The sequence below is a fragment of the Oncorhynchus mykiss genome, chromosome 9 (genome assembly GCF_013265735.2).
Source record: "Oncorhynchus mykiss isolate Arlee chromosome 9, USDA_OmykA_1.1, whole genome shotgun sequence".
NCBI lineage: Eukaryota > Metazoa > Chordata > Actinopteri > Salmoniformes > Salmonidae > Oncorhynchus > Oncorhynchus mykiss.
Genome location: NC_048573.1, coordinates 79,333,038 through 79,438,718, shown reverse-complemented (window position 1 = coordinate 79,438,718; position 105,681 = coordinate 79,333,038). Strand labels below are relative to the sequence as shown.

Here is a 105,681-nt window from a genome sequence, read left to right as displayed (position 1 = left end):
GGCATCAGAGGACACAAACAGGCCTCAAGGCCTTATATGACCTAACCGGTTTGCATGCCTTTTTCTGGGCATGAGAGGACACAGATAGGCATAAAGGTCAGGACTCTCTCTCATGGGATGAAGGGACATACAGGCCTAAAGGCCAAACACCCCTACCCGGGTTACATGCCTCTATCTGGGCATCAGAGAACACAAACAGGCCTCAAGGCCTTATATGACCTAACCGGTTTGCATGCCTTTTTCTGGGCATGAGAGGACACAGATAGGCATAAAGGTCAGGACTCTCTCTCATGGGATGAAGGGACATACAGGCCTAAAGGCCAAACACCCCTACCCGGGTTACATGCCTCTATCTGGGCATCAGAGGACACAAACAGGCCTCAAGGCCTTATATGACCTAACCGGTTTGCATGGCTCTTTCTGGGCATGAGAGGACACAGATAGGCATAAAGGTCAGGACTCTCTCTCATGGGATGAAGGGACATACAGGCCTAAAGGCCAAACACCCCTACCCAGGTTACATGCCTCTATCTGGGCATCAGAGGACACAAACAGGCCTCAAGGCCTTATATGACCTAACCGGGTTACATGCCTCTATCTGGGCATCAGAGGACACAAACAGGCCTCAAGGCCTTATATGACCTAACCGGGTTACATGCCTCTATCTGGGCATCAGAGGAGACAGACAGGCCTCAAGGCCAAACAGCCCTACCCGGGTTACATGCCTCTATCTGGGCATCAGAGGACACAGACAGGCCTCAAGGCCAAACACCCCTACCCGGGTTACATGCCTCTATCTGGGCATCAGAGGACACAAACAGGCCTCAAGGCCTTATATGACCTAACCGGTTTGCATGCCTTTTTCCGGACATGAGAGTAGAGCTTACCCCCTGGAGCTATGGACCTCCAGGCTTGTAGGCCCTTACTCAACACCCGGGTAACACCACTCTATTTCCGGGGATGATTCCAGCAGGGGACCCCCCCCCCCCTCCACCTCCACAACCTTGCACACCAGGTGAACCAGGGCACCCACACTTAAGCACCCTTCCCCGGACTTAAAAGCAGATAGCCGCGCTGTTACGAACCGCGTGCACCTGGTCACCCAAAATGGATGTCGTGCACCTGGTCACCCAAAATGCATGTCGTGCACCTGGTCACCTAAAAAGGCCCATGTGCACCTGGTCACCTAAAAAGGCCCATGTGCACCTGGTCACCCAAAATGGATGTCGTGCGCCTGGTCACCTACAAAGGCCCATGTGCACCTGGTCACCCGGCCGCTTTCCGCCCAGAACCTAAGTCCTAATTGGATTACCGGTGGTACTTTTCCAGCCTGGTACCCACCTTCCTTAGTCCGATTACCCACTCTCTCTCTGGGCCTCTGGACTCTGGGATGCCCACTCTCTCTTGGGCCTTTGGACTCTGGGATGCCCACTCTCTCTTGGGCCTTTGGGTTACCGGGTGCACGACGTCCGTTTTGGGTTACCAGGTGCAGGTGGTACTTTTCAGCCTAGTACTCACCTTCCTTAGTCCGATTACCCACTCTCTCTCTGGACTCTGGGATGCCCACTCTCTCTTGGGCCTTTGGGTTCCCGGGTGCACGACGTCCGTTTTGGGTTACCGGGTGCAGGTGGTACTTTTCAGCCTGGTACCCACCTTCCTTAGTCCGATTACCCACTCTCTCTCTGGGCCTCTCTCGGTCAGGGCCGTCCTTCAGTGATTTATACTACTGGTTACCTAAAAAGGCCCATGTGCACCTGGTCACCCGGCCGCTTTCCGCCCAGAACCTAAGTCCAAATTGGGTTACCGGTGGTACTTTTCCAGCCTGGTACCCACCTTCCTTAGTCCGATTACCCACTCTCTCTCTGGGCCTCTGGACTCTGGGATGCCCACTCTCTCTTGGGCCTTTGGACTCTGGGATGCCCACTCTCTCTTGGGCCTTTGGACTCTGGGATGCCCACTCTCTCTTGGGCCTTTGGGTTACCGGGTTGTGATTTTCCTCCGTGCATCTGGTAACCCAAAAAAATATTTAAAAAAAACTGTCAATCCTGTCCGTGTCCGGGTGAGGTGAGGTTTCCCGTGTTGAGTCAAATTAAGCCGCAGGCGCAACTCCTGCCCTTCCGTCAATTCCTTTAAGTTTCAACTTTGCAACCATCCTCCACCCGGAACCCAACGGACGCTGCAGGAGGTAGCTCGCCTCGCAGCAACAGTTATTAAGATACGCTATTGCAGCTGGAATTACCGTGGCTGATGGCACCAGAATTGCCCTCCAATGGATCCTTGTTAAAGGATTTAAAGCCTTCCTTGGATGTGGTAGCCGTTTCTCATGCTCCCTCTCCGGAATCGAACCCTGATTCCCCGTTACCCATGGTCACCATGGTAGGCACAGAAAGTACCATCGAAAGTTGATAGGGCAAACATTCGAATGAGACGTCACCGCCACAAAGGGCGCGCAATCGGCTCGAAGTTATCTAGAGTCACCAAAGCGGCCGGGGAAACCGAGATTGGCCCGCATTGGTTTTGGATCTGATAAATAAATGCACGCATCCCCGGAGGTCAGCGCTCGTTGGCATGTATTAGCTCTAGAATTGCCACAGTTATCCAAGTAACGTTGGAGCGATCAAAGGAGCCATAACTGATTTAATGAGCCATTCGCACTTTCACTGTACCGGCCGTGTGTACTTAGACTTGCATGGCTTAATCTTTGAGACTACTGGCAGGATCAACCAGGTAGCCACTCACAACTTAGATGTTGTACCTGGTCGCACTAAGCAAAGAACAACCAGGGACCGGTCCTATCCCGTCAGGGGAGGAGGCCCTGGCGCAATCCACCGTGCGCCCAGCGGGAGGCCCTGAACTGCCCATGGCCGGAGCCACAGGTGCCTGGGCGCCGCTCGAGAGGTATCTTGTCTAGCTGGAGCGTCTATTCGGAACGCCATCAACTGGGCAAAAAGGAACCACAACCTCGGTAGGGACAACCGGGTAGGTCCACGTTAAAGACAGGGTTTGAGAATACGTGTTTCTGGCGCCGATGCGTTACGGGATGACCATCACCACATGCTTCGCAGCCTGAGTGTGCCACTCCCCGCACCGGAACACCAATGTAGGACCACTTGGTGAGACAGTACGGCTGGATCTGGTACCGACGGTGCGCAGCTGGAGCGTATCGAAATCGGGGTAAACCGATTCCGAAAGGGGCTCCCCTGATAGAGGCAAATCCACTTGGGTCGGGAGGGAACATCCATCAGAACACCAGCCCAAAGGCCGGCCGATAGAGGCCCTCCCAGGTGGAAAACCAATGCAAATCAGTCAGAGGAAATTAAACTGGCTGGACAACAGAGGAGAACCATGGAGACGCATCGTGAAACAAGTGTGGGACTGGACTGGAGAGATAGCCCTCACCAGGGCTAAACAACCACCAATCGGTCGCCGAAGGGACGGGCACCTTCATTGGACAAGAACCATGGTCATTGGATGAACCAAACCCACAAGGTGATAGCTGGGATAGAGCACCTGCCCAGGACAAGGCTCAATATCCTCCCACCACCAAGCTGGGCAACGTGGATCAAAAGTTAGGACACATCGGGCGCCGAAGGGTCTGGTCAAACCACTAAATCGGTGGGAAAATGTCCAAAGTACCATGGTTCTGAGGGTCTGACTTCCCTCAAAACTGTCCGTTACTCATTTTCTATTCGGGCTGAGCAGTTTGACACCACCCCCGTCTCTCTAGGACATGGAAGTCTTGTTGTCAAAAACCAGGTTTCTGAAATCGCGCCGGTACCTCTCTGGTCGACCCGCCACTGAGTGTGTAATCAAAAACAGGCCAAATATCGATGAAGCCCTGAACCTCACAGGGCTTCTGTGCGCCCCACCATCGGGGGTCAAATTCACCAAAAACGTGATAAATCAAAAGGTACACCTCCAATCTGGATGGGTTTTTTTTTGCACGAAAGTGCACAAATAGACGAACATTTACATTCAATTAAAAACGTTTTTGTATAAAACATTTTAATAGGAATTCGTGTTTCAAGTTTTGGGAAAAAAGTGAATGTCACAGGGCGCATAGGTGCCTGTGAGGGCAATTTGCTTTTTACATGCTCTACTTGTTGCCCATTGAGAGAGAGGGTATGAGACGAAATTTGGGACCTCTAGCCCTTCGGGAAGTATTTTTAATCATTTTTTGAAAATTACAGAAATTGGTCGAAAGAATGACAGAGTCGCACTTTTCACAGCTGTGCACCTGGTGATTGAAAACGTGCATCTGGTAACCCAAAAATTATAAAACCGTTTTAAATACTTTTACCGGTCATTCTATTGATATAGCCCGCTAAGGGAGTACCCTACTACGGCCCTCTCTCGGTCCGGGCCTTCCTTAGGTGCTTTATGGACGGTTTTAAATATTACGATGGATGCAGATTGTGATTTTCCTCCGTTCAACCGGTGATTGAAAACGTGCATTTTGTAACCAAAAAAATTATAAAATCGTTTTAAATACTTTTACCGGTCATTCTATTGATATAGCCCGCTAAGGGAGTACCCTACTACGGCCCTCTCTCGGTCCGGGCCGTCCTTAGGTGCTTTATGGACGGTTTTAAATATTACGATGGATGCAGATTGTGATTTTCCTCCGTTCAACCGGTGATTGAAAACGTGCATTTTGTAACCAAAAAAATTATAAAATCGTTTTAAATACTTTTACCGGTCATTCTATTGATATAGCCCGCTAAGGGAGTACCCTACTACGGCCCTCTCTCGGTCCAGGCCGTCCTTAGGTGCTTTATGGACGGTTTTAAATATTACGATGGATGCAGATTGTGATTTTCCTCCGTTCAACCGGTGATTGAAAACGTGCATTTTGTAACCAAAAAAATTATAAAATCGTTTTAAATACTTTTACCGGTCATTCTATTGATATAGCCCGCTAAGGGAGTACCCTACTACGGCCCTCTCTCGGTCCGGGCCGTCCTTAGGTGCTTTATGGACGGTTTTAAATATTACGATGGATGCAGATTGTGATTTTCCTCCGTGCGGTCATTCTATTGATATAGCCCGCTAGGGGAGTAACCCACTATGGCCCTGTCTCGGTCAGTGCCGTCCTTGAGTGCTTTATAGACAGTTTAAGAAATTACGATGGATGCAGATTGTGATTGTTTTGCAAAAGACCCGTGTGCATCTGGTAACCCAAAAATTATAAAACTGTTTTAAATCATTTTACCGGTCATTCTAATATTAAATCCCACTATGGAGCCCCACTACTGGGGAAAATTCACCGGAGGGCGCCAAAGGTAAATGGATTTTAGAATCCTCCATATATTGTAGCTTTGGCGCACTCCAGTGCATTTTTTAAAGTACTGGGGCTTCATAGTGGGAAGTAATATTAGGAGTCCAGGTAAATGTATTTTGAAACACATTTTTAATCATTTTAATGCATAAATGGCACAAATACAAGGGTGAATTTCAAACAAATATGCTTTAATTAATCAGTTAATCATTTATTGATTTGTCCCTCAATCAGTGTCCGGGCCCGGCTGGCATTTTTGGGCAAATTGTGGTACCGGTAGTGGCGTGCCTGCGTTTCCAGAGAGTGACACATATGGTCAGCCACAGTTCCTCGGTCTGTATCCGAGCCTTGGTTAAAGTTCAATGTGGCAACACTGCGTCGAATTGTACCGAAGGTCACTTTACTTCCAATGCCAAACTCTGCAAAGATTTGCCCCACATACTCACACAGATTACCGTAAGGTTGACCGCAGGATGTGAAAAAGAAGAGTTCTATTTCTGAGGTCATTCTACTCAGATGAGGCCTGATTTGATGGAATCGTTTAAGCCAAGTGTATTCCTCCTGACATAGAACAATTCTGCACTCCCCAAAGCTATAGTTTGTTTTGTGGCTAGCTACACACATCTGATAACCCCCACCTTCCGGGGTTACTTCATTGAAATCACTCTCACTAAACATGGTGACTGGGGATCGTCGAGTGCCATTAAATATGGCCAACCGGCTGGACATGAGAGCTGCAAACCTACGCCTGTCAGAGCAGGTGGCACGGACCTCCAGCCTACTGAGAACTGAAGGAATGGCTTGATTGCTTAGCTCAACAAAGCGTTTTAACTCCGCAGCGCTGAGCACCTCGTCCCTGCAGCGTTGGCGGAATTTTGCCCTATGAGTTGCCTGGCTCTGCCGTGAGTCCCTGTCCATCTTCGCCAAGCAGAGTAACATCTTTCAAATTCCAACGACCTTAGCTTGCATACCATTTGGCCGGAACTGAATAAGATAATTCAGGAAACCTCGAACATCGGCCCGGTACATTTTTAACGTGGATGGTGCCAAACCACGGTCATCACATTGACCATACCACTCATACACACGTCTGTAGTTATCCAGAAAACACAGTCCTTCATCGGCCTTGCCCTCTGACATAATGCGGAGGAATTCCCGTACTCGGGATGTACTGGTGCGACTATTGTCAATTCGTTTAACTGAAGGGTGTCTACCCGTAATATATTGTTCATATTGAGTCAAAATTGCATTACTCCAAACCTCCATTCTGGACGGGACGCCGCCGTCCTCATCACTCTCGCTCTCCGTGGAAGTCGCCACGACACAACCTTGCTCCCTCGGATCCGAGCACAGTTCACTACCGACCTGACTGACTGGCTGCATGCTGCTCCACGGACAACTCACTTTCAAAACACTCCAAAATCACAGGGTCCTCCGGCCGCGGTTCAACACCGTTGTCAGGCTGCATATACTGCCCTGATTCGGGGTGCTGTCTCTCACTCGAAAACCGGCTAAATTGCATAGCATTCGTCCACTCCATAGTACCGAACTTAAGTCCATGTACAGCCTTGAAATGTCGGTCTAGCCGCACGATATTCTGTTTACAACAAAGTCCACAGTCGCGTCTTGGTCTGCTGCTCATAGCTTCTCTCTCCGGCCTTCCTCCGTGTCTCTTTGTTTGCTCCACCAAACAAACTAACCCTAACCATCACCCTCACCCTAACCCTAACCCCCTAACCCTACCCTAACCCTAACCCTAACCCTACAGGTTCATCTGCCTCACCTAAAGCTCATTCTGGTGGGAAGCTCCTATAGACCATAAAGTGCTAACAGTCAGTATCTGGATAATATGTGTGAAATGCATGATAATATACATCGCTGACACCCCAGTCAACCAGGTATGCGCCCAGGTGGACGTCCCTAAAAGGGGGGGGGGGGGGTACTGTCATGCCGTGACCTGTTTCACCTGTCTTTGTGATTGTAACCACCACTCCCCAGGTGTCGCCCATCTTCCCCGTTATCCCCTGTGTACTTATACCTGTGTTTTCTGTCTGTCTGTTGCCAGTTCGTCTTGTTTGTTCAAGCCTACCAGCCTTTTGTGTCTCAGCTCCTGCTTTTCCAGTTTCTCTTTTCTCATCCTCCTGGTTTTTGATCGTTGCATGTCCTGACCATGTACCGGCCCACCTGACCACTCTCCCTGTCCCTGACCCTGAGCCTGCCTGCCTGACCACTCTGCCTGTCCCTGACCCTGAGCCTACCTGTCTGACCACTCTGCCTGTCCCTGACCCTGAGCCTGCCTGCCTGACCACTCTGCCTGTCCCTGAGCCTGCCTGCCTGACCACTCTGGCTGTCCCTGACCCTGAGCCTGCCTGCTGTCCTGTACCTTTGCTTCACCTCTGGATTACAGACCTCTGCCTGGCCTGAGCCTGCCTGCCATACTCCCCAACTAATACCAACCCATAGAAACTCACAGAAACTAATAGCAACCCATAGAAACTCGTAGCAACCCATAGCAACCCATAGAAACTCATAGCAACCCATAGAAACTCATAGCAACCCATAGAAACACATAGAAACTATCAGCAACCGGTAAAACCCCATAGAAACTCATATCAACCCATAGAAACTAATAGCAACTCATATCAACCCATAGAAACTCATAGCAACTCATAGCAACCCATAGAAACTCCTAAAAAGTCGTAGCACCTCTTATCTTTTTTTCCTCTCTCTGTATGTGTTTCCCCTATGAAATCAAATTAGCATAATTAAAACATCCCCATAAAAATCTGTCAGTTTAAGCTAGAGATCTCTCTGTGTGTGTGTGTGTATGTGTGTGTGTGTGTGTGTGTGTGTGTGTGTGTGTGTGTGTGTGTGTGTGTGTGTGTGTGTGTGTGGGTGTGTGTGTGTGTGTGTGTGTGTGTGTGTGTGTGTGTGTGCGCGCGCAGGTCTTCTATCAAATCTAATCTAAGTAAATAGTCAAATGACAATCAAACAATGACGTCATGCACACAGTTCATATCGGTCTTTTGATAGTCAAGTTGTTTGCTTTAAGGCAGTTAAATGCCGTCATGATCTCTGTGTGTTTTACATGAGTGTAAAGCACTTCTCTAGAGAACACTAAAACACTAGAACACTAACCCCCGAGGAAATCAACTTAGCATAATAAAATATACCCATAAAAATCCATCAGTTTAAGCTAGAGATATCTACTTACAAACAGGTCTCACAAGACTCGTCTGAGAGACTGCTTTGTGCCAAAAATAAGGGCTTGAAAACATGTACAAAAAATAATAATTACCTGTGTTTTCTGTCTGTCTGTTGCCAGTTCGTCTTGTTTGTTTAAGCCTACCAGCATTCTGTGTCTCAGCTCCTGATTTTTCCAGTTTCTCTTTTCTCATCCTCCTGGGTTTTGAACGTTGCCTGTCCTGACCCTGTACCTGACCACTCTGCCTGTCCCTGACCTTGAGCCTACCTGCCTGACCACTCTGCCGGTCCCTGACCCTGAGCCTACCTGACCACTCTGCCGGTCCCTGACCCTGTACCTGACACCTCTGCCTGTCCCTGACCCTGTACCTGACCACTCTGCCTGTCCCTGACCCTGTACCTGACCACTCTGCCGGCCCCTGACCCTGTACCTGACCACTCTGCCAGTCCCTGACCCTGTACCTGACCACTCTGCCTGTCCCTGACCCTGTACCTGACCACTCTGCCGGTCCCTGATCCTGTACCTGACCACTCTGCCTGTCCCTGACCCTGTCCCTGACCACTCTGCCGGTCCCTGACCCTGAACCTACCTGACCACTCTGCCTGTCCTGACCCTGTACCTGACCACTCTGCCGGCCCCTGACCCTGTACCTGACCACTCTGCCGGTCCCTGACCCTGTACCTGACCACTCTGCCGGTCCCTGACCCTGAGCCTACCTGACCACTCTGCCTGTCCTGACCCTGTACCTGACCACTCTGCCGGCCCCTGACCCTGTACCTGACCACTCTGCCGGTCCCTGACCCTGTACCTGACCACTCTGCCTGTCCCTGACCCTGTACCTGACCACTCTGCCGGTCCCTGACCCTGAGCCTACCTGACCACTCTGCCTGTCCTGACCCTGTACCTGACCACTCTGCCGGTCCCTGACCGTGAGCCTACCTGACCACTCTGCCTGTCCTGACCCTGTACCTGACCACTCTGCCGGTCCCTGACCCTGACCCTGAGCCTACCTGACCACTCTGCCTGTCCTGACCCTGTACCTGACCACTCTGCCGGTCCCTGACCCTGAGCCTACCTGACCACTCTCCCTGTCCTGACCCTGTACCTGACCACTCTGCCTGTCCCTGACCCTATCTGGAGTACTTCTCCTGTCCTATCCGGTGTCCTGTGTGAATTTAAGTATGCTCTCTCTAATTCTCTCTCTTTTTATCTCTCTCTCGCAGGACCTGAGCCCTAGGACCATGCCTCAGGGCTACCTGGCATGATGACTCCTTACTGTCCCCAGTCCACCTGGCTGTGCTGCTGCTCCAGTTTCAACTGTTCTGCCTGTGATTATTATTATTTGACCATGCTGGTCATTTATGAACATTTGGACATCTTGGCCATGTTCTGTTATAATCTCCACCCGGCACAGCCAGAAGAGGACAGGCCACCCCACATAGCCTGTTTCCTCTCTAGGTTTCTTCCTAGGTTTTGGCCTTTCTAGGGAGTTTTTCCTAGCCACCGTGCTTCTACACCTGCATTGCTTGCTGTTTGGGGTTTTAGGCTGGGTTTCTGTACAGCACTTTGAGATATCAGCTGATGTACGAAGGGCTATATAAATACATTTGATTTGATTTGCCTGACCACTCTGCCTGTCGCTGAGCCTACCTGCCTGACCACTCTGCCTGTCCCTGACCCTGCCTGCCTGACCACTGCCTGTCCCTGACCCTGCTTGCCTGACCACTCTGCCTGTCCTTGACCCTGAGCCTGCCTGCCTGCCTGACCACTCTGCCTGTCCCTGACCCTGAGCCTGCCTGCTTGACCACTCTGCCTGTCCCTGACCCTGAGCCTGCCTGCTGTCTTGTACCTTTGCTCCACCTCTGGATTACCAACCTCTGCCTGACCTGAGCCTGCCTGCCGTCCTCCCCAACTAATACCAATCCATAGAAACTCATAGAAACTCATAGCAACGCATAGCAACCCATAGAAACTCATATAAACCCATAGAAACTCATAGCAGCCCACAGAAACTAATATCAACCCGTAGAAACTCATAGCAACCAATAGTAATCAATAGAAACTAATAGCAACCCATAGCAACCCATAGAAACTCATAGCAAACCATAGAAACTCATAGCAACCCATAGAAACCCATAGCAACTCATAGAAACTCATAGCAACCCATAGAAACTCATAGCAACCCATAGAAACCCATAGCAACCTATAGAAACCCATAGAAACTCATAGCAACCCATAGTAATCAATAGAAACTAATAGCAACCCATAGAAACTCATAGCAACCCATAGTAATCAATAGAAACTAATAGCAACCCATAGAAACTCATATCAACCCATAGAAACTCATAGCAACCCATAGAAACTCATAGCAACCCATAGCAACACACCCATAGAAACCCATAGAAACTCATATCAACCCATAGAAACTCATAGCAACCCATAGCAACCCATAGAAACCCATAGCAACTCATAGCAACACACCCATAGAAACTCCTAAAAAGTCATAGCATCTCTCTTTTTTTCCTCTCTCTGTATATGTGTTTCCCCTATGAAATGTAATTAGCATAATTAAAACATCCCCATAAAAATATGTCAGTTTAGGCTAGAGATCTCTCTCTGTGTGTGTGTGTGTGTGTGTGTGTGTGTGTGTGTGTGTGTGTGTGTGTGTGTGTGTGTGTGTGCGCGTAAGCAGGTCTTCTATCAAATCTAATCCAAGTAAATAGTCAAATGACAATCAAACAATGATGTCATGCACACAGTTCATATCGGTCTATTGATAGTCAAGTTGTATGCTTTAAGGCAGTTAAATGCCATCATGATCTCTGTGTGTTTTACATGACTGTAAAGCACTTCTCTAGAGAGCACTAAAACACTAGAACACTAACCCCCGAGGAAATCGAATTAGCATAATAAAATAAACCCATAAAAATCCATCAGTTTAAGCTAGAGATATCTACTTACAAACAGGTCTCACAAGACTCGTCTGAGAGACTCTTTTGTGCCCAAAATAAATGAATAAATGTTAAAAAATAAAATAAAATTGCAAAGGTTTCCTGATAATTATTAAATCCCTCAGATATAAGTCAGACACACGGGGAGGGGGGACTATCAGTTGTTCCACGTAACGAATCTGTTATTAAATGTGTTTTTTTTGCTAATAGCAGTAAGGCTACTATTTTTATCAAAATATTTTTTCTATATATTTTTTTGATACTTCAAGGGCTAAATTCAAATTCAAAATCGAATCGCTAAATTAACCTAGGTATGACCTTTTTAAAACAATTCCATATAGCTTATTAGTACCCCCATCTTAGACAGAGCTTAGACTCTTATTAGTTCAAGGACTCTGACTCTCTTCCTGTAGCTTTCCCACTCATCTTTTCTGATGCAAATAGCCTTTGGTGTGTGTGTGTGTGTGTGTGTGTGTGTGTGTGTGTGTGTGTGTGTGTGTGTGTGTGTGTGTGTGTGTGTGTGTGTCTTGCCCTCTGTAGGCTTAAGGTTCGTGTTTGTGTCTGTGTGGTCCTTTGTTAGAAAAAGGAGGAAGAGTGCTGACGAGTTACATAATCACACTGAAGACACACACACGGTTGTAGGTAAGATTGTTATGAGTAAAGTCCAGTACACTTGTCTGTCTTTAGGTGAAGGTGTGGTCTTATACAGATCTGTAGAACAAACACACACGGTTGTAGGTAAGATTGTTATGAGTAAAGTCCAGTATACTTGTCTGTCTTTAGGTGAAGGTGTGGTCTTATACAGATCTGTAGAACACACACACACACACACACACACACACACACACACACACACACACACACACACACGCACACGCACACACACACACACACACAGGCCTTTAGAACAAACAGTGACTCAGTCACACTGAAAGACTCTGTACAGTTCAGCGTTATTAAATACATCAAAGATGTTCCTGACTGTACCTGGTCTTTGCCTTTTTCAGCTCACTAACAGTAGTATAGGTAACCCTATCCCTAACAGTAGGACAGGCTGCATGCAGGGCACAACTGGAGAAGTATAAAGATTAAGTATATTAGACAAACTGAATGCCCATATATCTCTCTGTTGGGTGTTCCTGTCTATATTCACCTGACCTCGTTAATCAAACTACAGCTATTAGAAGTGAACTGCCTTCATAACTATATATGGACAAGATCCAAAACATTACCACCCTCTCTCCCTCTGTCCCTCTCTCTCTCCCAGGTAGTTAGTTAGGTCATGTGATCTAGCAGGGTAAAGGTGGACTATAATTCTGTTCCGCTGACTGATTCGACTCTGACAGCCACTCAGCGAAGTGCCTCAGACGCTTTACCCGACTAAATTTCCTCCCAGCCGGCCTCAACTTGACTGGGACCCCAGCTGCCATGTCCATCATCCGGAAGAACTGGTCGGCTCTGTCCCGGTAAGAGCTGGTTTACACCTGATGTTCACCAGATGTATATGCGTGCTGTTTTGCCGGTTGTCTAGCCCACATTTTCCGTACTGTAAATATATGTGCTTTACTTTGTAACTAGCTGAAAGCTAGCTAGTTGGAGTCAATGTGTATCACCGCCTGGTAAAGAAATGCACAACTTGAAAATATTGAACGCATGCAGTACACAGAACGCACCGCAGCCTAGTGCGGCGCCCCCAATGTAGCGTGTTGGACTGCTCTATTGACAATGAATGACTTCCACCAGAACGCACCGCAGCCTAGTGCGGCGCCCCCCAATGTAGCGTGTTGGACTGCTCTATTGACAATGAATGACTTCCACCAGAACGCAAAGAGTTTGATGTGTCTGGTGGGCATGAGGCTTTAGTTTGTGGTGACTTTCTGTCAGGATTTTAACGATAACCGATAGCCTACAATTCATTTATAGTAGAGCTGCGCTGCGCGCTAATAGACACCTGTTTTCGCTGTGAATCATACATCAATGATGATTTAGATGGTTAGAACAGAATGTTGTTTTGTTTTTGTAAATAGTGAATGGTCTTCCGAGGTTTGTGACTGCTGTCGTTGATCATGATATTGATAAGGAAAGTGAAAGCTGATCAGATGACGGATCGGATTGAGGTGGATGTTGTGTGGGTCCTGTGATGTTGCTGTTGTTAACCCCCTAAAGTCAGTCGAAGCTAAAGATACCTGGATGAGATCCGTCTCAATCCACTGCATCCACCCATGTAGTGCTTCTGCATCTGCGATGAAAGGTGACGGCGCTAGAGCAGTGTCTGACCCTCATAGGCTTCGTGGGACTCGTCTGAAGTCGGTATAGCCGATCTGCCAACTTCTGTCTGTAGCGTCCCAACAGTTTGGGATACATACTAATAACCCTAAAACCTAAAGCCTCTATGGAAAGGTGAGACTCTCACGAACACTGTACATGATGGTTGTTTTGCTCTAAGACGCCCACAGGCCCCACAAGACTTGTCTGAAGGTCCCCCAGTAGCAGTTGAAAAAATTAGTGGACGTACAGTATATATGGTGACTCGACATGTAAAAACAATTATAGTCTTGATATGTCTTAGATATAGGACAGACACTTCAGAACAAACTTCCCTTCCATTGTTTTGCTATCTGATGTTCCATGTAGTGAATCTGTTATTCAATGCGTTTTGTATGGGCTAATAGTAGTAAGGACTATCTGTTATTCAATGCGTTTTGTATGGGCTAATAGTAGTAAGGCCAAATCATCAAATTGTTTTTCTTTAATACTTCAAGGGGTCTTAAAATTGTAAATCAAATAGCAAAATTATCCTTGGTATGACCTTCTTAAAACAATTCCATATTGTTTTTTAGACCCCTCCCCCCCACCCCGGCTTAGACTCTTATGGATGAATGTGATTTTGAGCATGGAAGCACAACACACGTCCACATCAACACAACTACCAAGATCTCGGTTAAAACTTCTGACAATAACCCCTGATTGTAGAGAGTCTGAGTTTGAGTCAAGAGATGCCCCGAGTCTGAGTTTGATATGATGTTGACGGGAGTTTGAAGAATTCCCAAACTCTTATCGGTCGGTCCTATCCCGTTTCTGTCTCTGTTCTGTCTGTGGTCGCTGTTCATTAGAACATTGGTTTAGTTCAGTCTAGTCAGGGACATTAGTGGTAAAGAAAGGCACATGTGGGAAATGTTAAATGAAGCTGAGATCCTTGATAAGGTGTGCCTCAATCGGGTCGATAGGAATTAGAACTAGGTCTCTAGGTCTTACAAGTACCATCTTAGACAGCATGTCACAGAGTACCATCTCAGACAGCATGTCACACAGAGTACCATCTCAGACAGCATGTCACACAGAGTACCATCTCAGACAGCATGTCACAGAGTACCATCTCAGACAGCATGTCACACAGAGTACCATCTCAGACAGCATGTCACACAGAGTACCATCTCAGACAGCATGTCACACAGAGTACCATCTCAGACAGCATGTCACACAGAATACTATCTCAGACAGCATGTCACACAGAGAGCACCCTACAAAGAGAGTTGTTGTCCCTAACCCTGTCATCAGCTGTTCATACTACTGCATCTTCATACAGATGATTTATGAAGCATGTTGTGGTTATAAAGCCTTATTTAAATCTAATGAGAACCTCAAAAGTCCCTGTAGTAGCCTAGGTCACTAGTGTTAAACTGTGTGGGTCTGTGTAGGCTTGCCCGCCAGTGGACAGTGGAGGATGAAGAGGAAGTGGAAAGGGAGAGGAGGAGGAAGGAGAGGAGCTATAGCAGCACTGACCCCGACAATGACCTTTCACCTGGAAACGACCTTTCACCTGGAAACGACCTTTCTCCCCGACACACCCCCGGAAACCAACCCACCAAAGACAATGCTCCAAGCATCACCAGGTCAGAGGTCAAACACCTGTTATCACACGCTCACACACAGGCACACACACACACTTCAAAGTGCGTTTTTCTCTGTAGAGATACTAGGGAGAACAGCAATTCATTATTTGTGTGTATTACAGCGCGGAGATGCTCCAGCTGGACTTTGAGGAGATGCTCAGTGTTCGAGACGAGAGGAGGAGGAACAGACACATAGAGACTCTCAGACGACAGAAAGGAGAGGAGGAGGGGAGAGATGGAGGGGAGGAGGAGAGAGAGGGAGGGGAGGAGGGGAGAGTGGAGCTATTGGGTGATATGGAGGAAGGGGGGAGACAGACACCTCCGAAAGACACCCCCATCCAACCTTCACCCTCAACCCCACCCTCATCCATATCTTCACCCATACCCTCAACCCCTACACCTACCAACCCCTTAGAAAGACAGGTGAGAGGGAAGGAGGGCTCTATTTTGATGTGTGTGTTTGTGTGCATGAGTGAGTGTGTCAGTAAGGACAAAGACTGTCTTTGTGTGTGTGCGTGCGCACGTGTGTTTGTGTGTGTTAGTAAGGACAGAGTGTGTGAGTGTGTGTGAGTAAGGACAGAGAGTGTGTGTGTGTGTGATGGTAAAGACAGTGTTAGTACTGTATGCAATGTATAACCTAGTGTTGACTCTAACCACTACCATACAGGGTGTGTACCTAGTGTTAACTCTAACCCCTACCATACAAGGTGTGTACCTAGTGTTGACCCTAACCACTACCATACAGGGTGTGTACCTAGTGTTAACCCTAACCCCTACCATACAGGGTGTGTACCTAGTGTTGACCCTAACCCCTACCATACAGGGTGTGTACCTAGTGTTGACCCTAACCCCTACCATACAGGGTGTGTACCTAGTGTTAACTCTAACCCAAACCCCTACCATACAGGGTGTGTACCTAGTGTTAACTCTAACCCTAACCCCTACCATACAGGGTGTGTACCTAGTGTTAACCCTAACCCCTACCATACAGAGTGTGTACCTAGTGTTGACTCTAACCCCTACCATACAGGGTGTGTACCTAGTGTTGACCCTAACCCCTACCATACAGGGTGTGTACCTAGTGTTAACCCTAACCCCTACCATACAGGGTGTGTACCTAGTGTTGACCCTAACCCCTACCATACAGGGTGTGTACCTAGTGTTAACTCTAACCCAAACCCCTACCATACAGGGTGTGTACCTAGTGTTAACTCTAACCCTAACCCCTACCATACAGGGTGTGTACCTAGTGTTGACCCTAACCCCTACCATACAGGGTGTGTACCTAGTGTTAACTCTAACCCAAACCCCTACCATACAGGGTGTGTACCTAGTGTTAACTCTAACTCTAACCCCTACCATACAGGGTGTGTACCTAGTGTTGACCCTAACCCCTACCATACAGGGTATGTACCTAGTGTTAACTCTAACCCAAACCCCTACCATACAGGGTGTGTACCTAGTGTTGACTCTAACCCCTACCATACAGGGTGTGTACCTAGTGTTGACCCTAACCCCTACCATACAGGGTGTGTACCTAGTGTTGACTCTAACCCCTACCATACAGGGTGTGTACCTAGTGTTTACTCTAACCCTAACCCCTACCATACATGTTGTGTACCTAGTGTTAACCCTAACCCCTACCATACTGGGTGTGTACCTAGTGTTAACTCTAACCCTAACCCCTACCATACAGGGTGTGTACCTAGTGTTAACTCTAACCCTAACCCCTACTATACAGGGTGTGTACCTAGTGTTAACCCTAACCCCTACCATACAGGGTGTGTACCTAGTGTTAACTCTAACCCCTACCATACAGGGTGTGTACCTAGTGTTAACTCTAACCCTAACCCCTACCATACAGGGTGTGTACCTAGTGTTAACTATAACCCTAACCCCTACCATTTGTTAATAATCTACTCCATTAACAGACGGGACCTTTCTCCTTACCCCCTGGGGAACACTTTCAGCCTCGCACACGCCTACAGATTGACCCATGTACACACACACACACACCTGAGAGGGTAGAACTCTGCGAGGTCTCATTGTGCCAGACTAACTGGCTGTGGTTTGATTTGATACGATCCTGTTGGTTGAGAACTCAGACTGCTCTCTTCTTTAACCTCACCCTCTGTTCAGCAAAATGAACTTATCCTCAAAGAGCTTTTACTTTGTTTGTATTGTGTTGCTTGATAATGCCTGCATAACGGCTGTTCTATCGGAATACAGCTACTGTAAGTTACTAACTAGAACAGGCCTGGAATACAGCTACTGTAAGTTACTAACTAGAACAGGCCTGGAATACAGCTACTGTAAGTTACTAACTAGAACAGGCCTGGAATACAGCTACTGTAAGTTACTAACTAGAACAGGCCTGGAATACAGCTACTGTAAGTTACTAACTAGAACAGGCCTGGAATACAGCTACTGTAAGTTACTAACTAGAACAGGCCTGGAATACAGCTACTGTAAGTTACTAACTAGAACAGGCCTGGAATACAGCTACTGTAAGTTACTAACTAGAACAGGCCTGGAATACAGCTACTGTAAGTTACTAACTAGAACAGGCCTGGAATACAGCTACTGTAAGTTACTAACTAGAACAGGCCTGGAATACAGCTACTGTAAGTTACTAACTAGAACAGGCCTGGAATACAGCTACTGTAAGTTACTAACTAGAACAGGCCTGGAATACAGCTACTGTAAGTTACTAACTAGAACAGGCCTGGAATACAGCTACTGTAAGTTACTAACTAGAACAGGCCTGGAATACAGCTACTGTAAATTACTAACTAGAACAGGCCTGGAATACAGCTACTGTAAGTTACTAACTAGAACAGGCCTGGAATACAGCTACTGTAAGTTACTAACTAGAACAGGCCTGGAATACAGCTACTGTAAGTTACTAACTAGAACAGGCCTGGAATACAGCTACTGTAAGTTACTAACTAGAACAGGCCTGGAATACAGCTACTGTAAGTTACTAACTAGAACAGGCCTGGAATACAGCTACTGTAAGTTACTAACTAGAACAGGCCTGGAATACAGCTACTGTAAGTTACTAACTAGAACAGGCCTGGAATACAGCTACTGTAAGTTACTAACTAGAACAGGCCTGGAATACAGCTACTGTAAGTTACTAACTAGAACAGGCCTGGAATACAGCTACTGTAAGTTACTAACTAGAACAGGCCTGGAATACAGCTACTGTAAGTTACTAACTAGAACAGGCCTGAAATACAGCTACTGTAAGTTACTAACTAGAACAGGCCTGGAATACAGCTACTGTAAGTTACTAACTAGAACAGGCCTGGAATACAGCTACTGTAAATTACTAACTAGAACAGGCCTGGAATACAGCTACTGTAAGTTACTAACTAGAACAGGCCTGGAATACAGCTACTGTAAGTTACTAACTAGAACAGGCCTGGAATACAGCTACTGTAAGTTACTAACTAGAACAGGCCTGGAATACAGCTACTGTAAGTTACTAACTAGAACAGGCCTGGAATACAGCTACTGTAAGTTACTAACTAGAACAGGCCTGGAATACAGCTACTGTAAGTTACTAACTAGAACAGGCCTGGAATACAGCTACTGTAAGTTACTAACTAGAACAGGCCTGGAATACAGCTACTGTAAGTTACTAACTAGAACAGGCCTGGAATACAGCTACTGTAAGTTACTAACTAGAACAGGCCTGGAATACAGCTACTGTAAGTTACTAACTAGAACAGGCCTGGAATACAGCTACTGTAAGTTACTAACTAGAACAGGCCTGGAATACAGCTACTGTAAGTTACTAACTAGAACAGGCCTGGAATACAGCTACTGTAAGTTACTAACTAGAACAGGTCTGGAATACAGCTACTGTAAGTTACTAACTAGAACAGGCCTGGAATACAGCTACTGTAAGTTACTAACTAGAACAGGCCTGGAATACAGCTACTGTAAGTTACTAACTAGAACAGGCCTGGAATACAGCTACTGTAAGTTACTAACTAGAACAGGCCTGGAATACAGCTACTGTAAGTTACTAACTAGAACAGGCCTGGAATACAGCTACTGTAAGTTACTAACTAGAACAGGCCTGGAATACAGCTACTGTAAGTTACTAACTAGAACAGGCCTGGAATACAGCTACTGTAAGTTACTAACTAGAACAGGCCTGGAATACAGCTACTGTAAGTTACTAACTAGAACAGGCCTGGAATACAGCTACTGTAAGTTACTAACTAGAACAGGCCTGGAATACAGCTACTGTAAGTTACTAACTAGAACAGGCCTGAAATACAGCTACTGTAAGTTACTAACTAGAACAGGCCTGGAATACAGCTACTGTAAGTTACTAACTAGAACAGGCCTGGAATACAGCTACTGTAAATTACTAACTAGAACAGGCCTGGAATACAGCTACTGTAAGTTACTAACTAGAACAGGCCTGGAATACAGCTACTGTAAGTTACTAACTAGAACAGGCCTGGAATACAGCTACTGTAAGTTACTAACTAGAACAGGCCTGGAATACAGCTACTGTAAGTTACTAACTAGAACAGGCCTGGAATACAGCTACTGTAAGTTACTAACTAGAACAGGCCTGGAATACAGCTACTGTAAGTTACTAACTAGAACAGGCCTGGAATACAGCTACTGTAAGTTACTAACTAGAACAGGCCTGGAATACAGCTACTGTAAGTTACTAACTAGAACAGGCCTGGAATACAGCTACTGTAAGTTACTAACTAGAACAGGCCTGGAATACAGCTACTGTAAGTTACTAACTAGAACAGGCCTGGAATACAGCTACTGTAAGTTACTAACTAGAACAGGCCTGAAATACAGCTACTGTAAGTTACTAACTAGAACAGGCCTGGAATACAGCTACTGTAAGTTACTAACTAGAACAGGCCTGGAATACAGCTACTGTAAATTACTAACTAGAACAGGCCTGGAATACAGCTACTGTAAGTTACTAACTAGAACAGGCCTGGAATACAGCTACTGTAAGTTACTAACTAGAACAGGCCTGGAATACAGCTACTGTAAGTTACTAACTAGAACAGGCCTGGAATACAGCTACTGTAAGTTACTAACTAGAACAGGCCTGGAATACAGCTACTGTAAGTTACTAACTAGAACAGGCCTGGAATACAGCTACTGTAAGTTACTAACTAGAACAGGCCTGGAATACAGCTACTGTAAGTTACTAACTAGAACAGGCCTGGAATACAGCTACTGTAAGTTACTAACTAGAACAGGCCTGGAATACAGCTACTGTAAGTTACTAACTAGAACAGGCCTGGAATACAGCTACTGTAAGTTACTAACTAGAACAGGCCTGGAATACAGCTACTGTAAGTTACTAACTAGAACAGGCCTGGAATACAGCTACTGTAAGTTACTAACTAGAACAGGTCTGGAATACAGCTACTGTAAGTTACTAACTAGAACAGGCCTGGAATACAGCTACTGTAAGTTACTAACTAGAACAGGCCTGGAATACAGCTACTGTAAGTTACTAACTAGAACAGGCCTGGAATACAGCTACTGTAAGTTACTAACTAGAACAGGCCTGGAATACAGCTACTGTAAGTTACTAACTAGAACAGGCCTGGAATACAGCTACTGTAAGTTACTAACTAGAACAGGCCTGGAATACAGCTACTGTAAGTTACTAACTAGAACAGGCCTGGAATACAGCTACTGTAAGTTACTAACTAGAACAGGCCTGGAATACAGCTACTGTAAGTTACTAACTAGAACAGGCCTGGAATACAGCTACTGTAAGTTACTAACTAGAACAGGCCTGGAATACAGCTACTGTAAGTTACTAACTAGAACAGGCCTGGAATACAGCTACTGTAAGTTACTAACTAGAACAGGCCTGGAATACAGCTACTGTAAGTTACTAACTAGAACAGGCCTGAAATACAGCTACTGTAAGTTACTAACTAGAACAGGCCTGGAATACAGCTACTGTAAGTTACTAACTAGAACAGGCCTGGAATACAGCTACTGTAAATTACTAACTAGAACAGGCCTGGAATACAGCTACTGTAAGTTACTAACTAGAACAGGCCTGGAATACAGCTACTGTAAGTTACTAACTAGAACAGGCCTGGAATACAGCTACTGTAAGTTACTAACTAGAACAGGCCTGGAATACAGCTACTGTAAGTTACTAACTAGAACAGGCCTGGAATACAGCTACTGTAAGTTACTAACTAGAACAGGCCTGAAATACAGCTACTGTAAGTTACTAACTAGAACAGGCCTGGAATACAGCTACTGTAAGTTACTAACTAGAACAGGCCTGGAATACAGCTACTGTAAATTACTAACTAGAACAGGCCTGGAATACAGCTACTGTAAGTTACTAACTAGAACAGGCCTGGAATACAGCTACTGTAAGTTACTAACTAGAACAGGCCTGGAATACAGCTACTGTAAGTTACTAACTAGAACAGGCCTGGAATACAGCTACTGTAAGTTACTAACTAGAACAGGCCTGGAATACAGCTACTGTAAGTTACTAACTAGAACAGGCCTGGAATACAGCTACTGTAAGTTACTAACTAGAACAGGCCTGGAATACAGCTACTGTAAGTTACTAACTAGAACAGGCCTGGAATACAGCTACTGTAAGTTACTAACTAGAACAGGCCTGAAATACAGCTACTGTAAGTTACTAACTAGAACAGGCCTGGAATACAGCTACTGTAAGTTACTAACTAGAACAGGCCTGGAATACAGCTACTGTAAATTACTAACTAGAACAGGCCTGGAATACAGCTACTGTAAGTTACTAACTAGAACAGGCCTGGAATACAGCTACTGTAAGTTACTAACTAGAACAGGCCTGGAATACAGCTACTGTAAGTTACTAACTAGAACAGGCCTGGAATACAGCTACTGTAAGTTACTAACTAGAACAGGCCTGGAATACAGCTACTGTAAGTTACTAACTAGAACAGGCCTGAAATACAGCTACTGTAAGTTACTAACTAGAACAGGCCTGGAATACAGCTACTGTAAGTTACTAACTAGAACAGGCCTGGAATACAGCTACTGTAAGTTACTAACTAGAACAGGCCTGGAATACAGCTACTGTAAGTTACTAACTAGAACAGGCCTGGAATACAGCTACTGTAAGTTACTAACTAGAACAGGCCTGGAATACAGCTACTGTAAGTTACTAACTAGAACAGGCCTGAAATACAGCTACTGTAAGTTACTAACTAGAACAGGCCTGGAATACAGCTACTGTAAGTTACTAACTAGAACAGGCCTGGAATACAGCTACTGTAAGTTACTAACTAGAACAGGCCTGGAATACAGCTACTGTAAGTTACTAACTAGAACAGGCCTGGAATACAGCTACTGTAAGTTACTAACTAGAACAGGCCTGGAATACAGCTACTGTAAGTTACTAACTAGAACAGGCCTGGAATACAGCTACTGTAAGTTACTAACTAGAACAGGTCTGGGCAATTATTTTCCATGGAGGGTCATATTAGAATATATTTTTTGCCATCGTGGGCCAGAATCATATTACAGGATTATACATAATGTGTCTGACTGTGTTGACAGATATATATCTACTGTAAATCACATCCAGATATGCAACTTACTTTAGTGTTTTAACATGCACAGAAATAAACCACATCCAAGTTCTCCTTTTGGTAGGTCTTTTCATTATGAAGATCTAGGTAAAAGTACACTGCACATTCAGCACCACGGACAGAACTCTTGTTAACGGTAATGCACAAAAACACAAGGAGAGAGAGCTCAATATCACATTTAAACTACTCAATCAGTGTGAGAAGTGAAGTCTCTGATGGGCATTGACTATTTTATTTGCAGGATTACTGAGAGGTGAGAGTCAGTAAGATATGATCTGTGCCTTGACTTGTTATATTTCATCACTGAAAATGTCTGTTCACATACATAGGTTGACCCAAACAGTACAAACATCTTCTGAGCATGACTCCTAATCTTTGGAAAGCTTTGTTCATCGAGAGACGCATAGAAGCTCTTCAGTGACATTGTTTTGAATAGTTCTCCAATCACTGCATCAGACTGAAGATCGATAAGCTCAAGTTGCAGGTCAGTGGGAGCGTTATCCACATTGAAGGTGAAAGGAGAGGAAACCAACAGCATGTCATTTTCCAACGCTTTGAAATCCTCAAAACAATGAGAAAACACACCATTCAAAGCACACAGCAGCGATGTATACTTCTCCCGCTGGTCATCTGATAGGGAACAGACTAGTAGTGTCGGAAGGTGGGGGAGATTGTTGTCATCTGATAGGGAACAGACTAGTAGTGTCGGAAGGTGGGTGAGATTGATGGCTTCTACTTGACAGGTCAGGAGTAGTAATTTTCCCTCCTTGAAGGCTTTGACAAGGCTGTACATCTGATGTGCAAAAATGTCCTTTCCTTGTAGTTTGGAATTCAGTTCATTCATGAGGGCCATAATGCCCACAGTGAAGGCAAAATCAGACAACCATTCTTTATCTTGCAGTTGAGGGAAATCCACATTTTCCTTTCATTTTCCTTTCATTCTCTGACTTCAGGTCCCACACCCTTTAAAGCACCTTCCCCAAACTCAGCCATCTCATGTTTGTTTGGTAAGGGAGATCTGCCTGACCCGACTCTGTCTCTTCCAACAGTGAGACAAACTACCTGTGGTTTAAAGATTTTGCTCTTATGAAGTTTACCACTTTAGTGACTGTATCCACAACATGGCTCATTTTCAGAACACATTAACAGAGCACCTCCTGATGAATAATGCAATGCAGGAAAATAATTGTCTGATCTGGGTTCAGCTCAGCTACTTGATCTTGTATCCTTTTCAAAACGTTTTTTCCTGTTAAGTTTGGGCACCCAACAGTGGTCACACAGGATAACTTTTCAAAACTTCAGTCCCAGCTTTGCCACACGTTTATTAACCTACTCCAATAAACATTTCCCTGTGGTTGTGCTCTTCAGTGACTGCACTGAAGCAAGCTCCTCTGTAATTTCAAAGTCTGGGGTTATGACCTCGTAAGATTATAAACAACTGAGCCGTGTTACGTGCATCACTGCTCTCATCTAGGGCCAAGGAGAAATAGGTGAAATCCTTTACCTTGTCTTTCAACTGTTGCTCCATATTCTCTGCGATGTCCTCAACACGCCAAGGCAACATTTTCAAACAGCTGTTTCTTGTCGCGGCAAAATATTGCTGCAGAGTCAATTCAACATTCTTTAATGAATTCGCTCTCAACGAATGGCTTGCTATGTTTAGCAATTTTGTGGGACAGTACATAGCCAGCTCTCGTAATTCCGTTGTTTGCTAAATGCAGTTTTGTGCATTCTTTCGATGCACTTGTCCTCTGCTCAGAATTCATATTACTATATTTCTCTGCATGCTTCGTCTGGAAGTGTCGGGACAAGTTGTAGTCTTTCAAGACAGCGATGCTCTCTTTGTACACTAAGCACACAGCTTTCCCTGATACCTCAATAAATAGATATTTCGATGTCCACTCTTGCTGGAACACCCTACATTCATTGTCTACTTTAATTTTCTTTGAAATCTTTGAAAAATACATTTTAGCTCAATTTCTAGCTAGCTACTATTTGTAACTGTGACGTGTGTGTCAGCCTGTCAGGCTCTTTGTTGTTGGTGTTTTTTTATACATCTGATGCGTAGGACGTTAATTTACTGTACATTCCACCCACTCTTTTGCTAGTTTAATCCCTACAGTCTTTTCTAGACCCAAGCTCACTACTTTTTTGCATGTTGTCCAGCCCAACTTTGAATTCTGCATGACAAGCCAGGGGTTATATGTTTTTTAAATGTATTTGAAATATTACCTTTATTTAACCAGGTAGGTCAGTTGAGAACAAGTTCTCATTTACAACTGTGACCTGGCCAAGATGATGCAAAACAGTGCTACAAAAACAACAACACAGTTACACATAAACAGATGTACAGTCAATAACACAATAGAAAAATCTATGTACAGTGCGTGCAAATGTAGACGAGTAGGGAGGTAAGGCAATAAATAGGCCATGGAGGCGAAATAATTACAATTTAGCATTAACACTGGAGTGATATATGTGCAGATGTTGATGTGCAAGTAGAGATACTGGGGTGCAAAAGAGCAAGAGAATAAGTATGGGGATTAGAGGTCGACCGATTATGATTTGAAATAATGACAATTACAACAATACTGAAGGAACACTTATTTTGACTTAATAGAATACATCAATAAAATCAATTTAGCCTCAAAAAAATAATGAAACATGTTCAATTTGGTTTAAATAATGCAAAAACAAAGTGTTGGAAAAGAAAGTAAAAGTGCAATATGTGCCATGTAAGAAAGCTAACGTTTAAGTACCTTGCTCAGAACATGAGAACATATGAAAGCTGGTGGTTCCTTTTAACATGAGTCTTCAATATTCCCAAGTAAGAAGTTTTAGGTTGTAGTTATTATAGGAATTATAGGACTATTTCTCTCTATACCGTTTGTATTTCATATACCTTTGACTATTGGATGTTCTTATAGGCACTTTAGTATTGCCAGTGTAACAGTATAGCTTCTGTCCCTCTCCTCGCTCCTACCTGGGCTCGAACCAGGAACACATCGACAACAGCCACCCTTGAAGCAGCGTTACCCATGCAGAGCAAGGGAAACAACTACTCCAAGTCTCAGAGCGAGTGACATTTGAAACGCTATTAGCGCGCACCCCACTAACTAGCTAGCCATTTCACATCACATCGTTACTCCAGCCTAATCTCGGGAGTTGATAGGCTTGAATTCATAAACAGCAGAGCTGCTGGCAAAACGCACGAAAGTGCTGTTTGAATGAATTCTTATGAGCCTGCTGGTGCCCACCATCGCTCAGTCAGACTGCTCTATCAAATCATAGAATTAATTATAACAGAATAACACACAGAAATACGAGCCTTAGGTCTTAATATGGTCAAATCTGGAAACTATAATCTCGAAAACAAAACATTTATTATTTCAGTGAAATACGGAACTGTTCCGTAATTTATCTAACGGGTGGCATCCATCAGTCTAAATATTCCTGTTACATTGCACAACCTTCAATGTTATGTCATAATTACGTAAAAATCTGGCCAATTAATTCGCAATGAGCCAGGCAGCCCAAACTGTTGCATATACCCCAACTCTGCGTGCAATGAGCGCAAGAGAAATGACACAGTTTTACCTGGTTAATATTGCCTGCTAACCTGGATTGATCTTAGCTAAATATGCAGGTTTAAAAATATATACTTCTGTCTATTGATTTTAAGAAAGGCATTGATGTTTATGGTTAGGAACACGTTGGAGCAACGGCAGTCCTTTTTCGCGAATGCGCACTGCATGACACGCTAGATAAACTAGTAATATCATCAACCATGTGTAGTTATAACTAGTGATTATGATTAAGTTTAATGCTAGCTAGAAACTTACCTTGGCTCCTCGTGAGGCAGGTGGTTAGAGCGTTGGACTAGTTAACCGTAAGGTTTCAAAATTGAATCATTGAGCTGACAAGGTAAAAATCTGTTGTTCTGCCCCTGAACAAGGCAGTTAACCCACTGTTCCTAGGCCGTCATTGAAACTAAGAATGTGTTCTTAACTGACTTGCCTAGTTAAATAAAGGTTAAATAAAGGTGTAAAAAAAATAAAACATCTGCAAAATCGGCATCCAAAATTAACGATTTCCGATTGTTATGAAAAAATGAAATCGGCCCTAATTATTCGGCCATTCCGATTAATCGGTCGACCTCTAATGGGGATGACATAGTTGGGTGTGCTATTTACAGTTTGGCTGTGTACAGTGATCGGTAAGCTACTCTGACAGCTGATGCTTAAAGTTAGAGAGGGAGATATAAGACTCTAGCTTCAGAGATTTTTGCAATTCGTTCCAGTCATTGGCAGTAGAGAAATGTAAAGAAAGGTGGCCAAAGGAAGTGTTGGCTTTGGGGGTGACCAGTGAAATATACCTATTGGAGCGCGTGCTACGGGTGGGTGTTGCTATGGTGACCAGTGAGCTGAGATAAGGCGGGGCTTTACCTATCATAGACTTATAGATGACCTGGAGCCAGTGGGTTTGGCGACGAATATGAAGCGAGGGCCAGCCAACGAGAGCATACAGGTCGCAGTGGTGGGTAGTATATGGGGCTTTGGTGACAAAACAGATGGCACTGTGATAGACTACATCCAGTTTGCTGAGTAAAGTGTTGGAGGCTATTTTGTAAATGACATCGCCGAAGTCAAGGATTGGTAGGATAGTCAGTTTTACAAGGGTATGTTTGGCAGCATGAGTGAAGGATGCTTTGTTTCAAAATAGGAAGACGATTCCAGATTTCATTTTGGATTGGAGATGCTTAATGTGAGTCTGGAAGAAGAGTTTACAGTCTACCTGCAGTCAGGTCTGGGGTGAACCAAGGGCTATATCTGTTCTTAGTTCTACATTTTTTGAATGGGGCATGCTTATTTAAGATGGTGAGGAAATTGCTTCTAAAGAACGACCAGGCATCCTCTGCTGACTTTTCTTTCCCACAATTCAAATTCAGTAAGGAGATGACTAGCCTAGGCTATGTGACGTGATTAAGTAGGGACTTCTTCAATAGCTGACCAAGATCTGTGTCAAGACCAGATACTTACCCCACCGGCCCTCCCCATAACATCTATGTACAAATAAGAGAGCAGGTCTGGAATCAGTGTGGCAGGATAGGGCAGGATAGGATGACTACATAGAATGATCACCGTGCTTTTACATGATGGTCTTTCTGGAGGGCGGGAGAAATAAGGAGCAGGCAACTTGATTTAACGCAGATCACGTTTATTAGAATGTCTACAACGCAAACAGTGGAAACAGGTGCCGGAAGAAACAAATTCAAATCTGAGAGGTTCTGGATCCTGTTCCGGCTCAAATTGATATTACCTTAACTAAACCTTACCCTCGCACACTTGGTACCGGTACCCCCTGTATATAGCCTTGTTATTGTTATTTTATTGTTTCTCTTTTATTTTGGACTTTAGTTTATTTAATAAATATTTTTTTGAGCTGCGTTGTTGGTTAAGGGCTTGTAAAGTAAGCATTTCATGGTAAGATCTACAACTGTTGTTTTTGGCGTCCCGACAAATTACATTTGATTTAGAAGTTGTGCTACTGCACTGTATGGTAATGCTGTTTAATACAGCTACAGTATCCATAGCTAACTGTGTATTGTAACAGCAGGAGAATGGTTCCCATGGTAACTGTCTATATGTTGTGTTGTAACAGCAGCAGAATAGTTCCCATGGTAACTGTCTATCTATTATGTGTTGTAACAGCAGCAGAATGGTTCCCAGGACCTAGGCCCAGACTCCAAACCCCCCTTCAAGTTTGTCAGGTAAGAAAACGGCCCCTAGATAAATTAGTCTGCCAAGTGTCTGTCCAACCTCTTCCTGTAGTTGTCTAACTTCCTGTTATCTCTTCCTGTGGTACTATAGCATCCTGTTATTGCTTCCTGTAGTTCTCAAACTTCCATCTATCTCTTCCAGTAGTTCTCGAACTTCCTCTAGGTTTCTAACTTCCTGTTATCCCTTCCTTTAGTTCTCTGTCCATCTCCTTTGATAAGAGTCCCTCCCCCAGTGGGCATACAAGTCCCATGAGCCCCCATTCTCCCACAACACCGCTGTCCCCCGGTAGAGGAGCTCAGAGCCCCACCCACTACGGACACACAGAGGTAAAACACAATTGGACTTTTGCCACGACTCACAGAAATACAGTCTCTAACTGTGCAAGAGCACCCTCTAGTGTTAAAACCAATAAGACTTTACACTGTATTCTAAAAGACAGCTTTATACTCTGTGTTGATGGTTTAACCTTTCCATTGTGTGTGTGTGTGTGTGTGTGTGTGTGTGTGTGTGTGTGTGTGTGTGTGTGTGTGTGTGTTTAGGGCAGTGTGAATGGATCCTCTGTTAGTTTGGAGCAGACAGCCAGACCAGCCTTCGCCAGACAGAGCTCTAGGACCGTCTCCTTCAGGGTAACTAACACATGCTCTAAACACCTGTTGTTTAAAAATAGGGTTATAAACACTGGTATTTTGTACTGTTGGTCAGAATTTGACTGTAAACTGTAGAGTTAGAGTGAATTAAGAACTGTAGAGTTGGAGTGAGTTTAGAACTGTAGAGTTGGAGTGAGTTTAGAACTGTAGAGTTGGAGTGAATTAAGAACTGTAGAGTTGGAGTGAATTAAGAACTGTAGAGTTGGAGTGAATTAAGAACTGTAGAGTTGGAGTGAATTAAGAACTGTAGAGTTGGAGTGAATTAAGAACTGTAGAGTTGGAGTGAATTAAGAACTGTAGAGTTGGAGTGAATTAAGAACTGTAGAGTTGGAGTGAATTAGGAACTGTAGAGTTGAAGTGAATTAAGAACTGTAGAGTTGGATTGAATTAAGAACTGTAGAGTTGGATTGAATTAAGAACTTTAGTTGGAGTGAATTAATAACTGTAGAGTAGAGTTAGTGGGGGTTTAGAACTGTAGAGTTGTTATACGGGGCGGAGCAGGTAAACCCAAGTGCAGACTCGGACGAGGAGAAAAGGAGAAGGTGACTAAGGTATTTATTGAACAACGGTGGGAAGATGGGGTGCAGGGGAGGCTCGGGCGGGTAGCAGGCAACCGGGGACTGAGGCTGAGGCAAGGGCAGGGTAAGCAGGTCTGGAGCGGATTCCAAGGAAGCCATAGAGCAGGGGTCCAGGGCACGGTAGCAGGACTGACAAGACGAGGAACTGTGGAAAGGGACCAGAGGCAGAGCGGGCGGAACTGTTGGGGAGGGAAAAGCAGCATCAGGCTAGCGAAAACAGGCACACCAGGATAACAAGTTCTATGCAGGAACAAACGGCTTGAAACATAGACTGACTGAGCAGAGATTATGCAGCGTGGAAGTGGCAGGGCTGAGTATTTGTAGCGATCTATCTTGATTTTGGAACAGGTTGCAGCTGGTGGGGATCTGCTCTGCCTCAGCACACCTATCTACACTCATACAATCCAAAGCACCCACACAGAGAGGAAGAGAGCACCGGGGGAGTGGCGGCAGGTTAGGGAGACACAGGATGAGAAGTAGGGTGTGTCAGGGGCAGATGTAACACGAGTCGAGTTAGAGTTTAGAACTGTCGAGGAACTGTCGAGGAAGAGCTGTCGAGGAAGAGCTGTCGAGGAAGAACTGTCGAGGTAGAGGGAGTTTGGAACTGTCGAGGTAGAGGGAGTTTGGAACTGTCGAGGTAGAGGGAGTTTGGAACTGTCGAGGTAGAGGGAGTTTAGAACTGTCGAGGTAGAGGGAGTTTAGAACTGTCGAGGTAGAGGGAGTTTGGAACTGTCGAGGTAGAGGGAGTTTGGAACTGTCGAGGTAGAGGGAGTTTGGAACTGTCGAGGTAGAGGGAGTTTGGAACTGTCGAGGTAGAGGGAGTTTAGAACTGTCGAGGTAGAGGGAGTTTGGAACTGTCGAGGTAGAGGGAGTTTAAAACTGTCGAGGTAGAGGGAGTTTGGAACTGTCAAGGTAGAGGGAGTTTAAAACTGTCGAGGTAGAGGGAGTTTAGAACTGTCGAGGTAGAGGGAGTTTAGAACTGTCGAGGTAGAGGGAGTTTGGAACTGTCGAGGTAGAGGGAGTTTAGAACTGTCGAGGAAGAGGGAGTTTAGAACTGTCGAGGTAGAGGGAGTTTGGAACTGTCGAGGTAGAGGGAGTTTGGAACTGTCGAGGTAGAGGGAGTTTGGAACTGTCGAGGTAGAGGGAGTTTAGAACTGTCGAGGTAGAGGGAGTTTGGAACTGTCGCGGTAGAGGGAGTTTAGAACTGTCGAGGTAGAGGGAGTTTGGAACTGTCGAGGTAGAGGGAGTTTGGAACTGTCGAGGTAGAGGGAGTTTGGAACTGTCGAGGTAGAGGGAGTTTGGACCTGTCGAGGTAGAGGGAGTTTGGAACTGTCGAGGTAGAGGGAGTTTGGACTTGTCGAGGGAGCTTGGAACTGTCGAGGGAGCTTGGAACTGTCGAGGTAGAGGGAGTTTAGACCTGTCAAGGGAGTTTAGAACTGTCGAGGTAGAGGGAGTTTAGACCTGTCAAGGGAGTTTAGAACTGTCGAGGTAGAGGGAGTTTAGAACTGTCGAGGTAGAGGGAGTTTAGAACTGTCGAGGTAGAGGGAGTTTGGAACTGACGAGGTAGAGGGAGTTTGGAACTGTCGAGGTAGAGGGAGTTTGGACTTGTCGAGGGAGTTTGGACCTGTCGAGGTAGAGGGAGTTTGGAACTGTCGAGGTAGAGGGAGTTTGGAACTGTCGAGGTAGAGGGAGTTTGGAACTGTCGAGGTAGAGGGAGTTTGGAACTGTCGAGGTAGAGGGAGTTTGGAACTGTCGAGGTAGAGGGAGTTTGGAACTGTCGAGGTAGAGGGAGTTTAGAAGTGTCGAGGTAGAGGGAGTTTGGAACTGTCGAGGTAGAGGGAGTTTGGAACTGTCGAGGTAGAGGGAGTTTGGAACTGTCGAGGTAGAGGGAGTTTGGAACTGTCGAGGTAGAGGGAGTTTGGAACTGTCGAGGTAGAGGGAGTTTGGAACTGTCGAGGTAGAGGGAGTTTAGAACTGTCGAGGTAGAAGGAGTTTAGAACTGTCGAGGTAGAGGGAGTTTGGAACTGACGAGGTAGAGGGAGTTTGGAACTGTCGAGGTAGAGGGAGTTTGGACTTGTCGAGGGAGTTTGGACCTGTCGAGGTAGAGGGAGTTTGGAACTGTCGAGGTAGAGGGAGTTTGGAACTGTCGAGGTAGAGGGAGTTTGGAACTGTCGAGGTAGAGGGAGTTTGGAACTGTCGAGGTAGAGGGAGTTTGGAACTGTCGAGGTAGAGGGAGTTTGGACTTGTCGAGGGAGTTTGGACTTGTCGAGGGAGTTTGGACCTGTCGATGGAGTTTGGACCTGTCGAGGGAGCTTAGAACTGTCAAGGGAGTTTAGACTAGACAAGTGGGTTTAGAACTGTCGAGGTAGAGGGAGTTTAGAACTGTCGAGGGAGTTTAGAACTGTCGAGGTAGAGGGAGAATAGACCTGTCGAGTTAGTCAGTCTAGAAATTTAGATTTAGTCAGTCTAGAACTTTAGAGTAGAGTTAGAGGGAGTTTAAAATCAAATCAAATAAATAAATGCGCCAAATACAACAGGTGTAGTAGACCTTACCATGAAATGTTGACTTACAAGCCCTTAACCAACAATGCAGTTCAAGAAATAGAGTTAAGAAAATATTTACTAAATAAGTTAAAGTTTTTTCAAAAAGTAACTAAAGAAAATGACATAACAATAACGAGGCTATATACAGGGGATACCAGTACCAAGTCAATCTGCGAAGGTACAGGTTTGTTGAGGTAATTTGTAAATTGACTAGGCATGGATAATAAACCACGTGTAGCAGGAGTGCAAGCACGGGGGGTAAATAGTCCAGGTAGCCACTTGATTCATAGTTAGGTAGTCTTATGGCTTGGGTGTAGAAGCTGTTATGTAGCCTTTTGGTCATGGACATTGCGCTCCAATACCGCTTGCCATGCGGTAGAAGAGAGAACAGTCTATGACTTGGGTGACTGGAGTCTTTGCCAATATTTTGGTCTTTCCTCTGACACCGCCTAGTATACACAGTTGAAGTCGTAAGTTTACATGCACTTAGGTTGGAGTCATTAACACTTGGTTTTCAACCAATCCATACATTTCTTGTTAACAAATTATAGTTTTGGCAAGTCTGTTAGGACATCTACTTTGGGCATGACAAGTCATTTTTCCAACAGTTGTTTACAGACAGATTATTTTACATATAATTCACTGTATCACAATTCCAGTTGGTCAGACGTTTACATACACTAAGTTGACTGTGCCTTTAAACAGCTTGGAAATTCCAGAAAATTATGTTATGGCTTTAGAAGCTTCTGATAGGCTAATGGACATCATTTGAGTCAATTGGAGGTGTACCTGTGGATATATTTCAAGGCCTACCTTCAAACTCAGTGCCTCTGTGCTTGACATCATGGAAAAATCTAAAGAAATTAGCCAAGACCTCAGAAAAAAAATTGTAAACCTCCACAAGTCTGGTTCATCCTTGGGAGCAATTTCCAAATGCCTAAAGGTACCACGTTCATCTGTACAAACAATACCGCTCAGGAATTAGACTTTTTCTGTCTTATAGAGATGAACGTACTTTGGTGCGAAAAGTGCAAATCAATCCCAGAACAACAGCAAAGGACCTTGTGAAGATGCTGGAGGAAACAGGTACAAAAGTATCTATATCCACAGTAAAACAAGTCCTATATCGACCTAACCTGAAAGGCCGCTCAGCAAGGAAGAAACCACTGCTCCAAAACCGCCATTAAAAAGCCAGACTACGGTTTGCAACTGCACATGGGGACGAAGATCGTACTTTTTGGAGAAATGTCCTCTGGTCTGATGAAACAAAACTAAAACTGTTTGGCCATAATGACCATAGTAATGTTTGGAGGAAAAAGGGGGAGGCTTGCAAGCCGAAGAACACCATCCCAACCGTGAAGCACGGAGGTGGAAGCATCATGTTGTGGGGGTGCTTTGCTGCAGGAGGGACTGGTGCACGTAACAAAACAGATGGGATCATGAGGGAGGAAAATTATGTGGATATATTGAAGCAACATCTCAAGACATCAGTCAGGAAGTTAAAGCTTGGTCACAAATGGGTCTTCCAAATAGACAATGACCACAAGCATACTTCCAAAGTTGTGGCAAAATGTTGTGGCAAAATGGACAACAAAGTCAGTGTATTGGAGTGGCCATCACAAAGCTCTGACCTCAAGCCTATAGAAAATGTGTGGGCAGATCTGAAAAAGCGGCCTACAAACCTGACTCAAATCAAATAAAAGTTTATTTGTCACGTGCGCTGAATACAACAGGTGTGGGTCTTACAGTGAAATGCTTACTTACAGGCTCTAACCAATAGTGCAAAAAAGGTATTAGGTGAACAACAGGTAAGTAAAGAAATAAAACAACAGTAAAAAGACAGGATATATACAGTAGTGTGGCTATATACAGTAGTGAGGCTATATACAGTAGTGAGGCTATGTATAGACACTGGTTAGTCAGGCTGATTGAGGTAGTATGTAGATATGGTTCAGGTGACTATGCATATATGATGAACAGAGAGTAGCAGTAGCGTAAGAGTGGGGTTGGCGGGTGGTGGGTGGTACACAATGCAGATAGCCAGGTTAGCCAATGTGTGGGAGCACTCAATTGGGTCAGCCCAATTGAGGTAATATGTACATGAATGTATAGTTAAAGTCACTATGCATATATGATAAACAAAGAGTAGCAGCAGCATAAAAAAAGAGGGGTTGGGGGGGCAAACAATGAAAATAGTCCGGGTAGCCAGTCTTATGGCTTGGGGGTAAAAACTGTTGAGAAGCCTTTTTGTCCTAGACTTGGGACTCCGGTACCGCTAGCCATGCGGTAGGAGAGAGAACAGTCTATGACTGGGGTGGCTGGGGTCTTTAACATTTTTTAGGGCCTTCCTCTGACACCGCCTGGTGTAGAGATCCTGGATGGCAGGCAGCTTAGCCCCAGTGATGTACTGGTCCGTACGCAGTACCCCAGTAGTGCCTTGCGGTCAGAGGCCGAGCAATTGTCGTACCAGGCAATGATGCAACCAGGATGCTCTCGATGTTGCAGCTGTAGAACCTTTTGAGGATCTGAGGACCCATGCCAAATCTTTTTAGTTTCCTGAGGGGGAATAGGCTTTGTCGTGCCCTCTTTAAGACTTTCTTGGTGTGTTTGGACCATTCTAGTTTGTTGTTGATGTGGACACCAAGGAACTTGAAGCTCTCAAGGGTTAGAGTTAACACTAGGTACACACCCTGTATGGTAGGGGTTAGAGTTAACACTATGTACACACCCTGTATGGTAGTGGTTAGGGTTAGAGTTAACACTAGGTACACACCCTGTATGGTAGGGGTTAGAGTCAACACTAGGTACACACCCTGTATGGTAGGGGTTAGAGTTAACACTAGGTACACACCCTGTATGGTAGGGGTTAGGGTTAGAGTTAACACTAGTTACACACCCTGTATGGTAGGGGTTAGAGTTAACACTAGGTACACACCCTGTATGGTAGGGGTTAGGGTTAGAGTTAACACTAGGTACACACCCTGTACACACCCTGTATGGTAGGGGTTAGGGTTAGAGTTAACACTAGGTACACACCCTGTATGGTAGGGGTAAGGGTTAGAGTTAACACTAGGTACACACCCTGTATAGTAGGGGTTAGGGTTAGAGTTAACACTAGGTACACACCCTGTAAGGTAGGGGTTAGGGTTAGAGTCAACACTAGGTACACACCCTGTATGGTAGAGGTTAGGGTTAACACTAGGTACACACCCTGTATGGTAGGGGTTAGGGTCAACACTAGGTACACACTCTGTATGGTAGGGGTTAGAGTTAACACTAGGTACACACCCTGTATGGTAGTGGTTAGAGTTAACACTAGGTACACACTCTGTATGGTAGGGGTTAGGGTTAGAGTTAACACTAGGTACACACCCTGTATGGTAGTGGTTAGAGTTAGAGTTAACACTAGGTGCACACCCTGTATGGTAGGGGTTAGGGTTAGAGTTAACACTAGGTACACACCCTGTATGGTAGGGGTTAGAGTTAACACTAGGTACACACCCTGTAAGGTAGGGGTTAGGGTTAGAGTTAACACTAGGTACACACCCTGTATGGTAGGGGTTTGGGTTAGAGTTAACACTAGGTACACACCCTGTAAGGTAGGGGTTAGGGTTAGAGTCAACACTAGGTACACACCCTGTATGGTAGGGGTTAGGGTTAGAGTTAACACTAGGTACACACCCTGTATGGTAGTGGTTAGAGTTAACACTAGGTACACACCCTGTATGGTAGTGGTTAGAGTTAACAGTGCGTTCTCACCTTGTAACGTAGTTACAAGTAGTGGTTAACGTAAAGATGGTGTTGTTCTAAGAGGTTATACATTACATACAGTCTTTACCATCAAAAACACACACACTCTGTCCTGACACACACACACACACACACTCTCTGTCCTCACTGACACACACTCACTCTGTCCTCACACATGCTCTCTCTGTCCACAGATGCTGAGGAAGAAAGAGGAGGAAAGCATGCCTTTACAGAGGAGGTAACAGACACACACACACACATGAGATAAGCCCGAGCCCTACCCATGCCCATGACATTTACCATTGCCTGATTGTCTCTGTCAAATGTAAGGCCATGGGTTTCTCACTATCACAGGTGAAGGATTTTTTTTAACAAACAAAAAGAGTTGAACAAGAAGTTGTTACAAAATAGCTTCACGTTTTTTGTCCAACTACTGGTGGAGTCAACTAATAAAATAATGGACGACCTGACCAGAGAGGTCCAGGACCTGAAGAACAGTTTGCAGTTCTCCCAGCGTCAGCTCAATGAGTTTAAACAGGAAAACGGCAAGATGACAGCAATCTGTAAGTCAGTGAGATAGGACATCAGTTCTGTATGTGAATATATGATGAGAATGACGGAGAAATCAGATTATCTCAAGGGACAATCAAGGTGGAACAGCGGAATTGCAGAATATCCTCATGAGACCTGAATGGAGTCTGAGGACAAAGTAAGGGAAATGATCTCTGAGAAACTGAAGATGGACCACAGGAAGATTGAAGTGGAACATGCCCACAGGACTGGAAAACCCATTACTGGCCCAGGTGACAGGCCCAGGCCAATAATGGTCAAGTTCCTGAGGTTCAAGGACAAGGTAGCTGTTCTGGAAATACACATACATATTTTATCTTGCTTTGTTTGCTCTTTTCCCTATTATGTCTATCTCTGATCAGCTACCCAGGAAAGGGCTGAAAATTGCCCATATTAATACATGTAGCCTTAGAAATAAGGTTCATGAAATCAATAATTTGCTTACATCAGATTACACCCATATATTAGCCATTTCTGAGACTATACAACAGTAGCAATACAAGGATACAGCATCTATAGTATAGACTGGAGTGCGTATGTGTGTTGCTATATTTATATATATATATATATATATATTGTGGTAAACCGTGGGGTGTTGGGTTGAGCGTGCAGAAATGGACACAGAGACAGGGAGTTTTTAGTCCACAAAAACAACTTTACTAATGTAAGGTACTGGGTGTCGTGAGGGTGAAATCAGGCGCAGGAAAGCAGAGAGTTCAATAAAGTGCTCCTTTAATGCACACACGGTGAACCACGGCCACCCCACTTTTGGGTGCTCAAACCAAATGTCCCAGACACAGGGAATGAAAACAGTCTAGCACTAGATACACAAACACATCTAATGCAAACATCCAATGCAAACACCAGGGTTACAATAATCAATCCCGCACAAAGAAATGGGCGGGCCGGCTGACTAATAAGCCCAACTAATACAACCAACTCAAAACAGGTGTAATCAATAAACACATAAGGAGGAGGAGAAAAGAATCAGTGGCAGCTAGTAGGCCGGAGACAACGACCACCGAGTGCCACCCGAACGGGAAGGGGAGCCACCTTCGGTTGGAGTTGTGACAACTAAGACAGAAAATAAACATAACAAAGAAAATCACTGAGGTTTGGCTCGGTGCTTCTTCTCTCCTTTCACCTGGTGTCGGTCTCTCCCCGTTCTTCTCTCCTTTCACCTGGTGTCGGTCTCTCCCCATTCCTCTCTCCTTTCGCCTGGTGTCGGTCTCTCCCCATTCCTCTCTCCTTTCGCCTGGTGTCGGTCTCTCCCCATTCTTCTCTCCTTTCGCCTGGTGTCGGTCTCTCCCCATTCTTCTCTCCTTTCGCCTGGTGTCGGTCTCTCCCCATTCTTCTCTCCTTTCGCCTGGTGTCGGTCTCTCCCCATTCTTCTCTCCTTTCGCCTGGTGTCGGTCTCTCCCCATTCTTCTCTCCTTTCGCCTGGTGTCGGTCTCTCCCCATTCTTCTCTCCTTTCGCCTGGTGTCGGTCTCTCCCCATTCTTCTCTCCTTTCGCTTGGTGTCGGTCTCTCCCCATTCTTCTCTCCTTTCGCCTGGTGTCGGTCTCTCCCCATTCTTCTCTCCTTTCGCTTGGTGTCGGTCTCTCCCCATTCTTCTCTCCTTTCGCTTGGTGTCGGTCTCTCCCCATTCTTCTCTCCTTTCGCCTGGTGTCGGTCTCTCCCCATTCTTCTCTCCTTTCGCCTGGTGTCGGTCTCTCCCCATTCTTCTCTCCTTTCGCCTGGTGTCAGTCTCTCCCCATTCTTCTCTCCTTTCGCCTGGTGTCGGTCTCTCCCCATTCTTCTCTCCTTTCTCTCTTGCGTTGTGCCACCGTGCTCCTTTTATTTGGCCTCCACAGCACTTTATTCTAATTACCTCCACTTAGAGCTGTCAGTGTCGGGGTCCCCAGCTCCCGTATTCCCAGCAGAGGCAGCCAACATCGCCTCACATACCTCCCCTCTATTACTATCCCCCGGGGTAGACCTCCTGGGATACCACAATATATATATTCAATATATATATTCAGAGCTATATCCCTGTAATGCTTAGAGAAGGTCTCATGTCAAGTGTTATTGAAGTGTTGTAGTTGCAGGTTCACCTGCCTCATCTAAAGTGCTGACAGTCACCAAGTGCTGACAGTCAGTTTCTAAATAATATGTGTAAAATTCTTGATAGTGTATGTGATGTAAACAGAGAGGTCTACTTTCTTGGGGACCTGGATATTGACAGGTTTTTATTGTCTGTCCACTCAACAGGAAACTTCTCACTATAACCAGTGCCTGTAGTCTGGTTCAGGTTATTAACTTCTTATGGCTGCAGGGGCTGTATTGAGTAGCTTGGATGAAAGGTGCCCAGAGTAAACGGCTTGCTCCTCAGCTCCTCAGTCTCTCCTCAGTTGCTAATATATGCATATTATTATTAGTATTGGATAGGAAACACTCTGAAGTTCCTAAAACTGTTTGAATGATGTCTGTGAGTATAACAGAACTCATATGGCAGGCAAAAACCTGAGAAAAAATCCAAGCAGGAAGTGGGAAATCTGAGGTTAGTAGTTTTTGAACTCAGCCCCTATCGAATACACAGTGGGTATATTGGTTATGTTGCACTTCCAAAGGCTTCCACTAGATGTCAACCGTCTTTAGAACGTTGTTTGATGCTTCTACTATGAAGGGGGGCTGAATGAGAGGGGAATGAGTCAGAGGTCTGCCAGCAGCCTCAAGCTCAGTCACACGCATTCACATGAGAGGTAACTCTCGTTCCATTGCTTTTCTACATACAATGAAATTCTCCGGTTGGAACATTATAGAACATTTATGATAACATCCTAAAGATTGATTCTATACATAGTTTGATATGTTTCTACGACCAGTAATATAACTTTTTGGAATTTTTGTCCGACCTTTCCGCTGGAAGTTGCACGCGCGTTTCGATTTACCAAACAAAAGGAGGTTTATGGACATAAATGATGAACTTTATCGAACAAATCAAAAATGTATTGTGGGACGCGGATTCCTGGGAGTGCATTCTGATGAAGATCATCAAAGGTAAGTTAATATTTATAATTATATTTCTGACTAATGTTGACTGCGCAACATGGCGGATATTTATTTTGGCTGACACAGCGGTTGCATTAAGGAGAAGTTTATCTAAAGTTCCATGCATAACACTTGAATTTTCATCAACATTTATAATGAGTATTTCTGTGAATTTGATGTGGACCTCTGCAAAATCACTGCATGTTTTGGGACAACTGAACATAACACGCCAATGTAAAATGAGATTTATGGATATAAATATGCACTTTATCGAACAAAACATACATGTATTGTGTAACATGAAGCCTTATGAGTGTCATCTGATGAAGATCATCAAAGGTTAGTGATTAATTTGATTTATATTTGTGCTTTTTGTGACACCTCTCTTTGGTTGGAAAAACTGCTGTGTTTTTCTGTGACTTGGTGGTGACCTAACATAATCGTTTGTGTAGCTTTCGCTGTAAAGCATTTTTTAAATCAGACACTGTGGCTGGATTACCGATAATTTTGTCTTTAAAATGGTGCCTAATACTTGTATGTTTGAGAAATTTGATTTAGGAGATTTCTGTTGATTTGTATTTGGCACCCTGCAATTTCATTGGCTGTTGGAGAGATATTCCGCTAGGAACAAGGCTGCAGGGCCATATGGAGTACCAGGATGCGCTGACCAACTGGCAAGTGTCTTCCCTGATATTTTCAACCAGTTCCTGGGCTGTTCCCAGACAAGTTAAAGAAGCAATAAAACTGGCAATAAAGCAATAAAACCTTCTTTAAACTAGTTGAGTATCTGGAGCATCAGACTTTCTGGGTTCGATTACAGGTTCAAAATGGCCAGAAACAAAGCATTTTCTTCTGAAACTCCTCAATCTATTCTTGTACTGAGAAATGAAGGCAATTCCTTGTGAGAAATTGCCAAAACTGAAGATCTCGTACAATGCTGTGTACTACTCCCTTCACAGAACCAGAATAGAAAGAGAAGTGGGAGGCCCCGGTGCATAACTAAGCAAGAGGACAGACGCCTCACAAGTCCTCAACTGGCAGCTGCACCTTCAAAACACCAGTCTCAACATCAACAGTGAAGAGGCGACTCTGGGATACTGGCCTTCTAGGCAGAGTTCCTCTGTCCAGTGTCTGTGTTATTTTTCCCATCTTAATATTTAATATTTTTTGGGCCAGTATGAGATATGTTTTTTTTTTTAGCAGAGCTAGTTTGCTCTGTTCTGTGCTGTCTAGAAGGCCAGCAATCTGGAGTCGCCTCTTCATTGTTGACATTGAGACTGGTGTTTTTTCTTTAATATTGTCCATTGAAGTGCTGCAAAGAAAGACCTAGTTGACCTAATGGCGCCAAAGGAGATGGCTGAAGTTTTATGATCAAGTAACCAATTGTGCTATTGTGTATGTTTTTTCACGTTATTTGTAACTTATTTTGTACATAATGTTTCTGCCACCGTGTCTTATGACCGAAAAGAGCTTCTAAATATCAGGACAGCGATTACTCACCCCGTACCGGAGGAATACTTTTTCTTCAACGAGTCTTAGAAGGAAGGGAATGATTTACTTCAGACACCCGACAAGGCCTTCATCCCCATCATTCACAGCAGAAAGACGGGGACGAAGGCCCTGGTGCCTTGTAAGATTCCGACGCTGAGAGGGTAAGCTACCTTTAATCAAATCAAATCCAATCAAATGTATTTATATAGCCCTTCGTACATCAGCTGATATCTCAAAGTGCTGTACAGAAACCCAGCCTAAAACCCCAAACAGCAAGCAATGCAGGTGTAGAAGCACGGTGGCTAGGAAAAACTCCCTAGAAAGGCCAAAACCTAGGAAGAAACCTAGAGAGGAACCAGGCTATGTGGGGTGGCCAGTCCTCTTCTGGCTGTGCCGGGTGGAGATTATAACAGAACATGGCCAAGATGTTCAAATGTTCATAAATGACCAGCATGGTCAAATAATAATAAGGCAGAACAGTTGAAACTGGAGCAGCAGCACGGTCAGGTGGACTGGGGACAGCAAGGAGTCATCATGTCAGGTAGTCCTGGGGCATGGTCCTAGGGCTCAGGTCCTCCGAGAGAGAGAAAGAAAGAGAGAAGGAGAGAATTAGAGAACGCACACTTAGATTCACACAGGACACCGAATAGGACAGGAGAAGTACTCCAGATATAACAAACTGACCCTAGCCCCCCAACACATAAACTACTGCAGCATAAATACTGGAGGTTGAGACAGGAGGGGTCAGGAGACACTGTGGCCCCATCCGGGGACACCCCCGGACAGGGCCAAACAGGAAGGATATAACCCCACCCACTTTGCCAAACACACAGCCCCCACACCACTAGAGGGGTATCTTCAACCACCAACTTACCATCCTGAGACAAAGCTGAGTATAGCCCACAAAGACCTCCGCCACGGCACAACCCAAGGGGGAGGGGAGGGGGGGGGGGGGGCGCCAACCCAGACAGGATGACCACATCAGTGAATCAACCCACTCAGGTGACGCACCCCCTCCAGGGACGGCATGAGAGAGCCCCAGTAAGCCAGTGACTCAGACCCTGTAATAGGGCTAGAGGCAGAGAATCCCAGTGGAAAGAGGGGAACCGGCCAGGCAGAGACAGCAAGGGCGGTTCGTTGCTCCAGAGCCTTTCCGTTCACCTTCCCACTCCTGGGCCAGACTACACTCAATCATATGACCCACTGAAGAGATGAGTCTTCAGTAAAGACTTAAAGGTTGAGACCGAGTTTGCGTCTCTGACATGGGTAGGCAGACCGTTCCATAAAAATGGAGCTCTATAGGAGAAAGCCCTGCCTCCAGCTGTTTGCTTAGAAATTCTAGGGACAATTAGGAGGCCTGTGTCTTGTGACCGTAGTGTACGTGTAGGTATGTACGGCAGGACCAAATCGGAAAGATAGGTAGGAGCAAGCCCATGTAATGCTTTGTAGGTTAGCAGTAAAACCTTGAAATCAGCCCTTGCTTTGACAGGAAGCCAGTGTAGAGAGGCTAGCACTGGAGTAATATGATCCAATTTTTTGGTTCTAGTCAGGATTCTAGCAGCCGTATTTAGCACTAACTGAAGTTTATTTAGTGCTTTATCCGGGTAGCCAGAAAGTAGAGCATTGCAGTAGTCTAACCTAGAAGTGACAAAAGCATGGATTATTTTTCTGCATCATTTTTGGACAGAAAGTTTCTGATTTTTGCAATGTTACGTAGATGGAAAAAAGCTGTCCTTGAAATGGTCTTGATATGTTCTTCAAAAGAGAGATCAGGGTCCAGAGTAACGCCGAGGTCCTTCACAGTTTTATTTGAGACGACTGTACAACCGTTAAGATTAATTGTCAGATTCAACAGAAGATCTCTTTGTTTCTTGGGACCTAGAACAGTTTAAAAGTAGAACGTTTGCAGGCATCCACTTCCTTATGTCTGAAACACATGCTTCTAGCAAGGGCAATTTTGGGGCTTCACCATGTTTCATTGAAATGTACAGCTGTGTGTCATCCGCATAGCAGTGAAAGTTAACATTATGTTTTCGAATAACATCCCCAAGAGGTAAAATATATAGTGAAAACAATAGTGGTCCTAAAACGGAACCTTGAGGGACACCGAAATGTACAGTTGATTTGTCAGAGGACAAACCATTCACAGAGACAAACTGATATCTTTCCGACAGATAAGATCTAAACCAGGCCAGAACTTGTCCGTGTAGACCAATTTGGGTTTCCAATCTCTCCAAAATAATGTGGTGATCGATGGTATCAAAAGCAGCACTAAGGTCTAGGAGCACGAGGACAGATGCAGAGCCTCGGTCCGATGCCATTAAAATGTCATTTACCACCTTCACAAGTGCCGTCTCAGTGCTATGATGGGGTCTAAAACCAGACTGAAGCATTTCGTATACATTGTTTGTCTTCAGGAAGGCAGTGAGTTGCTGGGCAACAGCCTTTTCTAAAATTTTTGAGAGGAATGGAAGATTCGATATAGGCCGATAGTTTTTTATATTTTCTGGGTCAAGGTTTGGCTTTTTCAAGAGAGGCTTTATTACTGCCACTTTTAGTGAGTTTGGTACACATCCGGTGGATAGAGAGCCGTTTATTATATTCAACATAGGAGGGCCAAGCACAGGAAGCAGCTCTTTCAGTAGTTTAGTTGGAATATGGTCCAGTATGCAGCTTGAAGGTTTAGAGGCCATGATTATTTTCATCATTGTGTCAAGAGATATAGTACTAAAACACTTGAGCGTCTCTCTTGATCCTAGGTCCTGGCAGAGTTGTGCAGACTCAGGACAACTGAGCTTTGAAGGAATACGCAGAATTAAAGAGGAGTCCGTAATTTGCTTTCTAATAATCATAATATTTTCCTCAAAGAAGTTCATGAATTTATCACTGCTAAAGTGAAAGTCATCCTCTCTTGGGGAATGCTGCTTTTTAGTTAGCTATGCGACAGTATCAAAAAGGAATTTCGGATTGTTCTTATTTTCCTCAATTAAGTTAGAAAAATAGGATGATCGAGCAGCAGTAAGGGCTCTTCGGTACTGCACAGTACTGTCTTTCCAAGCTAGTCGGAAGACTTCCAGTTTGGTGTGGCGCCATTTCCGTTCCAATTTCGGGTATTTTCTGTGTACCAGGGAGCTAGTCTCTTATGAGAAATGTTTCTAGTTTTTAGAGGTGCAACTGCATCTAGGGTATTGCGCAAGGTTAAATTGAGTTTCTCAGTTAGGTGGTTAACTGATTTTTGTCCTCTGGCGTCCTTGGGTAGACAGAGGGAATCTGGAAGGACATCAAGGAATCTTTGTGTTGTCTGTGAATTTATAGCACGACTTTTGATGTTCCTTGGTTGGGGTCTGAGCAGATTATTTGTTGCAATTGCAAACGTAATAAAATGGTGGTCCGATAGTCCAGGATTATGAGGAAAAACATTAAGATCCACAACATTTATTCCATGGGACAAAACTAGGTCCAGCGTATGACTGTGACAGTGAGTGGGTCCAGAGACATGTTGGACAAAACCCACTGAGTCGATGAAAGCCTTTTGGAGTGGGTCTGTGGACTTTTCCATGTGAATATTAAAGTCACCAAAGATTAGAATATTATCTGCTATGACTACAAGGTCCGATAGGAATTCAGGGAACTCAGTGAGGAACGCTGTATATGGCCCAGGAGGCCTGTAAACAGTAGCTATAAAAAGTGATTAGTAGGCTGCATAGATTTCATGACTAGAAGCTCAAAAGACGAAAACGTCATTTTTTTTTTTGTAAATTGAAATTTGCTATCGTAAATGTTAGCAACACCTCCGCCTTTGCGAGATGCACGGGGGATATGGTCACTAGTGTAGCCAGGAGGTGAGGCCTCATTTAACACAGTAAATTCATCAGGCTTAAGCCATGTTTCAGTCAGGCCAATCACATCAAGATTATGATCAGTGATTAGTTCATTGACTATAATTGCCTTTGAAGTAAGGGATCTAACATTAAGTAGCCCTATTTTGAGATGTGAGGTATCATGATCTCTTTCAATAATGACAGGAATGGAGGTGGTCTTTATCCTAGTGAGATTGCTAAGGCGAACACCGCCATGTTTAGTTTTGCCCAACCTAGTTCGAGGCACAGACACGGTCTCAATGGTGATAGCTGAGCTGACTACACTGACTGTGCTAGTGGCAGACTCCACTATGCTGGCAGGCTGGCTAACAGCCTGCTGCCTGGCCTGCACCCTATTTCATTGTGGAGCTAGAGGAGTTAGAGCCCTGTCTATGTTGGTAGATAAGATGAGAGCACCCCTCCAGCTAGGATGGAGTCCGTCACTCCTCAGGAGGTCAGGCTTGGTCCTGTTTGTGGGTGAGTCCCAGAAAGAGGGCCAATTATCTACAAATTCTATCTTTTGGGAGGGGCAGAAAACAGTTTTCAACCAGCGATTGAGTTGTGAGACTCTGCTGTAGAGCTCATCACTCCCCCTAACTGGGAGGGGGCCTGAGACAATTACTCGATGCCGACACATCTTTCTAGCTGATTTACACGCAGAAGCTATGTTGCTCTTGGTGTTCTCTGACTGTTTCATCCTAACATCATTGGTGCCGACGTGGATAACAATATCTCTATACTCTCTACACTCGCCAGTTTTAGCTTTAGCCAGCACCATCTTCAGATTAGCCTTAACGTCGGTAGCCCTGCCCCCTGGTGATCGCTGGATGATTCGTTTTAAGTCTAATACTGCGGGTAATGGAGTCGCCAATGACTAGTTTTCAATTTGTCAGAGCTAATGGTGGGAAGCTTCGGCGTCTCAGACTCGGCCTCTGACTCCGACCCGCTGCTTAATGGGGAAAACCGGTTGAAAGTTTCTGTCGGCTGAATGAGCGACACCGGTTGAGCGTTCCTACAGCATTTCCTTCCAGAAACCGTGAGAAAGTTGTCCGGCTGCGGGGACTGTGCCAGGGGATTTATACTACTATCTGTACTTACTGGTGGCACAGACGCTGTTTCATCCTTTCCTACACGGAAATTACCCTTGCCTAACGATTGCGTCTGAAGCTGGGCTTGTAGCACAGCGACTGCAATTAGAAGGCATCATGTTAATGTTACTACTTAGCTTCGGCTGTTGGAGGTCCTGACGAATCGTGTCCAGATAAAGTGTCTGGAGTGAAAAAGTTGAGGAAAAAAATAATTAAAAAGTAAAAACCGTAAAGTTGTCAGGTAGCAAAACAGGTTGGCAACAAAACGCACAGCAACTCGAAAACAAGTCTGCAAGGACCATCGGTCCTATTATGTACAATCAATCGATAATAAAATAGACAAACTACGATTACTACCAACGGGACATTAAAAACTGTAATATCTTATGTTTCACCGAGTCGTGGCTGAACGACGACAACCCAGCAGCAGGACCGCTACCTCCACCTTTGTGCAAGGAGGAGCAGGAGGGGAGCACTGCCAGAGCCCTGCAAAATGACCTCCAGCACGCCACAAATGTGCATGTGTCTGCACAAACGGTCAGAAACAGACTCCATGAGGATGGTATGAGGACCCGACGTCCACAGGTGGGGGTTGTGCTTACAGCCCAACACCGTGCAGGACGTTTGGCATTTGCTAGAGAACACCAAGATTGGCAAGTTCGCCACTGTGCTCTTCACAGATAAAAGCAGGTTCACACTGAGCATGTGACAGATGTGACAGAGTCTTGAGACGCCGTGGAGAACGTTCTGCTGCCTGCACCATCCTCCAGCATGACTGATTTGGCGGTGGGTCAGTCATGGTGTGGGGTGGCATTTCTTTGGGGGGCCGCACAGCCCTCCATGTGCTCGCCGGAGGTAGCCTGACTGCAATTAGGTACCGAGATGAGATCCTCAAACCCCTTGTGAAACCATATGCTGGTGCGGTTGGCCCTGGGTTCCTCCTAATGCAAGACAGTGCTAGACCTCATGTGGCTTTGGGGCGGCAGGGTAGCCTAGTGGTTAGAGCGTTGGACTAGTAACCGGAAGGTTGTGAGTTCAAACCCCCGAGCTGACAAGGTACAAATCTGTCGTTCTGCCCCTGAACAGGCAGTTAACCCACTGTTCCCAGGCCGTCATTGAAAATAAGAATTTGTTCTTACTGACTTGCCTGGTTAAATAAAGGTAAAATAAAATAAAAAAATAAAATGTGGCTGGAGTGTGTCAGCAGTTGCTGCAAGAGGAAGGCATTGATTCTATGGACTGGCCCGCCCGTTCCCCAGACCTGAATCCGCACATCTGGGACATCATGTCTCACTCCATCCACCAGCGCCACGTTGCACCACAGACTGTCCAGGAGTTGGCGGATGCTTTAGTCCAGGTCTGGGAGAAGATCCCTCAGGAGACCATCCGCCACCTCATCAGGAGCATGCCCAGGCGTTGTAGGGAGGTCATACAGGCACGTGGAGGCCACACACACCACTGAGCCTCATTTTGACTTGTTTTAAGGACATTATATCAAAGTTGGATCAGCGTGACTTCCATGGGTTGATACATTTGATTTCCATTGATAATTTTTGTGTGATTTTGTTGTCTGCACATTCTACTATGTAAAGAAAAAAGTATTTAATAAGAATATTTCATTCATTCAGATCTAGGATGTGTTATTTTAGTGTTCCCTTTATTTTTTTGAGCAGTGTATATTTGTAAACAACAGCTGGTGCATGAAATCTAAGGAAGTCTTGAGTTTTTGCTCACCTGAGGTTGAGTATCTCTTGATAAGCTGTAGACCACAATATTTACCGAGAGAGTTTTCATCTGTATTTTTCAAACCGATGCTAGCTCTAAGACCGCACTCAATGAGCTGTATACGGCCATAAGCAAACAGGAAAGCGCTCATCCAGAGGCAGCACTCCTAGTGGCCAGGGAGTTGACCTTGTTTGGGATAGGGGGCATTATTTTGATGTCCGGATGAAAAGCGTGCACTGTGATGCAGTGCCTTAGACCGCTGCACCACTTGGGAGCCCATAGGCGGCGCTCGTTGTGGCCTGGGACTTTAATGTAGGGAAACTCGTTTTTACCTAATTTCTACTAGCATGTTAAATGTGCAACCAGATGGAAAAAAATTCTAGACCACTTTTACTCAACATACAGAGATGCGTACAAATCTCTCCATCGCCCTCCATTTGGCAAATCTGACTAATTATTTTCTTCTGATTCCTGCTTACGAACAAAATCTAAAGCCGGAAGCACCAGTGACTCGGTCGACAAGAAAGTGGTCAGATGAAGCAGATACTAAGCTACAGAACTGTTTTGCTAGCACAGACTGGAATATGTTCCAGGATTCTTCCGATGGCATTGAGGAGTACAACACAGGCTTCATCAATAAGTGCATCAATGATGTCGTCCCCACAGTGACCACGAATACATACCCCAACCAGAAGCCATGGATTATAGGCAACATCTGCACTGAGCTAAAGGGTGGAGCTGCTGCTTTCTACTGGACTCTAACCCGGAAGCTTACAAGAAATCCTGCTATGTCCTTCGACGAACCATCAAACAGGCAAAGCATTAATACAGGACTAAGATTGATACTACACCGGTTCCAACGCTCGTCGGATGTGGCAGGGCTTGCAAACTATTACAGACTACAGGCTGCTTTTTGTTCTATGTTGCTCTGTCTGTATGCTACGTCTTGCTTGTCCTATGTTGCTCTGTCTGTATGCTATGTCTTGCTTGTCCTATGTTGCTCTGCATGTGCTCACTGCTCAATGATTGTCTATATTGTAATTGTTTTTTATAACCTGCCCAGGGACTGCGGTTAAAATTAGCCGGCTGGCTAAAACCGACACTTTAGACCCACTCCTATTTGCATACCGCCCCAACAGATCCACAGATGATCCAATCTCTATTGCACTCAATACTGCCCTTTCCAAAAGGAACACCTATGTGACAATGCTATTCATTGGCTACAGCTCAGCGTTCAACACCATAGTGCCCTCAAAGCTCATCACTAAGCTAAGGACCCTCTCGACTAAACACCTCTGCAACTGGATCCTGGATCTCCTGATGGGCCGCCCGTAGGTGGTAAGGGTAGTTAACAAAACATCCACCACGCTGATCCTCAACAAGGGGGCCCTTCAGGGGTGCGTGCTCAGTCCCCTCCTGTACTCCCTGTTCACTCATGACTGCATGGCCAGACACGACTCCAACACCATCATCAAGTTTAACAATGACACAACAGCGGGAGGCCTGATCACCAACAACGATGAGACAGCATGTAGGGAGGAGGTCAGAGACCTGGCCGTGTGGTGCCAGGACAACAACCTCTTCCTCAACGTAATCAAGACTAAGGAGATGATTGTGGACTACAGGAAAAGGAGGACCGAACACGCCCCCATTCTCATCGACTGGGCTGCAGTGGAGCAGGTTGAGAGCTTCAAGTCCCTTGGTGTCCACATCACCAACAAACTATCTTGTTTCAAACACACTACTAAGACAGTCATGAAGAGGACACGACAAAGCCTATTCCTAGTCATAGACTGTCCTCTCTGCTATCGCACGACAAGTGGTACCGGAGCTCCGAGTCTAGGTCCAAAAGGCTTCTTAACAGCTTCTTCCCCCAAGCCATAAGACTCCTGAACAACTAATCAAAGGGCTACCCAGACCCACCTTTTTCACTGCTGCTACTCTCTAAGCATAGTCACTTTAACTCTAGCTACATGTAAATATTAGCTCAATGACTTCGACTAACCAGTGCCCCCGCACATTGACTCTGTACCGGTACCCCCTGTATATACAGTTGAAGTCGGAAGTTTACATGCACTTTAGCCAAATACGTTTAAACTCAGTTTTTCACAATTCCTGACATTTAATCCAAGTAAAAATCCCCTGTTTTAGGTCAGTTAGGATCACCACTTTATTTTAAGAATGCGAAATGTCAGAATAATAATAATAAGTACTTAACACTTTTTTTTTTCTTAAAACTTCTCAACTTTGTTGGTTAAGGGCTTGTAACAATATTACGGCAAAATGCTTCTCCCCTATTTGACCTAGATACTGTAGTTGGTGTGTATTGATATGTAGTCTATGTGTGTCGTTTTTACGTTGATGTAGTTCTGTCCTTGAGCTGTTCTTGTCTATTAGTGTTCTATATTATGTCATGTTCCATGTTATGGATGACCAGATCAGGTCTTGATAATATGTGCTGATACAGGTTCAGGAGTAATGCTGGAAAAGGTACTTTCTTACGATGAAACTGCAATGATGAGATAGATGTTCTTCTTTGTTTTTATGTTTTATAATCTCTCTGTGTTGGATCTTGCCTAGCCATCTTGTCTCAAGAGGACCGCAATGGAAATAAGTCCCAGAATTTGTGTGTTATCCTCAATGATTGTACTCATGTGCATGTGTCTTTTTCAAGTTCTATGTGTGCTTGTTTTTAAAATGGTCGAATTAATAAACCAAACCAGATATTGATGAAAAACAGGCCCTACCCTGCGCTAAACCAATGTATAATCTCGGGTTCTGGTCGGGTAGCAGAGCTCTAACATACTGACTGTGATCCTTGCTACATCATGGCTGTTATGTTTGATGATCAATTATCTTTTGTTTTATCCAACTTCGTCTTTCAATCTCTCTCTCCTCTCTATCTCTCTCCCTCTCCTTTCAATCTCTCTATCTCTTTCCACTCAATCTCTCTCTATCGCTCTCCTCTCAATCTCTCTCTATCTCTCTCTCTCTCCTCTATCTCTCTCTCTCTCCTCTCAATCTCTCTCTCTCCTCTCAATCTCTCTCTCCTCTCAATCTCTCTCTCCTCTTAATCTCTCCTCTATCCTTTCAATCTCTCTTCTATCCTTTATATCTCTCTATCTCCATCTCTCTCCTCTCCATCTCTTCTCTCAATCTCTCTCCTATCTCCCTATCTCTCGCCTCTCTATCCTCTCAATCTCTCTCTCACCTCTCAATCTCTCTCTGTGTCTCTCTCTCTCAGTGCCAGCGTCCGGATGGCCTCCAAGACGTTTGAACCCAGTAGCTCGGTGAGTTAAAGTTTGGGTTAAAGGTCAGGGGTTTATGATATAACAATTATGATTTTTCTATCGCTTTGGTTTATGTGGTGTTTTTTTTTAAACTATTCGTACAAAACGCCTACCTGGTAACACCTGAAATGTCTCATATTGTGCACTAATTTTGTTTGAATTAAAAAATATATATTTAACCTTTATTTAACTAGGCAAAACATGCCTAGTTTTTTGTTGCCTTGAAAACATATTTCACCACATAACCATTAATCCAAAATATACATTTACTGTGAAATACCATTAGACATTGATTTAATCACCAAAACATCATAATAATCTTCTCAATTTAGTTATTTTAACAACCAGTTAATCCAATAGCAAAATAATCTAACATTTCAAAATTGTCCTTTGAATGTAAAATGGTACAGCACTGCAAATTACAGAATATATTAAAATATATGCAACTTCTGTGTTTTATATCATACAATTTCATCCAGAAAGCTTTTGGACATCAGAGCGATGTTGAGGGAATCCTATTTACTCTGAAAAATACACTCATATGATTGGTAAGACATACAAAACCTTGCAGAAAGCCTATCCAACTGATCATCTCGTATAAAAAAATATGAAGTACTGGAATCAAGACTTAAAAATAACTGATATAGGCACAAGATGGAGGGAGTTTTGGAACATAACTAATGAAATTACAGTTATTAAAACTGTAAGCTTAATCCAGTATAAACTAATTATACAAGAGACAAAATTCACAAATTCGACAGCACAGCAGAAGAGTCATGTCTTAAATGTAAATAAAAAAAGGACTCAACAGTTCATGCCTTCTGGGAGTGCTATAATGTCCAAAAGTATGACATTGTCTGTCAGAAGTTTTAGAATGTAAATGTACCTTTAATCCGTGCGGTGAGATACCCAATGGGGTGGACTAGGGCTGTTACAGTGACCGTATTACTGCCAGTCATGATGGCAGTCAAATCCCATGTGACTGTTTAGTCACTGTAATTAGGCTTCTCCAAGCTCTGATGCTGCTGATGGTCATTAGTAGGCTACCAAACCTGCTTACTGCCTGGTCCTCAGCACTCGGTTGTCCCACTGAGATGCCTTAGACCGGAGGATGAGCAGATATTGTTTTTCTACCTTTACTACCTGGGGGCATCAGGAAGTCCAGGATCTAGTTGCAGAGGGAGGGGTTTAGTCCCAGGGTCTTCAGCTTAGTGATGTGCTTTGAGGGCACTATGGTGTTGAATGCTGAGTTGTAGTCAATGAATAGCATTCTCACATAGGTGTCCCTTTTGTCCAGGTGAGAAAGGGCAGTGTGGAGTGCAATTGGGATTGCGCCATCTGTTGATCTGTTGGGGCGGTCTGCAAATTGGAGTGGGTCTATGACCAGCCTTTCAAAGCACTTCATGGCTACCGACATAAGTGCTAGTCATTTAAGATGGTTACCTTCGCTTTCTTGGGCACATGGACTATTGTGGTCTGCTTGAAACATGTTGGTATTACAGACTCGGTCAGGGAGAGGTTGAAAATATCAGTGAAGACACTTGCCAGTCGGTCAATGCATGCTCTGAGTGCACGTCCCGGTAATCCGTCTGGCCCCGCTCAGTTTTCTCACGCAATTGCATAGCATATTTGCACATTCATCTTCTGCACATCTACCATTCCAGTATTTAATTGCTATATTGTAATTACTTCGGCACCATGGCCTATTTATAGCCTTACCTCTCTTATCTTACCTCATTTGCACTCACTGTATATATACTTTTTCTACTGTATTATTGACTGTGTTTGTTTATTCCATGTGTTACTCTGTGTTGTTGTTTGTGTCACACTGCTTTGCTTTATCTTGGCCAGGTCACAGTTGTAAATGAGAACTTGTTCTCAAATAGCCTACCTGGTTAAATAAAGGTTACATTTAAAAATATATATATACTGGGGCCCCTCAGGGGTAATGCTTAGTCCCCTCCTGTACTCCCTTTTTTTATATATATTTTATTTATTTCACCTTTATTTATTTCACCTTTATTTATTCACCTTTATTTATTGCGACCTGGCCAAGATAAAGCATAGCAACACTTGGCCAAGGTTCATCCAGGTTAGGGTTTAGCTGGGGTAGGCCGTCATTGTAAATAAGAATTAGTTCTTAATTAACTGACTTGTCTCACTGGTCACCATAGCAGCACCCACCCATAGCACGTGCTCCAGCAGGTATTTTTCACTGGTCACCCCCAAAGCCAATTCCTCCTTTGGCCACCTTTCCTTCCAGTTCTCTGCTGCCAATGACGGTAACGCACTGCAAAAATCACTGAAGCTGGAGACTCATATCTCCCTCACTAGCTTTAAGCACCAGCTGTCAGAGCAGCTCACAGATTACTGCACCTGTACATAGCCCATCTGTAAATAGCCCATCCAACTATTAATCCACGACTGCGTGGCCAAGCACGACTCCAACACTCTCATTAAGTTTGCTGACGACACAACAGTGGTAGGCCTGAACACCGACAACAATGAGACAGCCTATAGGGAGGAGGTCAGAGACCTGGCAGTGTGGTGCCAAGACAACAACCTCTCCCTCAATGTGAGCTAGAATTGACCGTGGACTACAGGAAAAGGAGGGTCGAACAGGTGGTGCAGATCAAAAGTTCAAAGTTCCTTGGTGTCCACATCACCAACAAACTATCATGGTGCAAACATATCAAGACAGTTATCTATAGTCACTTTACCTTTTTTTTTTTTTTTTTTTACATGTAACAAATGTAGGTAGGGGTAAAGTAACAAATGTAGGTAGGGGTGAAGTAACAAATGTAGGTAGGGGTAAAGTAACAAATGTAGGTAGGGGTGAAGTAACAAATGTAGGTAGGGGTAAAGTAACAAATGTAGGTAGGGGTGAAGTAACAAATGTAGGTAGGGGTGAAGTAACAAATGTAGGTAGGGGTGAAGTAACAAATGTAGGTAGGGGTGAAGTAACAAATGTAGGTAGGGGTAAAGTAACAAATGTAGGTAGGGGTGAAGTAACAAATGTAGGTAGGGGTAAAGTAACAAATGTAGGTAGGGGTAAAGTAACACATGTAGGTATGGGTAAAGTAACAAATGTAGGTAGGGGTGAAGTAACAAATGTAGGTAGGGGTAAAGTAACAAATGTAGGTAGGGGTGAAGTAACAAATGTAGGTAGGGGTAAAGTAACAAATGTAGGTAGGGGTGAAGTAACAAATGTAGGTAGGGGTGAAGTAACAAATGTAGGTAGGGGTGAAGTAACAAATGTAGGTAGGGGTGAAGTAACAAATGTAGGTAGGGGTGAAGTAACAAATGTAGGTAGGGGTGAAGTAACAAATGTAGGTAGGGGTGAAGTAACAAATGTAGGTATGGGTAAAGTAACAAATGTAGGTAGGGGTGAAGTAACAAATGTAGGTATGGGTAAAGTAACAAATGGAGGTGTGGGTAAAGTAACACATGTAGGTATGGGTAAAGTAACAAATGGAGGTGTGGGTAAAGTAACACATGTAGGTATGGGTAAAGTAACAAATGTAGGTATGGGTAAAGTAACAAATGTAGGTAGGGGTAAAGTAACAAATGTAGGTAGGGGTAAAGTAACAAATGTAGGTAGGGGTAAAGTAACAAATGTAGGTAGGGGTAAAGTAACACATGTAGGTATGGGTAAAGTAACAAATATAAAATGTCAGTCTCAGGAAATGAAAAGATTTTGTAAGAGTCCCCAGATCCTCAAAAAGTTCTACAGCTGTACCATCAAGAGCATCCTGACCTGTTGCATCACCGCCTGGCATTGCAACTGCTCAGCATCCGACTGTAAGTTCCTGCAGAGGGTAGTACCTACGGCCCAGTACATCATGGGGCCAAGCTTCCTGCCATCCAGGAACTCTATACTCTACGTCTATAGGAAGGCCCCAAGAATTATCAAAGACTCCCAAGTCATAAACTGTTCTCTCTGCTGTACCGGAGTGCCAAGTCTAGGTCCAACAGGCTCCTTAACAGCTTCTACCTCCAAGCCTTAAGACTGCTGATCAAATGGCCACCTGGACTATTTGCATTGCCCCCCCACCCTTTGTTTTTACACTACTGCTGCTACTCACTGCTTATTATCTATGCATAGTCACTTTACCCCTACCTACAAGTACAAATTACCTCGACTAACCGGTACATTGACGCGGTACCCGTACCCGTACCCTAACCCTAACCCTAACCCCTAACCCTAACCCCTAACCCTAACGCCTAACCCGTACCCGTACCCTAACCCCTAACCCTAACCCCTAACCCGTACCCGTACCCTAACCCCTAACCCGTACCCTAACCCCTAACCCCTAACCCGTACCCGTACCCTAACCCTAACCCTAACCCCTAACCCGTACCCTAACCCCTAACCCGTACCCGTACCCCCTGTATATCGCCTCGATATTGTTATTTTATTGTGTTCATTTTTTAAACTTTAGTTTAATTAATTCATATTTTCTTAACTCTATTTTATTAAAACTGCATTGTTGGTTAAGGGCTTGTAAGTAATAATTTCACGGTATTGTTGTATTCGACGCAGGTGACAAATAAAATTGTATTTGTTGCGGTATTCACTTGTAGTTTCAAAACGAGGATATAGCTTGCTGCTTTATCCACACTGATTGGTGAAGTAATTTAATGTAAAAAACATCATATTCAGAGGTTTTAAAAGGAACAGAAAGGAACGATATAAACCGATACTTTATCGGGGATCAAACCAATTCAAAACTTTATTTTGCTGGTCGGAACATTGGAACGGAATTAAAGAAATTCTGTTCAGAACGAAATGATTGGAAAATAATTTAGGTGTCAACCTCTGCTTTGAATAAGTCTGCTAAATAACCCTTCGCTGCAGTCACCCTACTTTGCCTCATGGGTGGAATGTTATTAGTAGTTTTCATAATTTAGAAAGATTATTTAAATTAAAAAAACTTACAAAAGCTGTTGTTTCTATGTCAAACAGTTTAGTTATTTTTCAGTCTTCTGTGATGTACATAAAGTGTAATATTGGGATGCAAACTCAACATGGAATACATTGTAACTTTGTCCACCATCAAAAAGATCCCAACAAAGGATGTATTTGTTACGTACAGTACATCTCTGATCTTGTCAATCAGCTTTTTGTTGTACTTACTGTGAAGGAAAATCAGAATAGGCATCATAATAGTACATTACAGTTTAAACCATATTTTATGTTTCTTCTTCACAGACATTTTCATTGTTTTTTTGAAAATCTGTAGAGCAGTCAGATTAAGTAATAGTAAAATATATTTTAACAAATGAGAAGAGAATCATACCAAAAGTAATGTGAGCATTGCATTGTGAAAGGGAATTACTTTATATAAACATGTATCACAGGGCCTGGACCTAACCCTAACCCTTTATATAAACATGTATCACAGGGCCTGGACCTAAACCTAACCCTTTATATAAACATGTATCACAGGGCCTGGACCTAACCCTTTATATAAACATGTATTACAATGTGAAACTTATTTCTAGATGAAACACTGATTAAGTGAAAAAGTGACTGTATGATTTTGTGTGGTTCTTAGTCAATTGAAAATGAGTTTTGAAACGACTGCCTTTTTGATGATCTGTTTTGAGGTTTGTGAAAATGCTTTTATCCCCAAAGCTTTTGAAACAAACTGTAAATTCTAGTTATATAACAGTATCTGTCTTTTCCAGGACCAAACTGAGGAGCAGGACAAAGCATCACCTTTCCAAAGGAAGTGAGTCTGGTGAACATTTAACATGTTTTATACTGACACTATAAGAATATAATAATATAATAATAATGCCTGTCCGTAACCCCTTACCCTAAAATGTAACCTATATCTCCAACCCTTACCCCTAAACCTAACCCTTATCCTAAAATGTAACCCTTATCTCTAACCCTAACCCTTATCCTTACCCTAAAATCTAACCCTTATCTCTAACCCTAACCCCTAACCCTAATCCCTAACCCTTACCCTAAAATGTAACCCTTATCTCTAACCCTTACCCGTACCCTAAAATGTAACCCTTAGCCCTAACCCGTAACCCTAACCCTTACCCTAAAATGTAACCCTTATCTCTAACTCTAACCCCTAACCCTAAAATGTAACCCTTATCTCTAACCCTAACCCTTACCCTAAAATCGAACCCTTATCTCTAACCCTAACCCCTAACCCTAATCCCTAACCCTTACCCTAAAATGTAACCCTTATCTCTAACCCTAACCCCTAACCCTTACCCTTACCCTAAAATGTGACCCTTAGCCCTAACCTGTAACCCTAACCCTTACCCTAAAATGTAACCCTTATCTCTAACCCTAACCCTTACCCTAAAATCGAACCCTTATCTCTAACCCTAACCCCTAACCCTAATCCCTAACCCTTACCCTAAAATGTAACCCTTATCTCTAATCCTAACCCCTAACCCTTACCCTTACCCTAAAATGTAACCCTAACCCTTACCCTTACCCTAAAATGTAACCCTTATCTCTAACCCTAACCCTTACCCTAAAATGTAACCATTATCCCTGACCCGTAACCCTAACCCTTACCCTTATCCTAAAATGTAACCCTAACCCTTACCCTTATCCTAAAATGTAACCCTAACCCCTAACCCTAACCCCTAACACTAACCCCTAACCTTACCCATACCCTAAAAAATAACCATTATCTCTAACCCTTACCCATAACCTAAAATGTAACCCTTATCTCTAACCCTAACCCCTAACCCTTACCCTAAAATGTAACCCTTATCTCTAACCATAACCCTAAAATGTAACCCTTATCTCTAACCCTAACCCTAAAATGTAACCCTAATCTCTAACCCTAACACTTACCCTTACCCTAAAATGTAACCCTTATCTCTAACCCTAACCCCTAACCCTTACCCTTACCCTAAAATGTAACCCTTATCTCTATCCCTAACCCTTACCCTTACCCTAAAATAGAACCCTTATCTCTAACCCTAACCCCTTACCCTAATCCTTACCCTTACCCTAAAATGTAACCATTTTCTCTAACTCTAACCCCTAAACCCTAACCCTTACCCTTACCCTAAAATGTAACCTTTATCTCTAACCCTAACCCCTAACCCTACCCCTTAAATGGAACCCGTATCTCTAACCCTAACCCTAACCCTTACCCTAAAATGTAACCCTTATCTCTAACCCCTAACCCTAACCCTAAAATGTAACCCTTATCTCTAACCCTAACCCCTAACTCTAACCCTAAAATGTAATCCTTATCTTTAACACTAACCCTAACCCTAACCTTTAGCCTAAAATGTAACCCTTATCTCTAACCCTAACCCTAACCCTAACCCTTACCCTAAAATGTAACCCATATCTCTAACCCTTACCCTTACCCTAAAATGTAACCCTTATCTCGAACCCTAACCCCTTACCCTTAAATGTAACCCTTATCTCTAGCCCTAACCCCTAACCCTTACCCTTACCCTAAAATGTAACCCTTATCTCTAACCCTAACCCTAAAATGTAACCCTTATCTCTAACCCTAACCCTTACTCTTACCCTAAAATGTAACCTTTATGTCTAACCCTTACCCTAAAATGTAACCCTAATCTCTAACCCTTACCCTTTCCCTAAAATGTAACCCTTAGCCCTAACCCGTAACCCTAAGCCTTACCCTTACCCTAAAATGTAATCCTTATCTCTAACACTAACCCCTAACCCTAACCCCGAAATGTAACCCTTATCTCTAACCCTTAACCTTACCATAAAATGTAACCGTTATCTCTACCCCTAACCCTAACCCGTACCCTTACCCTAAAATGTAACCCTTACCCTTAGCCTAAAATGTAACCCTTATCCCTGACCCGTAACCCTAACCCTTACCCTTATCCTAAAATGTAACCCTAACCCTTACCCTTATCCTAAAATGTAACCCAACCCCTAACCCTAACCCTTACCCTTACCCTAAAATGTAACCCTTATATCTAACCCTAACCCCTAACCCTTACCCTTACCCTAAAATGTAACTCTTATCTCTAACCTTAACCCCTAACTCTTACCCTTTCCCTAAAATTTAACCCTAACCCTAACCCTGAAATGTAACCCTTATCTCTAACCCTTAACCTTACCCTAAAATGTAACCGTTATCTCTACCCCTAACCCTAACCCGTACCCTAAAATGTAACCCTTATCTCTAACCCTAACCCTAAAATGTAACCCTTATCTCTAACCCTAACCCTAAAATGTAACCCTTATCTCTAACCCTAACCCCTAAACCTTACCCTTACCCTAAAATGTAACTCTTATCTCTAACCTTAACCCCTAACTCTTACCCTTTCCCTAAAATTTAACCCTAACCCTAACCCTGAAATGTAACCCTTATCTCTAACCCTTAACCTTACCCTAAAATGTAACCGTTATCTCTACCCCTAACCCTAACCCGTACCCTAAAATGTAACCCTTATCTCTAACCCTTACCCTTAGCCTAAAATGTAACCCTTATCCCTGACCCGTAACCCTAACCCTTACCCTTATCCTAAAATGTAACCCTAACCCTTACCCTTACCCTAAAATGTAACCCTCATCTCTAACCCTAACCCTAAATGTAACCCTCATCACTAATCTCTAACCCTTAATCCTAACCCTAACCCTAAAATGTAACCCTAATCTCTAATCTCTAACCCTAACCCTTAACCCTAAAATGTAACCCTAATCTCTAACCCTAAAATATAACCCTAATCTCTAACCCTTAACCCTAACCCTAAAATGTAACCCTAATCTCTAATCTCTAACCCTTAACCCATAACCCTAATCCATAATCATAACCCTGTCCACATTTAGTTCCAAACAGAGGGTGTCTTCCCGTTCCATCCAGGAGAAGATGGAGAGACTGGCCCATGCAGCTCAGGTAGAACATCACATTACATTATACATAACATCACACATAACATTATACATTACATTATACATAACAGTATACATAACATCACACAACATTATACATAACATCACACATAACATTATACATAACATCACACATAACATTATACATAACATTACACATAACATCACACATCACACAACACATCACATAGCATTACACATCACATAACATCACATAACATTATACACAACATTACACAACATTACACATAACATCACATAACATCACGTAACATTATACATGACATTATACATTACATCACACAACATCACATAACATTACACATAACATCACATAACATCACATAACATTATACATGACATTATACATAACATTACACATAACATTACACATAACATCACACATAACATCACACAACATCACATCACATAACATTATACATTACATCACACAACATCACATAACATTACACATAACATCACATAACATCATACATAACATTATACACAACATTACACAACATTACACATAACATTATACATAACATTATACATAACATTACACATAACATTACACAACATTATACATAACATCACATAACATTACACATAACATTACATATAACATCACACATAACATCACATAACATCACGTAACATTATACATGACATTATACATAACATTATACATTACATCACACAACATCACACAACATTACACATAACATCACATAACATCACATAACATTATACATGACATTATACATAACATTACACATAACATTACACATAACATCACACATAACATCACACAACATCACATCACATAACATTATACATTACATCACACAACATCACATAACATTACACATAACATCACATAACATCACATAACATCATACATAACATTATACACAACATTACACAACATTACACATAACATTATACATAACATTACACATAACATTACACAACATTATACATAACATCACATAACATTACACATAACATTACATATAACATCACACATAACATCACACATAACATCACACAACATCACATAACATTACACATCACATAACATCACACATCACATAACATTATACATAACATCATACATAACATTATACACAACATTACACAACATTACACATAACATTACACATAACATCACATTACATCACATAACATCACACATAACATTATACACAACATTATACGTAACATTATACATAACATCACATTACATCACATCACATTATACATAACATCACACATAACATTATACATAGCATTATACATAACATTACACATAACATTACACATAATATTATACATAACATTATACATCACATTATACAACATTATACATAACATTACACATAACATTACACATAATATTATACATAACATTATACATCACATTATACAACATTATACATAACATTACACATAACATTACACATAATATTATACATAACATTATACATAACATTATACAACATTATACATAACATTACACATAACATTATACATAACATTATACATAACATTACACAACATTATACATAACATTACACATAACATTACACATAACATTATACATAACATTATACATAACATTATACATAACATTACACAACATTATACATAACATTACACAACATTATACATAACATTACACATAACATCACATTACATCACATAACATCACACATAACATTATAGATAACATTATACATTATACATAACATTACACAACATTATACAACATTGTACATAACATTATACATCACATAACATTACACATAACATTACACATAACATTATACTTAACATTACATAACATTACACATAACATCACACATAACATTATAGATAACATTATACATAACATCACATATAACGTCATATATGTGACCGACCCGCTCAAATCGGTCATATGTATAAAAATGTGAAATGGTGTTTTTTACATTGGATAAAAGTAGAGACTCAGAGCTACAAAATGGTATATCATATATTACATTTGAGGAACATTGGGAAAGTCATTTTCCTTTGAAAGTTGATGAACTTGTAAAACTCACTTTCGAGAAAATGGCCTTTGGATGTTTTTGTACTAATATTGGAGAGCTCTTCTTTGTGTCCACCCATTCAGCATTGTTCACACCCTCTTAAGCTCTAGCCCCACCCATCTCTTTAAGCGTAGATCCAAGTGTACTTTTTTAAATGTATTTTTAATTTGATTTATTTCACCTTTATTTAACCAGGTAGGCCAGTTGAGAACAAGTTCTCATTTACAACTGCGACCTGATCAAGATAAAGCAAGGCAGTGCGACACAGAGCTAGTTACACATTAAATAAACAAACGTACAGTCAATAATACAATAGAAAAAATCTATACACAGTGTGTGCAAATGAGGCAATAAATACGCCGTAGTGGCGAAGTAATTACAATTGAGTGATAGATGTGCAGAAGATGAATATGCAAGTAGAAATACTGGGGTGCAAAGGAGAAAATAAATAAATAACAGTATGGGGATGAGGTAGTTGAATGGGCTATTTACAGATGTGCAATGATCTGTGAGCTGCTCTGACAGCTGATGCTTAAAGTTTGTGAGGGAGATAGGAGTCTCCAGCTTCAGTGATTTTTGCAATTCGTTCCAGTCATTGGCAGCAGAGAACTGGAAGGAAAGGCGGCCAAAGGAGAAATTGGCTTTGGGGGTGACCAGTGAAATATACCTGTTGTTGAGCTGAGATAAAGCTGGGCTTTACCTAGCAAAGACTTATAGATGACCTGGAGCCAGTGGGTCTGGCGACGAATATGTAGCGAGGGCCAGCTGACAAGAGCATACAGGTCCCAGTGGTGGGTGGTATATGGGGCTTTGGTGACAAAACGGATGGCACTGTGATAGACTGCATCCAGTTTGCTGAGTAGAGTGTTGGAGGCTATTTTGTAAATTACATAGCCGAAGTCGAGGATTGGTGGGATGGTCAGTTTTACAAGGGTATGTTTGGCAGCGTGAGTGAAGGAGGCTTTGTTGTGAAATAGAATGCCGATTCTAGATTTAATTTTGGATTGGGGATGTTTAATATGAGTCTGGAAAGAGAGTTTATAGTCTAGCCAGAGACCTAGGTATTTAGCCCATCTGTACATAGCCCATCCAACTACCTCATCCCCATTGTAAGGGTTTTCCTGTGGTGAAGGGGAGGCGGACCAAAATGCAGCGTGCTGGTTATTCATGTTCTTCAATAAAGGAACTATACATGAAATAACTAACAAAACAATAAATGTGCAAAAACCTAAACAGTCCTATCTGGTGCAAACACAGAGACAGGAACAATCACCCACAAACACACAGTGAAACCCAGGCTACCTAAGTATGATTCTCAATCAGAGACAACTAATGACACCTGCCTCTGATTGAGAACCATACTAGGCCGAAACAGAAATCCCCAAATCATAGAAAATCAAACAGACTGCCCACCCAACTCACGCCCTGACCATACTAAATAAATACAAACAAAGGAAATAAAGGTCAGAACGTGACAGTTACCAGTGAAACCCAGGCTACCTAAGTATGATTCTCAATCAGAGACAACTAATGACACCTGCCTCTGATTGAGAACCATACTAGGCCGAAACATAGAAATCCCCAAATCATAGAAAATCAAACATAGACTGCCCACCCAACTCACACCCTGACCATACTAAATAAATACAAAACAAAGGAAATAAAGGTCAGAACGTGACTCCCATCCTATTATTTATCTTGCTCCTTTGCACCCCAGTATCTCTACTTGCATACTCATCCTCTGCACATCTATCACTCCAGTGTTTAATTGCTATATTGTAATTATTTCGCCATTACGGCCTGTTTATTTCCTTTCCTCCCTTATCCTTCCTCATTTGCAAACACTGTATATATAGACCTTTTCTATTGTATTATTGACTGTATGTTTATTCCATGTGTAACTCTGTGTTGTTTCTGTCTCACTGCTTTGCTTTATATTGGCCAGGTCGCAGTTGTAAATGAGAACTTGTTCTCAACTGGCCTACCTGGTTAAATAAAGGGGAAATAAAATGTTAAAAAGTTGTGGGTGTGTCCAGGCTTGGCCCTCACTGGCCAGTGAGGATGTGCTCCAAGGTGAAACATGATGGTTGCTTCAAGTTGTGCATTTACAGTCTTGTATGTATTGCCTTGGAATCAACTCCAAATCCAATGTTAGTCCATTATAGTTTGTTAATTGGCTTACAGAAACAACATGTAGATCTATCTTTCCTTAATATGTTGACTTGAACCTGTTTTCAGTCCACATTGTTCTATGTAATCATGTCTTCAATGTGGAAATATATACATAGAATGTGCACTGATATAGAGGCTAGGCCCACTGTAAATTGCATTATGGCTCAGCATGGACATGCTAAATGTTGTCAATAAGCAAAAAGAGAGCGAGTAATTCGAATCAAATTCTTAACCAAACTAAACAACTAGTTTTAAACACACTTACAGGCACCATCATTTCTCCGCCTGGCTTTATAATATTAAAACAACTATGAAGGGTTTTACGCACATCCAAACTTGTCACCATAGCTGAACATAGAGAGGGTTTTATGCTTGTCCAAAACAGGACCTGCATGGCTAAAATAATGTGGGCCTGCCTACAATGCATAGATAAAAAGGGAATATCAAATCACTTTTATATTTGAATTTTGATGAAGATTTATTTATATTTGTCTCAGGAGACAAACCCTTTATCAACAGTCTTGACTACTTCGCAATTGCTTTGGGCAGACAAAAAGGACTTCATTGAGAAGACGGGAGTCTATGCTTGGGTTTAAATCAAAATGGTAAAAAACATGATTAAAAAAAAATAAATCTAAATACGAAGTATACATGCGCCAAAAGCACATTAGTCTACTCTTGTTCCATCTTCATATGGGCATTGTGCATCACAGCTGGAGTCTACTCTTGTTCCATCTTCATATGGGCAGTGTGCATCACAGCTGGAGTCTACTCTTGTTCCATCTTCATATGGGCAGTGTGCATCACAGCTGGAGTCTACTCTTGTTCCATCTTCATATGGGCAGTGTGTATCACAGCTGGAGTCTACTCTTGTTCCATCTTCATATGGGCAGTGTGTATCACAGCTGGAGTCTACTCTTGTTCCATCTTCATATGGGCAGTGTGTATCACAGCTGGAGTCTACTCTTGTTCCATCTTCATATGGGCATTGTGCATCACAGCTGGATAGGATGTTTTAATTTATTTTCTAATTGTTTTAATTTAACCTTTATTTAACTAGGCAACTCAGTTAAGAACAAATTCTCATTTACAATGACCACCTACCCTGGCCAAACCCGGACGACGCTGGGCCAATTGTGCGCCCTATGGGACTCCCAATCACGGTCGGCTGTGATTCTGCCTGGATTCGTTTCCGCTGTCAAAATGTATGACATAGCCAACTGTTGCCACTAGAACCAGCTTTTGGTTGGTTTTAAAAAGCCCTGTAAGCGCTGCCTGAAATTAGCACTTTGGATCAAGTTTTTAAGGACACATCTCAAATATTTCCACCCCTCCCATCTGAGCGCAGGTCAAGCTGATATAAGACAGGCATATTGCTGAACCTGGGCTGGAAAATGCCAGTGCGAATGTATTTACATGCCCAAATTGCAAACTAAAGTGCGTTTGACAATATCACCGGAAACACCAGCCGAAAATAGAGCCCTATGTCTGATATTTGTCTCAAATGTTGTTACTCCTGATGCTGTCTTGGTTGGACCAGGTCTCTCTTGAAAAATAGATTTTATCTCAATAACACTAACCTGGATAAATAAATAATACATTTTTTAATTAAAATAAAAACGGTCTCTAACCATAACCCTCTCTGTCTCTAACCGTCTCTGTCTTACCCTAACCCTCTCTGTCTTACCCTAACCCTCTCTGTCTTACCCTAACCCTTTCTGTCTAACCCTCTCTGTCTCTAACCCTCTCTGTCTTACCCTAACCCTCTCTGTCTTACCCTAACCCTCTCTGTCTCTAACCCTCTCTGACTCTAACCCTCTCTGTCTTACCCTAACCCTCTCTGTCTCTAACCCTCTCTGTCTTACCCTAACCCTAACCCTCTCTGTCTCACCCTAACCCTCTCTGTCTTACCCTAACCCTCTATGTCTCTTACCCTCTCTGTCTCTAACCCTCTCTGTCTCTAACCCTCTCTGTCTCTAACCCTCTCTGTCTTACCCGAACCCTCTCTGTCTTACCCTAACCCTCTCTGTCTTAACCTAACCCTCTCTGTCTTACCCTAACCCTCTCTGTCTAACCCTCTCTGTCTCTAACCCTCTCTGTCTCTAACCCTCTCTGTCTCTAACCCTCTCTGTCTCTAACCCGCTCTGTCTAAAACCCTCTCTGTCTAAAACCAGGTCTCTCTTGAAAAATAGATTTTATGTCAATAACACTAACCTGGATAAATAAATCATACATTTTTTTAATTAAAATAAAAACGGTCTCTAACCCTAACCCTCTCTGTCTTACCCTAACCCTCTCTGTCTCTAACCCTCTCTGTCTCTAACCCTCTCTGTCTTACCCTAACCCTCTCTGTCTCTAACCCTCTCTGTCTTACCCTAACCCTCTCTGTCTCTAACCCTCTCTGTCTCTAACCCTCTCTGTCTTACCCTAACCCTCTCTGTCTCTAACCCTCTCTGTCTTACCCTAACCCTCTCTGACTCTAACCCTCTCTGTCTTACCCTAACCCTCTCTGTCTCTAACCCTCTCTGTCTCTAACCCTCTCTGACTCTAACCCTCTCTGTCTTACCCTAACCCTCTCTGTCTCTAACCCTTTCTGTCTTACCCTAACCCTAACCCTCTCTGTCTCTAACCCTCTCTGTCTCTAACCCTCTCTGTCTCACCCTAACCCTTTCTGTCTTACCCTAACCCTCTCTGTCTCTAACCCTCTCTGTCTCTAACCCTCTCTGTCTTACCCTAACCTTCTCTGTCTCTAACCCTCTCTGTCTTACCCTAACCCTCTCTGTCTCTAACCCTCTCTGTCTCTAACCCTCTCTGTCTTACCCTAACCCTCTCTGTCTCTAACCCTCTCTGTCTTAGCCTAACCCTCTCTGACTCTAACCCTCTCTGTCTTACCCTAACCCTCTCTGTCTCTAACCCTCTCTGACTCTAACCCTCTCTGTCTTACCCTAACCCTCTCTGTCTCTAACCCTCTCTGTCTCTAACCCTCTCTGTCTTACCCTAACCCTAACCCTCTCTGTCTCTAACCCTCTCTGTCTCTAACCCTCTCTGTCTCACCCTAACCCTCTCTGTCTTACCCTAACCCTCTCTGTCTCTAACCCTCTCTGTCTCTAACCCTCTCTGTCTCTAACCCTCTCTGTCTTACCCTAACCCTCTCTGTCTTACCCTAACCCTCAATGTCTAACCCTCTCTGTTTAACCCTCTCTGTCTCTAACCCTCTCTGTCTCTAACCCTCTCTGTCTCTAACCCTCTCTGTCTCTAACCCGCTCTGTCTAAAACCCTCTCTGTCTAAAACCCTCTCTGTCTCTAACCCTCTCTGTCTCTAACCCTCTCTGACTCTAACCCTCTCTGTCTTACCCTAACCCTCTCTGTCTCTAACCCTCTCTGTCTCTAACCCTCTCTGGCTTACCCTAACCCTCTTTGTCTCTAACCCTCTATGTCTCTAACCCTCTCTGACTCTAACCCTCTCTGTCTTACCCTAACCCTCTCTGTCTCTAACCCTCTCTGTCTCTAACCCTCTCTGTCTTACCCTAACCCTAACCCTCTCTGTCTTACCCTAACCCTCTCTGTCTCTAACCCTCTTTGTCTCTAACCCTCTCTGTCTTACCCTAACCCTCTCTGTCTCTAACCCTCTCTGTCTCTAACCCTCTCTATCTCTAACCCTCTCTGACTCTAACCCTCTGTGTCTTACCCTAACCCTCTCTGTCTCTAACCCTCTCTGTCTTACCCTAACCCTCTCTGTCTCTAACCCTCTCTGTCTTACCCTAACCCTCTCTGACTCTAACCCTCTCTGTCTTACCCTAACCCTCTCTGCCTCTAACCCTCTCTGTCTCTAACCCTCTCTGACTCTAACCCTCTCTGTCTTACCCTAACCCTCTCTGGCTTACCCTAACCCTCTCTGTCTCTAACCCTCTCTGTCTCTAACCCTCTCTGACTCTAACCCTCTCTGTCTTACCCTAACCCTCTCTGTCTCTAACCCTCTCTGTCTCTAACCCTCTCTGTCTCTAACCCTCTCTGTCTCTAACCCTCTCTATCTTACCCTAACCCTCTCTGTCTCTAACCCTCTCTGTCTTACCCTAACCCTCTCTGTCTCTAACCCTCTCTGTCTCTAACCCTCTCTGTCTTACCCTAACCCTCTCTGTCTCTAACCCTCTCTGTCTTAGCCTAACCCTCTCTGACTCTAACCCTCTCTGTCTTACCCTAACCCTCTCTGTCTTACCCTAACCCTCTCTGTCTCTAACCTTCTCTGTCTCTAACCCTCTCTGGCTTACCCTAACCCTCTCTGTCTCTAACCCTCTCTGACTCTAACCCTCTCTGTCTTACCCTAACCCTCTCTGTCTCTAACCCTCTCTGTCTCTAACCCTCTCTGTCTTACCCTAACCCTAACCCTCTCTGTCTCTAACCCTCTCTGTCTCACCCTAACCCTCTCTGTCTTACCCTAACCCTCTCTGTCTCTAACCCTCTCTGTCTCTTACCCTCTCTGTCTCTAACCCTCTCTGTCTCACCCTAACCCTCTCTGTCTCTAACCCTCTCTGTCTCTAACCCTCTCTGTCTTACCCTAACCCTCTCTGTCTTACCCTAACCCTCTCTGTCTCTAACCCTCTCTGTCTCTAACCCTCTCTGTCTTACCCTAACCCTCTCTGTCTTACCCTAACCCTCTCTGTCTCTAACCCTCTCTGACTCTAACCCTCTCTGTCTTACCCTAACCCTCTCTGTCTCTAACCCTCTCTGTCTTACCCTAACCCTAACCCTCTCTGTCTCACCCTAACCCTCTCTGTCTTACCCTAACCCTCTATGTCTCTTACCCTCTCTGTCTCTAACCCTCTCTGTCTCTAACCCTCTCTGTCTTACCCGAACCCTCTCTGTCTTACCCTAACCCTCTCTGTCTTAACCTAACCCTCTCTGTCTTACCCTAACCCTCTCTGTCTAACCCTCTCTGTCTCTAACCCTCTCTGTCTCTAACCCTCTCTGTCTCTAACCCTCTCTGTCTCTAACCCGCTCTGTCTAAAACCCTCTCTGTCTAAAACCAGGTCTCTCTTGAAAAATAGATTTTATGTCAATAACACTAACCTGGATAAATAAATCATACATTTTTTTAATTAAAATAAAAACGGTCTCTAACCCTAACCCTCTCTGTCTTACCCTAACCCTCTCTGTCTCTAACCCTCTCTGTCTCTAACCCTCTCTGTCTTACCCTAACCCTCTCTGTCTCTAACCCTCTCTGTCTTACCCTAACCCTCTCTGTCTCTAACCCTCTCTGTCTCTAACCCTCTCTGTCTTACCCTAACCCTCTCTGTCTCTAACCCTCTCTGTCTTACCCTAACCCTCTCTTACTCTAACCCTCTCTGTCTTACCCTAACCCTCTCTGTCTCTAACCCTCTCTGTCTCTAACCCTCTCTGACTCTAACCCTCTCTGTCTTACCCTAACCCTCTCTGTCTCTAACCCTCTCTGTCTCTAACCCTTTCTGTCTTACCCTAACCCTAACCCTCTCTGTCTCTAACCCTCTCTGTCTCTAACCCTCTCTGTCTCACCCTAACCCTTTCTGTCTTACCCTAACCCTCTCTGTCTCTAACCCTCTCTGTCTCTAACCCTCTCTGTCTTACCCTAACCCTCTCTGTCTCTAACCCTCTCTGTCTTACCCTAACCCTCTCTGTCTCTAACCCTCTCTGTCTCTAACCCTCTCTGTCTTACCCTAACCCTCTCTGTCTCTAACCCTCTCTGTCTTAGCCTAACCCTCTCTGACTCTAACCCTCTCTGTCTTACCCTAACCCTCTCTGTCTTACCCTAACCCTCTCTGTCTCTAACCCTCTCTGTCTCTAACCCTCTCTGTCTCTAACCCTCTCTGGCTTACCCTAACCCTCTCTGTCTCTAACCCTCTCTGTCTCTAACCCTCTCTGTCTTACCCTAACCCTCTCTGTCTCTAACCCTCTCTGTCTTACCCTAACCCTCTCTTACTCTAACCCTCTCTGTCTTACCCTAACCCTCTCTGTCTCTAACCCTCTCTGTCTCTAACCCTCTCTGACTCTAACCCTCTCTGTCTTACCCTAACCCTCTCTGTCTCTAACCCTCTCTGTCTCTAACCCTTTCTGTCTTACCCTAACCCTAACCCTCTCTGTCTCTAACCCTCTCTGTCTCTAACCCTCTCTGTCTCACCCTAACCCTTTCTGTCTTACCCTAACCCTCTCTGTCTCTAACCCTCTCTGTCTCTAACCCTCTCTGTCTTACCCTAACCCTCTCTGTCTCTAACCCTCTCTGTCTTACCCTAACCCTCTCTGTCTCTAACCCTCTCTGTCTCTAACCCTCTCTGTCTTACCCTAACCCTCTCTGTCTCTAACCCTCTCTGTCTTAGCCTAACCCTCTCTGACTCTAACCCTCTCTGTCTTACCCTAACCCTCTCTGTCTTACCCTAACCCTCTCTGTCTCTAACCCTCTCTGTCTCTAACCCTCTCTGTCTCTAACCCTCTCTGGCTTACCCTAACCCTCTCTGTCTCTAACCCTCTCTGACTCTAACCCTCTCTGTCTTACCCTAACCCTCTCTGTCTCTAACCCTCTCTGTCTCTAACCCTCTCTGTCTCACCCTAACCCTCTCTGTCTTACCCTAACCCTCTCTGTCTCTAACCCTCTCTGTCTCTAACCCTCTCTGTCTCTAACCCTCTCTGTCTTACCCTAACCCTCTCTGTCTTACCCTAACCCTCAATGTCTAACCCTCTCTGTTTAACCCTCTCTGTCTCTAACCCTCTCTGTCTCTAACCCTCTCTGTCTTACCCTAACCCTCTCTGTCTCTAACCCTCTCTGTCTTACCCTAACCCTCTCTGTCTCTAACCCTCTCTGTCTTACCCTAACCCTCTCTGTCTCTAACCCTCTCTGTCTTACCCTAACCCTCTCTTACTCTAACCCTCTCTGTCTTACCCTAACCCTCTCTGTCTCTAACCCTCTCTGTCTCTAACCCTCTCTGACTCTAACCCTCTCTGTCTTACCCTAACCCTCTCTGTCTCTAACCCTCTCTGTCTCTAACCCTTTCTGTCTTACCCATCCCTAACCCTCTCTGTCTCTAACCCTCTCTGTCTCTAACCCTCTCTGTCTCACCCTAACCCTTTCTGTCTTACCCTAACCCTCTCTGTCTCTAACCCTCTCTGTCTCTAACCCTCTCTGTCTTACCCTAACCCTCTCTGTCTCTAACCCTCTCTGTCTTACCCTAACCCTCTCTGTCTCTAACCCTCTCTGTCTCTAACCCTCTCTGTCTTACCCTAACCCTCTCTGTCTCTAACCCTCTCTGTCTTAGCCTAACCCTCTCTGACTCTAACCCTCTCTGTCTTACCCTAACCCTCTCTGTCTTACCCTAACCCTCTCTGTCTCTAACCCTCTCTGTCTCTAACCCTCTCTGTCTCTAACCCTCTCTGGCTTACCCTAACCCTCTCTGTCTCTAACCCTCTCTGACTCTAACCCTCTCTGTCTTACCCTAACCCTCTCTGTCTCTAACCCTCTCTGTCTCTAACCCTCTCTGTCTTACCCTAACCCTAACCCTCTCTGTCTCTAACCCTCTCTGTCTCTAACCCTCTCTGTCTCACCCTAACCCTCTCTGTCTTACCCTAACCCTCTCTGTCTCTAACCCTCTCTGTCTCTAACCCTCTCTGTCTTACCCTAACCCTAACCCTCTCTGTCTCTAACCCTCTCTGTCTCTAACCCTCTCTGTCTCTAACCCTCTCTGTCTCTAACCCTCTCTGTCTCTAACCCTCTCTGTCTTACCCTAACCCTCTCTGTCTTACCCTAACCCTCAATGTCTAACCCTCTCTGTTTAACCCTCTCTGTCTCTAACCCTCTCTGTCTCTAACCCTCTCTGTCTTACCCTAACCCTAACCCTCTCTGTCTCTAACCCTCTCTGTCTCTAACCCTCTCTGTCTCTAACCCTCTCTGTCTCTAACCCTCTCTGTCTCTAACCCTCTCTGTCTTACCCTAACCCTCTCTGTCTTACCCTAACCCTCAATGTCTAACCCTCTCTGTTTAACCCTCTCTGTCTCTAACCCTCTCTGTCTCTAACCCTCTCTGTCTCTAACCCTCTCTGTCTCTAACCCGCTCTGTCTAAAACCCTCTCTGTCTAAAACCCTCTCTGTCTCTAACCCTCTCTGTCTCTAACCCTCTCTGACTCTAACCCTCTCTGTCTTACCCTAACCCTCTCTGTCTCTAACCCTCTCTGTCTAAAACCCTCTCTGTCTAAAACCCTCTCTGTCTCTAACCCTCTCTGTCTCTAACCCTCTCTGTCTAAAACCCTCTCTGTCTAAAACCCTCTCTGTCTCTAACCCTCTCTGTCTCTAACCCTCTCTGTCTCTAACCCTCTCTGTCTCTAACCCTCTCTGTCTCTAATCCTGTAGAAGTCTGAGTCTCTGCGTTCTCCCGACATTGCCCAGAGGACCCTGTTCCTGCTGGATGAGGTTTCGAAGAAGAGATGCCTATTTGAAAAGGATCAGGCAGCTCCCCCTTGCAGCTCTGGGGTTCTCAGACAGGAACCTCGCAGATTCGCGTCTGGAATCTCCGACCGCATCAACCGCTGGGTCAGCAAGACCAACAGACCTGGCAGCTCTGCCCACAAACCCATGGTGAGTACATAGCCCCTCCTACAACTAACTCCACCCACAGACCAAATAGCCCCTCCCACTTATTCACTAGTGTTACTTAAAACCAAACTGGCTCCACCCACAACACTCATGGCCCCTCCCATAACATTACTAGCTCCTCCTACAACCCCACAGTGTGGCAGAACACTCAGACAACCATCGTACCACGTTTCAGGAATTAGGTCAATTCAGGAAGTTAATTAAAGTTGTCATAGAATGTTACCTGCTTTTATGGATGTGATGGATGATGGCACTAAGCCAAAAGTGGTTTAATGATAAAGGTTATTACCAGGTCTAACCTCTAGATCACAGCTTCATCAGTGCAGCACTAGGGAGCCCTGTCTCTGCTCTGACTGTGGATACAGACAGACACACACACGCAGACAGACACACATACTCTGACTGACTGACTGACATGTGAAGCGTGTAAGCTGGTGTCTGCACTTGGCCCAACACAGCTCCATCCTCTATGGTGTCTGCACTTGGCCCAACACAGCTCCATCCTCTATGGTGTCTGCACTTGGCCCAACACAGCTCCATCCTCTAGGATGAATGTGTGCTGAGTGGACAGAATCACAATCTCTCTCTCTCTCTCTCTCTCTCTCTAGGATCTGCATCATGTTAATATCCCCAGTAAGCGGAGTGCGTTTGAGAGTGCAGGGGAGGACAGCTCTCCTAACCCAAACCACCACACCAAGGTCGATAAGTGAAGAAGGACTCAATGTAAACCTTCATTTTACAGTTCAAAAGTACATACAGCCTGAGTTAGGGAGAAACAAAGATGTGGAGGAGGGGAGGAAAGGAGAGGTTAGAGGCAGGTGATTATTTCAACACTTTTAAAGGTGACTGACCCTAACCTGATTCAGGGAATTTTGGGATTGTAATTTTAATAAGGTGAATCTTTCTGTACTGCCATAAAATGACTCTAATAGCTTTTTCAATGCTCTCTTAACCTTAATCTGTCTCAAAACTAACCCTAATCCTACCATATTAAATCCCATACCCCCTAACCCCTAAACATAACTCCTAAGAATGTGTCTAACCTTTAACCCTAAATAAAACATTTTATATCAACACTTTATATCCTCCTGGTCTTTATATTTATTTATTTATTTATTTAACCTTTCATTTAACTAGGCAAGTCAGTAAAGAAAACATTTGTATTTAAAATGATGGCCAACCAAAAAGGCTAAAGGCCTCCTGCTTGGGCTGGGGATTAAAATTGATTAAATAAAAAATAGGACATAACACACAACGCAACAAGAGAGACAACACAGCACTACATAAAGAGAGACCTAAGACAACATAGCATGGCAGCAACACAACATAACACAGCATGGTAGCAACACAACATGACAACAACATGGTAGCAAAACAAAATGGCATCAGCACAACATGGTAGCAGCACAACATGTCAACAACATGGTAGCAAAACAAAATGGCATCAGCACAACATGGTAGCAGCACAAAACAGGGTACAAACATTATTGGGCACAGACAACAGCACAAAGGGCAAGAAGGTAGAGACAACAATACATCACGCAAAGCATCCACAACTGTCAGTAAGAGTGTCCATGATTGAGTCTTTGAGGGAAGAGATTGAGTTTGTCTAGTTTGACTGTTTGTTGCAGCTCGTTCCAGTCTCTAGCTGCAGCGAACTGAAAAGAGGAGCAACCCAGGGATGTGTGTGTTTTGGGGACCTTTAACAGAATGTGACTGGCAGAACGGGTGTTGTATGTGGAGGATGAGGGCTGCAGTAGATATCTCAGATAGGGGGGAGTGAGGCCTAAGAAGGTTTAATAAATAAGCATCAACCAGTGGGTCTTGCGACGGGTATACAGAGATGACCAGTTTACAGAAGAGTATAGAGTGCAGTGATGTGTCCTATAAGGAGCAATGGTGGCAAATCTGATGGCCGAAAGGTAAAGAATATCTAGCCACTCGAGCACCCTAACCTGCCGATCTATAAATTATGTCTCCGTAATCGAGCACGTGTAACGGATGTGAAACGGCTAGCTTAGTTAGCGGTGCGCGCTAAATAGCGTTTCAATCGGTGACGTCACTTGCTCTGAGACCTTGAAGTAGTAGTTTCCCTTGCTCTGCAAGGGCCGTGGCTTTTGTGGAGCGATGAGTAACGATGCTTTGTGGGTGACTGTTGTTGATGTGTGCAGAGGGTCCCTGGTTTGTGCCCGGGTATGGGCGAGGGGATGGTCTAAAGTTATACTGTTACACACGGGTAGGATGGTCATCTGAATCAGGGTTAGTTTGGCAGCTGGGGTGAAAGAGGAGCGATTTACGATAGAGGAAACCAAGTCTAGATTTAACTTTTAGCCTGCAGCTTTAATATGTGCTGAGAGAAGGACAGTGTACCGTCTAGCCATACTCCCAAGTGCTTGTATGAGGTGAGTACCTCAAGCTCTAAACAGTTAGAGGTAGTAATCACACCTTTGGGGAGAGGGGTAATTCTTCTTACCAAACCACATGGCCTTTGTTTTGGAGGTGTTCAGAACAAGGTTAAGGGAAGAGAAAGCTTGTTGGACACTAAGAAAGCTTTGTTGTAGAGCGTTTAACACAAAATCCGGAGAGGGGCCAACTGAGTATAAGACTAGCCTGAGCTAAGTTGATGTAAATTGAGAGGAGTGTGGGGCCTAGGATCGAGCCTTGGGTCACCCTTGGTGACAGGCAGTGGCTGAGACAGCAGATGTTCTGACTTTATACACTGCACTCTTTGAGAGAGGTAGTTAGCAAACCAGGCCAAAGATCCCTCAGAGACACCAATACTCTTTAGCCGGCCCACAATAATGGAATGGTCTAACGTATCAAAATCTGCGGCCAAGTCAATAAAAATAGCAGGACAACATTGTTTAGAATCAAGGGCAATGGTGACATCATTGAGGACCTTTTTAAGGTTGCAGTGACACATCCATAACCTGAGTGGAAACCAGATTGCTTACCAGAGAGAATACTATAGACATCTAGAAAGCCAGTCAGTTGATTATTGACACGTTTTTCCAACACTTTTGATAAACAGGGCAAAATAGAAATTGGCCTTTAACAGTTAACATCAGATTGATCTCCCCCTTTAAATAAAGGACGAACTGTGGCTGCCTTCCAAGCACTGGGAACCTCCCCAGAAAGGAGAGACAGGTTAAAAAGGTCAGAGACAGGCTTGGTGATGATAGGGGCAGCAACCTTAAAGAAGAAAGGGTCTAAACCATCTGACCCAGATGTTGTTTTGGGGTCAAGTTTCAGGAGCTCCTTTAGCCCCCCGGACTCAGTGACCGCCTGCAGGGAGAAACTTTGTAGCAGGGCAAGGGGGAAAAGAGGGAGAAGCATCAGGACTAGTAACGTTAGAAGGGGTGGGAGATGAGGAAATGTTGGACGGGCAAGGGGGCATGGCTGAGCCAAATAGGAATCCTGACTTAACGGAGTGGTGATTAAAGAGCTCAGCCATGTGCTTCTTGTCAGTAACAACCACATCATCAACTTTAAGGGTCTGCTTTACTGAACAAAACCTATATCGCTAATTAAACCCAATAGAGACGAAATCTAAACCACTAACTAAACCCAACAGAGACCAAATCTAAACCACTAACTAAACCCAACTGAAACTCCTAAATAAATACAACAGAGTGCAAACCTAAACCCCTAAACTGAAAACAATAGAGATGGTATACATGACATATGTAATTCTATGACTAGAGATAACTACAGAGATGATTTACATTAGATCCCCATTAGTTGTTTGCGAAAGCAGCTACACTTCCTGGGGTCCACACAAAACATGAAACATGACATAATACAGAACATTAATAGACAAGAACAGCTCAGACAGAATTACAAAAATATAGAAACGGCACACATAGCCTACATCAATACACACAAACTATCTAGGTCAAATAGGGAGAGGCGTTGTGCCGTGAGGTGTTGCTTTATCTGTTTTTTGAAACCAGGTTTGCTGTTAATTTGAACAATATGAGATGGAAGGAAGTTCCATGCAATACTGGCTCTATATAATACTGTACGCTTTCTTGAATATGTTCTGGATGTGCATGCACACCATCTAGTGGTTGATCAATTGTATTGCAAGCAAATATTGAAAAACAATTTGTATTTTGCATAGAAGTTTGGGCTGAAGGTAGCATTTTTAAATGTTCAATAGACAATCAATATTGAAAAATGCCAGTGTTTAGAACTTGCTATAGGCGGCATGCATTTTATTTCTGCCCACACCTCTAGGTGTGCCCATTCTGCCCACACCTCTAGGTGTGCCCATTCTGCCCACACCTCTAGGTGTGCCCATTCTGCCCACACCTCTAGGTGTGCCCATTCTGCCCACACCTCTAGAGACATGCGATCAAATTTGCCATTGTGCTTTCTTTTATACTCAAATATATATATTTATCAATGAAAGCATGCATATATGTTGCATGCAAAAGTTTAAAAAATCCCCCACAAAATTTGCTAAGCAAATTCTAGAATCTCCACACAAGCCAGAACTGAGTTAGAAAGGTACGCATGGTTGATAAGAGAACCCTAAAACCTAGCCAACACCAGGAAACAAGCTGGTTCTACCCAATACCTGGAACCTAGCTGGTTCTACCCAACACCTGGAAGCTAGCTGGTTCTACCCAACACCTGGAAGCTAGCAGGTTCTACCCAACACCACAAACCTAGCTGGTTCTACCCAACACCTGGAAACTAGCTAGTTCTATCCAACATCTTGAACCTAGCTCGTTCTACTGAAGGATTGGAACATAGCTGGTTCTACTCAAAGAATGGAACTTAGCTTCCAGTCCTTCAGTACAACCTGCTATCTGTTTTTACCCAACACCTGGAAACTAGCTGGTTCTAACCAACACCTAGAACATAGCTGGCTCTAGCCAACACCCTAGCTGGTTCTACAAAACACCAACAACCTAACTGGTTCCACCCAACATATGGAACCCAGCTGGTTCTATCCAACATTTCGAAACTAGCTGGTTCTACCCAACTTATAGAAACTAGCTGGTTCTCCTGAAAATGTGTAAACTAGCCATTTCTCCTGAAGGATTGTAACCTAGTTGGTTCTACTGAAGGACTGGAACCTAGCTGGTTCTACCCAAGACTGGAACCTAGCTGGTTCTACCCAAGACTGGAACCTAGCTGGTTCTACCCAACACTTAAAACCTAGCCGGATCTACCCAACAGCTGGAACCTAGCTGACACTACACAACACCAATAAAATAGATGTTTCTAACACCAGGAACCTACTTGGTTCTATCCAACAGCTGAAACCTAGCTGGTTCTCCTGAAAGACTGTAACCTAGCTGGTTCTACTGAAGGGCTGGAACCTAGATGGTTCTACTGAAGGGCTGGAATGTAGTTGGTTCTACTGGAAGACTGGAAACTAGCTGGTTCTCCTGCAGGGCTGGAACCTAGCTGGATCTCCTGGGGGACTGGAACCAAGCTGGTTCTACTGACGGACTAGAACCTAGCTGGTTATCGAGGAGGACTGGAGCCTAGATGGTTCTCCTGGAAGACTGGAACCTAACTGCTTCTCCTGGAGAACTGGATCCTAGATGGTTAAATTTAAATACTGCAACCTAGCTGGATCTCTTGGATGACTGGAATCTAGATGCTTCTCCTGAAGGACAGGAACATAGCTGGGTCTCTTGGATGACTGGAACCTAGCTGGTTCTCTTGGATGACTGGAACCTAGCTGGTTCTCTTGGATGACTGGAACCTAGCTGGTTCTCCTGGAGTACTGGTAACTAGCTGGTTCTCCTGGATGACTGGAACCTAGCTGCTTCTCCTGGAGGACTGGAACCTAGCTGGGTCTCTTGGATGTATGGAACCTAGCTGGGTCTCTTGGATGTATGGAACCTAGCTGGGTCTCTTGGATGTATGGAACCTAGCTGGTCCTACAGTAGGACTGGAAACTATCTGGTTCTCCTGGAGGCTTGGAACCTAGGTGGTTCTCCTGGAGTACTGGAACCTAGCTGGTTTTAATTAAGGACTGGAACCTAGTTGGATCTACTGGATTACTGGATTCTAGCTGGTTCTAATTAAGGACTGGAACCTATATGTTTCTCCGGGGGGACCCAGCTTTCTACTGGAGGACTGGAATCTAGCTGGTTCTCCTGAAGGACCCGCCACAAATTCAAGAATTTCCACGCAAGCCAGGATTTAGTTTGAAAGTTATTCATTATTCGGGGCAGCCTAGTGGTTAGAGTGTTGGACTAGTAACCGGAAGGTTGCGAGTTCAAACCCCCGAGCTGACAAGGTACAAATCTGTCGTTCTGCCCCTGAACAGGCAGTTAACCCACTGTTCCCAGGCCGTCATTGAAAATAAGAATTTGTTCTTAACTGACTTGCCTGGTTAAATAAAGGTAAAATAAAAAATAAAATAAAAAATTATTGATACTAGGCCCTTTATACCAACACCTGGAAACTTGCTGGATCTACCCAACATCTGAACCTACCTAGTTGTCCTGGAGGACTGGATTGTAGTTGGTTCTACTGGAAGAATGGCATCTAGCTGATTCTAATTAAGGACTGGAAGCTAGCTGGTTCTCCTGAAGGACCCGGAACATAGCTGGTTATACTGGATGACGGGAACCTAGCTGGGTCTCTTGGATGACTGGAACCTAGCTGGATCTCTTGGATGACTGGAAACTAGCTGGAACTCTTGAATGACTGGAACCTAACTGGTTCTCCTTGAGTACTGGAACCTAATTGGTTCTACTAAAGGACCTGTACCTAGCTGGTTCAACTGGAGGACTGAATTCTAGCTGATTCTACTGGAGGACTGGAAACCAGCTGGTTCTACTGAATCACTGGAGCCTAGCTGGTTCTCTTGGAGGACTGGAAGTTAGCTGGTTCTACTGGTGGACTGGAACCTAGCTGGTTATTTTGGATGACTGGAACCTAGCTGGTTCTCCTAAGGAACTGGAACCCAGCTGGTTCTACTGGTGGCCTGGAACCTAGCTGGTTCTCTTGGATGACTGGAATCTAGATGCTTCTCCTGAAGGACAGGAACCTAGCTGGTTCTCTTGAATGATGGGTAACTAGCTGGTTCTCCTGGATGACTGGAATCTAGATTGTTCTATTGGAGGACTGGAAGTTAGCTGGTTCTAATTAAGGACTCAAACCTAGCTGGTTCAAATGGAGGACTGGACCCTAGCTGGTTCTACTGGTGGACTTGAACCTAGCTGGTTCTCCTGAAGAACTGGAACCCAGATGGTTCTACTTGTGGACTTGAACCTAGCTGGTTCTCCTGAAGAACTGGAACCCAGATGGTTCTACTGGTGGACTTGAACCTAGCTGATTCTACTGGAGGACTGGAAACCAGCTGGTTCTACTGAATCACTGGAGCCTAGCTGGTTCTCTTGGAGGACTGGAAGTTAGCTGGTTCTACTGGTGGACTGGAACCTAGCTGGTTATTTTGGATGACTGGAACCTAGCTGGTTCTCATAAGGAACTGGAACCCAGCTGGTTCTACTGGTGGCCTGGAACCTAGCTGGTTCTCTTGGATGACTGGAATCTAGATGCTTCTCCTGAAGGACAGGAACCTAGCTGGTTCTCTTGAATGATGGGTAACTAGCTGGTTCTCCTGGATGACTGGAATCTAGATTGTTCTATTGGAGGACTGGAAGTTAGCTGGTTCTAATTAAGGACTCAAACCTAGCTGGTTCAAATGGAGGACTGGACCCTAGCTGGTTCTACTGGTGGACTTGAACCTAGCTGGTTCTCCTGAAGAACTGGAACCCAGCTGGTTCTACTTGTGGACTTGAACCTAGCTGGTTCTCCTGAAGAACTGGAACCCAGATGGTTCTACTGGTGGACTTGAACCTAGCTGGTTCTCCTGAAGAACTGGAACCCAGCTGGTTCTACTGGTGGACTGGAACCTAGCTGGTTCTTCTGACGAACTGGAACACAGCTGGTTTCACTGGAGTTCCCGCCACAAATTCAAGAATTTCCGCGCATTTAGAATTTAGTTCGAAAGTTATTAATGGTTGATAAGAGGCCCTTGAAACCAACACCTGGAAACCAGCTTGAACTACCCTACACCTGAACCAACCTAGTTGTCCTGGAGGACTGGATTGTAGCTGGTTCTACCGAAGGCCTGGAGCGTAGCTGGTTCTACTGGAGGACTGGAACCTAGGTGGTTTTACTGGTTGGAATGGAACCTAGCTGGTTCTCCTGGAGGACTGGACTGTAGCTGGTTCTACTGAAGGTCTGGAACCTAGCTGGTTCAAATTAAGGACTGGAACCTATATGGCTCTCTGGGAGGACTGGAACCCAGCTGGAGCTACTGGAGGACTGGAATCTAGCTGGTTCTAATTAAGGACTGGAAACTAGCTGGTTCCCCTGAAGGACCCGGAACATAGCTGGTTTTACTGGATGACTGGAACCTAGCTGGATCTCTTGGATGACTAGAACGTAGCTGCTTCTCTTGGAGGACTGGAACCTAGCTGGTTCTATTGGATGACTGGAACCTAGCTGGATCTCTTGGATGACTGGAACCTAGCTGGTTCTATTGGATGACTAGAACCTAGCTGATTCTCTTGGAGGACTGGAACCTAACTGGTTCTATCGGATGACTGGAATCTAGCTGGATCTCTTGGAAGACTGGAAACTAGCTGCTTACCCTGGAGTACTAGAACCTAGCTGGGTCTCTTGGATGACTGAAACTTAGCTGGTACTCTTGAATGACTGTAACCAAGCTGGTACTCTTGAATGACTGGTATCTAGCTGGTTCTCCTGGAGGTCTGTAAACTAGCTGGTTCTCTTGGACGACTTGTAGCTAGCTGGTTCTCCTGGAAGACTGGAACGTAGTTGGTTCTCTTGGATGACTGGAACCTAGCTGGTTCTCTTGGATGACTGGAACCTAGCTGGTTCATTTGGACGACTGGTAAGTAGCTGTTTCTCCTGGAGGACTGGAACCTAGCTGGTTCTCCTAGAGTAATGGAACCTAGATGGTTCTCCTTGAGTCCTGGAACCTATATGGTTCTCCGGGAGGACTGGAAACCAGCTTTCTACTGGAGGACTGACATCTAGCTGGTTCTCCTGAAGGACCCACCACAAATGCAAGAATTTCCACGCAAGCCAGGATTTAGTTTGAAAGTTATGCATTATTGATACAAGGCCCTTTATACCAACACCTGGAAAATTGCTGGATCTACCCAACACCTGAACCTACCTAGTTGTCCTGGAGGACTGGATTGTAGCTGGTTCTACTGTAGGACTGGAACATAGATGATTTTCCTGGTAGTAATGGAACCAAGCTGGTTCTCCTGGAGGACTGAAACCCAGCTGGAGCTACTGGAAGACTGGAATCTGTCTGGTTCTAATTAAGGACTGGAAGCTAGCTGGTTCTCCTGAAGGACCCGGAACATAGCTGGTTATACTGGATGACGGGAACCTAGCTGGGTCTCTTGGATGACTGGAACCTAGCTGGATCTCTTTGATGACTGGAAACTAGCTGGAACTCTTGAATGACTGGAACCTAACTGGTTCTCCTTGAGTACTGGAACCTAATTGGTTCTACTGAAGGACCTGTACCTAGCTGGTTCAACTGGAGGACTGGAAACTAGCTGGTTCTATCGGATGACTGGAACCTAGCTGGATCTCTGCGAAGACTGGAAACTAGCTGCTTCCCCTGGAGTACTGGAACCTAGCTGGGTCTCTTGGATGACATAAACCTAGCTGGTACTCTTGAATGACTGTAACCAAGCTGGTACTCTTGAATGACTGGTATCTAGCTGGTTCTCCTGGAGGTCTGTAAACTAGCTGGTTCTCTTGGACGACTTGTAGCTAGCTGGTTCTCCTGGAAGACTGGAACGTTGTTGGTTCTCCTTGAGGATTTGAACCTAGCTGGGACTCTTGGATGACTTTAAACTAGCTGGTACTCTTGAATGACTGGAACCTAGCTGGTTCTCCTAGAGGACTGGTAGTTAGCTGGTTCTAATTAAGGACTGGAACCTAGCTGGTTCAACTGGAGGACTGGACCCTAGCTGGTTATTTTGGATAACTGGAACCTAGCTGGGTCTCCTGAAGAACTGGAACCAAGCTTGTTCTCTTGGATAACTGGAACCTAGCTGGATATCCTGGAGGACTGGAACCCTGCTGGTTCTACTGAAGGACTGGAACCTAGCTGGTTCTCCTGAAGGATCGGAACCTGGCTGGTTTTAATTAAGGACTGGAACCAAGCTGGTTCTACCTTTATTACTGGATTCTAGCTGGTTCTAATTAAGGACTGGAACCTATATGGTTCTCTGGGAGGACTGGAATCTAGCTGGTTCTCCTGAAGGACCCGCCACAAATGCAAGAATTTCCACGCAAGCCAGAATTTAGTTTGAAAGTTATTCATTATTGATACAAGGTCCTTTATACCAACACCTGGAAACTTGCTGGATCTACCCAACACCTGAACCTACCTAGTTGTCCTGGATGACTGGATTGTAGCTGGTTCTACTGTAAGACTGGAACATAGATGGTTTTCCTGGTAGTAATGGAACCAAGCTGGTTCTCCTGGAGGACTGTAACCCAGCTGGTTCTACTGGAAGACTGGAATCTAGCTGGTTCTAATTAAGGACTGGAAGCTAGCTGGTTCTCCTGAAGGACCCGGAACATAGCTGGTTATACTGGATGACGGGAACCTAGCTGGGTCTCTTGGATGACTGGAAGCTAGCTGGAAGTCTTGGAAGACTGGAAACTAGCTGCTTACCCTGGAGTACTGGAACCTAGCTGGATCTCTTGGATGACTGAAACCTAGCTGGTACTCTTGAATGACTGTAACCAAGCTGGTACTCTTGAATGACTGGTATCTAGCTGGTTCTCCTGGAGGTCTGTAAACTAGCTGGTTCTCTTGGACGACTGGAACGTAGTTGGTTCTCTTGGATGACTGGAACCTAGCTGGGTCTCTTGGATGACTAGAACCTAGCTGCTTCTCTTGGAGGACTGGAACCTAGCTGGTTCTCTTGGATGACTGGAACCTAGCTGGGTCTATTGGACGACTGGTAACTAGCTGGTTCATTTGGACGACTGGTAAGTAGCTGTTTCTCCTGGTGGACTGGAACCTAGCTGGTTCTTCTAGAGTAATGGAACTTAGATGATTCTACTGGTGGACTTGAACCTAGCTGGTTCTCCTGAAGAACTGGAACCTAGCTGGTTCTACTGGTGGACTTGAACCTAGCTGGTTCTCCTGAAGAACTGGAATACAGCTGGTTCTACTGGTGGACTGGAACCTAGCTGGTTCTTCTGACGAACTGGAACACAGCTGGTTTCACTGGATTTCCCGTCACAAATTCAAGAATTTCCACGCATTTAGAATTTAGTTCGAAAGTTATTAATGGTTGATAAGAGGCCCTTGAAAACAACACCTGGAAACCAGCTTGAACTACCCTACACCTGAACCAACCTAGTTGTCCTGGAGGACTGGATTGTAGCTGGTTCTACCGAAGGCCTGGAGCGTAGCTGGTTCTACTGGAGGACTGGAACCTAGGTGGTTTTACTGGTTGGAATGGAACCTAGCTGGTTCTCCTGTAGGACTGGACTGTAGCTGGTTCTACTGAAGGTCTGGAACCTAGCTGGTTCAAATTAAGGACTGGAACCTATGTGGCTCTCCGGGAGGACTGGAACCCAGCTGGAGCTACTGGAGGACTGGAATCTAGCTGGTTCTAATTAAGGACTGGAAACTAGCTGGTTCCCCTGAAGGACCCGGAACATAGCTGGTTTTACTGGATGACTGGAACCTAGCTGGATCTCTTGGATGACTAGAACGTAGCTGCTTCTCTTGGAGGACTGGAACCTAGCTGGTTCTATTTTTATGACTGGAACCTAGCTGGATCTCTTGGATGACTGGAACCTAGCTGGTTCTATTGGATGACGAGAACCTAGCTGATTCTCTTGGAGGACTGGAACCTAGCTGGTTCTATCTGATGACTGGAACCTAGCTGGATCTCTTGGAAGACTGGAAACTAGCTGCTTACCCTGGAGTACTGGAACCTAGCTGGGTCTCTTGGATGACTGAAACCTAGCTGGTACTCTTGAATGACTGGTATCTAGCTGGTTCTCCTGGAGGTCTGTAAACTAGCTGGTTCTCTTGGACGACTGGAACGTAGTTGGTTCTCTTGGATGACTGGAACCTAGCTGGGTCTCTTGGATGACTAGAACCTAGTTGTTTCTCCTGGAGGACTGGAACCTAGCTGGTTCTCCTAGAGTAATGGAACCTAGATGGTTCTCCTTGAGTCCTGGAACATACAGTGCCTTGCGAAAGTATTCGGCCCCCTTGAACTTTGCGAACTTTTGCCACATTTCAGGCTTCAAACATAAAGATATAAAACTGTATTTTTTTGTGAAGAATCAACAACAAGTGGGACACAATCATGAAGTGGAACGACATTTATTGGATATTTCAAACTTTTTTAACAAATCAAAAACTGAAAAATTGCGCGTGCAAAATTATTCAGTACCTTTACTTACAGTGCAGCAAACTCTCTCCAGAAGTTCAGTGAGGATCTCTGAATGATCCAATGTTGACCTAAATGACTAATGATGATAAATACAATCCACCTGTGTGTAATCAAGTCTCCGTAGAAATGCACCTGCACTGTGATAGTCTCAGAGGTCCGTTAAAAGCGCAGAGAGCATCATGAAGAACAAGGAACACACCAGGCAGGTCCGAGATACTGTTGTGAAGCCGGATTTGGATACAAAAAGATTTCCCAAGCTTTAAACATCCCAAGGAGCACTGTGCAAGTGATATTGAAATGGAAGGAGTATCAGACCACTGCAAATCTACCAAGACTTGGCCGTCCCTCTAAACGTTCAGCTCATACAAGGAGAAGACTGATCAGAGATGCAGCCAAGAGGCCCATGATCACTCTGGATGAACTGCAGAGATCTACAGCTGAGGTGGGAGACTCTGTCCATAGGACAACAATCAGTCGTATATTGCACAAATCTGGCCTATATGGAAGAGTGGCAAGAAGAAAGCCATTTCTTAAAGATATCCATAAAAAGTGTTGTTTAAAGTTTGCCACAAGCCACCTGGGAGACACACCAAACATGTGGAAGAAGGTGCTCTGGTCAGATGAAACCAAAGTTGAACTTTTTGGCAACAATGCAAAACGTTATGTTTGGCGTAAAAGCAACACAGCTGAACACACCATCCCCACTGTCAAACATGGTGGTGGCAGCATTATGGTTTGGGCCTGCTTTTCTTCAGCAGGGACAGGGAAGATGGTTAAAATTGATGGGAAGATGGATGGAGTCAAATACAAATACATTCTGGAAGAAAACCTGATGGAGTCTGCTAAAGACCTGAGACTGGGACGGAGATTTGTCTTCCAACAAGACAATGATCCAAAACATAAAGCAAAATATACAATGGAATGGTTCAAAAATAAACATATCCAGGTGTTAGAATGGCCAAGTCAAAGTCCAGACCTGAATCCAATCGAGAATCTGTGGAAAGAACTGAAAACTGCTGTTCACAAATGCTCTCCATCCAACCTCACTGAGCTCGAGCTGTTTTGCCAGGAGGAATGGGAAAAAATGTCAGTCTCTCGATGTGCAAAACTGATAGAGACATACCCCAAGCGACTTACAGCTGTAATCGCAGCAAAAGGTGGCGCTAAAAAGTATTAACTTAAGGAGGCTGAATAATTTTGCACGCCCAATTTTTCAGTTTTTGATTTGTTAAAAAAGTTTGAAATATCCAATAAATGTCATTCCACTTCATGATTGTGTCCCACTTGTTGTTGATTCTTCACAAAAAAATACAGTTTTATATCTTTATGTTTGAAGCCTGAAATGTGGCAAAAGGTCGCAAAGTTCAAGGGGGCCGAATACTTTCGCAAGGCACTGTATATGGTTCCCCAGGAGGACTGGAACCCAGCTTTCTACTGGAGGACTGGAATCTAGCTGGTTCTCCTGAAGGACCCGCCACAAATGCATTAATTTCCAATCAAGCCAGGATTTAGTTTGAAAGTTATACTGGAACGTAGTTGGTTCTCTTGGAGAACTGGAACCTAGCTGGTTCTCTTGGATGACTGGAACCTAGCTGGGTCTCTTGGACAACTGGTAACTAGCTGGTTCATTTGTACGACTGGTAAGTAGATGGTTCTCCTGAAGGACTGGAGCCTAGCTGGTGCAACTGAAGGACCTGTACTTAGCTGGTTCAACTGGAGGACTGAAACCTAGCTGGTTCTACTGGAGGACTGGAAACTAGCTGGTTCTCTTGGATGACTGGAACCTGTCTGGTTCTCCTGGATGATTGGAACCTAGCTTGTAATCCTGAAGAACTGGAACTTAGCTGGTTCTACTGGAGGACTGGAAACTAACTGGTTCTACTGAATCACTGGAACCTAGCTGGTTCTATTGAAGGTCTGGAACCTATTTGGTTCTACAGGAGTACTGGAACCTAGTTGGTTCTACTGAAGGACTATAGCCTAGCTGGTTCTACTGAAGGACCTGTACCTAGCTGGTTCAACTGGTGGACTGAAATCTATCTGGTTCTACTTGAGGACTGGAAACATGCTGGTTCTACTGAATGACTGGAACCGAGCAGGTTCTATTGAAGGTGTTTAACCTAGCTGGTTCTCCTGGAGGACTGGTACCTAGCTGGTACTACTGAAGGACTGGAACCTAGCTGGTTCTCCTGGAGTACTGGAACCTAGCTGGTTATCCTGGATGACTGCAACCTAGCTGGTTCTCCTTGAGGACTGGAACCTATCTGGTTCTCTTTGAGGGCTTGAACCTAGCTATTTCTCAAAGAGGACATGAACCTATCAGATTCTCCTGGATGATTGGAACCGAGCTGGATCTACTGGAGGACTGGAACATTGCTTGATCTTATTATGGCCTGGAACCTAGCTTGTTCTGGAGGACATTAACCAAGCTGGTTAATCTTTGGCTGGAATTCTCTTGGATGACTGGAACCTGTCTGGTTCTCCTGGATGATTGGAACCTAGCTTGTAATCCTGAAGAACTGGAACTTAGCTGGTTCTACTGGAGGACTGGAAGCTAGCTGGTTCAACTGGAGGACTGGACCCGAGCTGGTTCTACTGACGGACTGGAACCTAGCTGGTTCTCCTTGATGACTGGAACCTAGATGGTTCTCTTGGATGACTGGAATCTAGCTGGATCTTTCGGATGACTGGAACCAAGCTGCTTGTCCTGAAGAACTGGAACGTAGCTGGTTCAACTGGATGACTGGAACCAAGCTGGTTCTCTTGGATAACTGGTAACTAGCTGGTTCTCCTGGAGGACTGGGACCTAGCTGGTTCTCCTTGATTACTGGAACCTAGTTGGTTCTACTGAAGGACTGGAGCCTAGGTGGTTCTACTGAAGGACCTTTACCTAGCTAGTTCGACTGGAGGACTGGAAACTTGCAGGTTCTACTGAATGACTGGAACCTAGCTGATTCTACTGAAGAACTTGAACCTAGGTGGTTCAAATTAAGGACTGGAAACTAGGTGGTTCAAATTAAGGACTGGAAACTAGCTGTTCCTCTTGAATGACTGGAACCTATCTGGTTCTACTGGAGTACTGGCAACTAGCTGGTTCTACTGGAGGACTGGAAGTTAGCTGGTTCTAATTAAGGACTGGAACCTAGCTGGTTCAACTGGAGGACTGGACCCTAGCTGGTTATTTTGGATAACTGTAACCTAGCTGGTTCTCCTGAAGAATTAGAACCTAGCTGGTTCTAGTGGAGGAGTGGAACCTAGCTGGTTCAACTGGAGGACTGGAACGTAGCTGGTTATTTTGGATGACTGGAACCTAGCTGGTTCTCCTGAAGAACTAGAACCCAGCTGTTTTTACTGGAGGACTGGAACCTAGCTGGTTCTAATTAAGGACTGGAAGCTAGCTGGTTCTCCTGTAGGACTGGAATCTAACTGGCTATCATTAATGACTGGAACCTAGCTAGTTATATGTCACGCCCACCATAGAGTGCCCTCGGCGTTCTCTATGTTTTTTTCGGTCAGGGCGTGACTAGGGGGTGTTCTAGTCTTTCATTTCTATGTTGGTGTGAGTATGGTTCCCAATTGGAGGCAGCTGATGTTTGTTGCCTCCAGTTGGGGATCATCCTTAGTGTGGTCCTTTTCCCACCTGCGTTGTGGAATATTGTTTTTGTTTAGTGCTATGTGCGCTACGAACTGCACATTTGTTTATTTATTTGTTGTTTGAAGTTTCACCTCTATAAATATGTGCAACTCTACTCACGCTGCGCTTTGGTCCACTCATTATTACGAACGTTACAGAATATCCCACCATTACAGGACCAACCAGCGTCCATGGAGGAAAAGGAGAGCTGGACATGGGAGAAAATAATGAGTGGATGCGAGACCCTTCCTTGGCGGGAGTCGTCAAGGAGTATAGGAGGACAGCGACGACCCTGGGGTCCGCGGCCACAGAAACCCCATGATTATTTTTTTTGGGGGGGCACAAGGGGCAGTCGGTCGAGCCGAGGAGAGAGCCAGAGACCGTTGGGGAGTCGATGGAGCAGTGTGAAGAGGGAGATAGGAGAGAGATATTAGTTAGGTGTATTCTGCAGCGCAATCACCCTGAAGAGCGCATTCTCAGCCCGGTACGTCCTGTGCCGGCTCCCCGCACTCGCCCTGAAGAGTGTGTCATCAGTCCGGTGCAACCTGTGCCGGCTCCCCGCACTCATCCTCCAGTGCGTGTTTACAGTCAGGCCTCTCCAGCGACGGTTCACAGTCCAGAGCTTCCAGCGACGTTTCACAGTCCAGAGCTTCCAGTGACGGTCCACAGTCCAGAGCTTCCAGCGACGGTTCAGAGTCCAGAGCCTCCAGTGACGGTCCACGGCCCCAGAGCTTCCAGTGACGGTCCACGGCCCGGAGCTTCCTGTGCCGGTGCCATGGCCGGAGCCTTCCACTGCGCCGATGCCCAGACAGGGCACGGCGTTCAGCCCGGCTCCATGGCCGGATCCGCGGTCTGAGCGGGTGCTACGTCCCCATCTAGGGTGCTACGGGTGCTACGTCCCCATCTAGTTTCAGGTCCGCACCTTTGGGGGGGGGGGGGTACTGTACTAATAGGTCAGGGCGTGACTAGGAGTGTTTATAGGTATTATATTTCTATGTTGGTGTGTGTGTATGGTTCCCAACTGGATTCAGCTGATAATCGTTACCTCTAATTGGGGATCATACTTAGTGTGTCCTTTTTCCCACCTGCTATGTGGGATATTGTTTTGTGTGATTGCTTATGTATGTATTTCACGATTGTTATATCTTTGTTGTTTTTGAAGTTTCACTATCATTAAAATGTGGAACTCTACTCACGCTGCACCTTGGTCCAATTATTCATATGACAGTCATGACAGGAGGTGACCCTATCAATTTGCTGGCCTTTTATAGTTCAAATCTGCAAGTGACTCCATCTGTTTACATTGAGGGAAGAGAAAACCATACATTTTGTTTTCCTTGCATTAAGCACAAGTTTCAATTCAAAAAGATGCTTTAGAATAACATCATAAGCCAACTGTAAGGACTTCCGGCGACGAAGTGGTGAGGAGCAGCTAAAGAGGTTGTGTAGCTCCAACTATATTCTAACTAATTATTCAATGCCGAGATACACATTTGAACTAATTGTCCAAAATATCGGTTACATGGAAAACCGACTTAGAAACGCACAAAAGCAGACACGTTTGATGAAAAACACGAAAATGTTGTCTCTACCTGCAGCTGCTGCAAGCAAGGAAAATGGCGTAGAAGAACAGCCTGATCCCCCGCAAAATGAACAAAAATCTTGAAGAAAAAATTGAGAAAGTGGGCGAAGATGTGGCAGAAATAAAACATATAATGGGGTGCACTGAAAACAAACAAACGTGGACACTCTTTACAACCAAGTTACACATCCAGAAGATTGCAACCTGGGAGGACAAGAACACCCGCCTAAACAACACTGTTGAAAAAATGATGTGATCGAAAAATATTGAGTACAAGGAAAATTACAGTTGGAGAAATACACTTCATATCAGAGGGGTTCCTGAAATCCACATAAATAAGGAAGATTGTGTGAAAGACATTTTATGCAACGTATTTGATAACACACCGGAGGACGTTAACACTATGACAATCGAAAGAACACATCGGACACCGACGACACTGGGCCCAGGAACAGCCCCACACAACCCCCGGCCTATCCTGGTGAAATCCTTACGATGACACTGCGCCCAGGAACAGTCCCACGCAAACCCCGGCCTATCCTGGTGAAATCCTTAAGACGACGCTGTGTCCAGGACCAGCTCCACGCAACCCCAGGCCTATCCTGATGAAATCCTTAAGATGACACTGTGCCCAGGACCAGCCCCACGCAACCCTAGGCCTGGTTAAATTCTCACCAACAGGGAGAAGGTAGTTCTCAGAGCAAAAGAGCTTAGGACTTTTTACTGAAAAGGGACGAAGGTGGAGTTTTTCCCTGACATTTCCAAGGAGGTTCAGGACAAAAGAAATGCGTTCACGGAGTTGAGGCATATGTGCATGAAACGGGACTGAAATACTTGTTGCAATATCCTGCCGTGTTCTGGGTTACTTTGAGAGGATCACTATGTTTTCACAGACCCAAAGGAGGCAAAGAAGTGTCATGGACATCAATGAGCCTGAACAAATTGAGAAGATCTGCATGGTGTCAGTGGTCAATCATGGATGGACTAATATTTTTCTCTAGGGTGATATAACTCCCCATGTTGTGAGTCACAGTCTCATTGAGTGTTTATGCTATAAATGCTGCCTATAATTTATCTTTTGAGTTTACAGATGACATCATTATTGTACTAGATTAAGCAGGATTATAGTTCAAACATATCATTCTGTATTATGGTTATAGTGGGGATACACATATATATTTTATCTTAAGTTTTTACTCAAATAACAGCAAAAGTTGGTCAATATTGGCCACAACGGGCGTGTTGGGGCCATGCGTGACGGGTACAACCCAAAGTGTTGTCAGCTTATTTTATTTTATCATTATTATGACCTCCCTTTTGTGTTTGACTTCAGTTTACATTCCTGTCTTTTGGAATTAGACAGTTCATATATCAGTCTACACGAGAAAGGTAATCTCTTCTCTTTGCGAGAATAATGATCAGCCTGTCTTTATGTTCAATGTTTTTGGTTGATCTATGCCATCTCTATGATATATACGGCACACTGTTAATTCATGCATCAACTACTTTCTGATCTCACACTCTCTCATAGATAAAGTGGGTGCAACGTGGGCACAATAGCTATGACAGGTTTCACACCCATTGATCTGAATGTAGGAGAAGAAAGGAAAAAATGTAAACATTGGTGAATGAACACCAGCTTCTTACAAGACAAGGCTTTTTGTGAATTCCTTAAAACATTATGATATTCTTGAAAAAAAAAACAATAGCGCAAACCGGGTACATGTCTGGGAAGCTTTTAAAGCTTCCATACGCGGAGTGATGATACAACGATCAGCTACTATTAAGAAATTAGATAAACAGAAAATGTATAAACTTGAACAGAGCTCAAAATGCTGGAGAGGGAATATTGGTCCAACAACATTTCTCTGGAAAATCTGACAAAAACCAAATATGAGCTGAATACTTTATTCAGTAAAAAAGCTGAATATTCCCTGTACAGGCTGAAGCAGAGATGGTACGAATCAGGTGAAAAGGTAGGAAAACTGCCAGTCAATTGAAATCTAGAGAAACAAATCGGCAAGTAAGTGGAATCAGAAATATGACAGGCAAGCTGATTACCAACCATAAAGAATAGAACAATATACTTTGAGACATCTATCAGGAACTTTATACTTCAGATGGTCCTTTAGATATGCAGAAAGCAGAGGCATTCTTTCAGAATCTGAACCTTCCTAAACTAACAGAGGAAATCTTTCAGAATCTGAACCTTCCTAAACTAACAGAGGAAATCTTTCAGAATCTGAACCTTCCTAAACTAACCGAGGAAATCTTTCAGAATCTGAACCTTCCTAAACTAACAGAGGAAATCTTTCAGAATCTGAACCTTCCTAAACTAACAGAGGAAGACAGGAATTGGTTTGACCGCCCTGTTACTTTGGAGGAATTGACAGAAACTATAAGACAAGCACCCAGTGTTAAAACTACAGGGTTGGATGGGATATCCAGTGATTTCTATAAAAAATTGCAGAGCAGCTTAGCCCTGAGATATTGAAATCATTTAACACATCGATCGACACAGGTGAGCTCCCACCTTCTATGAGTGATGCAGTAATCACCATGATCCTCAGAAAGGGAAAGGATTCCCATGAGTAATGTTTACAAAACTTCTGGCCATGAGGGTGAATCAAACCATTAAGAAAATCATTAAATCCAGATCAGGTGGGATTTGTGGAAGGCAGAACTTCATTTTATAATCTTAGACTCCTGCATGTCATCTGGAAGGCTACAGAGTTGGATACGTCAGTGGAAGCCTTATCCGTAGACGCAGAGAAAGCCTTTGATAGGGTGGGCTGGGACTATCTGCATTATACTTTAAATACATTTGGATTTGGACAGGGATTTCAGAATATTATTAAACTTATGTACAACGACCCCAAATCCGTAGTAGTCACTAATGGACCACGATCATCTCCATTTTCAGTAGTACGAGGCACGAACCAAGGTCTCTCACCCCTCCTATTTATTATAGCATTAGAACCATTAGTCGAAGCCATTAGGCTACATCAGTCAATCAAAGGAATTAATTCCCCGAGGTAGGGAGATTGAACTACTGCTTTATGCAGATAACATTTACTACTCATATCAGACTCCCTTACCTTTCCTTACCACCTTTACTGGACCTTGGAAATACATTCTCAGAGATAAAAAATAAAAATAAATCACCTTTTTTTAACCAGGTAGGCCAGTTGAGAACAAGTTCTCATTTACAACTGCGACCTGGCCAAGATAAAGCAAAGCAGTTCGACACATACAACAAGTTACACATGGAGTAAACAAGCGTACAATAGGAAAAAAGTATTTATACAGTGTGTGCAAATGGCATGAGGAGGTGAGGCAATAAATAGACCATAGGAGCGAATAATTACAATTTAGCAGATTAACACTGGATTGATAGATGAGCAGATGATGATGAGCAGATGATGGTGTGTAAGTAGTGATACTGGTGTGCAAAAGAGCAGCAAAGTAAATAAAAACAATATGGGGATGAGGTAGGTAGATTGGGTGAACGGTATCAGATATCGGGCTGTAAAGTTAACTGGACCAAATCTGAAGTAGTGCCCCTGTCAAAACATTGTCTGAGAAATGACCTCAGCTGGAGGTTTTCAATGGTAAACTTGAGGTATTTGGGGATCACTTTAAATCCTGATCTAGAGAACATGATTTCTGAAAACCTTGACCCACTATTGAACAAAATTCAACTCCAGTTTAAGAGCTGGGATAAACTACACATCTCATTATAGGATACAGGTGTCAGGATTTGGCCAGGGTTGTTCCGGTTTTTGGTCACTAGATGCCCCCATTGTGCTTTTTGACCTTTTGTTTTCCCTTGATCCCCATTATTATTTGCACCTGTGCCTCGTTTCCCCTGATTGTATTTAAACCCTTAGTTTTCCTCAGTTCTTTGCTCTGTGTTTGTATGTTAGCACCCAGCCCTAGTATTCTGTGAACTCTTGTTGATCCCGGTGGACTCTCTTGTGGAATTCTGTTTTTGTTCTTGTTTATTTATTTTTGAGTATCTTTTGAGGCTTTTTATGCTATTCCTACCACCTTGTGGATTTACCTTTTTTGTCTTGGAGGATTACCTTTGTTCTTGTGGAATTCCTTTTGAGGTTGTGGAGTCACATGTTTTCCTGAAGTACTTCTCTTTTTACTTCATTAAATACACCGTCTCAAGTACTGCTGTGTCTGCCTCATCTTCTGGGTTCTGCCGACTATTCGTGGCTCAGTAGGTTAAGTGACTGTTTCTCACTCCGGAGACCCGGGTTCGTAACCGGGCCCTGACAGAAACACAGAGCCAAAAATGAACCCAGAGGCAGCCAGTTCCCAGGACCTTGTTGCCATGCTGTCCCACCACCAGGAGACTGTCCAACGCCACGAAGCCGCCCTGGTTCAGCAAGAGGCCTTAATGGCTAGACATTCTCATCTTCTGTCGGAGATGCTGACGTCCATAAAGCAGATATCTGATTGACTTACCCCGGCAACAGTTCCCGTCCCAGTACCTCAGATTCACGTACCCATGGCAGTTAATCCCCTGGCTGAACCTCGTCTTCCACCTCCCCAACGGTTCTCAGGTGATCCAAGTGCTTGTAAAGGGTTTCTCACCCAATGTTCTCTCTCCTTCGAGCTGCAACCCTCGTCGTTCCCCACCGACCGGTCTAAGATCGCATATCATCACCCTGCTGTCGGAAAAAGCCCTGGCCTGGGCTACTGCTGTGTGGGATGCTCATAATTCCTGCTGTGCCAGCTACTCTGCCTTTGCTGAGGAATTCAAACGAGTGTTTCAAGGCCCAAGCAGTGGTCCTGACTCTCCACCAAGGTCAACGCAGCGTGACGGACTATGCCATCCAGTTCCGCACGGTAGCAGCAGCGAGTGGCTGGAACAACGAGGCGCTCACGGTGTGCTTTCTGAAAGGCCTTTCCGACACTATCCAAGATGAACTGGCCACTCGGGAACCACCGGACAATCTCGAGTCCCTGATCAAGTTGACCTCACGCATTGACCAGCGTCTGAGAGAGAGAGAACTCAACCGTAGACCTCTAGCCCCTATCAGTCCCAGCTCCGAGTCCCCACCTTTATCCTCGCTGGCTCCACCGGAACCCATGCAGATTGGACGTATCTCCCAGGCTGAGAGAGACCGCCGGATGAGGGAGCGACGCTGTCTATATTGTGGCAAACCGGGCCATTTCCGTTCCACGTGTCCCGGGCTCCAGGGAAACGCTCTGTCCCGTACAGACCGGGGGGAACTGTAACGGGAAACATAACCTCCTCCCATCCGTCCAACTCCCGTCTGCTCATTCCAGTCACCCTTTCCTGGGACAACCACAAGCTTCACTTTCAAGCCTTGGTAGACTCTGGAGCCGCAGGTAACTTCATGGATGGTGTCTGGGTGAAGGAGAATGGCGTTCCCTCTGAACCTCTAAGTGACCCCATGAGGGTTACTACATTGGATGGAAGCCCTTTGGGATCTGGACTTGTCACTCATGTCACTACCTCCTTGCGACTTTCAGTTTCACAACACCAGGAATTGATGAACTTTCATTTGATCTCCTGTTCCAAGTTCCCTCTCGTCCTTGGATACCCCTGGCTTCACAGCCATAACCCTCACATCGACTGGTCTGTGGGCACTATCAAGCAGTGGGGTCCTACGTGCCAAGCTACTTGTATTTTCTCGAATTCCCCGAGTTCTACTCCCGAGTCTTTAGAATCCATCGACCTGACCCGAGTTCCCGAGTGTTACCATGACCTCAAACTGGTATTTAGCAAACAGAGGGCCACCATGCTACCACCCCATAGACCTTATGATTGCCCCATCAAACTGTTTCCGGGCACTTGCCCCCCCAGGGGTCGGATCTTTTCCCTATCTCCACCCGAACGAGCTGCTATGGATACCTACATCAAGGACGCTCTGGAAGCAGGCCTCATGCGTCCATCCACCTCCCCGGCGGGAGCAGGGTTTTTCTTTGTGGCCAAGAAAGACGGTGGCTTACGTCCTTGCATCGACTACCGGGGACTCAATGCCATAACCGTCCGTAACCGCTACCCCTTATGGCCACAGCCTTCGAGCTGCTCCAGGAAGCAGTTGTTTTCACTAAGCTTGACCTGCGGAACGCATACCATCTTGTGCGGATCAGACCTGGTGACGAGTGGAAGACCGCTTTCAACACGCCTACTGGTCACTATGAATACTTGGTGATGCCCTTCGGCCTGACCAACGCCCCAGCGGTGTTCCAAGCGCTCATAAACGATGTGCTTAGGGATATGCTTAACATATTTGTGTTCGTTTAATTGGATGACATCCTCATCTTTTCGAGCTCTCTTCAAGAACACACAAAGCATGTCAGACAAGTACTCAAACGCCTCCTAGACAGCCATCTGTACGTTAAGCCGGAAAAATGTGAATTCCATTCATCCCGAGTACAATTCCTGGGATTTGTAGTGGAACCCGGTCGAGTCCAAATGGACCCCAGGAAGGTAGGGGCGGTAGCGGATTGGCCCACCCCCAAATCTGTTAAGGAAGTTCAGCGTTTCCTGGGCTTCACAAACTTTTACCGCAAGTTCATCAAGAACTTCAGCTTGGTGGCAGCCCCTCTCTCAGCTTTAACCAAGGGTGGCAATGCAAGGTTTTTGTGGGGAAGAGAAGCTGAGACGGCCTTCCAAGGACTCAAGCAGCGCGTCCTCTCTGCTCCCATCCTGATACTACCGACTACGGATGAACCGTTTGTGGTGGAGGTAGACGCCTCAGAGGTTGGTGTTGGAGCTGTCCTGTCTCAGAGGGGTGAAGACAAGAAGCTTCATCCGTGCGCTTTCTTCTCACACCGGCTTACCCCGGCTGAGAGGAACTACGATGTGGGGGATCGTGAACTCCTAGCGGTTAAGATGGCATTGAAGGAATGGAGACACTGGCTCGAGGGGGCTTCTCACCCGTTTCAAGTGCTCACGGACCACAAAAATCTGGAGTATATCCAGCAGGCGAAGCGGTTGAACTCTAGACAAGCTAGATGGTCTCTTTTCTTCAATCGATTCCAGTTTATCCTCACCTATCGGCCCGGGTCGAAGAATCTCAAACCGGATGCCCTGTCCCGAGTCTACGCTCCTGCCATTCGAGATGACACGGACATGCCTGTCCTTCCTGCTGCTAAGATCGTGGCTCCGATCTCGTGGCAAGTTGAGGATACCGTGAGACGAGCTCAAGCTATCGAACCGGACCCGAAAGGAGGCCCTGCCAATCGGTTGTTTGTCCCCAAGGCAGTGAGGACTCAGGTCCTTCTGTGGGGGCACTCCTCTCGCCTCACCTGTCATCCGGGTGTAGGTCGCACCTTGGAGTTCATCCAGCATAAGTTCTGGTGGCCTACCATAAGAGAAGACGTTGCCACTTTCGTCAATGCCTGCCCTGTGTGCTGCCAGGGCAAATCTTCTCACCTCCGCCCTCAAGGACTCCTTCACCCTTTACCTGTTCCCCACAGACCCTGGTCCCATATCTCGTTGGACTTTATTACTGGCCTTCCTCCATCCCATGGCAATACTACTATCCTAGTCATAATCGACAGGTTTTCTAAGGCGGCCAGGTTCGTCCCTCTGACTAAGTTACCTTCTGCCAAGGAAACTGCTGAGTTGGTAATTAATCATGTGTTCTGAGTCTTCGGCATTCCTCAAGATATGGTTTCTGACAGAGGTCCCCAGTTCGCCTCAAGGTTTTGGAAGGCCTTCTGCCAACTCATGGGGGCTTCTGCCAGTCTATCTTCAGGGTACCATCCGGAGTCCAACGGTCAAACAGAGAGGATGAATCAAGAGCTGGAAACCACCCTCCGATGTATGACTCGTAACAACCCGTCCACATGGTCGTCCTTCATTGTTTGGGCCGAATACGCGCACAACACCTTGCGCTCCTCCTCCACTGGTATGTCCCCGCACGAGTGTCAGTTTGGCTATGCCCCTCCATTGTTCCCGGACCAGGAGGCAGAAGTCAGAGTGCCTTCAGCCTTGAAGTTCGTCAGACGCTGTCGGCTTATGTGGAGGAAGACCCGTCTTAATCTTATGCGTTCCTCACAGAGGTACCAACAACAAGCCAACAGACGTCGCCGTCCCGGGCCTACCCTGCGCCCCGGCCAGAGAGTCTGGCTCTCCACAAGAGACTTACCACTACGGGTGGAGTCTCGCAAGCTGTCCCAAAAATACATCGGTCCCTTTAAGGTTGCCAGGAGAGTTAACCCAGTTTCTTATCGCCTACACTTACCCAGATCCCTTAAGATTAATCCCACGTTTCACATTTCCTTATTAAAACCTGTTGTTTTTTCTCCCCTTGTCCCGGCAGACAGACCTCCCCCTCCGCCTCGTGTCATTGGAGGCCAGCCGGCTTATACCGTCCATCGGATACTGGATTCCCGCCGGGTGCAGCGGTCCTGGCAGTATCTGGTGGACTGGGAAGGCTACGGTCTCGAGGAGCGCTCCTGGGTTCCTGCCAAAGACATACTGGACCCTGACCTCATTCGTCGGTTCAGGGCCCTCCACCCCGAGAGAGCTGGTAGGAACGTCAGGAGCCGTTCCTAGGGGGGGGGGGATTCTGTCAGGATTTGGCCAGGGTTGTTCCGGTTTTTGGTCACTAGATGCCCCCATTGTGCTTTTTGACCTTTTGTTTTCCCTTGATCCCCATTATTATTTGCACCTGTGCCTCGTTTCCCCTGATTGTATTTAAACCCTTAGTTTTCCTCAGTTCTTTGCTCTGTGTTTGTATGTTAGCACCCAGCCCTAGTATTCTGTGAACTCTTGTTGATCCCGGTGGACTCTCTTGTGGAATTCTGTTTTTGTTCTTGTTTATTTATTTTTGAGTATCTTTTGAGGCTTTTTATGCTATTCCTACCACCTTGTGGATTTACCTTTTTTGTCTAGGAGGATTACCTTTGTTCTTGTGGAATTCCTTTTGAGGTTGTGGAGTCACATGTTTTCCTGAAGGACTTCTCTTTTTACTTCATTAAATACACCGTCTCAAGTACTGCTGTGTCTGCCTCATCTTCTGGGTTCTGCCGACTATTCGTGGCTCAGTAGGTTAAGTGACTGTTTCTCACTCCGGAGACCCGGGTTCGTAACCGGGCCCTGACAACAGGTTATAAAGATGGTCCTAAACTGAATTACGTCATCAGCATATTACCACTTTTAATTCCATAGACAAAATTATTACTGAGTTTGTTTAGGCCGGTAAAAAGGGAAGGATGAAACTAGCGCGATTACAGGCAAGGACTAAGAAGGGAGGATTAAAGCTCCCTAACATGCAATTATGTCAGGAAGCCTTTGTAGCTGCCCAAATAGGCTCTTCACTGAGAACTCTAATAGGCCAATTTGGGTGCAGGAACTTAATTTGGAGCATCAGATTATTTGAGTCAACAAAAGGTGGGACATCCAATAATGTCCCATACTAAAAATATATGGAGCCAGATTCATAAGAGCGAGAGATCTTCACCTTTCTTGGTAACCTCTGCTTCGTTATGGAACCACCATATATTGAAAATAGAGGGACACATGGTTTTCTCGAAAGATTGGTATAGAAATGGAATAAAGAAAATTGATGGTCTGTATCAAGAAAACACTTTAACCTCATTTGAAGAACTAAGGTCCAAGTATAATTTACAGAATTTTGGAGCTATCTCCAGTTTAGAGATTGTATGTTAAGGTAGGACAAAACAACAACAAATTCTCAGTACATTCTGATATAAGTGTCAAGATAGAAATCCTATGCGAATTACCACATACCGCAGGGCTTATACAGTTGAAGTCGGAAGTTTACATACAGTCGTGGCCAAAAGTTTTGAGAATGACACAAATATTAATTTTCACAATGTTTGCTGCTTCAGTGTCTTTAGATATTTTTGTCAGATGTTACTATGGAATACTGAAGTATAATTACAAGCATTTCATAAGTGTCAAAGGCTTTTATTGACAATTACATGAAGTTTATGCAAAGAGTCAATATTTGCAGTGTTGACCCTTCTTTTTCAAGACCTCTGCAATCCGCCCTGGCATGCTGTTAATTAACTTCTGGGCCACATCCTGACTGGTGGCAGCCCATTCTTGCATATTCAATGCTTGGAGTTTGTCAGAATGTGTGGGGTTTTGTTTGTCCACCTGCCTTTTGAGGATTGACCAGAAGTTCTCAATGGGATTAAGGTCTGGGGAGTTTCCTGAACATGGACCCGAGCCACTTAGTTATCACTTTTTCCTTACGGCAAGGTGCTCCGTCATGATGGAAAAGATGGCATAGCAATCAGACATATTTTGTCTTAGTCTTGTCATGTCCCGTGTACATATCTTGTTATATATTTTATTATCTTTATATATATTTTTTTCTTCGCATATATTTTTAAAATATTTTTCTTAATCCCAACTTCAACATACTCTCCTGCAACCCGCCTCACCCAATGTGGTATGGATCTGCTTTTTCTTTACCTCAGAACCGGAACCCCCAGCTAACAAACTACTAGCTAGTAGTCAGCTAGCCACTGCTAGCGGTCATCAGCTAACCTTTAGCCAGGACAACTCCTGCCAGTCTGTACAGTGCGTTTCAACCCAGATCTTATCGTACTCCTTTTTCTCCATATCACCGGATTCCTAACGAAAGATCTGAACCTCTTCACCTGGATCCCCGCAGCTAGTTAGCTGCTATCCGATTGGCTTCTCCTGGCTAACGTCCCTGTCCCGAAGCAAGCACCAATTAGCCTGGAGCTAGCCTATGCTAGGCCCATCTCTCGGCTAGCTGAAGAGGACCATCAGCCACTCTTTGGGCTACAATACCTATTTTGCCAATTGGCATTTACCCCTTTATTGCCGATAAGGAGTCCCGCCGAACCATCACGACTGGACTACCGACGTAATCCACCCGAGGGGGATTTCCAACTGGCTCCTTTGTCGCGACATCCCCTGAATGCCCATCTGCTAGCCTGCTAGCTGCGGCCCGCTAGCTATCCAGAGCATACCGGACTGTTAGCTGAAGTGGTCCATCAGTCAATTTCTTGGGCTGCTATTCCTGGCAATTGACAATTGGCCTGGACCCTTTTACTACATGGACACCTGCTGATCCATCACGACTGGTCTGCCGACGTAACCGCGTGAGGGGGCTACAACAGACTTCTTCCGTCGCGACGTCCCTCTAAGGCCCTTCTCCTAGCCTGCTATCCCCGGCCCGCTAGCTGTCTGAATCGCCGTGTCTCCAGCCCGTCCAGCGACTCATTGGACCCTATGATCACTTGGCTACGCATGCCTCTCCCTCATGTCAATATGCCTTGTCCATTGCTGTTTTGGTTAGTGATTATTGTCTTATTTCACTGTAGAGCCTCCAGCCCAGCTCAATATGCCTTAGCTAACCCTCTTATCCCACTCACCACACATGCGGTGACCTCACCTGGTATGATTGTCTCTAGAGACAATGCCTCTCTCATCGTCACTCAATGCATAGGTTTACCTCCACTGTATTTACATCCTACCATACCTTTGTCTGTACATTATGCACATTATGCATCGTGCCCAGAAACCTGCCCCTTTTACTCTGCCCCGAACGTACTACAAGACCAGTTCTTATAGCCCTTATCCTACTCCTCCTCTGCTCCTCTGGTGATGTAGAGTTTAATCCAGGCCCTGTAGTACCTAGCTCCACTCCCATTCCCCAGGCCCTCTCATTTGTTGACTTGGGTAATCATAACAGACTTGGTTTCATGCATGTTATTAGAAGCCTCCTCCCTAAGTTTGTTTTATTCACTGCTTTAGCACACTCTGCCAACCCGGATGTCCTAGCCGTGTCTGAATCCTAGCTTAGGAAGGCCACCAAAAACCCAGAAATGTCCATCCCTAACTATAACATTTTCCGACAAGATGGAACTACCAAAGGGGGTGGAGTTGCAATCTACTTCAGAGATAGCCTGTACAGTTCTGTCTTACTATCCAGGTCTGTGCCCAAACCATTTGAACTTCTACTTTTAAAAATCCACCTTTCCAGAAACAGGTCTCCCACCGTTGCCGCTTGCTATAGACCACCCTCTGCCCCCAGCTGTGCCTTGGACACCATATGTGAATTGATTGCCCCTCATCTCTCTTCAGAGATCGTGCTGTTAGGTGACCTAAACTGGGACATGCTTAGCACCCAGGCCATCCTACAATCTAAGTGTGATGCCCTCAATCTCACATAAATTATCAATGAATCTACCAGGTACAAACCCAAATCGGTAAACACAGGCACCCTCATAGATATCATCCTAACCAACCTGCACTCCAAATACACCTGCACTCGAATCACAGCGATCACTGCCTCATTGCTTGCGACTTTTCAGGGAAGTTAGGAACCAATGTACACAGGCAGTTAGGAAAGCAAAGGCTAGCTTTTTCAATTTGCATCCTGCAGCACAAACTCCAAAAAGTTCTGGGACACAGTAAAATCCATGGAGAATAAGAGCACCACCCTACTAGGTGCTACTAGGAAACACTGTCACCACAGATAAATCCACTATAATTGAGAATTTCAATAAGCATTTTTCTACGGCTGGCCATGCTTTCTACCTGGCCACCCCTACCCTGGTCAACACCCCTGCACCTTCCACAGTAACTCGCCCAAGCCTCCCCATTTCTCCTTCACCCAAATCCAGATAGCTGATGTTCTGAAAGAGCTGCAAAATCTGGACCCCTACAAATCAGCAGGGCTAGACAATCTGAACCCTCTCTTTCGAAATTGTTGTAACCCCTTTTACTAGCTTGTTCCATCTCTCGTATCGTCTGAGATCCCCAAAGATTGGAAAGCTGCTGCGGTCATCCTCTTCAAAGGGGGAAACACTCTAGACCCAAACTACTACATACCTATATCTATCCTACCCTGCCTTTCTAAGGTCTTCGAACGCAAAGTTAACAAATAGATCACCGATCATTTCGAATCCCACCGTACCTTCTCCGCTATGCAATCTGGTTTCCGAGCTGGTATTGGGTGCACCTCAGCCACGCTCAAGGACCTAAACGATATCATAACCGCCATCGATCAGAGACAATACTGTGCAGCTGTATTCATCGACCTGGCCAAGGCTTTCGACTCTGTCAATCACCACATTCTTATCGGCAGACTCAACAACCTTAGTTTCTCAAATGACTGCCTTACCTGGTTCACCAACTACTTCTAAGACAGAGTTCAGTGTGTCAAATCGGAGGGCCTGTTGTCCGGACTTCTGGCAGTCTCTATGGGGGTGACACAGGGTTCAATTCTCGGGCCGACTCTTTTCTCTGTATACATCAATGATGTCGCTCTTGCTGCAGGTGATTCTCTGATCCACCTCTATGCAGACGACACCATTCTGTATACTTCTGGCCTTTCTTTGGACACTGTGTTAACAAACCTCCAGACGAGCTTCAATGCCATTCAACTCTCCTTCCATGGCCTCCAACTGCTCTTAAATGCAAGTAAAACTAAATAAATGCTCTTCAACCGATCGCTGCCTGCACCTGCTCGCCCGTCCAGCATCACTACTCTGGACGGTTCTGACTTAGAATATGTGGATAACTACAAATACCTAGGTGTCTGGTTAGACTGTAAACTCTCCTTCCAGACTCACATTAAGCATCTCCAATCCAAAATCAAATATAGAATCAGCTTCCTATTTTGGAACAAAGCATCCTTCACTCATGCTGCCAAACATACCCTCGTAAAACTGACTATCCTGCCGATCCTCGACTTCGGCGATGTCATTTACAAAATAGTCTCAGCAAATTGGATGCAGTCTATCACAGTGCCATCTGTTTTGTCACCAAAGCCCCATATACTACCCACCACTGCGACCTGTATGCTCTCATTGGCTGGACCCCACTTCATACTCGTCGTCAAACCCACTGGCTCCAGGTCATCTATAAGTCTTAGCTAGGTAAAGCCTCGCCTTATCTCAGCTCACTGGTCACCAGAGCAGCACCCACCCGTAGCACGTGCTCCAGCAGGTATATTTCACTGGTCACCACCAAAACCAATTCCTCCTTTGGCTGCCTTTCCTTCAAGTTCACTGCTGCCAATGACTGGAACGAATTGCAAAAATCACTGAAGCTGGAGACCCATATCTCCCTCACTAACTTTAAGCACCAGCTGTCAGAGCAGCTCACAGATCACTGCACCTGTACATAGCCCATCTGTAAATAGCGCATCCAACTACCTCATCCCCATACTGTTATTTATTATGTATTGATTTTTTGCTCCTTTGCACCCCAGTATCTCTACTTGCACATTTATCTTTTGCACATCTCTCACTCCAGTAATTGCTAAATTGTAATTATTTTGCCACTATGACCTATTTATTGCCTCCCTCCCTTATCTTACCTAACTTGCACACATTGTATACTTTTTCTCTTTTGTGTTATTAACTATATGTTTTTATTTCATTTATTATTTATTTCCCCTTTATTTAACCAGGTAGGCTAGTTGAGAACAAGTTCTCATTTACACCTGCGACCTGGCCAAGATATAGCAAAGCAGTTCGACACATACAACAAGTTACACATGGAATAAACAAACATACAGTAGAAAATAAAGTATATATACAGTGTGTGCAAATGAATAATTAAATGCAGTCTGGGGATGAGGTAGTTGGATGGTTTTTCCTTTTGTTGTAATAGTTTCTTTCTTCTTCTTTTTTTTAACCTCTTTTTCTCCCCAATTTCGTGGTATCCAATTGGTAGTTACAGTCTTGTCTCATCGCTGCAACTCCCATATGGACTCGGGAGAGGCGAGGGTCGAGAGCCGTGCGTCCGCCGAAACACGACCCAACCAAGCCGCACTGCTTCTTGACACAATGCCTGCTTAACCCGTAAGCCCGTCGCACCAATGTTTCGGAGGAAACACCGTACACCTGGCGACCATGTCAGCGTGCATGCGCCCGGGCCCGCCACAGGGGTCACTAGAGCACGATGGGTGCTTCCTGGGTGCACTGTATATTCATGTCTGTCAAGTTTATGTTTAATGCTAAATATAA

The 105,681-nt window shown here is 44.7% G+C and overlaps 1 protein-coding gene across 2 annotated transcripts; it reads left to right on the top strand.

Moving 5' to 3' along the window:
- Window positions 1-12,707: 12,707 nt before the first annotated feature.
- lad1 (ladinin) lies at window positions 12,708-74,109 on the top strand. 2 transcript variants are annotated; one of them, XM_036989158.1, is made up of 12 exons: window positions 12,708-12,900; window positions 15,133-15,327; window positions 15,450-15,750; window positions 28,661-28,719; window positions 28,923-29,055; window positions 29,269-29,355; window positions 36,443-36,486; window positions 51,257-51,302; window positions 56,994-57,037; window positions 60,112-60,178; window positions 72,786-73,010; window positions 73,637-74,109. In XM_036989158.1, the coding sequence occupies exons 1-12, from the start codon at window positions 12,863-12,865 to the stop codon at window positions 73,736-73,738; spliced, it is 1,341 nt and encodes a 446-aa protein (XP_036845053.1). In that variant the 5' UTR covers window positions 12,708-12,862; the 3' UTR covers window positions 73,739-74,109. The 2 variants fall into 2 exon arrangements, with proteins under 2 accessions (XP_036845053.1, XP_036845054.1); XM_036989159.1 differs by lacking the exon at window positions 12,708-12,900 and adding an exon at window positions 13,445-13,834.
- Window positions 74,110-105,681: the final 31,572 nt, after the last annotated feature.

Coding starts and splice junctions, on each gene's coding strand:
- lad1 (XM_036989158.1), top strand. CDS start 12,863: ATGTCCATCATCCGGAAGAACTGGTCGGCTCTGTCCCG. Junction 12,901..15,132: donor AACTGGTCGGCTCTGTCCCG/GTAAGAGCTGGT, acceptor GGGTCTGTGTAG/GCTTGCCCGCCAGTGGACAG. Junction 15,328..15,449: donor AATGCTCCAAGCATCACCAG/GTCAGAGGTCAA, acceptor TGTGTATTACAG/CGCGGAGATGCTCCAGCTGG.